This window comes from Bufo bufo, chromosome 1 (assembly GCF_905171765.1).
Source record: "Bufo bufo chromosome 1, aBufBuf1.1, whole genome shotgun sequence".
In the NCBI taxonomy this organism is placed as follows: domain Eukaryota; kingdom Metazoa; phylum Chordata; class Amphibia; order Anura; family Bufonidae; genus Bufo; species Bufo bufo.
The window spans coordinates 177,382,302-177,526,480 of record NC_053389.1 but is presented as its reverse complement, the minus strand read 5'-3'; the positions used below and the strand labels follow the sequence as shown (position 1 = coordinate 177,526,480).

The 144,179-nt window shown below is 45.1% G+C and overlaps 1 protein-coding gene across 5 annotated transcripts; it reads right to left on the bottom strand.

The window, feature by feature from the left end:
• Window positions 1-30,512: 30,512 nt before the first annotated feature.
• On the bottom strand, window positions 30,513-125,392 carry PPP1R12C (protein phosphatase 1 regulatory subunit 12C). 5 transcript variants are annotated; one of them, XM_040432518.1, is made up of 22 exons: window positions 124,833-125,391; window positions 87,844-87,974; window positions 80,991-81,109; window positions 75,890-76,049; window positions 75,659-75,803; window positions 75,242-75,316; window positions 74,576-74,664; window positions 73,466-73,605; window positions 71,263-71,351; window positions 53,503-53,685; window positions 49,926-50,020; window positions 49,560-49,703; window positions 48,111-48,201; window positions 46,393-46,506; window positions 45,750-45,831; window positions 43,555-43,661; window positions 38,833-38,888; window positions 37,943-38,036; window positions 37,308-37,412; window positions 34,683-34,733; window positions 34,349-34,399; window positions 30,513-32,049 (listed from the first exon to the last, which is right to left on the bottom strand). In XM_040432518.1, exons 1-22 carry the CDS (start codon window positions 125,163-125,165, stop codon window positions 31,963-31,965), a joined length of 2,541 nt encoding a protein of 846 aa, XP_040288452.1. In that variant the 5' UTR covers window positions 125,166-125,391; the 3' UTR covers window positions 30,513-31,962. The 5 variants fall into 5 exon arrangements, with proteins under 5 accessions (XP_040288452.1, XP_040288459.1, XP_040288466.1 ...); XM_040432525.1 differs by having other exon boundaries at window positions 37,943-38,000; window positions 124,833-125,165; XM_040432532.1 differs by lacking the exon at window positions 49,560-49,703 and having other exon boundaries at window positions 124,833-125,392.
• Between the last annotated feature and the right edge of the window lie 18,787 nt (window positions 125,393-144,179).

The following is a 144,179-nucleotide window of genomic DNA, read 5'->3' as shown; positions in this document are numbered from 1 at the left end:
GAAAATCTGTGGTCAGACTTAAAGATTGCTGTTCACAAGCACAAACCATCCAACTTGAAGACGCTGGAGCAGTTTTGCAAGGAGGAATGGGCAAAAATCCCAGTGGTAAGATGTGGAAAGCTCATAGAGACTTATCCAAAGCGACTTGGAGCTGTGATTGCCGCAAAAGGTGGCGTTACAAAGTATTGACTTTAGGGGGGTGAATAGTTATGCACATTGACTTTTCTGTTATTTTGTCCTATTTGTTGTTTGCTTCACAATATATATATATATATATATATATATATATATATATATATATAGGTCCAGAAAAACGGGCGGCACTCCAAGAGGTAAAAGAAAGAAAGTGAACCTTTATTCACCCAGGTGGTGCAACGTTTCGGCTCTACACTTGTAGAGCCGAAACGTTGCACCACCTGGGTGAATAAAGGTTCACTTTCTTTCTTTTACCTCTTGGAGTGCCGCCCGTTTTTCTGGACCTATACATTGGGGTAAGAAGCCTATTCCCCTTGGGACGTGCACCCTAACCTCAACTGATTTTGTACCAGTGCCGCCTTTTTTCCTTGGTGTATATATATATATATATATATATATATAAAACATCTTCAAAGTTGTGGGCATATTCTGTAAATTAAAGGATGCAAATCCTCAAACAATCCATGTTAATTCCAGGTTGTGAGGCACCAAAAATACGAAAAAAGTCAAGGGAGGTCAATACTTTTGCAAGGCACTGTATATCCTATACCAGTTTGTGATTACATCTCTTTTATTGACAGATATTCCAGTATGAGAACAGCTTTGTCATGAATTAATCACTGGTTTCAGTGCGTGCTGGCAGTGATGGCGTATTTCTTTCAAAGTCCAGCCTTCATCCTGCATGATGTAACACAAAGAACAAGTCATTAGCACATTCCAGTCTGTACTACCGTATATTTCCATGGCTTATTATTATCACCCCAGTGCCTACTTAAAGTGGATCTGTCATCAGACTATGCTGTCCTATACATGAACAGGATAATATTGGGGGCAGGTCTCTCCTATTAGCCAAAAGTTACTAATAGGAGTAATTGGAGGAAACACCAGACAACAACAGTTTATGAGTGCGGTGTATTTATCAGGAGATTGTTCACTTCGCCTCCTCACTAAGGGTTAGCGAATGGTTAGTCAGAAGTTGTGCGAAACTTCGGTGAATAATTTCGGGCTTCGATTCTACAACTTTAAAAACATTTTAAGACAGGAATCCGAAGTCGGCTTCGGTACGTGCTGGTACCTCGGTACCAAAGCCGTCTTCTGATTCCTCTTAAAATGTTTTTAAAGTAATAGAATTGAAGCCTAAAGTTATTCATCAAAGTCTCGTGCGACTTCAGACTTCTGATCGGCGGTTTCCCTCAGGCCCAGTGATGTCACGACTAGTATCAATGGCCTGGGCGGGGCTAAGATCTGTTCACTTGAATGGAGCTTAGCCGCACCCAGGCCAGTGATACTAGTTGTGACATCACTGGTCCTGCGGTAAACAGCGAGAAGGCCGCGGCGCTACTGCCAGCGCCGCTCCCTTCTCAAACAGCTGATCGGCGTGGGTCCCGGGTGTCGGATCACCGCCGATCAGATGTTGATGATCTATCCAGAGGATAGATCATCAGTTTAAAAGAACTGCAGAACCCCTTTAACTAATTTTAACTCACCGAAGCACATACATTTTAATGAAGTTTTTAAATGAAATGACTCTGGATCTTGGATCTGAAGCTCGATTCGCTCACCCCTACTCCTCGCAGTGAGTGATGGGCTGATGTGTATGCAGGTAACACAACAGCCCCCACCATCAATCACTGCTGAAGGGGACGGAGGAGGTGGAGGATGTGCTCTGCTCATGAATATACTAGACTCATAAGCTCTGTGTCCAGTATATTCTCTGATCACTTGTGGTATATTCACCTGATTACTTCTCTGATATTCTTCTGATCACTAGCCAAATGGTACAATACCTAATATGAGAGCGGACCTGTCCCCATACTATCCTGTTCTTACATAGGACAGCATAGTCTGATGACAGATCCTCTGGAGCAACCAGCTCCCCTAGCAGGGACATTTAGCTACAGAGCTGCCCTAACAGAGACAGCCAGATCCAGTGTGCCCCATCTGTGAAATCCAGCCAACAACTCCCCATCAGTGACATCCAACCATAGTCATCCCCAAATAGTGAAAGCCAGACACAGTAATCCCCTAGCAGTACCAAACTGCCACAATATTCCCCAAACAGTGACAACCAGTCAAGTGCCTTCTTTGAAGCAATTTTCTGCATGTAGTACAATTTGGTTTCCATTGGCCTGTAAGGCACCTGAGCAGCAGAAAATGCTCCCCTCAAGACGTTCCTCCACCAATTCTCTGTAGACCTCATGATGTACAGCTTGGTGGGCTCATGTTCTGTTTCTGAATACCCTACTGCAAAAATTAACATTGATTGATCAAAGCTCTTATAGTTACTAAAGAATGACGTAGTTACTGAACTTTTTACAGAACACCCATGAGATGATGTGTCACCTGTCACAAACCTGTTTTAGAAGGAAGCAGCACTGGTAACGTGGCTTTTACATACTTCATGAATTATACACAATAAGATCATGGTTACGATCACTTACACAATCCTCTACTGTGTAATATATACCTATATGCAAGGAAATCATGAAAATAATATCTACATTGCTTCCTGAACATGGATTGATCTCCATGAATTTGAACAGATTGAACTGAGGTTGGTCAGTGGATGTATTGTATCGATAGAGAATACAGTTTCTGGCGTTTGGTCTCCTAGACTCTTATCTAGTGGCCATTTATTTATTTTTTGTCTAAGTGTTTAGTCTGTGAAAAGTTATTGATATGTATTTTATTATCATCCTTTGAATATTATTTATATTATTTAATTATTACATTTTGTATAGTTCATTTTTTTTTATTAATATATAATTTGGCCACATTTTAGGAAGACCCAGGCTCCCCACTGTTCCACTTGGGGTTCTTTAGTGATCTAAGTGCAATTCAGTAAAATCCCAGAAATGTATACCCTAAATGAAAAATAAGAAGTTAAAATAAGAAAGAAGCCATTGTAACCCTTGGGACAACGGAAAATGAAACCCATTTCTGAGGACAGCACGCAAATTAAGGAAAGAGAATCAAAATAAATGTACAGTTAGGTACTGTAATAACATCTGAAAAGTAAAAGTTAACTGTACTGTGTCAGCTCGTAAAAATCCGTCTGGTAGCATTTTTTTACACCTTGGAACAGGTTAATATTGGCAGGTGAGAAAAAAAAAAAGTCAAACGAAAAGTTACTGGATACATCAGCTAAAAACACACAGCAGCCATAACTTTATTGTCGTTTTCATTGACAGGGTTGTCTGCATCCCTGATTTATGTGGGAGAATTTTTGTAATTTTTTGGGGCTTTGTTGGAAGAGTGCATGTAAATTGAAATGTAATGTATATAATTTAATTTAATTTTTGCCGCACAAATATAGGACAGAAGGCGACTTTGTCGGTTTGTTTAAGCTGTTCATTTAACTGATAAATGTATTCTTCAGGTTATTATGGCCACATGAGCATATATTAATGTGTGCACAATAAAATGCATTTATAATAAATAATGCCATTTTTAACTTTAGTTTTTTTGTGCTTTTTTTATTACATTATTTATAGACTTTTTTAAATGCCATTATGGAATTACTATTTTAGATCATTTTTTCATGCTTATAATTTACTAGCGTTGCCCAGGTGTAGATTCGCAACAAATCAAATTTCTTAAAATAGATACAATGAACGGCTCACCTGATTAACTTTAATCAGGTGAGCCGTTCATTGTATCTATTTTAACAATCTATAAACAATATATAAAATAAATAATGTCAAGCACTTGCACCTATCTGGTGCCTGCAGATAAAAAAAGATTATAATATATAATAATGGTGCGGTACTCTAGACATATGTTTCAAAAGTATGCAATTTAGCTGGTCAGATAAAACCTATAAGGCTAGGGTTACACAACGACATGTGTCGCACGACACATAGGGCACAACTACACTGCAACATGTCGCACCAATGTCATGCGACAATTTTTATAATGATAGTCTATGGTGTCGCACTGCAACATGCGACTGCGACAGTCGCAGAAAAATCCATTTTGGATGGGTTTTTTGTGACTGTCGTGTCGCAGTCGCAGCATATCGCATGTCGCAGTGCGACACCATAGGCTATCATTATAAAAATTGTCGTGCGACATTAGTGCGTAGCACTAGCCTAAAAGCTATGCAAAGTCAGAAAAATAACTTTAAAGTAATAATAATAATAATAATAATAATAAAAAATTATAACTACTTGTGGTAATGTGAACAGTGCTGGTAGGTGTGTTGTCCCACTTCAGGTACCTCAGATGGGTGAGACAGGTAAAATCCAGAGAGTGGCAGTAGTCTCAGCAAAGCATAGTTTGCTGAGACATTTTTGTATAAATTTTCTGGGCTGGATTTTACTTGGACTGGTGGCAAGGCTTGGTAGAGGGAGTTGCCAGTCCACACCCTTCCAGTATGGGTTTTCCTTTTTACCTGAGGTGATCGCAGGTGAGGCCTGCTGTAATCAGGCTTGCATAAAGCGCCTCAGAGTAGGTCAGTCTGAGGAGGGAGAGCGAGACTGTTTTGTGAAGCAGAGGCTCTGTGTGTGGTCTCAGTCAGGAGGACTGAGGGACCACAAGGCTTTGAATAGCCTGAGGTTTGGAGGACCTAGCGACACCTAGAGAACGAGGGTTGCACGCCCAGCGTCTGGAGGACTACTGGGCCACACTCCCCCAAAAGGTACTGGAGTTGCCACAGCCTGGAGGCTGCAGTATTGATGTTGGCTGAAGAAAGCCGCATATGTTGTCCATGTGTGAACTGAGCTCTATGAGTGAGGTAGGGACGTATTTTGTTTAGGTAGCGCCTAGATGGGCAGGAGTTTATTTGTGTTTTAAGTGTTGGCGGTGCGGGAACCTCACCCCACCCAGTGATGTATAACTGGACTATCCTTTATAAGAAGACTGTCAAAATAAATGCACAGTTTGGACATGAAAATCCGTTGTCTGGTGAGATATCTGTGAGTGTGACCCCCTGAAAAGAGACGATCCCTTACATACTACAGGACTGCACCCACATTCTGGCAACTAACCACGTCTGGAGGGGTGAGTGGCAGTCTCGTAGCCGCCTAAAACCCACATCCCACGGCATACAATTGCAGGTTTAAAAACATTAAACATTACTAATTGCCCTAAAACCGATCTATATGAACTGTGGAATCTATGGCAATGCAATAGTTGGAACTAATCTCTGAACAACACTCAGGGCATATCTATATTGGAGCGCACGGCATAGATTCGATCTATCTTTCTTTTAGATAGCACTTATTACCTTTTTCATATTTATCTATGCCACTTCTGTTTCAACATATATTATGGATACACATTAATAACAGCTGCAGGGTCCACAGCAAATACCGTATATGGACTGGAATTGGTGCACTACAATCGATATTTTACTGTTATTGTTTTTTTTATTTATTATTCTTACTTTAAAGTTATTTTTGTGACTTTGCATTGCTTTTATAGTTTTTATCTGACAAATCTAATTTCATGGCTACCTTCGGTGAACTTTCCGAATTTAATTTTTCCTAACTTCGCTCATCTCTAAGTATGACCATCCAGTGCAACCGCTGTGTGAAGCATGGCTAGAAGCCAGATGGGCTGCGAGTGATTCAATAAGGTCCTGGTAGATTGTCACAGGTATCTGGTTCAATGAAGCAGAAAAAGTGACTCCTTGAAGAAGGCAATCCTTTGGCAGTCAGCAGAGGCCCATTTCCAATACTGCCGTGAAAATTGAAGTCTTTTCTACAGATGCAACTTCGTAAGCAATGGTGCAGTGACCTTCCGTCTGCTCCAGAGCCCCATGCGCAGTAGGGTTTGCTGAACTGTTGTTTTAGACACCTAATACCACAGGTGCCCATTCACTGAGGAAACGTCTTTGCACCTGTTTTGGGCATGCCCCTTTGCATAGAGCCTGTTGGATCTAACAGCTCCCTTGCATTTCAGTCTGCCTCTCATCTCCCTGCATTTGCTGTCTAAAAGATAAACTTTGATGCCCATAGCAACCTATCACAGCACATCTTATCAAACAAACACAGCACAGCTTTTATTTTACTACAGTATACATTTTACAATTCTGTAGATCTATGTTTACCAACCTGTGGTTCTCCAGCTGTTGTAGAACTACAGCTCTCATCATACCCAGCTGCAGATCCACCGTTTCTTGGGCTCCTCTTCTGTCATCCACAATAAACACAATGATTCTCAGACTACCTGATGCATGCTGTCCACTTGGTAGTCCAAGAGACTACCTGCTTGGCCAGCCCTGCTCTTGGATTGGCCAGAACTGCTTATGTGAGCAGAGCTGGCCAATCCAAGAGCGACACATAGTTTTTTTCGGACTACCAGATACACGGCATGCATTAGGCCATACAGATATCTTGCGTGTGCAGTACCCCAGAGCAGGGGGTGCTTCCAAGTTGTTTGCTGTCAAATGCCTGTCATGTTATTTAATGCCATTTTCTGCTCTATGTACCAATCATGGTTATGGATGGAAGCAACAGAGTTAATCAGCTCTGGTACTGCCCCTAAAGGAAGCTCAGGTGTGGATCCTGAGTCTGCCCCCAGCTGAGTCTAGAAAGTTTCAGCAAGTAGAGGAACAGTGAGGAAGTAGCTCTATGTAATCCATTCTTCACAAGACTGGACTAAAGCTACAGAGACTCACCGATCTCTGGATGATCTACAGAAAGGAAGAAGGTTTAGAAATCTGCATGGCTGAGCATTGTTGTCAGCAAGGTATTCTGCTACCTAAGCTATTTAGACTTTACTGCAGCGAGGGGAATACTGTTAAGGCACTCTTCACATTTGGACATGACTTAGCAAGTCATATATTAAAACCTTTATGCCTCAGTTGCAATTAAAAGGCACAAATACAAAACTGAGATTGCCAGCCATAGATTCTGCAGGATGAAACTTGAGAAAGATAGAGAGGAAAAAGTACAATAATTTCCATCCTTGCTTAAATCCATACAAAAAGATCTGGGGAGATTTGCATTCTACATTGTGGGAAGTGTGTTTTTGTCTCATTGGATGTACTACAACTTATATTTTGCACTAAAGTAAAGAGAGACATTTATTCTGTTAAATCTGGCCTGGTTACAGACTCCTACACCATTGCACACTACGCGCCTGTCTTTAGCCCATACAAACACTCAATATCACAGGCACCCAACTACCATCAGGCAAGAACCCCAACATCAGGGCGTACTCATAGGGAAGAAAAGGTGCATTCTCCTTTCACTGCACATCCTTAGGGAGCAATGGTGTGAAGGAAGCCACTGTGATTGACTGTTACAACCAGAGCCACTACCACTCCCATCCTCCACTCCACCTCCTCCCGGGCCACTGCAGATGGCAGAATTGAAGCCAGGAAATTGGTGGATCTACAGCTGAGAAGATGAAAAGGAGTGCACTAGCTAGGCATTCTGTTCATTTTTTGTTCAACTGGAGGATTGCTTTAAAGGATGGGACGCCTGATGCAACCAAGACTCTGAACTAGACATTACAACGTGCAAAACTTACAATGGTTATCAACACCATCTTTGATGGCTGGTTTTAAGGGAACACTATCTTATGTATTGTACAGCTGCATGCAATTTATTGTCATCTGTATGTACCCTTGTTGCCTATAGGGAGGCTGACTACAATGTTCCTCAGAAGGATTTTGAACATCATTCCTGCCCCCTATCATCATTGTTTTTTCCATCATGTCTAGTTCTGAGGAGGTCCTGAAACATTTATATACACCAATGAATATTAGTATATCATATATGCCTCCCATGTGTCTCCCAATGGCATGAACAAGGATCAGACATATTGGATTTCTTTGTCTTGCCAGGAGATAAGCCAGTGTCAGAAGTGTCAAGTAGTGGATTATTTCCCTCAAGGTGAGCATCCATCTTTATGAGAATGTATGGGTAAATAGCTGTCAGCCAAAAACCGATATAAGTAATTTCTATAAAAAAATGTTTTTTACATCATTTTTCTGATACATTTCAGCTTTATCCCCTGCACAGACATAGATTTAAAAGCTAACATTAATGACTACCAGCATCTTCTGCCTCTAGAGCTTCAACATAGAATGCAGTGGTCCCTCTAGTGGTGCTGCAGGTAGTCAGAATATTGTCTTTAAATCTTTATAGCAACTGATTAAAATAGTGCCCACAGGATTGCAGAGTAACAGTTGATAAGGTTAAAGAAAAAAGACACAGGTCCACGCCAGTTGCCCTGTATTAGTGGAAAGAATTTCTTCCCAATTCCAAATACGATTGTCTAAATAAACCCCTTGTCCATACATCTAGTACCCATGACTTGTGACACTATTACCTTCAAGAAAGGCATCCAGGCCCCTCTTGAACTTGAACAATGAATCAACCATCACAACCTCCTCATGGTGAACCCTTTTTTCCCTCTAGATTTAGAAGATGCCCTCTTGTCATTGTTATCGGGCTAGGTACAGAAAAGATCTCTGGACTGTCCACTCATATTTTTGTGCATTGTAATTATATCTTGCCTAAGCTGTCTTTTTTCCAAACTGAATAACCCCAAGTTTCATAACCTGTTTTGGTACTGTATTTTATCTATTCCCTTAAAGGGGTTGTCTCACTTCAGTAAGTGGCATTTATAATGTAGAGAAAGTTACTACAAGCCACTTGCTAATGTATTGTTATTGTCCATATTGCTTCCTTTGCTGGCTGGATTCATTTTTCCATCACATTGTACACTGCTTGTTTCCATGGTTACAGACCACCCTGCAATCCATCAATGGTGGTCGTGCTTGCACAATATAGGAAAAAAACACTAGCCTAAATGCGCTCCCATGGTCCCGGCAAACAGAGAGGCTGACTATTTTTCCTATAGTGTGCAGGAACGACCACCACTGATGGATTGCAGGGTGGTCTGTAACCATGGAAACAAGCAGTGTATAACGTGATGGAAAAATGAATCCAGCCAGCAAAGGAAGCAACATGGACAATAACAATACATTAGTAAGTGCCTTGTATTAACTTCCTCTACATGATAAATGCCACTTGCTGAAGTAAGAGAATCCCTATAACAAACCCCCACAAGATCTGGACCCGTGGTGCTGCTGAATAGGGGACCAGGTAAGTATGGTCCAGGGTGTGTGTTTGGGTTGTTAAGTCTTGGATAACCCCTTTAATTGTTCTGGCTGCCCTCCTCTGCACTCACACTAGTTCAGCTATATCATTCTTATACCCAGGTAGTTGTAATTGTACACAGAATTCCATGTGTGGTCTGAATAGTGATTTGAATAGAGGCAAAACCATGTTCTTGTCATGAGCATCTAATGCTTCATTTAATGTTTCCCTTATTTGCCTTGGCAGCAGATGCCTGATACTAGTTGCTGTCCACCAATATCCCCAAGTCTTTTTCACTGGCAGTTTTAGCCAGTGTTTTACTGTTTTATACACAATTGTACACTTTGTTACCGTGGCCCAAGTGCATGACCTTACATTTCTCCGCCCAAGCCTCCATCCCAGATCTCTCTGTGTTGATTACTTTGCAGAGCTTAGTATCATCTGCAAGTATTGAAAGTCTTCTGCAACAAAGAGGGCCCACTACTGACCCCCGTGGCACCCCACTGGTGACTGACCCAATCTAAGGCAGTTGTTAAAGGGTCACTTAGTTTTCATAAAACTTTTGAAATGTTGTAAATATATATCAAAAGTTTTGATAGGTGGGGGTTTGGGTGCTGAGAGCCCCACCAATCGCTAGAACTGGGAGAGAGACGCGCTCACATATCCCACTCTCTCCTTGCTACAGTGAAACCGGCCCATCAACTTTCCATTGAGTCTTTTTCACTTCCTCTCCTGCAGCAAGGAGAGAGAGCGCGATATGTGGGCACTTCTCCCTCCTCGTTCTAGCGATCGGCACGGGTCTTAGTACTCAGACCTCCACTAATCAAAACTTTTGCTATGTCTCTATGACATAATCAAAAGTTCTACAATACCTCAGTGACCCTTTAACCTAAGTACAGCTACATTATTCCCCCTAGTCCAGCATTCTCATTAAACACATACACAGATTGCTCTGCTTCCTGTGATGTGCCGTTCTCACCCTGAAACAGTCTCGTCTCTGCCAATAAGCTTACAGGGAGGAGGGCTGGGCGACACTTGCACTTGCTGGGAGGGCCGCGCAATGGTAGGTGAGAATTGTAGTAAGAAGCAATGGAAAGTGATGCGCCAGAACATGGGAATAGACTTGGGAGATTTGGGGGAGTGGCAGTGACGTAGTGGAATGTAAAGTATCTGGCGGGCATTGTGGGTGGGTTTTTTAGCGGGGAGACCCTGTTTAGAAATTGAACTGATGATCGGAAAACCACCTTAAAGGGAATCTGTCACCAGTGACCTCCCTATCCAACTGTTTGCATGGACACATAGCTGTGGTTCACCGGATGAAACAGCTGTTCTTCTTTTGGGGATCTGAGGCCCTGCTCTTAAAGGGGTTGTCCCACAAAAAACATTCTATCGTTTTCAAACCAGCACCTGGGTCTGAATACTTTTGTAATTGCATGTAGTTAAAATGTAACATAGCCACTGAGTTATTCAATAAAATGTATCTGTATAGCACCACCTGCTGTTTGTTTCTTTTCCTATTTCTTTGTCCTGCTCACTGAGAAGGCCGCACATGCTCAGTTTCATCCTTCTACTACCTCCTTAGTTGTGATAGGCAGAGCTGAGACACGCCCCCTTTTCTGTAGCAGAAACGACACGCCCCCTGAGCTGTCAGATTGATATAACTCTAGTAGAGCAATGAATGTGGAGATCTCTGGATCCATGTGAGGTGCAGGGCTGGTTCTAGCTTTGTTAGAGATTGTCATGTACTATATGATGTCTGATTTTGATTTTTTACATTAGTTATGGGATAACCCCTTTAATATGCAATAAGGAAGTCACCATTGCCCTCATAGAATCCAAGCTCCACCCCTTTCTGGGGCTAGCCCCTCCCTTGCCGCTTTCATTGACAGGACCAGACAATGGCAAGAAAGGAGCCGGACACTGAAAGGAGCAGGCTTGGCTCCAATGAGAGCAATGGTGACGCTCTCGTTGCACTGAATGCCTAATTAGCATATCACCAAAAAGTATCGTAACTCAGAACGAAGCCACAGTCATTGTCAGGTGAACTACAGCTATGTATCTATACAAATACTGCAGTTGAATAGGGAGGGGGTCACTGGTGATAGACTCCCTTTAAGATTAAAAAGCATTTTTCTTAATTTATTTGTGGTTTATTTGTCTCTTTAGAATTTTTGTAGATTTTTAAAATCTATGGAGGTAAATTTATCTTTTTTAGGCATTTTGGCATTAAAAAGTTGCACCATTGAGACTACATTTAGTTGCATCTGGTGTTTTTACACCACCCTCACCAGTCTCTTCCAAAGGAGGGCGGTATGTGGGCAGAGCCGTAGGCCCCCGACACATTTATCATCATTTACACCAGAAACTGAAGAAAATGATGACTGAAATCTACGCTAATTATGAGCTAGAGCGGATTTCCGTCTGGCACACGGACTCCTGTAGGAGACATTAAATTTATGACTTGCAACTAAGGCTTGCACCTCGTCATAAATTGTCTCCTCCGGAGGCGCAGGGCCTACAGGCGAAGCACATGACAGTCTTGATAAATCAGGGTCTATGCCTATGTAGAGGATTAGGACATCTGTATCAGGAAAAACAGTGCTATAAAGAATTTAGCTTAAAATTTTGGATTTAAAACACATGATTATAAAATGCAGAGATTTACAGAAAAGCATTAGCAGAATAATTCATTCAATCACTCAGCGATAAATGAATAATTAAGGTCATCACAGATATGGATTGCTTGTATTTCACGATCTCAGCCACTCTTAAAATCCAGGATACACATACTGGAGCCTGATAACTGGCCCTGCTGTAATTCCTGCAAGAAAAGTCAAAGCGCTGCCAAGTCTTGGCACAATAATACTTTTATTACATAATTAGAGAGCAATTGGAAGTAGGAGGATTCATTAGTCAAGGTTTCACATGTCCTTGCAGGCTTTTAATACTGTAACCATTGTTTGATTACATGTGTAGTAAATGATCTAAATAAGAATAAACCCTATTTAAAGGGTTTGTCCCACAAAAAATATTTTCAAACCAGCACCTGGATCTGAATACTTTTGTAATTGCATAAACGCTCAAGCTCAGTTCTATCCTTCAACTGCCTCCTGAGTTGTGATAGGGACAGAGCTGCAGCAGAAAGGACACGCCCCGGAGCTGCCAGACTGATATAAATCTAGCAGAGAGATTGAAGCAATGAATGTGGAGATCTCTGGATCCATGTGGTTCCAGTTTTGTTAGAAAGGTATTGTCATGTATTATATAGCTGTGTTCAAAATAATAGCAGTGTGTTTAAAAAGTGAATAAAGCTCAAAATCCTTCTAATAGCTTTAATTTCCATACACACAAATGCATTGGGAACACTACACATTCTAGTACAAATCAAAACATGAAGAAAAATATATCAAATTTGTGTTGTTCCTCTAAAGAAATTTAAGAAAAGTGAATATTAGACTGTTCAAAAAAATAGCAGTGTTTGTATTCTTCTTTACAAACTCAAACAATCACTATATAAACTGAAAAATGTTTAAATATTTTGCTTTCCTTTGAATCACTGAACTAATATTTAGTTGTATAACCACTGTTTCTGAGAACTGCTGTACATCTGTGTTGCATGGAGTCAACCAACTTCTGGCCCCTGTGAACAGGTATTCCAGCCCAGGATGATTGGACTACATTCCACAGTTCTTCTCTATTTCTCGGTTTTGCCTCAGAAACTGCATTTTTTTATGTCACCCCACAAGTTTTCTATTGGATTAAGATCCGGGGATTGGGCTGACCACTCCATAACGTCAATCTTGTTGGTCTGGAACCAGGATGTTGCACGTTTACTGGTGTGTTTGGGGTCGTTGTCTTGTTGGAACACCCATTTAAAGGGCATTTCCTCTTCAGCATAAGGCAGCATGACCTCTTCAAGTATTCTGATGTATTCAAACTGATCCATGATCCCTGGTATTCGATAAATAGGCCCAACACCATAGCATGAGAAACATCCCCATATCATGATGCTTGCGCCACCATGCTTCACTGTCTTCACAGTGTACTGAGGCTTGAATTCAGTGTTTGGGGGTCACCTGACAAACTGTCTCCGGCCACTAGACCCAAAAAGAACAACCTTACTTTCATCAGTCCACAAAATGTCTCTTTAGGCCAGTCAATGTGCTCTTTGGCATATTGTAACCTCTTCAGCACATGTCTTTTTTTCAACAGTGGGACTTTGCGGGGGCTTCTTGCAGATAGTTTGGCCTCTTCTAGTTGTAACAGTACTTTAGACCTTCTTTGATCTTCCTGGAGCTGATTGTTGGCTGAGTCTTTGCCATTTTGGCTATTCTTCTATCCATTTGAATGGTAGTTTTTTGCTTTCTTCCACATCTTTCAGGTTTTTAAAGCATTTGCAATCATTTTAGCTGAGCAGCCTGTTATTTTCTGCACTTCTTTATATGCTTTCCCCTCTCCAATCAGCTTTTTAATCAAGGTACGCTGTTCTTCTGAACAATGTCTGGAACGACCCATTTTCCTCAGAATTTCAGAGAGAAATGCTCTGTAACCAGCATGTACAACATTTGCTGCCTTCCTTCCTTAAATAAGTGCAATAATTGCCACCTGTTTTTCAAAGAATGAATGACCTCATTCATTGAACTCCACACTGCTATTATTTTGAATATGCCCCTTTCAATTAGTGATTCAATTACACAGAATCAGCAGGATGCATGGCATGACTGTTGGGTCTGATGGGTTTCTATTACTCTACTACACTTGCTAGTAAAATATTTGTCATGTAGAAATATCATTTCTACCAACAACAGTCCACTAAAACTCTACACAGCCCCCTCCCCCGCCTCTCTTGTCTAATTGGCAGCCCCTGATATTTCAGAGCTGAGTGAAGATGCAGGGAAAACCAATCGCACCAAAATGGAGCTGTCCATTAGGGTAAACTATAGGTGGCAATACGCAACAGTTTTTGGCAAAATACTTCTTTGTCTTAGGCAGCAGCTTATTTCTCTTGAAGGCAAAAGATAGTGCATGTTGAAATTAAGCAAGCCCAATCTTTTTTTCACAGACACCCACTGAACCATTATTGTATTTAAAAAAAATACACATCAAATGGTTGGACAGTCCCACCGAAATTGGCAGGTTTGGCCAAGCTTAGTCTAATGTGTACATGGGTGTTTGCAAAGGTGTGGTTACATTGTTAACCCAGGTTTGTGGCATTAAAGGGAATCTGTCACCCTGATTTTGGACTATCTCCAGTAATACATGAGTACTGCTGCAGATACGGAGTCCAGATCCCTATTTCCTACTGACCCCCATTCCCCAGATGTCAGCACTCACAGCTACGTTGAAATCCATTGTCAGCACTGCTGCGTATGCGCAAGCAGTGCAGACTGTGTAAGGGGGGTCAGTAGGAGGACAATAAAAATAGCGATTTGGAGTCTTCATCTGAAGTACTATGCATCTATTACTGTAGATAATAGTCCAAAATCAGGTGACAGATTCCCTTTAACCTTCCCCTTGCCTTCCAGTACGGGTCTTTACAATAACCTCTTTACTGCCTAAGACCACCAGAGATACTGGAATTAAACCCTTAGTGTCCTACGCCACCAGGTATACTGACATTAACCACTTTAGTTCCCTAGACCACCAGAGATACTACCATTAACCCATTCATTGTCCAAGACCACCAAGAATACTGGAATTACCCTCCTAATTGTCCTAAAACGCTAGGTATACTGATATTAATCCCTTCACAGTCCTGGATTACAAGTTTTACTGATATTAAAGGGACTCTTTGAGCACCAAACCCACTTTTAAACTGTGTACAATGCCTAGTAGGTGGCCTGCCTATATTATAGCTATACCTCTAGCTACTAGAACCCATTCTGCAATCTTAAGAAAACTGTTTTTTTTAATCCATATGGAAATTAGCTCTCAAGTGGCAGGCGCAATGATGTGGAGGAAGACTGGCCCTGTCAATCAAGCAAGAGAAGGTGGCACCTGCGGGAAGGTACCAAAGCTATGGTTCTGATGAGCCAACTTTGTTATGTCATAATATATTTTATGCAACATCCCCCCCAAACACATGAGAAAATTCTGCGTCCATACATGAATGTATATGGTCACCTTTAGTAGCAGCATCTGATGTCAAGAAGTAGCTGCAAAAGCAAACAAGAATTTATATTGTCTAAAAAAAGAATAAAAAAATTGAGATTCAAATATATTTAAAATATAAAAAACTCTTGTTGCCTTGATTCATTCTCGTCTTGACTACTGCAACTCATTACTAATCGGTCTCACTCTCACTAAACTCTCCCCCCTTCAGTCTGTCCTAAATGCTGCAGCCAGGCTCATCTATCCATCCAACCGCTACACTGAGGCCACTAGTCTGTGCCAGTCACTTCACCGGTTGCCCATCCAGTGACCTAAGACTAAAATCCACCATTATTCGTACCTCTCACTTCCATTTTCAAGACTTTTCTCAAGCTGCGCCTACTCTCTGGAATGCTTTGCCCCGGAATATCAGGTCAATTCCCAACTTCCCTACCTTCAAACGTGCCTTAAAAACACAATCGGCCTACACTTCTGCTTTCAATACAATAACGGCTTGACGACTACAGATCACAATCAATTACCTCAAATGTGTATTATTAGATTGCCCCTCTACTAATCTCTCGAATATACAGGTGAAACTCGAAAAATTAAAATATCGTGCAAAAGTCCATTTATTTCAGTAATGCAAATTAAAAGGAATTGCATTAATGCAGCTTAAAATTAGAATTTTGTGAAAGGTTCAATATTCTAGGCTCAAAGTGTCACACTCTAGTCAGCTAATTAATCCATACCCCCTGAGCAAAGGGTACCTGAGATTGTGACTTTGGGGTTTCATAAGCTGTAAGCCATAATCATCCAAATTATAACAAATAAAGGCTTGAAATATCTCGCTTTGCATGTAATGAGTCTAACTCATATGTTAGTTTCACCTTTCAATTTGCATTACTGAAATAAATGAACTTTGCACCATATTCTAATTTTTTGAGTTTCACCTGTAAGGTTGGTGTTTGGGTTTCACACTAAAAGAATAGGACTAGATAGGATTAAAAGGCAAGTGACTTGATTAATAAATGGTGTTTTTTTAATATATATTTAAATCCATGCAAGGTCAATACACATAACTTTGTTTTATGTTCCTTTGGATCAAACAGTGAGGCCTGAGAATGGTTACATTTGATGGGGGGGAGGTGCTTGATCGCACATTGGTTGTACAGCCGTCACTACTGAAGAGTGGTGTGATGTGCCCCATATTTATGACGGACCGTTTTTACTGTTCGCCTGCAACATTTATGACAGATGTGAAAAGACGCATCAAACTTATAACGGTTGCACCATATATATTGTCATACCTCCCACTTATGGTTCATTATGTGAAAGATCCATTTTTCCTGCATATCCATACACTTCAATGTTTTTTTTTTTACCATAGCGCACAAATTATCTGAATATAGAAATTTCTAAAAACCCAAATTGCATCAGATAATGAAATATTATACAAGGAATTAAACACGTTCTGGAGCAATATTGTAGATGTATTAATGCAAATCTATACATCAGACCAAAGAGGGACATTTGTAGAGCAAAGAGGGGCAGAGGGACTTGGGTGAAAGATAAGAAATGTCCCTCCAAAAGAGGGACACTTGGGGGGTCTGTATATTGTTAACTTACACAGTCGTTTTGTACAAAATACTGGTGAACATGTATGAAAGCCACGTGATGGTGCAAGTGTGTAGGATGCCTTGAGTTGCACCAAATTCACTGTATTATGGGCTGTGCACCAGTTTGTTTGATACGTGTGGCACAATTTCCACAGCTCAAAGTTTTTTCCTTTATGAAATGTTCATTTATTAAAAATTTGATTCTGAAAGAGTCATGTTTTTACTTAGTTCCTCTGAGCCAGCCTGCCTTCAGCTGAAGGTCCGCATTGAACGGTATCAAGTCCGGGGCATCCTCCAAGTCTCCCCCTGCACTTTGATTGAGGTATGTATCCACTGGACTCTGGGGTCGAGTGGAGGGTGGACCATAGGCGCAAAACGCAACCAGAGTTTGTTTCAAACCAATAGTTTTTTTTTATTTTTGTTATCGTGACCACTCTTCCTGTATTTGGAGGCTTGTTCTGAACCTACTCACCCTATGAGCGCCTTTTTCCTCCTTTGGCCACTTTTTTCCTGCACTTTGATTGACAGGGCCAGACAGTGAAAACATGATTACACCTCTCAATCAAATTACAGAGGGTGCAGCAGTTGCAGAGAGAGCAGAGCCTCTAGGTGTAACGGTTACACCCCCATTGCTCCTAGAGGCTCATTAGCATATATAAAACGTCATTATTCTCAGTAATGCGGGCACATATGAACATGGGACCAACACAGATGCCATCAGCTGCCCAGTGCACATGTAACAGGTCAGCCAGTGTCCTAGGTACAGAACTGCTGACAGATGCCCTTTAACTCTTTCTAGGATATGATAAAACACCAATTTGATTTATTGTGCTGTTCACCCTGTGGCATCAATAACATGTTACCTATATTTCCCAGGTCAGTATGATTATGCTGATACCAATTTTATTTAATTTTTTATATTTGCCTGCTTTTGAACAATAAAAACAATTTTTTTTGTTGTGTTGCGTCCCATATTCTTGGAGCCACAACTAACTTTTCAACAAATTTTTCCATTATTCACCCCGTGGGATAAACAGTGCGTTAGTTTTATAGTACAGGGTGCCACGGACATATAAATACCAAATATGTATGTTTTTACTTTTTGACTTTTAGATGGGAATATGGCAATCTTTTGCAAATTAAAATGTATTTAATTTTTTTTTACTCAGTTTGAGACTTGAACATGCGATCTTTGAATCGCTGATATGATAGACTGCAATGCTTCTGACAGCCAATAGGCTTTGAGTCTGGCAGGATCTAATAGGTGTACAAACTGATCAGGCGCCCAGTTGCCACAATGACTCATCAGCACCCCACGACTAATTTATGTGAGGTTAATGGGGGTATCCAACTGTGACAGACCCCTTCAATTCTGTGATAGCTACTGACCATGGTACTTAACGGGTTGAAGTTATCTTGTCAGATGTATGTAATGGCTGACGTCCACTGCTGATGGCACCAGCTCATTTCCTTAGCCAACGGCATCACAGTGCCCAACATATATGAGAGGTGGCACAACCTACCCACCATGCCATTAATGTGCGGCACAGTGAGTGAAGGCAAAACATTTGTGTCCAGCAAGACCAATAGTCATAAGGTTCGCCTGTATAATTGATCGTGAATCCTTGAACTTGATTTTATTTTTTTCCCCAGGTCCAGAGACAGACCAATATTTTACATGTGGTTCAACCAGTTTGACAAGGATTGGGAGGAGAACACTCAGTAACACAGATAGCATTGCTATGAATGCAGTTAACCTCTTACTGACTTTACAAGGTACATAGATAACATTTTTCGTGTATGCCCTGCCCTATGAGACATGCACTGTGATAAGGAATCTTTCTCTCTGGTCCCAAAAGCAGCGCTAGATAACACAGGGCCCAGAATGGCTTTAAATGAACTGGTTCGGTGAGATTTCTCCGGTGATTGATGCTGAGGAAAATAAATATAGAATGCCACCAGACCAGACGGTGAGTGAGTGCCTAACTGAAGAATGTGACATACGTCACCTCCTCTGTATTGCAATATCATATCAAGAATCCAAGTGTATTTTATGGGAATATTTTACAAGTGATAAGTAAAAAATAAAGATGATCAGGAAGACATTTGCCCATTGTTGGACCTCCATAATGAATGTCCTATATGTCCAATACCGTGCCACCATATTTAGTGCTCTGACCAGAGACTGCTCCAACCACTCGCATACCCAGAGCTCCAGTACGATTCTGGCCTTGTCATCTATTTCCCAACAAGAAATCAGTAGTCCAGCCAAACAGTGCCCCTTTAAGGCGGGTAACCTTCATTCTCCCTTATAGTCTTCATGTTTTTGCCTCCGTTAATATGTCCTACACTGTTGCCCATGTGTTACTGCCTTGTGTAGTTATAGATAGTGGGCTGCTATGCGTACTGGTGGCTCCAGCCCCTTCCTGGCTGCATGCTTGTAGAAGGAGGAGTTTGGTGTCAAACCACGGTGGCTCAGTGGTTAGCACTGGTGCCTTGCAGCGCTGGGGTCCTAGGACAACGTCTGACTGGAGTTTGTATGTTCTGCGTGGGTTTCCTCCAGGAACTTAGATTGTGAGCCCCATTGGGGACAGCCTGATGCAAATGTCTATAAGGCGCTGTGGAATATAGTAGCGCTATATAAGTGCATAAACTAAATTAATAAGATAAACCAGACCCATGTAGGCAGGGGTGGACTGGGAACCCCCTACAATATTGTAGGTGGGTCCAAATTGACAGAAAGTGGGGGCAAACAGGTACGGATATAGCAGGGTTAACCCACAAGCTCTTAACTCAAATTTCTTAACTCCTTGCATTAACTTGAAACAAAAGCCATTGAAAAGCAATTGGAGGTGTTCGCTTAACGCATTTAGTTCAGATAACCCGTCTCATAAAGCATGTGTGTTAACTCTACTACATCTAGATGGGGCCTATACAAGTTGGCAGGGTCAGTTATATTATAGGTAGGGTGGCTACATGCTTCACCCCCAAGCCGAATATTCTACACCAGGCCCCCAAAAACCAATGATGGAACTGCTTTTTTTTTTTACACCCCCTTAAAAAAAAAAAAAAAAAAAAAACAACTACTAAAATGTATTCAATTATATGCATCCCAAAATACTACCAAAAAAACCTGCAAGCTGCATTGGTGGAAAAATAAATACGTTTATGGCTCTGAATTGAAATGACTTGTTTCCCCATAAATAGATTTTTTATTATGCAAGAGTATTGAAATGTAAAAAAACCTGTATGAACTGACCTGTGGCATCATTGAAAAAACAATCTTTTGCACCCCCCCCCACCCCGGGAAAAGTAGTTAAAGCTAATCGATCAGGTATATGTAACTTAAAATAGTACCCATAGAAATTATTACTCATTTTACAAAAAATAAGCCCTCGCATAGCTATTAACAGAAAAATTAAAAAAAAGTTATGGTTCTTGAAATTTGACAATGAAAACACAAAAAAGTTACTTGGTCTTCAACATCCAAAGCATGTGTGGTATTAAGGGGTTAAATACAAAACTAGGCCAACATCTTTACAGGGATAATAAATTGATCTCCAATAAGCTCCCCCTAGTGGTAGCTAAAGGCGGCAACGTTTGGGCAGTCTCAGAAAAATAGACCTCTGAACACTATAAAGATAAGATGTACAGATGAAGAAGCCGATTTTGATCTGCTTCACCTGTACTTGCAAAGAAACCGCGGCAATTCAGTAAGCTGGTGCGATTCGGACGCACATCCAGACTACTGCCTACAGTTAGTCACAGAATTACAGGTACTCTAGTGAATACCCAATAATCTGCATTTGCTGGGGGGTTAATGGGGGGGCATAAAAAAAAATCCTGCACACTCACTTTATGCCAGGGTAAAAAAAAAAAGAATGGTTATGACAAACTTTTTGTTGACCGTTTCCCACGACAACTAACTCAGGATCTATGCAGGTTAAGTAATGCAATGTATTAAACACATTGCTTAACAGCTTAGGTAGAATGTCTATGAAAGTGCACAATGCTTCAATCAGGTTACCTCCACAACCTTATACGCCTTATTTGCTGAATACATTAACAAATATAGTGCTAGAAAGTAAAAGTTATTTACAAAAACAATAGGGGTGTCTAATCTCTAAATGGCTAAAAGTATATGAACATTGCTCCTGATTATTGGGTCCAGGGGTTTCAGTCACACATACTGCAGATAGCTGCCTAAAATCAAGCACACCGCCACGTACATTGTAGTTGTATGGTTCTGACGGAGCTCAGTTCCTTTAAACATGGCGCTGACATAGGGTGCCACACATCAGTCTGTGACATTTCTGATCTGCTGTGGTCAGCTACAAGTGCTGTTATTGTGAAGTGGAAGCGTCTAATGTCTGCAATAGCATTTATTAGGGATGAGCGAATTTCAGATTTTGAAATTAGAGTTCGGGTTGTGTTGTGGTATAATGTAAATTGCGTTATGGATTCCGTTACCACGTACCATAACGCAATTCCATGATGGAATGCCTTTAGAGGCATTCCGTCATAATAGAAGTCTATGGGCTGCATAACGGATCCATCCGGTTTACGTTATGCAAGAGAGGACTCCCCTGCATAACGGAAACTGGACAAATCCATTATGCAGCCCATAGACTTCCATTATGACTGAATGAAAACCGGAATGCCTCTAAAGACATTCCATTATGGAATTGAGTTATGGTCCGTGGTAACGGAATCCATAACGCTATTCAGATTATACCACAACCTGAACTTCAAAATATGAAATTCGCTCATCCCTAGCATCTATGTTTGTGAATCGTCAATGATGGTCACCAGCAATTATTGGCTGCAGCAGCATATGTGACACCCGAGTTATGGCAGTGGACCGAAGGATCAGGAAAGGAACGTAGAGACTAGTATGCTTCTCTCCGCAGGTCCGGCGAGGTGGGAAGGAGGCCACCCCTTTAACGGCCAGTTATGTAGAAACCCCAGGACTAGTTGCTGCTGCTGGAAGTCATATCATTACATAAATAAAAACAGGTCTTATGAAAAGGTGATTGATAATCCAAATAAATCCATCTTAGCACCTCCACCCTTATTTTGTTAAGGAGATGTACACACTATTAATGAATGAACCACAGTAAAGGTATTGCGAGAACAGAAACCAGGTTCACCTGAGTCATCTGATGACCAATACATTTGACATCATTAATAGTAGCCTGCAATTATGATCATCCGTTTGACAAGAAACATAATATGATGACTTCTAGAGATGAGCGAATTTTCATGTTATGAAATTCGTTCACGCTTCGTTTGGTGGTAAAAGCAGAATTGCGTTATGAATTCTATGAAGGAATGCCTTTAGAGGCATTCAGTTATTCATTCCGTCATAATAGAAGTCTATGGGCTGCAAAACGGATCCGTCCCGTTTCCGTTATGCCGGGGAGTCCTCCCCTGCATAACGGAAACAGTACGGATCTGTTTTGCAGCCCATAGACTTCTATTATGACGGAATGAATAACTGAATGCCTCTAAAGGCATTCCTTCATAGAATTCATAACGCAATTCTGCTTTTACCACCAAATTTCAAAAAATGAAATTCGCTCATCTCTAATGACTTCCCTTGTATAGATAATTATTATAATACTGCCCCACATACAAAACTATAACTGCTAAAATACTACCCCGTGTACAAGAATGTAGTTACTACAATACTACCCCTGTGTAGAAGAATGTAGCTACTAAAATACTACCCCGTGTACAAGAATGTAGCTACTAAAATACTACCCCTGTGTACAAGAATGTAGCTACTAAAATACTACCCCTGTGTACAAGAATGTAGCTACTAAAATACTACCCCTGTGTACAAGAATAAAAGGTACTAAAATACTACCCCGTGTACAAGAATGTAGCTACTACGATACTACCGTGTACAAGAAAATAACTGCTATAGTGCAGCCTTTGTGTACAAGAATATAACTACTAAAATACTTCACCCTTTCAGAACCCAGTGATGTTTTGGGTTACATTTTTTCTTGTCTGGAGCACTGTATCAGCTCAGGCTATGTAGTCTGTTCAGACCCTGCCACCTGTGCATTTAATCCTGACCCAGGTGTCAAGGATTGAACAGACTACATGGCCTGCACGGCTACAGCTCTCTGGATCTCTGCATGCCCCCTACTGTAATGGAGACAACTCCAATCCCGGCTTTGTAACTTCTTAGATGCTGCAGTCAATAGTGACTGTGGAATCTAAGCATATAAGTGGCTCCCTGTCACCATTGGTCCCCCACAAACACGATCGGAAGGTGCCGATGTGCTCCATGGATTACTATTCTCACCCACTCTTAAAGGGAGTGCTGCTCTCCAGTGTGCAGTATTGTGTACTGGAGATACATTCAGATCTGTTATAGAGTAGTCACTATGGATGAGCAAATCGACTTCTGATATTTCATCCGAAGTTGATTCGCTCATCCCTAGTAGTCCCCTCTGCTTATGGAGCAGAATGTCTGCTTTTTCCAGTTGCAGCCATTCTGCTGGCTGAGCAGCCTGCCAACAAAAGTCACATCACCCAGCAGGAGCCAGTATATGGGAGTGTACAGCACGGCTTCTCCACTGCTAGGTGTGAAAACCTGGGACCCTGAGGTCCATCTGATGGTTTCAGATCACAGTGGAGCTAGCTACCTTGATGATTTTAGGAATTGTTAGTCTAGGAACCACTTGGCCAGTCCATTGAATGGAGACAGGCTACCATAAACAGTAGCTGATAGCACCTGCAGAACAGTGGTTATGAACGTGTGTTCCCTGAATAACTCCGGTAACACCAGACAATTGCTAAGCGTGCAATTCCATTATGCATTGTTTAAATGCCTCCAGCATGTGTATTTTTGGGCAGTCCTATGAATATCCTCTGCATGCGACTGCCCAAAAATGTGATCACCTCCTGGTGGTTCCACCGAATGGGCAGACACTAACAGTACCATAATATCTGCACACAGAGCTGCGGTACCTGAAAAGAAGCATTCATACTGTCTGCACACGCAGCTGCAGTACCTGAAATGTCATATGTTCAAGTGCTCATGAAAAAAAAAATCGATAATTGTCCTTAAAGTGAAAATAATCCAATAATTTTTTGCCAAAATCACCCAGTCTCAACATCATCCATGTGCCCTTAAGGCCCTAACAGATGCTCATTTGTTGGGTGATTTACATCCTTCATCAGGATGAAAGATGCCCAATTATCGGCAGCACATCCTCCTATGAAATCAGGGATGTGCTGCCAAATCAAAAGAATTGAATGAGGAATGACGGCAGTAGCAATCACTCCCCCCCTATTCACTCTGCATATCAGCCTGTGTAATAAGCTGGTGCAAACGAGTGCCGAAGGATGTGTTGATCATCCATCGGCGCTCGTCCTGCCTGATTAAGAAGACTGTAAGCCACAGCCACTTGTGCAGAGGTAGAACAGTGGGCTCATGTACATTTATGACAAACCTGCTCCTGTTCTGTACAAAACAAAGCTAATAAGCCACGTGCAGGAGTCCTAAGACGCAAGTCATCGGATTACTGTAACCTACCACTAAAATGTTCATCTATGGGGGGGGGGGAATCTGACTTGCTTGTTGCGGTTTTGGAGCTAAAACAACACAATAAAAGACCAAACCAAGACACTTTAATATATATAGTTTTTAATTCATGTGCTTCAGTCCCTTTCAGTGCGACAAGTGCATGCAATGCATTGGGTCAATGTACCGCACACCCGTGTAGAACCAGAGGGATGGCATACTGCAGCTGTATCTGCTGTAACAAATACATTAGATATATTTATATTTCTCTGGGGAAAAAAACAAAAACTCATGCATATTGCACATTTCAACACTATGTATAGAAAATAATCTCCATATATACAAATACAAGTCATTGAGTTGATTTTATTTTTATTTTTGCAGTTTGCCGGTTTTGTTTCGTCATTGAACTGGCATGATGGCACAGTTTCAAACCAGAAGATATATAGAAGCAGTGAACACCTCTGTGGGTCATATACCTTGGCATAGAGAAGGCAGAGTTGGCAGTAATACTCGGGAGGGTTGTGAAAAACAGCAGCGGATGGCAACATGCAGTGTGGCCACTTCCAAGGAACATTTGGTTAACCTGAGCCTCTATGGGGCGATCCACATAGAATACTTCAGCAGATCTAGATTCAGCATGCAGTAAAGCCACATATCACATTCATTACTAGGACTTTACCTGTGGCCTAATTGACCTTAATAGCTTGCATCCATGCCCGCTTAGTTCTTGCTATAATCGCTCTCCTTTCAGATACATTGGCTATATATATATATATATATATATATATATATATATAGATAGAAATGGACAGCACATCCAGTAGAAAAAATATTTCAAAGTTTATTCAGCCACAGTGGCACAAGAGGCTCTTGTGCCACTGTGGCTGAATAAACTTTGAAATATTTTTTCTACTGGATGTGCTGTCCATTTCTATCTATATACCTTGGGTAAGCAGTGACAACCCTGGACATAGCACCCGTTATATATTGTTATGTTTTGGTGCTGCCACATTTTTCTAATATATATATACACACATACATACTTCACGTCGGTATGGTGAAATAAATGTGTCCTTTATTCACCCATGCAACGTTTCAGTCCTCTTACTGGTGTGTGTGAGATATATCTCCCCTACGCACAGGAGAGAGGGGATAACTATTAGATTAGTGGGTGTTCTACCCCTGGTACCCCAAAAATCATGAGAACAGGGGCTCCCTACACCTTAGGACCCACCAAATGAACAGTGGGGCAGGTCAGGCATGCGCACCACCACTCCAGTCATCTCTATAGGAGTTCTTTGCTTTTTCTAGAACTCCCATAGAGATAAATGAAGCTGCGGTGCGCATGCCTGAACTGCCCAGCTGTTCATTTTGGAGGGGGGGGGGTTCTGGTTTTGTGATAAGTGGGAGCCCCAGGTTCTGTGGATACGGGTAACTTCTCACATCCGGAACACCCCCTTTAATGCTAGTCATTTGCCGCTTACTGTTAGTAAAGAGGTGAAAATGGCTCACGACAAGCATGTCATCTACAGACACAACTGAGCGAACCAATCCTAAAAATGATCCAGCACGGTGCCAGCTGGGTAGTCACTTATGGACAATTCTGGACGCAGTGCGTCACTTCAGAGTCTTAAAGAAAAAGAACAGCAGAAAAAAAGGGGTTAACATTTTTTTATACATAGATCACTCCTTGACTCACAAGGTGCCAGCTCGTGCCAATGTCTCACTTTTTAACTTGACATGCATCATAATGTATAGATGGCCATTTATTTCTTCCAGGAGTCGAACACTCTGTGGCCTGCAAACCTTGGCTCTCCAGCGGTGACAAAACTACAACTCCTAGCATGTCCACATAGCCACATCATGGCCCCCTTATTTACATGCATGTTATATCTCCAAAGGGCCTGAGCAACGACAGGACACTTATTTCTGTGGAAGATAACAGAATAAGCGTCTGTTCACAATGGGATGATAGATTCTGTTTAGGCAGGGTTCAGGAAGGATAACATAGATCCTCAACTAATAATGGACTAGTCAGGTTTCGGTCTTTTACCTGGGCAGAATAATGACGCATGCTACGCTAGTCTGACCCCCAGAAAGCAACAGAAACATAAAAAGGGTCACTGCTGGGTAAAAGGTCACAGCCAATCATTTGTGGGAAGGATGGACAGCTGATGGGGTGGCCCATACACCCTCAATTTGCTGCTCTGCCATGTACAACAATGTGCATGGGTTTAAATAAAGCCAAATCACTAAAGCGGTTGTCCCACAAATAATATTCTACAGTTCTCAAACCAGAACCTGGATCTGAATACTTTTATAATTGAATGTAATAAAAAATGTATTATAACTACGGAGTTATTCAATGAAATCTATCTGTATAGCGCCACCTGCTGTTTTCTCTACTTCTAATCTCTGTCCTGCCACTGAGATAGAAGCACATGCTCAGTAGCTCCTTCCTTCAGAGGCAGTAGAAAGGGCACACCGCCTCAAAGTTCACACCCCTAAGGCTACTTTCACACTTGCGACAGAGTGATCCGGCAAAATGTATGCCAACTGATGGCATATGTAAGACTGATCAGGATCCTGATCAGTCTGAAAAATGCCTGATCAGTCTTATAAATGCTTTGAAATGCCAGATCCGTCTTTCCGGTGTCATCCGGAAAAACGGATACGGCATTTATTTTTTTTTTTTCAGTCTGCGCAAATGATGGATCTGACATTCCAGTATTTTGAATGCCGAATCCGGCACCAATACATTCCAATGGAAAAAAAATGCCTGTGTTCAGTTTTTTTGGCCGGAGATAAAACCGTAGCATGCTGCGGTTTTATCTCTGTCCTGATCAGTCAAAAAGACTGAACTTAAGACATCCTGAACAGATTGCTCGCCATTCAGAATGCATTAGGATAAAACTGATCAGTTCTTTTCCGGTATAGAGCCCCTAGGACGGAACTCTATGCCGGAAAAGAAAACCGCTAGTGTGAAAGTAGCTTAAGCTGCCATAAATCTAGCAGAACAATTGGTGCAACGAACGGGGAGATCTCTGGATCCAGGGGAGGTTCAGGGCTGGTTCTAGCTTTGTTAGAAGAGGTTCTCATGTACTAGATTACGTATGATTTTCATGGGATAATAACCCCTTTAATATTAGGAATTGAAAACTTAACATCCTTCTCATATATTTTGCATTTAAATTCAGCAGTTACAAGAACCCTGCTTCCTGTCAGCAAGTGTAACCTCCTTCACATAAACAGCCTGAGGTTTGCTGCAATTGTATGCAGCCTAGGCAATCCTAGCCTGCACCTTGATCCTGATTTGCTACAATGTATCAGTGTTGGTAAAAATGCATGGGTCCAAGCTGTTTAGCTCACAGAGCTTTGGCTACAATGGAACCAGATGCATGCACCAGTCAACTGTGAGTAGTATGTGGGGACAAATATTTGGCGTTCCATTCACTGACAGCAAGCAGAGACCTTGGAAATCAGAAGTGAAGGTAAAGTAAATTAGAAATTGCAGAATGATATGATACAGAATTATGCTTTACCTAAAACCAAAACATACCTGGATGCATGAAATGACATTGCATATGCTGTCCCCAAAAATACAAAAAAAAAAACTTAGCTGGCTACCTGTCATGAGGACACTATGGCTGGGTTCACACGGGCGAGATTTCCGCGCAGGTGCAATGCGTGAGGTGAACGCATTGCACCCACACTGAATCCGGAACAATTCATTTCTATGGGGCTGTGCACAGGAGCGGTGATTTTCACGCATCACTTGTGCGTTGCGTGAAAATCGCAGCAAGCTCTATATTGTGACTTTTTCACGCAACGCAGGCCCCATAGAAGTGAATGGGGCTGCGTGAAAATCGCAAGCATCCGCAAGCAGGATGCGGTGCGATTTTCACGCATGGTTGCTAAGATGAAAGTCTATTCACTGTATTATTTTCCCTTATAACATGGTTATAAGGGAAAATAATAGCATTCTTTAGTACAGAATGCTTAGTAGAAGTTCAATTGAGGGTTAACTCACCTCCTCCAATTGATTGCGTAGCTGTCGATCTCCTGTTCTTTCTTCAGGACCTGTCAAAGGACATATGGTGACATCACTGTGCTCATCACATGATCCATCACCATGGTGATGGATCATGTGATGAGCTCAGTGACATCACCACATGTCTTGACAGGTCCTGAAGAAAGAACAGGAGATCGACAGCTACGCAATCAATTGGAGGAGGTGAGTCAATTTTTATTTTTAAACCCTTAATTGAACTTCTACTAAGCATTCTCTATTAAAGGATGCTATTATTTTCCCTTATAACCATGTTATAAAGGAAAAGGATTACATCTACACAACCTTGAACCCAAACCTGAACTTCAGTGAAGTCCGGGTTCGTGTCTGGTTACCACATTCAGTTTTTTATCAATCGCGTGCAAAACACATTGCACCCACGCGATAAAAACTTAACGGAATCGCAGTCAAAATTGACTGCAAATGCGTACCTACTCGCGCGGGTTTGCCACAATGCACACAGGATGCATCCTGAGCCAAAACGTGACGCCCATGTGAACCCAGCCTATAAGCCAATGGCAGGCCAGTGCCCAAAAAATCAATGTGAACTGGCCCTTTGCCTTCTAAGCAGGTCCATTTCCCAATGTAGTCTAATAAAGAAAACTGCTGGGAAGCTTGGACCCAACGCGTTTATTCAGCGAGCTCCGATAGTGTAGAATGGGTCGCCATAGTGACATGTCTCCTTTCACAAGGGGTGCAGGGTACAGAGGGATGCATAGTGAGTTTTCAGATGTATTGTTCGGTATAAAGTGATATAAAACAGCAACTCCCATAAAACCACAGGATCTGCCCAGCAGACCCAACCTAGATCATGTCAATGTAATACTGAACCTGCTAATAAGGGCTCATGCACACAAACGTAGTTTCTTTCGGTGTCCGTTCATTATTTATTTATTTTCATTCCGCATTATGGACAAGGATAGTACTGTTCTATGAAGGGCCAGCTGTTCAGTTCCGCAAAATACGGAATGCACACAGATGTCATCCCTATTTTTTTGCTGATCCGTTTTTTTGCAGACTGCAAAATACATACAGTCATGTGCATGAGGCCTAACTCAGCGGTGGGGGGTGAGGAAACAGGTCAGGTCACTATGTGCTAAAACACGCTGCTCATCTAAAGAATAGACAAATCTGCTTGTGTTATACAAGAATATCCGCCTATTCCAGGAGGCCATTGATCAGGTAATTGAGATACAGCAAGTGCTGAGAAATCCTGCTCAGGATGCAGGTTGAGCACCTACGATGGATCTTGGGCAAAGCAAGAAATATATAAGCTAGCGGCCAGCTGACAGTGTCCCGCCATTACCCTTCTGTGGGTTATGTTCACCTAAATCCCTACTAATAAAAAGCCGTACACTTAGGGCTGTTTCACACAAGCGAGTCCATTGCGGGATCCTCCGCTCTGGACTTGCAGGAGCGCAGGGCATTATCATGATTTATAATGCTATGTGTCCCTGCATGGCCTTTTTTCCACAGAATCATAGTGACATACAGCTGTCAGTATGAATCTGTAGAAATAAGGTCAAACAGAGGCACAAAGCATTATACATCATGATAATGCCATGCGCTCCTGCAAGTCCAGAGCGGAGGATCAGGCTCACACACGGAGCGCGATTCCCCCAATGGACTCGCTCGTGTGAAACAGCCCTTACTCACTCCTCATAGATACTGACTCACCATGCAAAATGACCCGTGCATTGAAACCTTCATACCGCACCTCTAGCATTCTGCAGATTTAGTCTAATTCTCAGGTGCAGTAGGGCCCCTACGTACTGGTAAAATCACAGTAGGGGTCCGTTTTTTTTAATGCGGTTTTTGAACTTTTTTTTTTTTAAACAATGGGTGTTTACTTCAATACAAAACTGCATTTTCAGTTTAAGGCTTTTGGGGCAGATCTGTGCCAAAAATGTGTGGACATGTATGGAGTATTTTTTTGATGCTTACTGTTAATTTCCAATGGGAGATTTAATGCAGATTCCATCCCAAGATGGGGCGTGCTGCTTCTTTTTTCCATGTGTAAAACAAAGCAAGTGCCACTTTCCATTGAAATGAACGGGAGGCTGTTTCGAGGCATTTTTTTGGGATGATTTTGAGGAGGAAATGCACCAAAAATCAGTGCCCAAAAAGTCTATGTGAACCGGCCCTTAGCCTTCTAAGCAGGTCATGATCTCTGTCTTGGAGTAGTAAAGAGGATCCATCACCTCTCCGGACAAGTCTGGTTCAGTAAATACTTTTTAAAATCCATAATAGGACACATCTGCAGCATGTTTTCTTAGACCTCTGCATTGTACTGCTCCTCTGTTATTTCTCCTGGAAATGTATGCAGAGCTTGTCAACTGGGTGTTACCATTCCTCTTGTCAATGCAGCAATATAAACAGTCACTGGACAGTACTGAATTAAGTAGGGACACAACCTCTTAACATGGACATGGTAACATCCATTTGTGTATTTCCTGGAGGAATAACAGAAGTACAGCCAAATTCTATGAAAAGATGCTCCAGCACTGCTATAACAGGGGAATACAAGTGTTTACTAGAACAGATAAAGCAGTGGAGCGCTTTACATCCTTAGCTGCAGAGCACACACGCATAAAACACTGGAAAGGACTCACATACGGTTTGGAGAACGCAGCATAAACAGTGTAACTAAAGCTCTAAAACGTGTCCTGCATACAAGTACATTCAGGAATACGACGACATGTGCCAGTGTTCACAGTTGTGGGGTGATGCATTACCTAAAGCTTACGACCGCCATTTTTAGATAAAGATGGGGTTACCTAGTGTACGGCTGCAGACCGTGAGGTAACTGTGCATAATAGAACAGGTGGATAGCATCGGATGGCCCTTGGTTATTGCTGAGTGGAGTGATCGCTCATCCTCTATAGACAGGTTAGGATTGCTGGAGTGGATGTAGGAGGGTTTATCACAGTCGTAGTTAGACAGGCAGGGAGGAGGTCCAGTGGTTGCCCCATGGGTTAAACATACGATTGGTTATGACAAAGAATGAAGCCAAGAGAAGAAACTTGTCCGTGGGCATCACCTGATGCCAGTGCCATCACTTGGGGACATGTGGCTATACATACTAATATATATTTATAGATTATACATTTAAAAAAAAAAAAAAAAAAATTAAGAAATTTTAGAAAGTAGGATCTTAGATTTCCTTGATGTTCGCAGACCGGGAAGCAGGCTCTGAATGTCTGGCTCCAGTGTGTGCAGCACAATGTCAAACAAGAGGGTTTTTTCTGTTCCCAGCGCAGCGTTCTCTGCAACCAAATCCAGGAAGACGGCAGTTTTTGCCCAGCAGACTTGTAGGACTGTCTTTGGCCCAGACAGGCTGAAGATTTTGTGTCAGGTCGTGCAGCGTCTGAAGGATGTTACCCTGCGCTTTCACTTGGACAGTTTGCTGATCACTCGTATCAGAGCTGCGTTCTCATCCTTCAGTCTTTGATTGTCCGCCTTCAAATCAGAGAGGACCTTAAAGAAGATTCGGCATAAAGTCAAGACTTTAACGCAGATCCTTTATAGATTTATATACAATATGTATACATGTATATCTCTCTCTATACATATACAGTTGCAAGAAAAAGTATGTGAACCCTTTGGAATGATATGGATTTCTGCACAAATTGGTCATAAAATGTGATCTGATCTTCATCTAAGTCACAACAATAGACAATCACAGTCTGCTTAAACTAATAACACACAAAGAATTAAATGTTACCATGTTTTTATTGAACACACCATGTAAATATTCACAGTGCAGGTGGAAAAAGTATGTGAACCCCTAGACCAGGGATGCTCAACCTGCGGCCCTCCAGCTGTTGTAAAACTACAACTCCCATCATGCTCGGCTGTAGGCTTTCTGGGCATGCTGGGAGTTGTAGTTTTGCAACAGCTGGAGGGCCACAGGTTGAGTATCCCTGCCCTAGACTAATGACATCTCCAAGGGCTAATTGGAGTGAGGTGTCAGCCAACTGGAGTCCAATCAATGAGATGAGATTGGAGGTGTTGGTTACAGCTGCCCTGCCCTATAAAAAAAAAAAATACACACCAGTTCTGGGTTTTCTTTTCACAAGAAGCATTGCATGATGTGAATGATGCCTCGCACAAATGAGCTCTCAGAAGACCTACGATTAAGAATTGTTGACTTACATAAAGCTGGAAAAGGTTATAAAAGTATCTCCAAAAGCCTTGCTGTTCTTCAGTCCATGGTAAGACAAATTGTCTATAAATGGAGAAAGTTCAGCACTGCTGCTACTCTCCCTAGGAGTGGCCGTCCTGTAAAGATGACTGCAAGAGCACAGCGCAGACTGCTCAATGAGGTGAAGAAGAATTCTAGAGTGGCAGCTAAAGACTTACAAAAGTCTCTGGAATATGCTAACATCCCTGTTAGCGAATCTACGATACGTAAAACACTAAACAAGAATGGATTTCATGGGAGGATAACACAGAGGAAGCCACTGCTGTCCAAAAAAACATTGCTGCACATTTACAGTTTGCACAAGAGCACCTGGATGTTCCACAGCAGTACTGGCAAAATATTCTGTGGACAGATGAAACCAAAGTTGAGTTGTTTGGAAGAAACACACAACACTATGTGTGGAGAAAGAGGCACAGCACACCATCAAAACCTCATCCCAACTGTGAAGAATGGTGGTGGGGGCATCATGGTTTGGGGCTGCTTTGCTGCGTCAGGGTCTGGACAGATTGCTATTATCGAAGGAAAAATGAATTCCCAAGTTTATCAAGACATTTTGCAGGAGAACTTAAGGCCATCTGTCCACCAGCTGAAGCTCAACAGAAGATGGGTGTTGCAACAGGACAATGACCCAAAGCATAGAAGTAAATCAACAACAGAATGGCTTAAACAGAAGAAAATACGCCTTCTGGAGTGGCCCAGTCAGAGTCCTGACATCAACCTGATTGAGATTCTGTGGCATGACCTCAAGAAAGCGATTCACACCAGACATCCCAAGAATATTGCTGAACTGAAACAGTTCTGTAAAGAGGAATGGTCAAGAATTACTCCTGACCGTTGTGCACGTCTGATCTGCAACTACAGGAAACGTTTGGTTGAAGTTATTGCTGCCAAAGGAGGTTCAACCAGTTATTAAATCCAAGGGTTCACATACTTTTTCCACCTGCACTGTAAATGTTTACATGGTGTGTTCAATAAAAACATGGTAACATTTAATTCTTTGTGTGTTATTAGTTTAAGCAGACTGTGATTGTCTATTGTTGTGACTTAGAAATCCATATCATTCCAAAGGGTTCACATACTTTTTCCACCTGCACTGTGAATGTTTACATGGTGTGTTCAATAAAAACATGGTAACATTTAATTCTTTGTGTGTTATTAGTTTAAGCAGACTGCGATTGTCTATTGTTGTGACTTAGATGAAGATCAGATCACATTTTATGACCAATTTGTGCAGAAATCCATATCATTCCAAAGGGTTCACATACTTTTTCTTGCAACTAATTATATATATATATATATATATATATATATATACACATACATACACACACACCCCTTTACAATTAGGCTTTAAAGGGGTCTTGTAGATTATGTAATACCCTCTGTATAATGGAATGTGTGCAGAGATCTTGAGAAATGTGAAGAATCATTTTATTAGTCTATTTTGTGGTCTCCGGGTAGCTGTGGCTTTTCAATAGAAGGTGAAAAATGCAGACAAGTGACAAAGGAACACAACCCTCTGCAAATTAAAAGACACAGGATATTAATATCCAAGAAGAAAGGAGACATTACCTTTAACTCTTCTTCAAGCTCAGCTGCCTTTCGTTCTAATGCTCTTCTTTCCTATGGAAAGAGATGGCCCAGTAACAGTTATGGTGTAATTCTGCTTATATACAGATGTAACAGTCTTTAACTTGACAAAGGCCTCATGCACATAGGAGATTTCTACAGAAGGAAGAAAGAAAACTGTGGCATGCACATGGCTGGTATCAGTATTTGCAGATCTGCGGACTGCAAAACACATAGGGTTGTGTACATGAGGCCTTATAATGGGTTAACTACAGAGAGGATGTAGAATGTCATAAGCAGCTTTTCTAATATTTAACAGAAAAAAAAAAATACATACAAATCTCTCGAGCTCCAGCAAGGCAGGTCTCTCTGCGTGTCTCTCCTGTCGCTGGAAAACAGAGACAAACAGTTAAAGGGACACTTCCATAATTTTAATTTTAAATCACACATTAAAGAGGGGCCTGTCACATCCTCAAAGAAATAACTGGCTACATACGTGATATCAGTAAAGAGTAAGTGACCGGCAACCTGATAATTCCCTGCTACAGCACCAGCAGTGAACGATCAGAGGAGATATAGAAACATAGAATGTGTCGGCAGATAAGAACCATTTGGCCCATCTAGTCTGCCCAATATACTGAATACTATGAATAGCCCCCGGCCCTATCTTATATGAAGGATGGCCTTATGCCTATCTCATGCATGCTTAAACCCCTTCACTGTATTTGCAGCTACCACTTCTGCAGGAAGGCTATTCCATGCATCCACTACTCTCTCAGTAAAGTAATACTTCCTGATATTACTTTTAACCCTTTGCCCCACTAATTTAAAACTATGTCCTCTTGTAGCAGTTTTTCTTCTATTAAATATTTTCTCCTCTTCTACCTTGTTGATGACTGCAAAGCGATGCAGCTAGCTGTATTCCTGTAGGACAGGTCTTCTTCATCACCCTACATGTACTATTTCTGTATAAAAATGGGTGGATGGTTTTCTCGATATCATTTCTTGAAGCTGCTCCATGTATACCACACCTCTCTCTCTCTCTCTGTGCTTTTAGCCCAGCACAAACGCTCACTTAACACCATTTGTCAGACCAGGGAGGAGTGAGGGGCGGTGAATCAATTAGAGCATCACCCTCCCCTATGCTATCCTGGTAGTTTGACAATGCACTGCTCCGCTGTCTGCATATATTTCTAGGCCTATGAAGAAATCCGTAGAGCTGTCACTCAGTCACTTCAGTCTTACTAGTCAGGTTATCTTGCAAGTAAACTGAAGATTACTTTACTCCCCCATTCAGAGCTTTTATCGCAGATAACTGGTATCCAGGAAAATTTTCTGCATTTCATTTCTAATGGCACTGATGAAATAAAATGAGTACAGATGGGGAAAAAAAAAATAAAACATGCAAAAATTCTAAAAAGAATATGGGGGTCATTTATTAAGCTGAAATACGCCTATATTATGCGTATGTCAGGCGCAGATTGCGGCACAACCTGTGACTTTTCCGCATGCTCACGCCAGGTTTAAAATTGTGGGCATGGAGTGTTTCAGGCATAGAAAAAGTTCTGAATGTAAGACAGCAAGAAAGCAGTCTTACATTTAGAAGCGGTGGTGGATACGCCAGTTATGAAGAGGCCAGAGCCTCTTCATAACTTTGGCGGAACCACCGATAGCTTAGGGCTTTATTAACCCTTTCATGACTGGGCCTAAAAAAAAAGGCCTAAATGTCCAGGCAATTTTTATTGATTTTGTGCATGTGGTGATTTAGTGAGCCTAATTTGTTTAACTACCAAAATCATTTTTGCGGTGTTTTTGACACTTAGGACTTATTAGCATGTTTTTTTCATAGATTTCCACCCCCCCCCCCCTTTTTAGGTTTAATTTGGGGAAGCCCACTAATTCTTATTAAAAAGTATATCTTTTTTTAATTATAGCTTTTTATTTCTTCAATATTAAAACTGACACAATAATTAATTATTGCAATGGGTTCCCTATTTTGTGACGATAGTTTTTGATATATAACATGTATGGGTTTGAGTGAACACTATGACTATTGTGATGCTTTTTTTATTTGTATTTTTATTTTATACTATATTTTATTTTAGGTACATATGTCCCCCAGGAGATCATTAAAAGACCTCTGGAGGACTCAGACTTTTTTTTTTTTACTTGCACTGTTTCCACTGTAACTGGGGCATCCACAGGAGCCCCAGTTACAGAGGAAAACAGCCCCCTGTGGGGGCATTACACACAGGCAGAGCTGACCAGACCCTGCAGCTCTGATCCTGCCCAGAGACAGCCGGAGGTCATGTGACCGCGTGGACTAATAGAGGAAGCAGTGAGCTGCTGCCGGCAACAAAGAAGGCAAGAGCAGTAATAATGCGCTCCCGTCTTCTCCTCAGGGTCCCCGCTGTATCTTACAGCCAGGACCCGACCTGCTTCTGCTAGATTGCAGGAGCTTTAATGTACAGCGCTGGGGTTAAAGGGCTGCCTGTCTACACGGTCTATGTGCAGATAGGACATATAGTCAGTGGGCAGTCGTCAAGGGGTTAAGACCGGTGTCAAACACTGATCTTAATAAATGTGCCCCTATGTTTTCTATGAACACTGAGCTTTAAGAAAATGTTCTTTTTCTGATAGAAATGGTCCCTTTAATGTATGATTCTTCACTGTGAAATATTCTATTCACCTATACCAAGATTACTGGGAGGATGGGGGACAACACTTTTTATTTTATTCTTTTAACGCAATCACTTAGTTTTGCCAGACTGCAGATCATGAAGCCGTCCAGTGCATGAGACAGACACCAGAAATGGCGTCTCACACTATTAATGAGAATGATTTACATGGAGTATTCCAAACATGCCCGGAATGGTGTGTAATTATCGGTATGTCATCAATCATGTGATGTTATTCTGAATACACCAGCATAACGCGAATAGGTAGGTGCCCAAGGAAATACCTGTGTGACCCGTTCCAGCTCCAGCTTTAACTGGGTGAGTTTCAGTTCTGCCTCTTGAAGCTGTTCTCTCATCGACTCATTTTCAGACATTAAATCTTCATATAACTGTGGAATGAACAGGCAGATTTCTACCATCACATCGCATGGCAACACCATGCTTTAAAAAACTAAAACAACATTATTCCTAAGACATCACTTATCTAATTTGGCCCCCATATGTTAATTTTCTATGAGGTCTTAGGGTAGCTGCCCTCCATGTTGTCTATGGTACCTGTAGTTAGGAAATTATAACACTGTTCCACTACACCAGGGATGCGCAACCTGCGGCCCTCCAGCTGTTGTAAAACTACAACTCCCATATGCCTTGCTGTAGGCTGTCCAGGCATGCTGGGAGTTGTAGTTTTCCAACAGCTGGAGGGCTGCAGGTTGGGCATCCCTGCACTACACGGATGAATCAAGATCATATTTCCATTACTTATGGAGGTAAGAAATGTGACAATCCCTGAACTTTCTGGCTGACAATCCTGCGGGATATCTAGCTGTGTCCACAGGGATGCAATGATAATATGCATAATAACTCAAGCTTCCACTAGGATCTCTGTGAATCGGGAGTTGCAAAGAAGAGCTGAACATACCTTTTTGTAATCTTTGTCAGACTCATCCTTGTGCCTTGGAAAAGAGTATGTCCCCGATCTGAATGGCAAAATACTGTTTAAGCTTTCCGTTACCCTGCAATCAGTAAACCCATTGTAATGTGATGAATATACGGCACACACAATGCACATTTCTGGTGGGGAACTCATCAAGCCTTCTCTGCCTGAAAAGTGGGGCCAAAAGGCAAAGATTTTTGCGCAAGCCCCATTTTGAATACAAGTTTCCCAGTATGTGAAGCACAATCCACTTTTCTAAACACATGAGCAGGGCATGAACAGAGGAGGTGGGGGAAGGGGGCGCTACATGGGACAATAGTAAAGAATATTTATGCCAGGTACGCCTGAATTTAATTTTTTTGTTTGAGATGCACAAATCCCCAGAGATGCACCCAAATTATTAAGAGGCTTAATAGTCTTGGTACATCTCAAGCCAGGGCAAACTAGATCAAGACTGGTGTAAGAAATGCCAGCCTTGATAAACTCCCCCAAAATGTTAGTCAGTAAGGTGGTTATACAGACTAGATGAACAATGACTGAACCAGATGACTGAGGTGGAAACAAAACGGTCGACTAATGTCTATGGGGGGTGTTCCAGGTCAGCTAGCCCATTCCTGTGTGCTAATGGTAGATAAGCATCCACCTGAAGTGTTTTGTGACACCTTATTGCTTTCTCCCTACTGAAAATACATGCATGCTCAGCCAAGCATCCATGTGAATGAAAAATAGCTGATGGCTGTATGAGTGTTTGGCCAACAGCTATGTAAGGTACATGGCTGCCTTCACAATAGTCTACTGAAGTTGGTGAGACCTGACGAGGCAAGGCCTTTAAGGTTTATTTAATAGAAAGAATAACTAGGAAGTGTCATACTTGCCTGTGCCCAGATGTGTCATTGTGGTTTACCACCTCTGTGTCCTCATTCTCTGTAACCTGTAAAACCAAACTAATATAATTATGTGCAGTCAGCAAAACGCATATGTAAAGAATAATAAAACCACCATGTCTTCCTTTTGGCAATATCAGTAGGCGACTCAGAGCTCTGCACCTTTAAGGAGTCAATGTAAATAATATAGAAAATACAAGTCTTTGCTTCATGCACGTTGATAATATGTTAAAGATTATTAAAAAAAAAAAAAAAAAAAAGTGCTGCTTTAAAGGGGTTGTCCTGTTTCCCATATTGAGGATTTTCCCTCAGGATAATTAGCTGCGATCTCTTCAACCAGCTGATCGGTGGGGGTGTTGGCATATTGATGACCTATCCTGAGGACAACCCCTTTAAAGGCACTTTGTCACCAGAAAATTCACTGTCAAATAAGGCACAATGCCTAGCAGGGCTGGTTAGTTAAATGTAATGATACCTTTCACTTAGGGCACGACCACACGGTCATCTGGTAATAACCAGAGAGGAAGAGCCCACGGCCTGTGTGAGTGCAGTGTCGCGAAGGAATGGTCATCTGGTAATAACCAGAGAGGAAGAGCCCACAGCCTGTGTGAGTGCAGCAGAGATGGCAGCTTCAACAGTGCGATGTACGGGTAATTATTAATGCAAACCATTTTCTTCCACTGGGCAGAACAAAGAATGGGTTTTGTCAAAAGCCCAGGGAACCCCTTTAACTGCACGTAGTCCAAGCTCAGCTGAACCATGACTGGCAACCCACGAGGACCTGTCCGCTAAAGCCTTCTCATCAATAGTTTCAGGGTGAGGATATTAGCACAGAATGTGCACTACACAGTAACTCCTCTTGCTGACTGGGAAACACCCACTGTTCTGGAATGCAAACAAACTCAATGGTGAGGATATTTCATCTAGAGTCGCTATGTACAAGGAACTATACAGAAAATTACCAGTACAAAAGAAGCAAGCACAAATCTCATCAGATAAGAGCCCAGGCACTACAGCAAGGACAACAACTGCTGACCCAAGTAATGACAAGTGAAAGTAACATATGCCTAATGCTGATCCTGAAAGAGCAGCGGTCACCTCGGCTGACATGTAACTACTTACACTTGCCAAGTCTGCCTTTGATTATCCAGGACTACAATGTGTCCGGCAACCTTTTATCTCCTAACCAAGAACCGGGAACCAGGCCCTGAACACTGCGAGGGAAAATATTAACAGAATAAAGTTGGAGCATGTCTAGTAGACCACTTAAGCACCATTATACATTTGTCTTTAAAGGGGTTGCTTTACATTTTTCAAACCAGAACCTGGATCCAAATACTTTTGTAATTGTATGTAATCAAAAATGTATTACAGCCAGAGTTATTCAATAAAACATTTGTATAGCGCCACCTGTTTGCTCTCACGGAGATGGAAGCACATGCTCAGTTCCACCTATGCCACCAGCTGCAGCAGAAAGAAAATGCCCCTTCAGAAAGGACACGCCTCCTAAACTGCCAGCTTAAAGAAATCTAGTAGAACAATTGGGAGCAATTAATGTGGAGACCTCTGGATCCATGTGAGGTACAGGGCTGGTTCTATGTTTGTTAGAAAGAGACTCATGTACTATATGATAGCGATTTTTTTATTTTATTTATTTTTTAAACATTACCCATAACTCTTTTAAAGGGGTTGTCCTGGTTCAGAGCTGAACCCGGACATACCCATAATTTCACCCAGGCTGCCCCCTGACTTGAGGATCAGAGCAGTTCTCCCTTGCTCTTATTTACTATAACACACTGCCGGGCGGAGGCCTCCGCCCAGCAGTGTGTTCGGTGACATCACCGGCTCTGATAGGCATGCTTTAGCGCTGCCCTGGCTGTTTTTCAGGCTAGGGCAGCGCTATAGCCCACCCATCAGTCTCGGTGACGTCACCGGGCTCACTGCTGGGCAGAAGCCTCCACCTGGCAGCCCTATGGAGAGCCCGGTACATCACCGGAAACTCCACAAAATGCCTTTGCCCTGCACGATTTAGCGCAGGGCAAAGGAGAGCATCGGAGCATGAAATGCTCTTGTCAGGCGGGCTGCCTGGGAGAAATTCTGGGTATGTCCGGGTTCAGCTCTGAACCTGGACAACCCCTTTAATGAGGCTCTACTGCAATCTGATCTTTATTTCTGCTGTTAGATCAGGCAACTTAAATGTGGCCATTAGGGCTGCAACATTACTCGATGTAATAGACACAAAAAAAATCCTCGACGCTGTTTTCCTGCATAGAGGATTCGTTTTGATCATGCGACCATGGAGCATGAGTGACGTAAAGCCCACCACTCACCGCTCGGTGGTCTCCTGTCGGCACTGCACTGTCCTGGCAGGCACACATCGTCAGCATGCGCTGCCTGATGCTGTGTGACGTCAGGTCCCAGTGCATGTTGGGAAGAAGAAGACAGTGCGGTCCTTCTCCTGCGGAGTCCATATCGGCCAGCCGCGCAAACTGCCAGGAAAGGCAAGTATTACAGTTGTCATTTATCAAGCAGCGGTCCGAATCTGCTGGGGGGGGGGTGAGGTTGCTCATGGCGCTTGGGAAGTGAGGGACATAGCAAGGAGGGACTGATGGCGCTGGGGGAGTGGGGGACATGATGGCATGGAAGGGCTGATGGCAGTGGGGGACATTATAGCATGGAGGGGCTGATGGCAGAGGACTGATGACAAATTTTTTATTTGTTTTTTTCTTATTAGAGAACTCGATTAATCGTTGGATTAAATCGAGAAAATACTTGATTACTAAAACAAAAATCGATAGCTGCAGTCCTAGTGGCCATGGGAGGAAAAAATAAAAATAAAAAAAATTGGCACAATGTTGTAGTTTTAGTCCAAACTGACCGAAGGTGGGGCAACACAAGTGGGGAGGGAGAACAGAAGCAGGCAAGGCCAGCAATACCATGATGCCAAACTGCCCCAGCAGAACCAGATACCACAGTGAAGCACAAAATACTGCCGCTTGTCCCGCAGTATAGTACTGCATCATCCTCCTGAGGATGACAATACAGTTGAATTCAGGAGGTCACCTGTGGCCGCTGGCCAGGTACATAAGTGCCTGATGCTGCTACATTATTTAGTGCTGAGTGCATCAAATCTTTATGTACCTGGCTGGCGGCCATGAGGAGGCTTTGGGTGGCCTTCTAAGCATTAGCCCAACGGGAAACCTACCCTGTAGGGTCTATGGCCAGTTCGCCCATGGAAAAGCATAACAAGCTTTCAACTGTAATAAATAAAAAAAAAAAGTCCTCTGTGTGTAGATGTTATGGTTACATACATGTAATGGTGCCCCCCCTGGTGCTCTTCTTGATTCCCTATCAAAATACCCACCTAATGAGTCCAGTTCTGCTGGAAAGAAGCCACAAGAGTATTGGGGCAATGGGACCAAGCTACTGAACATGCATGACTACGGTCACTAAATACATAAGAATTTAACAAATATCTATACACATGAGCATATTTTATACATCGAAAAATTATTCTGTTCTGCCTGATCTAACAGGAAATTCATATCTACAACTGAGTGTACATGGGAGCCAACTGAGCGCCTGATAAAACAACTGCTTCCACACAGCTTCTGAATTCACAGGAACCTCCTGCTTTTCTGCAAGTGTGATTTATCTCTTATTAGCTTTTTGAGTTCCCTAGAAGAATATAAATACTGTGAAGTAAGGGACAGAAGGGGGCCACCCCCTGCTTCTGAGAGAAATTCATCTACCTATGCAGCTAAAACAGAGAATAATATGGCTGAAAAAGACTTTAGGGAAACCAAACAACTGTTCCTTCAGTTATGATTGTACATACAACCATTATGCAAACTTTTTTTTTTTTTTTAAACGCTCAGGTACGCTTTACATTTATGCCTCTCAACATTGGTATAACAGGCATGTTCTTTTATTAATGGGATTGAGTGTTTCTAAGAAAATAGAAGACCCATTACTTAACCGCTCTGCTCCTCTCTGCTGATCTGTATTTGGCTGCAGCAGTGATGTGCATTTATATCCACATAACTGCTACAGCCATTTACTGGAAATATACAGTCACTGCATATAAGAAGACAGATACCTGCATGTAGAACCACAATGACAGTGACATGGCAAGGAGCGTGGTGGAATAAACAGGTAAGGCTACTTTCACACTAGAGTTTTTCAATTCCACTATTGAGATCAGTCATAGGATCTCAATAGCGGATGAAAACGCTTTAGTTTAATCCCCATTCATTGTCAATGGGGACAAAACTGAACTGAATGAAACGGAATGCACTAAAATGCATCCCATGCAGTTTGGTTGCGCTCCCATCGCGGACAGAATAATGCTGTAAGCAGAGTTTTACACAATGTAAGTCAATGGAGACAGATCAGTTTTCTCTGACACAATAGAAAATGGATTGACTTTCAATGGTGTTCATGACGGACCCGTCATGGCTATAAAAGACATAATACAACCGGATCCGTTCATGACTGATGCATGCAGTTGTATTATTGTAACAGAAGCCTTTTTGAAGAGCCATGGTGGACCTGCAAAAAAACGCTAGTGTGAAAGTAGCCTAAGTAATGGGTTGAGCAAAGGTTGAAAGGACCCCATATACATTAGAGCAGCGGCCAACTGTCAAAATCAGGTTCGTACAGCATTTATTTACTGTGTGAGGCCAGTTTTACAACAGATTAGCAAGAATTTACCCCTATATTTGCTGATTGCAGCTCTTTCCTCCATCTCCTTCGGTCCCTTGTTGCCAAATGGTTTGAGTTTTCTGTTTCTCGATCTTCTTTGCCAACACTTTCAAATGCTACAGTAGGAAATTGGGGAGTTAATAAACTATACAATTTTCTATTAGGAGTTGTGTTCAGGACCCTCATCATTTGGCCATTTTTACCGAATTGACATCCATCTGAGATGCACCATCTATATACATTGCCTCAATGCAGCAATAAAAAGATAACAATTAGACAGTAAATGTTATTTTTATGTCAATAGTGCTACGTGTAAATCAACCAGTCCTAAGTAACAGAAACTGGCTTTACTGGTCAAAACTAGTATATTTATTCTAGCTTCCAACTAGAATAAAAATTCTAGTTGCAAGCCCTGCCATGAGAGGCAACACGTGGCCAGCAGTTGGGGCAGTGTGTCGCTCCACAGCAAAGGCAGGATTGAAGTGCTCACCACCAGGCCTCCATACTCAAACCAGACCATCACTGCTTTCCAAACAGAACCTGGATTGGTGGCTAAAGATAAAGTTCCAGTCCTTTGCAGTTCAGGTTTCTCCTTCATGACACCCCTGCAAATGAAGGCGACGGTGGCTAGCTGTCAATGGCAGGACACGTAATGGGAACTGTGGCACCAAATTTGCTTCCGCAAAGTGTCTAGAAATAGACCGGGCAGAGAAAGGGTGTATAATGAAGGTGCCGCCTGTGTCTGGATGGTGGACAATAAAACTGTGGGAGCTGCTCGTGCTTGTCTGATCAAACAATCCTCTCTACTGTTGGCCTGTCTTGGCTGCTTAGAGTATGTTCACCGTGTGAGCATGCCCTCAACATCTAACTGCTAGGCCAGAACAGCCTAGATGGCAGGCCATTCAGCGAAACTACCATCCTGCTTCCCTCATTCTAATGATGTGCCCCCTCTCAAAGTCTGTCAACTGGGCAAAATGTCTTTGAGAGCGTCGTAGTGGCATGCCTCGCAGTCAATGATCTCTCACCTAAAGAAACACTACCTATTTTTTGTAGGGCAGCGGGGAGAAGCACTTTTACGCCCTCTTGTTGCACCTGTGATCATTTAAAATCTGCATAACTGTCTGACGAGTTCTGCACCAATCCGACATTTTGATCCGGGTGCGTTAATTTTTTGTTAATGAGTTTAAGAAATCAACCTTCAAATCTCAGACCTTCAAAAGGGGAAGATAAGAAACGTAATATCTTATTAAAGAATTATGCTTCTATATGTTTTATCAGGCTGCATTGCTCTTAGCAGCTTTTACCATTGATATCTACAGAGAGAAGTAAGGGGGGAGGCCGCTGGATGACACAAACTGCAGTTTCTTAACTCTGCTACACTTTTGACTCTACTACATGTGAAACTCGAAAAATTTGAATATGGTGCAAAGGTCCATTTCAGTAATGCAAATTAAAAGGAATTTCAATAATGCAGCTTAAAATTTGAATTTTGTGAAAAGGTTCAATATTCTAGGCTTAAAGTGTCACACTCTAGTCAGCTAATTAATCCATACCCCCTGAGCAAAGGGTACTTCATAAGCTGTATGCCATAGACATCCAAATTATACCAAATAAAGGCTTGAAATATCTCGCTTGGCATGTAATGAATCTATCTCATATGTTAGTTTCACCTTTTAAGTTGCATTACTGAAATAAATGAACTTTGCACAATATTCTAATTTTTCGAGTTTCATCAGTATATGTAGTAGGATAAGGATCTACCAATATTCAGAGTGAGGTAATAAATCACTCACTAGCTGGCAGCAGCCCCCTCATCTCTTCATAGACTTGTGTGCAAACCTGGATTTACTCAAGCTGAATGAGCGGCCGATTGTTGGGAAGGAAATGTTCCTTCCCGAGAGTTGGCTGCTCGTTCAGTGAAGGAGACCGCTGTATTTACATGCAGCGATCTCCTTCACTGTATGAGGACAAGGGATCACTATTGCTATCCCTCATGCTCATACAGAATAATGGTTTCTGAGCAGCATGAGAAGCCATGATTGGTGGTACCAGCATGAACAAGAGGATCACCCAATGAACGAACGTTTCGCTCTTTCATCAGCGGCACATTTACATGGCAGGAACAGTCCCACCCTTGTTCTAGTAAAGTATATAAAAAAATATTACATTGTGTAATGAAGAACTAAATGGTGATATTATATAACCTTTCTTTGTTGGAGAATTCACAGTATTTACAGGTGCGACAGTGTCCGTGTTCAGTGCTAGCCGAGATCTTCGGACCAGATCCTGTTCCAAATGCACAAAGGGAAGAATAAATCAATATAGAGCTTTATTCAGAAACTTCCTATACATATTCAAGTGCTATGAGCTCTTCACCTTAAGTGTATAGTCAGATTAATAAAATATAAGTATATACGCAGTCTGTCAATTGACAATGAAAGTGTACACATCCAGTGCCTGTGAATGCACTGTATGGACACATAGTAGCACCATTTGGTACAGTTGCCAAGACCTGTCTCTGGGAAGTGGATGCAGAATTGTGAGCACATTCAGAGCCTACAACAATTTACAGAGAGCCATAGAACCCCTATTGAAAAGTCCATTTTTCCACTGAGCCCGAAAGCGATCACTGTGTGTCAGGTGTCAGCAACTTCCAGCACTCCGACTGTTGGGAAACTACAACTGGAGTGTCAAAGGTTTCTGAGATGTAAGGTGAATGCTAATACTGATCAGCATGCTTAAAGAATATGGACAATCTTTGAGTTTTTAATTAATGAGCAGAGCAACCAAAACATAAAACCTGATGAAAAAGATGATAGAACAAAGATCTGAGATTTCAGTACTGACCATATTTTCTTCAGTCTGCTCCTTGTCTTTATCATCTCTCAGTTCAATGGACTGGATATCCACAGACTTCCCTAGCGTCTTCTCAGCTTCCTTCAGGTCAGTGAGAGTGACACCCTAATGAGGCAGAATATTTTATATTATCTATAAAGTATACATATTAATAATACATATAAGTTCTATACACACACTATGTACATTATGGAGAATGCAATAAACAAAAAATAAGGGACTTCTAGACTTACCACCTAACTCGGAGATTACAGTCTAGAACAGGGTTTCTCAACTCCGGTCCTCGGGACCCACCTACCAGTCATGTCTTCAGGATTTCCTTAGTATTGAGCAGGTGATATAATTAGTGTCCGTGCATCAGGACTTATCACAGGTATTCATTCTGTGGGATATTCTCAAATCCTGACCAGTAGGTGGATCCCGAGGACCAGAGTTGAGAAACCCTGGTCTAGAAGGTCGGTTTAAAATTATAGACAAATTCACAGAACATATCCTGTAAGCAAGTTCCGTGCTTAAGAAAAATCCGGTTCTACAGAAAACACCCATGTCCACACACTGTGGCCCCTGCAACAGTATGCAGAATAAGGGCTGTGGCTCTCTGATGAGTACCATGGGAACCAAAGGGACATAGAGGCACACAGTGCTTTGCAGAAAGCCATAACTCCTTTGTTCTAGATATTACTGGGGGTAGTCCCCTCTGATGAGAGATCAGGAATAGCGCTATACCGACAATTCTATAAGAAGGCTCCTGGTCCGATCACCCCCAGATTGTAGATTGGCTCTAGACAAGCTGTTTTGGTGGCATGGCCAGAACTAGACAGTTCACTTCACTGCACTTTATAGTGAGCCCCCGGCAATTGCAAACGTTCATTAGGGCAACCATATATGTCCTGTTTTTTTTTTGTTTTGTTTTTTGGGGGGGTGGGGCGGCTAAAACAAGCACATTTTACTACAAGTTGTGATTTTGCAGTTCGGTTTTTGACTGTGCATCTTGAACAGGTGAGGCACACAGTTTCACCAGTACCTGCCCGTGTCAATTTACTGTAAAACAGCGTAGAAGAAACTGCTACATGTACGGGGGGCAGCTTCAGGCCTCTTTCAGATGGATGATCGTAAGGGATGGAATGCATGTGGAGTGGGCAGTTTTTCCAGCAGACCCATTCACTGAACGAACGAACTGAGTCTTTCAGGAAAAACAGAAACAGACAAGAATAGACCATGAAGCGATTTTCTCTACATAGACGGATGGTCCATGCAGAAAATCAATAGTGAAGATTCCCATATAATTAAATGGGTCAGTGTGGGTGCTGGCTGGTGTAAACGCTGACAGTACCCGAATGATAAAACTACCCATATAAAATCAGTAGCCGCCCAGCGAAGTAAATAGCTGGGCGGCGCTTCAAACGGCAGTTGGGGGGGAGCTGGCTGGGCGCAAGTGGAGATGAAACGCCGCCCCTTGGGCAGAAAGAAGACGATTCTACCAGGTTATAAAACATCAGTTTACTGTATTTATAAGGTGGACAGGGGGTATACTTATATGATTTTAATACACTTTAGAAGACCTGTACAGTCATATATAAACCTAAATATGCTTATTGGGACTGTCAGTGTCCCTTTAAGGGAAGGAGGGAGTATTTTGCCTTATTGCAGATTTTATGTAAAAGCAATATAAAAAATATGGAGTGGAAGAAATAAGTCTGGACTTTTACCTGAGTAGATCGCCTTGACTGCCTCATGAGCCGAGAGCGGGCTTTTCTTTGAGACTCGGATTCTTCATCACGTACAGGTGTTTGATACGACCTGATAAAAATACCAAGAATAATTACAATTAATAATTTATTCTAGTCCACAGTGAATGATCCCATCCCCGTGTCTACATTTAGAGAATTAAAGGGGTGATCTCATCAGAGACTACTTCTTGCAGATTGAAGCCACCACAGTGATCTGCTGATTGCAGAGGGTTCTGCTGGAGGAGCCAAGGCTAGTATTTTTCCCCATAGAGGTCATTACATGGTGACTATTCAGATGAATGTCTGTACAGTGGTCCCTCAAGATACAATGGTCTCAGGACACAATATTTTCAACACATAATGGTCTTTCCTGGGCCACCATAAGTTGAAGCTAGACATACATTGCCTCAGACTCAGATCCAACCATCACCTTTAACCACCTGTACTGGTTGTCTAGTAGCTTGTCATTACAGAATGGTACTACATGTCTCATGTCCTGTACTGCCCTCTGTCTGTACCATGATCAGCTGTCCCTTTGGATGTCCAATGAGGGCGGCTCCATTTAATTTTTCTGGTACACTAAAATGTAAATGTTCCTGTCCTCATCATAGAAAGTGGTCTACAGCTCCCAGCATCTATTTCTAACTACCATATGTAAGGTCTTGCTTTACCAGTCTTAGTTATCTGCTTATTTTTCTCAAATTTACATCTTCTCTTATTAGGAGATGATATTTTGGGGCTTTGGAAACAATTACTAGTTTTCCATAAAGTTATGGACTCAAGTTACAATGGTTTCAACATACAATGGTCACCCAGGAACCAATTAATACTGTAACTTGAGGGACCATTGTATAAGTAATACAAAAACAGCTCAAGTACATCAGAATGGGGGTCCCAAGCAGTGGGATGCTAGGGGTATACTTGTACTTATTGAGAGCAGCCAAGGTAAGTTTTTCCAAATTTTTGTAAAAGCTGGGCACCTATACTTGCACGGAAGGATCTCTCTACAATATGGAGCACCATATGGCGACACATGGAATTCCCTCAGCTCTGTACTACAGAATGATGGCTACTCTCCATCATACAGTCTTGTGCACAAAGCCTAGCTCCAATCAGCCATAAATGTTCAACTGTCACTCAAAAGGTCTGTCAATTATAAAGAATGACCATTCCCTGACTTGGTTCTTCTAAATGTGCATATCAGAGGTGTTGGGGTTGTGGCCACCACACAGCTCTGTAATTGAAAGTGTCAGAAACCTACACAATGGGCAAGACCAATCCAAGCAGTCAAATCCATTTTACCCTTTAAACATAAGACATTGAGGGTATAGATAAGGCCACAGACATTAATTTTCAGCAAAGGGTAATTGTGTGATGTTTATCCCCAAGTGGTGGAGAAGCAGAACATGCAGGAGAGAAGTGTCTTACCTTCGCTTGTCTTTGGGATCAGTACTTGAACTTGTACTGGAGGACGAGGTGGAGGAAGTGGCAGTCATGCTGGACAAAGTGTTTGTGTGCAATTGTGTGGTGGGAACCATGTCAAGTTTCATCTGTAGTCCACCTTCTAAGTCTCTATTAAGATGATCGAAGCAAAGATTTTTTTTCTAACCGGTATATAAAGCCTTACATCCAAAGACTAGAAGTTAGTACAGCTTGACACAATGATATGGTTTGTGGGTGATTAGTGGAGAAACAGGACAGAGACACAGAAACAGTGGGTTAAGTGCTTTGTGGATATAGGTTGGAGACCCTGCGGTGACACCACAGAGTGGACTTGTGACCAGCACTACTTACTCTTTCTTGGCATCTGGCAGAGGGTTTGTCTCCGGCTGATTGAACATCCTCCTTGTTGGAGTTGGAGGAATACGAGCCATACGTGGCTCTTTATTCTAGGAGACAGAGAAGAAAGCATGGAAATCCTTTACTCTTACTCATCCATAGATGTCCAGGAGAACAACACAGGGTATACACCAATAGTGTACAACATGCCACACGCTATACGATATAAAACAAGCCACACACACTTCCACACACGTGAAGGTTTCAGGACTTCTCTAGGGCAGGATGCGGTGCGTTTCTCATATCTACATTACATTTTTGTGAATGTATGCAAATGGTTTTTCAGAAACCCGGGTGAATATTGGCATCACTACAGGTGTGATTATTGCATGTGGGTAGTAAGCAATAGCGTATATATGGGCACAACCATAATGGAGCTCATCACAGAAGGTCTAACCATAGAGGCCACAAAAATGTATTTAACACAACTTCTTTCTTGGTTAACATTGTTAGTCACATAAACCAGGATGGGGAACAGAGAAGAAAGATCTGACTGATGCGGTATACAGTACAATGACTACACGGGTCACATCTATTACAAGCTACGACTGCATTCACATTGCTAAAAGCAAGCTTTGTGTTCTTGATGCTGCAGCTACTACTTCTATACTAAGTCCAGCTAAGGGTGCACCCCTACCCCTGAGTGGTTTACTGTACGTAGTGATGCTGCTACTCACTGCCACCGCTTCGAGATTTCTTTTCCACTTCTGGAGGATCTCCCAAATGACTGGTTTCTGAGACAGCAGAACAAAGAAGGGCTGTGTAACCAGCACTGAACGGCAACTCTGACCATTGACCTCCACTTACCAACCAGCCCAAATTTATTCTAAGCGCTAAAAACACAGGTTCAACTTTCCTGGAAGCTGAGATGTGAGAATTGTTTGGGGTGGGGGGGTCCACAGATTTTCTCCCCGATGCTGGACACCACCATTCAGGCAATGTCATAGCCTTTCACTACAGGTATTCGTTCTGTCCACCTTACTGGTTGGAAATTACTGACCCAGAGAGACTCTACTGGGCCTATCATTGACATCAATGGCCTCCGCCATAGTCTGTGCATGCAACATCTGTCCAATAGGAGCACACAAGTTTATTTTCATTTTTGCTCGTGTCAGATATTTTATCTATTAAAAACATCGGATCCATTTATGTCAGCTTCCACAGTTTTTGTATCAAACATCAGAGGAAGCAGATCGTATGAGCAGGAACAAGCATACTTTGAAAGACCCTGTCAAACAACTCCACATATCTAAGCTTCCTGGACCAATATGAGGCCTCATGCCCACGACTGTTGTCAGCCGGTGCCTTTATTGCAGGTCCACAATATATAGGCACTGGCAGTGTGCACCAGATCACGGATGCGGACCCGTTCACTTGAATGGGTCTGCAATCCAGAAGAAGCGGTTTGGAACAGAGGCACAGAACCCCACAGAAGCTCTACGGAGTGCTTCCGCGATTTTCTGTCCGTGCCTCCACACCGCAAAAAAATAGAACATGTTCTATTTTTTGCGGTGTGGACGGATCACAGACCCATTCAAGTCGAATGGTACTGCATCCATCTGCGGCAACCGCACAGACTGATCCCAATGCGGCCGGCACACGTTTGCCTGCATGAGGCCTTAGGGTAAGTTCACATGTGCTGGACTTATTTACCAGCCTGATTCTACTGCGGATGTGCAGCTTGAACCGCAACGGATCGGCATGAGGAATAGCCCAGCTTTTATTCAATGGGAATAATCCTCCGTGTACAACCCCCTGAAATAAGTAGCAGGGTACTTATTCACACTTATTTCTGTGGCATAGCTAAAATGCACACAGATTGTCTGTAGCTTGGATGAGAGTACGGAATCAACCTTACTATGAAAGGATGAGAGGTCACATCATGGGATTATCTACCATTGCACTAGGCTTTAGTCGTTTTCATTGGTTTTCCAGATATTTCATGTCAATAGCACATCGGAATAAACTGGTCAGTGTTTGACTGAGGCATTGCTCATTTCTCCATAATGGTTAGAAAATTCATGACTTTGTGAGTTACATCTTAGTGAATCCTAAAGGTCAAAAAACTCTTCCCAGGTTTTAAACTGGCCACACAAATTTTCCATGTAGTGGTCGTTATCTTTAAATGAAAGGCCCTTTTACACGGGGGAACGATTGGGACAATAAACAAGAACCAGGATTCTCTATAGCAGTGTTTCCCAACCAGTGTGCCTCCAGCTGTTGCAAAACTACAACTCCCAGCATGCCCGCACAGCCAAAGGCTGTCCGGGCATGCTGGGAGGTGTAGTTTAGCAACAGCTGGAGGCACGCTGGTTGGGAAACACTGCTCTATAGGAACAAGCAATAGAAATGGCTCATCCCCATGCAGAGGGGATGATAACAGCACGTAAACGCAGCTCTCTCCTCTGCTTAAAGGAAAAGTGTCACCAACATTTTTTTCTGCCAGTTAAAACCAAACATCTCTTTAATCCCTTTCCTGAACATGATTATGGGGGGCGGCCACTGTTCTCAACCTCATTTAGAAAGCATCTAAATTGACTTCTATGGCAGAGTTTTCTAGGCATGCTCTGTGACTCATTGTACAAGGAAAGAATAGAAAAGCTTTGCCAATTACCTACTGTGCATGGTGGATTCTGTCTTATTTCTCATTCTAATCCTACCTGTAATTATATCACCTCTGTGTACAGATAAGCAGGTTTCTATACAGACCAAGAAGTGGCGCCTGTTATTAGGGTAAGTGGTCAGTGTGAAAACTGCAGGATTTGTGCATTGTACTGCAAGCTTAGCTCCCATTGGCTTGAATAGGGGCTGTGCCGCAGTACCCCAGCATGGCTACGACACAGTGTACGGGGCCGCCTGCTTCCAGTTCCCCAACACAGCTGATCATTAGGGGTGCCGGCCCCCCACTGATCAATATCAATGACCTGCAGCCTGGACAACCCCTCTTTTCTATTTGTGGGTCGTGGATTCATATTTATCCTATTAATTGATTGTTTTTGTTTTATTTGCTTCCGATTCCAATATTTGTCTAACCCTAGTTGTATGGTCGGTGTCTAAGCGTTTTCGGGCACAGGGACCCTAACACTTGTAGGCGGACTAATGACTAGAGTTTTGCAAAGAGTTGGTCGAGTTAAGTAGAAACTGCCCCATCCGCAGCCGTCGACTGAGAGCTAGTAGTTTACCACTACAAGGGGATGGAAATGGTATGATGGATTAAGAAGAAGGTTTCTTTCTACCATTATCACTTTTAAGGTAATATAATGCGAACTTGCACGAGGAATGCTTATTACCCGTAATTAAAGCACCTACTTGGATCATATCCACAAAAAGTAGAATCTGAACAGATAAACTACTGGACTGATGCCTACAAAAGTAAGTCGAGATTTATTTCTACCCTCTGCTCAATGAAATGGGTCATGTCATGATACACCAATGATTGTAAGACACTCGCACGTGTATACAGACAACACCTGCAAATCTGTATCTGCGCTCACTTCACTGGTTGACAGAATCAAATGAATGAGCTGCTCACCCTCTCCTGGGTGCCCAGTCGGGGGCTGGAAGCAGAGCGCTTGATTCCTGGCTCTTTGAAGCTACTGTCCTCTACTTTGGCATCTTGCAGAGCCCCGAAGCTGCCAGTTTTCCGTAAGCCTGCCCTCAAGTTGGAAAAGGTAAGCTGGCATTTCTCTGTGATGCTGCTTGGTGCCCCAGAGAACTACAGATATGGAAGAAGGGTATGTATGGGGAAATCACTACTGGCAAATACAGACACAAGAACTGAAGCACCAGCTGTCCTACATAGGATGCAATATAAGAAAACCTAATGGAAAGCAGGTATTGCCGTAGGTAATGAAAGAGAAGAGAAATTTAAAGGCAGTACAAGCACTATGGATGGAGATGACAATGTACAGTCAGACATACTCTAACCATTTTTGCACAAAGTTTAAAAAAAAACGTTAACAAAATTGCCCAGGAGTAGATTTCCCAAAATCCCTTTGACCACAGGCTGTCTTGGTATTGCGCTAATAAAACACATTTTTACTGCTAATTTGACAGAATTTGTAAGCAAAACTAATAGAAACGATTTATGAGCAGCTAGAAGAGGTATAAAACCCCCAAAATGTCACTTCCTCTAAGATAAAATTAAATGAGAGCAACACCAGTCACATATGCCAATCCTCCCCCTGTTCAGGCGAGTACTACAGCCGGTACCGTTAGGGAAAGACAAAGAAGTGGGCTCCATCATGAGAGGCTATTGTGGATAGCTATGAATGCTCTCACTAGTAGGCTGCCATCACTTTCACTGACTTCAATTGACACTGTCATTCATTATAACGTGACCCTTGAGGGTGACATGACACAGAAGTCCATACAGAGGAGGAGCCCCTGCGACATGCACGTTCAGCCATAGCAGTAAACCCCCCTGCTTAATACTGTAATGGCGCCCCTCGTGCAGTCCCTGAGCAGCCCCACAAGACCTGCCGGTTTGGAGATGCTCAGACGCAGTGAAAGTCTCACTGATCCTTATGCTTGCCCATTTTTCCTGCTTCCAACACATCAACTTTGAGAACTGATCACTTGCCTAATATCTCCTACCCCTTGACAGCAGCCATTGTGTTACCTGTCAGTGGTTTTACTGACATGGCTGAACAGTGCATATCAACATTCAAGGAAGGATAAGGACCGAGACCCTGCAGAACGTCTCGCAACAAACACCTGAGGGTGTATGGCAGTCTTCAAGGATATTAGATCGCTGCCAGGTTCCGTAGAGAGTGGAAGGGTTTTTGTGTCCATACAGCTTCTTCCCTGCATTCTAAAAAAAAAAAGTTATGGAACTGTCTGTGGGGCAAATGAATTGTGGCCTTTGTGCCAGGTTTCTGGTGTCAATAGCTAAAATCAATCTGACTTTTTGGGGTTTTTATACCTCTCAGAGCATTTTTTTTTTTTTTCAAAGAAAGCGGGCAGGGCTTAGCAGAACAGGGAATGGCCTATGAAGGCCAACAGAATTTAGCTTTTTTTTTATTGCACAGACTTCAAGAAGATTAGCCAAATTTATAAAACAGGCCTGAAGTCAGAAGAGGTTCTCAATATCAGACCGGCAGGGGACTCCAGGCCCCCCCCACCGATCAGCTACTTGCCATGGTTCTCGGACGAGCGCTGTGGCCTCTTCGCTGTTTAACAGCACGCCAACTAGCTTGTCACAGCAGAGCAGTGTAATTACAGCTGCTTGTCCCATTCAGGTGTAATTACCAGTTACACGGCATGCACTGAAACAGGGAAGAAGCCGCAAGGTTTGCCCCCTTCACACAGCTGATCTGATACGGATGACTTATCCTAAGGACAGGTTATCAATATACTAGCACTGCACCACCCCTTTATTACATTTGGAGCATTTTCCAGAGAATTTGCATATTGTTAGACTAGCATATGAAAAGGACAGCATTAATAACTCCCCCCTTCCTTTGTGTTTGAGTTTCTAACATTTTCTTCCAAAGGGAATTCAGAAAATAGATTTTTTTTTTTTTTGCATGTCCTAAACTTCTCATGACCCCTGTTCACCATCCCCTCTGGTCTGCGATGACTGAGAAAGGAGGGAGGAGAAGTATCCACGTTACACTCCGCTGAAATATCTGGGTCTGGAGTTGCTCTTTAAAAGAGACTAAGCATGAATGGGGTAAATGGGTAGAAGCTGTACTCTGGATAAACCCATTCAAAAAGCTGGAAATGTTGGGGCACATTTACTAGCACTAATACGGTGTAATAAGAGTGTAAACTAAAGCTGCCCATATGCCGACAGCTCTCTCTGCCAACTTCCTCATACACTGAGCCAAGCCGAACATGTATGTGTATTCTATGGGGACATCATCAGTCCGGGGAGAATCAGGAGCTTCACACACATTACATTAGGGCAGGGGTGCACAACCTGCGGCCCCCAACCATCTGGTAACAGACATGTATGCCTATGTCTTGTGGCTGCTCACGTGTATTTTTCATGTTTTCTCTCATTAGATGGGAGTCCTGGAATTGTAACTCGACATTAATGGTATATACTGTATGTTCAATTTGCCATACAGTATTTCAGTTGTTAATACCCCTTTAAATTTTATTTTCTTCCCTTGACGTTGGTTCAGTCTGACAATGTGGCCCCCACCCAGAAAACTTTGTGAACCCCTGCATTAGTGCATCGGCTGAATCCGGTCAAATGTGTATGGCCAGCTCAGTTTACTCCCAAAAACCACCACTTACGCCACGACTCCTATCCGCTAAGCCATGCCCTCTTGTCAGACGAGAGGGAAAAGCATTAATGCGTTAATAAAATTTGATTCAAGCCATGCACGCCATTTTTTTTTAGCACATATTGCTCCAAAATACTGTCCCACTGTAAACAAGTGAAGCATTGAGCCCCACACGGCATTCATAGGGATGTATGGAGGAGTTTACCGCTAGACAGGATTTTTCTAGATGAAAGTTAGTGCTTAGGAAATTAAAAAGAAAATGTATGGTACAAAAAGTAGCAGTTATATAAGGCTGGGGGACTTTAGTTTTATGGCATGCAATGATAGAAAATGCAGAGGACGCAAAACAAAGCAGGAAGGCGATCTTGGATCAGAGATTCATTGAATTCCAACTGTCAGCACAGACACACTTGTATTCCCCATGAAATAACTCTGGAGCAGCTTTTCTTAGAACTTTGCACTGTACCGTTCTTCTGTTATTCCTCCTGGACAGGTATAACCATCCCCTTCTCAATAGGACGTGTCTCTACAGAGTCTGACATAGTCAACACTGAATGGCCAGTGCCAGACTTCGTAGTGACACACTCCACTAACAAAGGGTCATAGGTATTCAAATACTTCCGGAAGGAATAACAGAGGGACAACAGAAATAAGAGTTCTAAGAGATGATGCTCCATAAGAGTCATTTTACAGGGAATACATACGGCTACTGACGTGTCAGGAGAGGTGACAGGTCCTTCATGGATAAACCACTGCACACATGCAATGAATGATAAGCACTGATCAGTACACTGATACAATAGGTTCCACAGGTCACTAAATGTTAGTTTCCAGCCAGTATTTTGGTCCCGTTTTACTACTCATTCAGATATACAAATATGGATGAACAAAAAAAATGCATATAAATGGGTTTGGACTGCCCTTTCACTAGTTTTAAAGTGGCTTTCCAGAGGAATAATGTAATAAAAAAAAAGAAAAAAAAAAAAAAAAAAAAAGGGCAGAGCAGAAATTGGTTACAAATAAAAATGACTCCCCTGCCATTTCAACACTGCTCTGGTTCCTGTTGCTGTCCACTTCCTGTCTCAGCCAGCCAATCACTGAGCAGGCAGTCCATTTCCTGTGTGTCATGCCCAGGAGCAGATAGTGGAGAGCAGCAGAAACAAGAGGTGAGTAATGAACCTCCCATTTAAATCCCTTCCCCACTTTAAAAAAAATAAATAAATTATCCCCTGAAAAGCCCTTTAAAGGTGCGCATACACCTTAGCTGTCAGTCGGGGTCAGCCCAGCTTCCATCAGACATTTACAGTATATCTTATGGATATGCCATAATGGTTTCAGATAGAAAAAACCTATTTAAGGGTGAAGTCTCCAAATAAAATGTTGAACTGTACTAGTACTTTGGCAAAAGTTTTGATAACTCAATCAAATATTAAAAGGGTGGGTACTAGTGCCGAACCCCAATGGTTTAAGGACGCGACAGGACTTCAGTAGAGATGAGACCGAGGCTCTTTTTGTCTCCTCATTCTAACAATCAGTGGGGGGTCTCAGCTCTTGAACCCCCACCAATTCAAACCTTTCACATAGGACATGTTTTTGGCGTATTGGTACACGTTAACACAAAGTCTGATGCCATACTTCTGTGTCCTGTACATACATATCCCACATCTGCCAAAGCACAAGGATATGTATGAATGGACCTTACAACTCGCCCATACACTTCCAGGGGGAGTTCTAAAGGAACAAAACAGTTCTATTTTATGGTCCACAGACAAAAAATAATATTTGACAGGAAAACTTTTATAATGAATCTGTATAATACGTGGGTATTTCTTTACATTTTATAACCGGGTAACAAAGGAAAGAAATGAGGGTGAAAAAAACAAAAAATAAAAAAACAATACACCACCACAAAAACCAAAATGAACACGCACAGGCATACAGGACAAACAAGACAAATGTTGCTCACCGCAGCCTTTTGGCCTCTCTGGGGCACCAGAATGATGCCGGTTTTGCGCAAGCTCTGACGCCACATGGAGGGACCTATTGGTCCAGCAAGGGGCAAAATGGGAGTGACAAAGGTGAGAAGGGGCTGGCGGGATGGAAGGAGACACACAAGCAGGCACACAGAATCACGCAGTAGGAGGGAGTACGCAGGGAAGCCAGGGAAATGGAGAGGAAAATTAATAGAGAGAAAAAAAAAAAATCAGCACAAGTGTAAGAAAAAAAAAAAGACCAAGCAGTCACCTCAGATGAAGGGGACAAGGTGGCGGGAGGAGGTAAATGAAAAGTGGTTAGAGACAGAGAGGAAAAAGACAAAGACAGAAGAGAGATCGATCCAGAACCAGCAAATTTATCATACAACATAAGCACAATGTGACAGAGCGCCAAACTGAAGCGTTCACCCAGCGTCAGGAAGCGCTCTCCAAGTCTTCCATACAAAGCCCAAAAAAGAAATTTTAAAGTGTAGCTCCAATTTATCACAAACTGTCAAAACCATAAAAGTGTAGAGTATGACATTATGTGTCTTCTCCTGCAGTCTCTGGCTGACCATCTAATGTGTAAGGGGGTGTTCCGACTCTCCCCGTACCCCATACAGAAGAGGTCAGAGGAATGATGGACTTCAAGATGCCCAATACTTTGCTCCCTCAGAACAAACTGCTGCCAGTAGAGCCCAACATGTTCCCTGTTTGAAGCGGCCACATTGTGCGAGAACTGTGTCCTCTTTAAAAGCTATGGACACCTTTGGGGGCAATTTTTTTATTTATTTTTTTATTTCATTAGGCTACTTTCACATCAGCATTTTCTAGTCCGGTTTTGAGATCTGGCAGAGGACCTCAAAATCTGAATAAAACAGATCAGTTTAATTATGCATCTGTTCATATGTGGTTGCATTAAATTTGAACGGAACATACTATTCTGTAACTAAAAAAATAAATAAAAAATAAATAAAAAGATCAGCACCGGTGACTTACATTGAATTTCATGCAGGATCCGGTTGGTTCGCAGTTTTGCAGACCAGACACAAAATGCTACAAAAAGGAACTGATACTGATCAGTTTTGTCCACATTGGCAATGAATGGGGACAAAACTGAACAGTTTTGGCCCAGGTTTTGAGATCCTCTTCCGGATTTCAAAACCGGAAAGCCAAAACGCCAATGTGAAAGTAGCCTTGCACTCATTTTGAGCTTAAAGGGGGGAAAAAAAGTTTTTTTCAATTGGTCTTTATTAATAATTGAGTCGCTTTCTCGGCACAGCCTTGAGATTCTCTAGTTGAAGGCTCTGTGTTTTTATTGTGTCCCATCAGGCAGCTCAGCTGCGTCTCGTTATAGCTCAAGTCACAGGGTACTTTCACACTTGCGGCAGAGGATTCCGGCAGGCAGTTCGTCGCCAGAACTGTCTTCTGGATCCGGCAATCCAGACGCAAATGGATGGCATTTGTCAGACGGATCCGGATCAGTCTAACAAATGCACTGAAGTACCGGATCTGTCTTTCCAGTGTCATCCGGAAAAATGGATCTTTAAAGGTCTGCGCATGTGCGGACCGGAAGAACGGATAAGTCAATGTGGCAATTTTAATGCCGGATCCAACACTAATACATTTCAATAGAAATTAATGCCAGATCCAGCATTCCGGCAAGTGTTCAGGATTTTTGTCCGGAGAGAAAACTGCAGCATGCTGTGGTATTTTCTCTGGCCAAAAAAAGTAAGAGGGACTAAACTGAAGACATCCTGATCCATACTGAACGGAATGCTCTCCATTCAGAATGCATTAGGATAAGACCTCATGCACACGACCGTTGTTTTGGTCCGCATCCGAGCCGCCATTTTTGCGGCTAGGATGCGGACCCATTCACTTCAATGGGGCCGCAAAAGATGCGGAGAGCACTCCGTGTGCTGTCCACATCCGTTGCACCGTTCCGTGGCCCTGCAAAAACAATATAGCATGTCCTATTCTTGTCCGTTTTGTGGACAAGAATAGGCATGTCTACAATGGGCCGCCCGTTCCGTAAATTGCGGAAAGCACACTGGCGACTTCTGTTTTTTGCGGATTCACGGTTTGCGGACTGCAAAAAACAGCACGGTCGTGTGCATGTAGCCTAAAACTGATTTTTTTTTTCCGGTATTGAGCCCCTGTGACGGAACTTAATACCAGAAAAGAATAACGCTAGTGTGAAAGTACCCTGATCTTACTGATAAAAATATGGCTTAAATAAATGTGCACTTACACCTGCAGAGGAGAAGATTGTCAGGAAGGAAGCGTTCCTTCACCGACAGTCAGCTGCTCGTAAAGTGGAGGTGAAGAGCTACATTTACATGCGGCGATCACCTCCACAGTAGGAGAATGAGGGATGGCTACAGCGATCCTTCGTCCTCATACAGCTGCATAGTTTGAGTAGCTCTCTGTTTAGAAAGCACGAGCTCCTGCCCGGAAACGATAATTTAGTTGCCTGCATGAACAATAGTTTCACCCAATGAATGGGTGTTTCACTCTTTCATCTGGTGATCAGCTGCACCCAATGACTGGAACGAGAGTTTGCAAGAATGTTAGTTTCCAATTATCTGCCCGATTATTGCCCCGTCTAAATCCACCTCAAGTGTTTATGATCTTTTAGTGATTTAGAGATCAGGTTTATTAATGGACGACACAAAGTGAAAGTGAAAACGAGATTTTTGTATAACTTACCAGTAAAATCTTTCTCGCTCTTCCTTGGGGGACACAGGAAACCTTGGGTATAGCTCAGCTCCCTAGGAGGCGTGACACTAAGTGAAAGACTGTTAAGCCCCTCCTCCAGCAGCTATACCCTCAGCCTGGAGAGAGAGACTACCAGTTGCGTGCCCAAGTAGTTAAAGCAAAAGGCAAGGATCAACCAAACAAGTCAATAAATCCCGTCAGGGCAACCAAACCGTAATGGTAACAGAAAAACAATAGGTGGGTGCTGTGTCCCCCCAAGGAAGAGCGAGAAAGAGATTTTACTGGTAAGTTATACAAAAATCTCGTTTTCTCGCCCAATTCCTTGGGGGACACAGGAAACCTTGGGACGTTCAAAAGCAGTCCAAAAAAAGGGGGGGGGGGGGGGGGGGGACGACGACTACAACACAAGATGAATTAAACCACCGCAGGTATCAAGAAACCGCTGCCTGCAAGACCAAGCGGCCCAAAGCAGCATCCGCCGATGCATAAGTGTTCACCCTGTAGAACTTGGTGAAAGTGTGCAAAGACGACCAGGTGGCCGCTTTACACAATTGTTCAGCCGAAGCTCGATTCCGATGAGCCCAGGAAGCCCCGACCGCTCTGGTAGAATGAGCGGTAACACCAAAGGGCGGCTCCCTGCCCCTAGCATGGTAAGCCTCAGCGATAGCCATCTTGATGAAGCGGGCAATAACCACCTTGGATGCCGCCAGGCCCCTGCGCGGACCCTCCGGGACCACAAATAGAGAGTCCGTGCGCCGAAAGGGTCTAGTCACATCCAAGTAGATCCTAAGGGCCCTGACAACATCCAGACGGTGAAGCTCTCGTTCCCGAGGATGAGACGGGGACGGGCACAGAGAAGGAAGGACAATGTCTTCATTAAGGTGAAAAGCGGACACCACCTTCGGAAGAAAATCCGGAACCGGACGGAGAACCGCCTTATCCTGGTGGAAGACCAAGAAGGGTTCCGCGCAAGAAAGTGCCGCCAATTCAGAAACACGCCGAAGAGACGTGATGGCAACGAGGAAAAAAACCTTGTAAGACAACAAGCGAATGGAAACCTTTCGCAGAGGCTCGAAGGGGGAAGACTGGAGAGCCGTCAGCACAACATTAAGATCCCAAGATGGAGCGGGAGCGCGATACGGAGGAACATGGTGAGCAACCCCCTGAAGAAAGGTCTTAACCGGACCGAGCGGAGCCAGAGGGCGCTGGAAGAGAATCGAAAGTGCTGAGATCTGACCCTTTAGGGTACTGAGACCCAACCCCAAGTCCAGCCCAGACTGCAAGAAGGACAAGACCGTGGGGAGAGAAAACTGAAGGGGATGAACATCCATGGTCTCGCAGAAAATCAAGTAGGCCCGCCAGGTTCGGTAATAAATCCTGGACGATGCCAGTTTTCGCGCACGAATCATGGTACGGACCACCTCAGCAGAAAACCCCCGCCGCATTAGAACTGCGGTTTCAATAGCCACGCCGCTAAACGTAGCGACCCTAAATGCTGGTGGAAGATCAGATTGAGAGAGGAGATCTTCTCTTAGAGGCAGAGGCAAGGGTGCGTCTGCCAGGAGCAGCATAAGGTCGGCGTACCAAGGACGACGAGGCCAATCCGGGGCCATCAGGATCGCAGGAGTGCCCTCCGCCGCGATCTTTCGAAGGACTCGTGGAAGAAGAGGAAGGGGCGGAAAAACGTAGAGCAGAGAGAACTCCGTCCAGGGAAGAACAAGCACGTCCGCGCCATAAGCTTCCGGATCCTTGGCCCTGGCCATGAAGGTGGGAAGCTTGTGGTTGAATCTGGAGGCCATGAGATCCACGTCCGGACGACCCCAACGGAGGCAAAGAGACTCGAACACGTCGGGGTGCAGAGACCACTCGCCCGGGTCGATCGTCGCCCGGCTGAGGAAGTCTGCCGCCCAATTGTCCACCCCCGGAATGTAAATGGCCGAAAGGGCTGGAACATGAACTTCCGCCCAGCGAAGGATCAGAGACACACCTCCCTCATTGCCGCCGCGCTGCGAGTACCCCCCTGATGATTTATGTATGCCACAGCCGTGGCATTGTCCGATTGGACACGAACAGGATGACCCTGAAGCAGAGAAGTCCAATGCCGGAGTGAGAGGAGAACCGCCCTCAGTTCTAGAATGTTGATCGGCAGTTTGGACTCCGATGGAGACCAAGTGCCTTGGACGGACCGAGGAGGAAACACCCCCCCCCCCCCCCAACCCAGAAGACTGGCATCGGTGGTAATCACCAACCAATTTATCGGCAGAAAAGACTTCCCTTGGAGAGGGGTCTGCAACCACCAAAGGAGGGAGGAGCGAACTTGGGGGGGGGGGGGGGAGGGGAAAATGCCGATCCAGACTCTCCTGGGACTTGTCCCAGGCGGACAGAATAGCAGTCTGAAAGGTGCGGGAGTGAAACTGCGCGTAGGGGACTGCTTCGAAACACGACACCATCTGTCCCAGAACCCGCATGCTGAACCGGAAGGAAGGATGGCGGTGGATAAGAAGGCTCCGAACCGACCGATGAAGGAGCCGGCGCTTTTCCGACGGAAGTCGAACCTCCGCTGCTTCTGTATCCAGAAGCATCCCCAGAAAGATCAGCTGCCTGGATGGAACAAGTGAGGATTTGAGAAGATTGATAATCCAGCCGAAACGGCGTAAGGTTTGCAGCGAGAGGTCCACACTGGCGGATGTCAGTGAAAGAGAGGGCGCCTTGATAAGCAGATCGTCCAAATATGGAAGAAGAAAAACTCCCCTTGAACGAAGTAAGGCTAGGACAGGGGCAAGGACCTTTGTGAATACGCGAGGGGCCGTCGCCAGTCTGAAGGGGAGAGTGACGAACTGGTAGTGGTCGGACCCTACTGCAAAGCGCAGGAAGCACTGATGACACCGAGCGATCGGAATATGAAGGTAGGCGTCCTGGATGTCGATAGAGGCCAGGAATTCCCCTTTTTCCAGAGAGGCCACCACCGACCTGAGAGACTCCATCCGGAATCGCTGAAGACGGAGGAAACGGTTTAATCGTTTTAGATCCAAAATGGGACGCACCGAGCCTTCCTTTTTGGGGACCACAAAAAGGTTCTAATAGAACCCCTTGAATCTGTCTTCCAAAGGAACCGGAGCGATGACCCCTTTGTCCAGAAGGGTGCGAATGGCAGTAAAGAAATCGGCCGCCCCTTGGGGATCCCGGGAGCGAAAGAACCGAACTGAAGGGAGGGAAGCAAACTCGAGCTTGTACCCGGAAGAAACAACCTCGAGAGCCCAGGCGTCGGAGACGTGCGCCTGCCAGAAGTCCTTGAACAGGAGGAGTCGTCCCCCCACCCGGGCGGGTGGGGGCGCACCTTCAGGCGGGGTTCTGCTTGGCCGCGGGAGGGCGAGCAGGCTGTGACTTGCGCCAGGAGGGCTGGGTCCGAAAAAAAGGCTTCTTACGTCTGTCTTGGACAGGGTTAGGAGATGGACCTGAAGTGGTGCGAGGTGCGGGAGCCCTACGGGAAGACCTAAATCGCGAGAAGCTGGAACGGCCCCGAGTGGTGCTCCTAGTCCTAGATTGGGGAAGATGAGTACTCTTCCCCCCAGTGGCTTCGGAGATGATTTCATCCAAGCGGGTCCCGAACAATCGAGAACCAGCGAAGGGAAGGCCGGTAAGAGACCGTTTTGACGTGGAGTCCGCCGTCCAAACCTTCAACCAAAGCTCTCTCCTAGCCAAAACGGCTAGGGCAGACAAACGGGCTATGAGAGCCCCGGCATCCAGGGATGCCTCGCAGACGAATTTGCCGGCTTGAACGATAAGTTGGGCTAGAGCACGGAGGTCCTGAATGGGGACGTCGGACTCAAGCTCCTGATCCAGCTGAGACGCCCACTCTGAAACCGCTTTGCCAGCCCAGGCGGAAGCAAAGACCGGCCTAAGAGCGGAACCGGAGGCTGCAAAGATACCCTTGGTAATGGACTCCATACGGCGATCTTCAGTGGATTGTAAGGAGGAGCCATCCGCCACGGGAATGGCCGTGCTTTTGGACAAACGGGCCACGGGGGGTCGACTTTTGGTGGTGACGCCCAGTTCGCAATGCAATCCGCTGGAAACGGATAACAGATATCCAACTTCTTAGGCGGGGTAAAACGGGCATCAGGACGAGCCCAGGCCTTAGAAACCACCGACGAGAAGTCGGCGTGGAGGGGAAAAACCTCAGACGCCTGCTTTTGGCGGAAAAAGGAAACACTGGATTTGTCAGAACTAGGAGGATCATCGTGAATCTTAAAGGTATCACGAATATTGGTAATAAGATGGCCCACGGCAGAAGCCAGTTTAGAAGGCAAGGCAGAGTCCATATCCCAGTCCGAATCAACCAGTTCCCCATCTGAGGGCATATCCTGTAAAGAAGAGGGGCCCGACTGAGAACGCACCCTTGGGTGTGACACAGAAGCATCTGAAGATGATAGGCGTTCCGCCCTGGACCGCTTCTGGGAATGACGGGCTCTGGAAGCGTCGCCTGGAGAGGGGGACTCAGACGGGTCGGCTAGGATAGCGGACCCGGAGGGCCCAGCAGGGGAATCATCTGGCTGCGAAAATGGCAATGCATCCGCAAGGCGGCCCACAACACCAGTGAGACTGACCACAGCCTGGGACAGGGATCTAGCCCAGTCAGGGGGATCCAAGAGGCCAGGGGGTGACACAACAGACGGCGGACCCTGTAATGGGGCCTGGCAAGCCGGGCAATGTGGGTCAGGCTGCCCATGAGGAAAGGGCGCCTTACATGCGGTACAGGTATGATACCATGGTCCAGCAGGCACTGAGGGGTCAGACATGTTGGCTGGCAGTAATATAAAAAGTCCAGGCCAGGGGGCTGCTATACTAGAAGGGGTCAACAGTCCTACCAGGTCACAGCAAGGAGCAGACGGCAACAGCAGACAGCAACACCTGAGGTAAATGATCCGTCCCAGATGAGAACAAGGCAGGCCGAAGAGACGACTGAGGAGGCGGGACCAGCGAGGAGCGGGAAGAAAAAGACCACCGCCCCCCGACACGGAGTTTATCATACACAGGAGAGCGGAACGAAGGCTCCGCCCCCCGCTGAATCTTGCGCGCGATTCAAGCCGCCGAAAGCCCGCCGAAGATATGCGCCCACCAGTCCGCCTCATTCCTGATGGAGGCGAGCGCAGACACCGCCGCCACAGAAGGTGGCGGCCGGAGCCAGGACTAGAAAGGAACGGCAGCCGGTAACCGAACAAAGGCGGCAGCTACTGCCTGTCCGATGAAGTGAACACAGGCGGCGCAATGACTGCCGCCGCAACTGTGGTAATCGCCATCAACCCTCCCCCTGTAAACCGTCCTGCCGGCACTACTCTGCTCTTCCCCCCAACAATGGGGGAAGCCGACCAGGCGCTAGAAGCCCCTGCAATAGGAAGGAAAACAATGCCAACAGACACAGAGAGCAAGGGGGGAGGGGGGGGAACAGGCTGGAACAGCCACTCTCACCATCCTGAAGAATTCACCCTCTGTCCATCCAGCAGGGACGCCCCTTCAGCCACTGGCACCGAAGTGGCAGGAAGCTGGAGAGGGGCTTGTAGATGGGCGACCCTTGTGCTGGCGGGATGCAGGGGAGCTGGGCTGCCCTGGTCCTCCTTTTCTTCGGTGGGGGAGGCAGCAGTGCGGATAGCCGGCACTGGCGCAGCTCAACCCCGGGAGAACAGAGAGGTCCAGGCGTCTCTGTTGAAAAAAATAAAACAGAAAATAAAATAAAAAATAAAATAAAATTTTTAGCAAAGACAGCTCTGCAGTGCAGAGAGTGTCTTGCCTCCTTGACACTAAGCAAAAAACTGGTAGTCTCTCTCTCTCCAGGCTGAGGGTATAGCTGCTGGAGGAGGGGCTTAACAGTCTTTCACTTAGTGTCACGCCTCCTAGGGAGCTGAGCTATACCCAAGGTTTCCTGTGTCCCCCAAGGAATTGGGCGAGAAAATTGGATTCACACAACAAGACAGTTAGGCCCCTTGCAGACGAGCATGAGCGGATTAGGTCCGGATGCATTCATTGAAACTCGCACCATTTTGCATGCAAGTTCAGTCCGTTTTGTCTGCGATTGCGTTCAGTTTTTTCAGCGCGAGTGCAATGCGTTTTTATGCGTTTTCAGGCGCGTGATAAAAAACGGAATGTTTACATTGCACTTGCTTGCGGATGCAATGTGTTTTTCACGCAGCCCCATTCACTTCTATGGGGCCAGGGCCGCGTGAAAAAACACAGAATATAGAACATGCTGCGATTTTCATGCAACACAGAAGTGATGCGTGAAAAACAACGCTAATGTACACAGACCCATTGAAATGAATGGGTCCGGATTCAGTGCAGGTGCTATGCGTTTAAGTCACGCATTGCACCCGCGCGGAAAACTTGCTCGTGTGAAAGGGGCCTTAACCTTTTCTGACAGAACGGCTGAATAGTTTTTATAAAGGCCAATTGAAAAAATGATTTTTAGCCCAAAATTTGTAAAATGCAATCATAAAAAAAAAAATAATGGCTCCGAAGGTATATATAGCCTTTAATGTTTAGCTGTGCGCACCAACACTACAAAGTGGACTGAGTGGTGAACATTGAAGGGGATGCTAAACTTGCATGAGAGCCATGGCACCTTCATACAGCTCATCGACAGGGGTGCTGAGATCAGACCTCCACTCATCTGATACCGATTACCTATTCTGCAGATAGGTCTTCAATTTCATGAGGTCAGAACACCCCTTTAAACGGCCTCTTTGAGACAAAGAAAGCCACTACCACAAGGCAGTCCGAGCGTATGATGTCTGGACCATGGATGGTTTCCCATCGTCTGTCAGTATAAGCCCTTACCAGACAAGTTCACAAGAACCTGTAATACAGTTTTGTAGCCATTACAAGAAGAACCAAGTTTCATGTTCAAACCTCTAAGAAATGACATGTTACTGGCACTAGGAGCTACACTTTAAAGATGAAAATGCGAGCACTCCATAAGGTGTTGACATGTGCTGCACAGAAACATGCACGTGGCCAATGAAATGGAGGCAAGAAGCAAGGTCCTAAAAGGACAAGGTTTTTGTACTAAACGTCAATGTGCCATATACCCGATGATGGCGGTGGAGAGATATTTGTCATACCAATAAATGAAGATCATCAATCAGTATCATAGGTACCAATATGTTGCTGGACGCCATTGTCAAATATACCCCATATGTAAGGCATGTGTACCATACAATCCTAGCTATAGCTAAAACACCTCCTATTAACTAGTAAAGCGCCAGGTGTCATGAGATCATCTGACTATTTCCACACACTGATTAAAGGGGTTGTCTGGATTTCTCCTGAAACAAGACAATACAGGGAACTCCAACTGCCATAAAGAAGTGATCTTTGGTTCTCCTGGCCGGGAGCGGTTTACTTGGCTGCAGCAGTGAGATTGCGTCAACAAAATGTGACCGCTGCTGCCAATCACTGGGCTCAGCAGTCACATGACGTCAAGACTTTAGCTGAAGTGCGGTAAACAGATCCCGACCAGGAGACCCAAAGCAACAAGGCGGGGTCTGCCAGGTAAGTAATGATCACTTCTTTATTACAGGTGGACTTTGTCTTGTCTGGTTTCCTCCTGAAACCGGACCACCGCTTAAATCTTCTGGGATGACAGACCCTTTATGTGACAGCAGCTGTAAGAAACTCAATCTAGAATACATGGTCAAATTCTGTGCATGCCCTGTGTACAGGTGCCAAAAACGTGTTCATGTAATAATGCCTGTCCGACTAAGAATACACAGAACTACCATGCAGTGCTTGTGAGAGATCAGAGCCCCAAATAAAACCGTAACATCCATTAGGCCAAGTTCACACTTCAGTTATTTGGTCAGTTAGAGTACATTCACACGGCCGTAAGTGTTTTGAGGACCGCAAATCCGCAAAACCCGTGCACCAGCCGTGTGTGTTCCGCATTTTGCAGAACGCACACGGCCAGCCCCATGATAGAAATGTCTATTCTTTGGACAAGAATAGGACATGATCTATCTTCTTTCGCAGTGGAACGGAACTACGGGTGCGGACCCATTGAAATGAATGGGTCTGCACCCGTTCAATGGACCCAGAAATACGGTCGTGTGAACAGGTGCAGATCTTTCCATTATACCTAATCTCTGAGTAGGCTTTACCACTGGTTTTGGCTCACAATAATTGGTGGAAATAACTGACCAAATAACTGAAGTGTGAACTTGGCCTTACATGAATTTGTGTGAGCATCATATAGCTGCTTTAACTTAAATGGGCTGTCATTACAGCAGATTCCATTTAACTGCAAGAATTACTACTGACAAGGGATGAGCGAACTTGTGTTTCCATAACTTATGGTCCGTGGTAGCGGAATCCATAACGGAATTCTTAGGGTACTTTCACACTTGCGGCAGAGGATTCCGGCAAGCAGTTCCAGCGACGGAGCCATCAAAACGCATGCAAACAGGATCCGGATGACAAATGCATTGAAATGCCGAATCAGTCTGTCCGGTGTTATCCGGAAAAACGGAACCGGCATTTTATTTTTTTTCCACATGCTCAGACCGCAATGCCGGATCCGTTTTGCCGGAACACTCTGGGCTGGATCCGGCATTAAGGCATGTCAATGGGAAAAAATGCCGGATCCGGCATGTGTTCCGGAAAAGTAAAAAAGACTGAACTGAAGACATCCTGATGCATCCTGAACGGATTGCTCTCCATTCAGAATGCATTAGGATGAAACTGATCCATCCTAGGTGCTCTATACCGGAAAAGAACTGAACTCGATGCCGGAAAAGAATAATGCTAGCGTGAAAGTACCCTTAGATAACCCGAACCTTGCAAGCCGAACTTTAAAACACAAGTTCGCTCATTCCTACTATTGACCATGCCGCTGTCGGACCTGCCAGAAGAATTGGCTATTACACATACACTATGTGTGCTCTATTACACAGCAGTGGCACAAGCAGATCACAATGCATCTCTCACCAGATCATCAGTAATATTAATCAATGCCGTCAGCTCTACTAGACAATACTGGTTTACTAAAAGGAACCCGTCACCTTGACCTTGCGGTCTGATCTGCAGGCAGCATGTTACAGAGCAGAAGGAGCTGAGCAAAGTTAGAGCGGAGATGTAAATGAACAGATTACAAGTCACACACAATCTTTTTGCACAAGACTATATATCAATCTGTCCAGCAAATCCTGGTCTATAATATGCTGCCAACAGACAGGACTGCATGGACTACCTGACAGGTCACCTTTAAAGGGGCTGTCTTAGGCTACTTTCACACTAGCGTTCTGCTGTCCGCTCGTGAGCTCCGTTTGAAGGGGCTCACGAGCGGAGCAGAACGCTTCCGTCCAGCCCTGAATGGATGCGGATCCGCTCAGACTGCATCAGTCTGGCGGCGTTCAGCCTCCGCTCCGCTCGCCTCCGCACGGCCAGGCGGACAGCTGAACGCTGCTTGCAGCGTTCGGGTGTCCGCCTGGCCGTGCGGAGGCGTGCGGATCCGTCCAGACTTACAATGTAAGTCAATAGGAACGGATCCGCTTGAAGATGACACCATATGGCTCAATCTTCAAGCGGATCCGTCCCCCATTGACTTTACATTGAAAGTCTGAACGGATCCGCTCAGGCTAATTTCGCACTTAGAAATTTTTCTAAGTTATTAATGCAGACGGATCCGTACTGAACGGAGCCTCCGTCTGCATTAATATGATCGGATCCGTTCAGAACGGATCCGATCAAGCGCAAGTGTGAAAGTAGCCTTAGTAGATAGATGCCCTTTGAAAAAGCAATAGGCTAATTTGCCGGGGTCTCGCATAACTTTACTGTGGAAAGCCATGGTGGGTGAGGCAGTTCCTCCTGCAGCAGATAGTATTACACCCTCTTCTATGATGTCTTTATACCGTAAAAGGGCATATGGACAGGGCTGGAATTTGTGAGAGAATCCAGCTTTCAGAGAGCGCAATCCTCAATTGGTTAAGAATATCTAAAACTGAGCATTCATCCCATCACTACTGCAAATTTACAAGCGACAGATTTGCTGCAGAAATTTCTGTGACTGGAAATGACTGAAATTTCCATACAAGTGAATGAGGCTGTTCTGGTGGGAAGCACATGGATTTCTGCACGCACCATTTAGAAGAATGGGACAAATGCAGTCACTTCCACAAATCAGTGGCATGAACACCCTTACAGGGATGCACATTCCCTATGTGGTGGCTGTTCTTTGCACATAGGGCACACAATGTATATGGCACTAAAGCAAAGAAAAACCGTATGCGCTGATAAAGATCTGGTGTTAGGGGTTAGTAGGATAAGACCACTAATAACTCCTAAATATGCCATAAAAAACAGACTTGGTCTTACCTTCTGGTCAGGTGAAGACGGGCTCAAAGTGCTCCTCTGTGGCTCTGGCAATAATCCATTTTCATTGACCTGCACATTCGTTTTAGGATCTGTGGACAGATATTTTTTTCCAAGCAAAATGTCACATTCAGAAAATGTTTGAAACCCAACTGTTTAGCAATACCAATGATAGTTTATAGAAAATGATCAGGAGGAGACCTTTACATCAGCCTGAAGTAATAAGAGGAAAGAAAGGCCTCTCCTAACTTAAAAGACAGAATATGACCAGTCACTGATCTGTTGGCTTGGAAATAATTCTTTTCACTTAAGGACTTTAAAAAAAAAAAATAATAATAATTGTAGTTTATGCAGTTTCATAATTAGGGTTGCACGGGTATCGAATTATCAATATCCAATCGATACTTTTGTACCGGTGTCGATTCAAGACCGGAATTTGCCCTTTACCGATACTAGGCTGCGCTACTGCAGCTACTACTACTATCAGAACACGGAGCGCGCTGCTCTCAGTATGCACCATGTTCCCTCAGCAGCACAGGGGAGAAGGAGTGTCTCCCCCCCTGTGCCGCCGCTGCCTCCAATGACAAGTAAGAGGGAAGGAGGAGGGGCTGTGGCCACCAATAAAGATAACTAATACAAATACAGGAGGCTGGTGCTGGCGGCAGAATCACATAGCCATCACCCAACCTCTGTGACAGGGAGCTGCGATCAGATCCTAAGAGCTCTATTAGGGTGAATAGGACAAGGGATTAAAAGATCCCAGGTTCTAGCCAGTAAGGGGAGAAATGGTTATTAAATAAAAATATTTTATTTTTTTTAAAAGTTAAAAAAAAAAAAAAATTTATAAAAAAAAAAGTATAAAATCACCCCCTTTCCCAATTTTACATATAAAATATAAACAATAAACATATAGCCATGTCCAAAAAAATAAAATGTAAAAAAAACGAAAAAAAAAAACTCTCCTATGCGGTGAACGCCGTAACAAGAAAAAATTAAATAAAAAAACTGCACAATTCGACTTTAGTCACTTTGTCGTCGTCCCCCCCCCCAAAAAATAGGATAGGACTTTTAAATTATGGGCCGGACGTTCCATATAATGCGGAGTACACGCAGCTTTTTTTGCGTGGTATCGAATGGTGACGAGTATCGTAATACTTTATGGTATCGAAATCAAATCAAAATTTTGTTATCGTGACAACCCTATTCGTAATGAATAGGTTCACTATAAATAAACGCAGGGTTTTAAAGATTTCAGCCAGTAGATGGCAGCATTCAACAGTCTAGAAACCAATACTACACGCTATATCATGCTTACATATTGTTTGGAAATGCTTCTCCATTTCCAGCCATTAAAAAGTGTATAGGTAATTAAAAAATAGGTCGATTTACATATGTGTCAGAACCCTCAAAGCCATAATAGGCACAATAACTAACTTTTCTAAGCAAAAAGTACTTTGTGCCATTCCAGGGATATGAGTAGTACTCCACTGCGATGCTCAGCCATGGACAATTTCCAGTTGTCTGCTATATCTGACTGGGAGATCTAGAATACAAAAGGTGGTGATGCCGAGCAGTGCGGCACCATCTCCTGTTGCTATTTGAAGCCCCTTCAGTTTGCAACCATATTTGCCACCAGTGGAATACAAAAATGGCTCAGGTCCACCAGAGCAGAAACCACTCTTAGTTGCTTTTGGAATCCAGTAAAATGATCCGGCTGAGGAGGTGGTTACCGGAGCTCACCATATCAGACCATGTACCACCGGATCCTCAGACTATAACGGGAGCCGGCAGAGATGCAGCAGCTCCCTGGCAAATGTGTCGGGATTCGTCCAGACAAAAAGCGCTGCACGCAATTGTTTTTGTCCGGCCGATTCCAAGGATACCGTATATGCCGGAATGTGTCCAGTCTCCACCTCTCAATGGGGGTCTGGCAGTACACGGTTGTAGCCAGCAAAACTGGATACAGTGAGCTCTGGTAGCCTAAGATTTCAAACGCAACTGTGAACAGGTCCTTACAGGGCAGATCTCCATTCTGAACTCCGAGAGAAGCCGCCAACTCCCTGAGGTCCTTAAAAATAAAATAATTTAAAATAACTACACAGAAGCACATGGGTAAAACGCAACATAAAATGTAAAAGTTTATGAAATAGAAAAATAAATTCAATTGAAATCCCCTGGTAGTAATTCAGGATTTTCATTCACCTACCATTGGTGGAGCCAATGTCCTCTTCTGAGCTGGAAGAGCTTTCCTCATCGCCGACAGTTATCATTCCCAGAGTCTTCCTCTCCTTTGACTGGTCCTGCACAGATATCTTCTCTTTGCTGCTCATTCGGCACACAGAGCTTCTAAAATTAGCATCAGCAGAAACAAAGCGGCTTCAGCATCAAGAGCATTGACGCTGCAATCTTTTACCATTCATTTTATGCTGAAGTTCATGCAAGGAGATCCCAGAATTTACAGCACAGCACCCCTGCTAGGATTGCACCGATTGCAGGGGCTGCGGCACAGGTCTTGGACTAGTCGTTCATTACTTTCACAGCAAATACAGCAAAGTGCTGATAGGAAGATGAAAATAACAGTGTGAAGATCACAGCTGTGTCATATGTGCAACACAGAGGAGGAAGAGCTGTATCTAACCATGAGGACATAGGTAAAACTATTCCAAGATCCAAGCAATAGTAGAACAACCAGAAGTGATGGAGGACAGCTGGACATCATCTGACAGTAAAAAATATGTGCAGATTTACAAAAACCAGCTATAAAAAAAAAAAAAGGGAACAAGTGTTATGACATATGGGAGCAAATCTCTTACATTTTTACTGCTCCAATGAGCCATATTTCAGGACGGTGCTCTAAGAGGTGTTCTTCTCTGAATGAGTCAACGGTGACCAATTGCAAACACAATTATGTGAGGTCGCATGATAGGCCAATCCACTTTCACCATGTAGTATACTAACATGGGCTGCATCACTAATGAATACTGAGACTCTGAATGACAACAGCTGTTCATGTGCAGATATACTATATCGTTGGAAAATGATTCAAACACCAGACAAGACACCAGACCAGTGGCAATCACTCTGCGAAGGGGTTATCAAGATGGGAGAAGCCCTTCATTTATTTATGAAAGATTATGTATGTGGATTCTGCAGCAGATTTCAACCTTTGCATAAGGACTCATGCACACGACCGTTGTTTTGGTCCGCATCCGAGCCGCAGTTTTTGCAGCTTGGATGCGGACTTGGAAAATCTGCAATGTGTGTGCACAGTCCTAAAACCTCCATCCAAGCTTACCTGGCCCACAACATAGCTCACCTCCTGTATTTACTTGTATTTACAGTCTGTTGGTCCATGCCTGTGTCGATAACCGCTCTTTTAAGATTTGCCTCTTTTTCGCTCCGCAACTATAAAAAGGCAACAGAAATGTATTAGTGGGATCAAAGTCTGCTCACAGTAATTTTTGCTCCATGCTCCATTGAGAAAAAAAAATAAAAAATAAAAATAATCCATGCTGACACCAATCTTCTAACTATATATATAAGTGGGTTCTGACCTGTAATAGAGTACACAGGCCCACCTGAGAGAGACTTAACAGGAGGTCTGGTTGCTGGGAGTCTTTACAATTTGCTCTTACTGGTGGTGTGCAGAGAATTGGGCTGGCTCACATTGATATCCTGGACCAGCAGAGCTATCAGTGAGTCTAGATGCCATTGATGAATGGCTCTTCAGCTCTGCATGCCCCAAATAGGGCATATAATAGGAGGGAGGGTCAATTATATGCTGCTATACTAAACAAGCTTGTTTTAATAAAACGGTCATCCAGGTAGCAAGTGAGACTGAGTGTGACTTTCTATTAGGATGGTAGAGACTGATTAATTTCCAGGACAAGTCCTCGTCAATCAGCTCTGCTGCCCCCAGCCCCTCTCTCAAGATAGATGCATGTTATAAGGTTGCCGCCCATGAGATTAGACCACTACTTACATCTTCCTGTTTCTTCTGCAGCTCTTCTAAAAGATTAACAACCTCCTCTTCTGCAACATCGCAAGGCCTCTGACCCTGAAAGCAGAATGTCCTGTGAGAAGGATGCACGGCACACAACACACAAGACGACAATACAAGACAAGCAAGGTCAAAAGCAGCCATCCGTGCGGAGATATGTGGACAATCTTTACCATCAATTGACGTGCTGATGTAGCAGTAAATAGCCTACAGATTTATAAAAAAAATAAAAATGAAAAAAGTCCCATCTTCCCCCGAAAATTGTAATTATCATACCACAGGATATCGGTTTGTGGATTTCTGGATTTTGCTACGGAGTTTTATAGAATAAGCATCACATGACCATCTCAGGAGGAGGGGAACCCCCAAATACTAGGCACAGGAATAATCATGTCTTACCACATTATTGAGAAAGGTCATGTCACAGAAGTTCTCCACCAGAAGTCGACATGCCTCTTCCACTCCCCAGTGGGCAGCGGCATGCAGGGGTGTCCAGCCATCTTTATCTTTAACATTTGGATCAAAATTGGCCTGAAGCAGAAGCCTAGTTGGAGAGTGTGGACAGAGGGACTTTAATAGCCAGCTCCAGACACGCTGCGTAAAGAATGACCTCCTATTTAACTGGATTACCTCATGACCTCTATGTAGCCTTTGGCTGCTGCCACGTGCAGGGCGCTGGCCCCGGTCTTTGGATGCCTGGTGTCTTCTATTCTCCCTGCATTCAGCCACTGTCGGGCATCCTGCAGCATCACCTCCTCCTCTTCCCTCTTGGCCGCCTCAATGTCGATGCCTGCAATGATCACAATGCATAAGATGGTTGAGTAGAAGTCTAGAAAGGTCCTGTAACCTATTGATAATATACAGTTAGTAATGCTCGGGGTTCTCTTTCACCATCTCTGGAGCCTGCTGTAATGTCAGACTGATACACACATTACAAGCTTATTCGCACCTCCTATTTATCTCCAAACCTGGAATATGCAGCACTTCTCAGATGTTATAGCCTGTACTGATGTACACGCCGTTTTAGTAAATTCCTTTAATCATTCTAGCTATAAATAATTAGACCGTGAACCCGGCAGCATATGTCCCCGGAGACTATAGATTCCAGCACGCATTAACTGGAACAATACTGATTACTTGCCCTTAATATAGCTCATCGTTAAAGGGGTTGTCTCATCATGGACTATGGGGGCATATCGCTAGGATATGTCCCCATTGTCTTATAGGCGCGGATCCCACCACTGGGACACGCACCTATATCGAGAACGGAGCCCCGCAAGGTGGCGGCTGGAGGACTCAGATCTGGCCACCACCAAGCGGGCTCCCCACAGAAGTGAATAGGAGCGTACCGCGCATGCGCTGCCCCTGCTCTCATTCATTTCTATGGGGCTGACTGCTATTTTCACCGGCCCCATAGAAAATGAATTGAGGGCAGCTGTGCATGCGCAGTTTGCCCTCCTTCACTTGCGGGGCTCCGTTCTCGATATAGGTGCGGGTCCCAGCGGTGGGACCCGCACCTATAAGACAATGGGGGCATATCCTAGCGATATGCCCCCACTGTCCATGATGAGACAACCCTTTAATGCATATAGGACAGCTAGAGAGATCATTCCAGACATGATACTAAGTGTATCTGTAGGTCACTCAGGGCTGCAATCGGGGCATTTCTGGCGGTAGTGCAGTAAGGGACCTGGCTGGCTCATTAGTATTGACTTCAGTGCAGTGAATATTAATGAAGCTGGATATAGGTTGGGGGAGGGCCCTCTCCCTGCACATAGACTTATTTTTTACATGTCTTTACTGGGATTTGAATTCCAGACCTTTTGTATGGCAGGCAGAAGAATTACCATTACACTACAGACTTGCACTGTTGGAAGGGCTGAATTTTCTGTGCCTAAAAAGCTAATATTAAGTGGTATATTACTGAAATGAAGGGAAACAATCACTGTAATTAATCAGTGTACTGTACATATGATTACAGGGATACAATATTTTGTGATTTGATACTATGTTACAAAAACAGTAATGGTTTTGGCTTACTTATTTTTTTAGTTTTTACCATAAAAGATAAAAGTTGAAAGTAAAAATGTTAACTTTTGTTTGCCATAACTTTACTATAAAGATTTTACAATTCTTTGTGGGAGCTGAATCCCAGACCTTCAGTACAGTAAGCAGCCACCTTACACACATAGAAAATCTCTGTTGCAAAGCACAAACTTTAATAAATTGTTAAACTGTAGCTTAAGCACAGAAAATATTATCTAGTCATACAAACAGTATAGTGATAAGTCTATTACCTCCTATACAGAATGTCTGGGGTTCAAATCACACCAAGATCTAAGGATATTTATTTTATTTTTTTATAAAAGTTATGGCAGAAAAAGGCATCACTTATCAGTTTACTTTCCACCTTTTTTTCTTATAGTAAAATTACTAAAATAAAAATAACTATTACAATAAATGAGTTTTTTGGAACACTAATAAAGGGATTCTGTCACCAGGATTTCACTTACTGAGCTGTTAACATCACCACATCAGTCTCCATGATTTATATTACAATATACTAGTATTACTGCCCTGTGTCTTGTAATTTGTCTATAAAATCGCTTTTATTAATATGCAAATTACCTGAATAAGGAGCCTAAGGGGCTGTCCATCTGTCCGCTGGAGCCCAGCCGCACCCCTTCTCGCTGAGCCCAGCACCGCCCCACTACTAATTTATTCACTCCTTATCGCCGACCTCCTATGCCCGGTGTGCCGTAATCTCGTGCATGCCCCGTGGAAAGACCATGCGTAATGTGTTCTCTGAGGCCGATGCCAGGACACTGCGCGGGTGCTGACAGGTCTATCCACAGCACATGCGCGAGATTACATGTTGTACACTACGCTTTCCCATCCTGCAGAATCCTGCAAAAAAAATTAAAAATAAGTATACGTTTATATATGTTAACGTATACATTTTTATTAATTTTTTTTACAACGGACCTCTATGGTGATAGATGCCACAGTATGGCATCTGTTAACATAGTCATTTTTTGTTTACGTTAAACGTATTAAAATAACCCAGCCTTTATGTGCCCGATCCAGCACTTCCGTTATTTTCATTGTTCTGCTCATCTAACGGAGCAGAACAACAGAAATCAATAACCACAGTGTGAATATGGCCCAAGGGCTGGGTATGCAAGGGAACCATTGCTAGTCTAAATAACAGCAGGTAATTATAGCCAAGTTATAAAGTACAGTCCAATATAGCGGATCATCCCTGTACTTTATCACTTGGCTATAACAGCCTACTGGGCATTCAATACACACTGAACTACAGATATCACACACTGCACTACATATAGCTCAGTGCACGATGTAGTTTTCCACCACCGAGGAGTCCTCTTCAGCTCGACTGCCTCCATGTTTGCCGGGGACCTTGGGCACAGCGCAATGCTCCCCTTACTACAGCAACTCTCGGGAATTAGCCCCTCCTCCTTACAGATCCTGCCAGTGGCTGGACACGATATTGCTCCAGCAGCCGGCCCAAACCAACCAATAACAAAGCTCCTTGCTGTATGGAGCTTTGTTATAGGTTATTTCAGGCACAGACAGCATCGCTCCGCTGCCTGTGCCATTCACAGCGATTGCTGCACTGATGGATGGCAGGGAAAAGGCTAAGGCGTGTTGGTATGCCTTAGAATTTTTCAGGGAGTAAAATGCCCTGAACAGGCGTCTGATGATTATACAGGCATTATTGCAACTTCTGTTCGGCATATAGGACACACTGAGCTATAGCCATTGATAAGATCTTGGGAATACCCCTTTAAACCACCAGTGAAGGACAAATATACATAGCTTGATGGGCACTGAGGCACACCTTAATCTTACAAGATGAGGTCCACTGCATAGCCATAGTCTATTTGTTAGCGACGTGAGCGCCATCTCTGTGCTTATATTCCAGTATACCACATTTTTCAGACCATTAGACACACTTTTTCTCCTCAATCTTGTGCGGTCATCTTCTGGTGCGTCTAAGGGCTGTTTCACACGAGCGAGTCCATTGTGGGAATCACGCTCCGAGTGCGAGTGTGATCATCCGCTCTGGACTTGCAGGAGCGCACGGCATTATCATGATTTATAATGCTATGAGTCTCTGCTTGACCTTATTTCTACAGAATCATACTGACAGCTTTATGTCAGTATGATTCTGTGGAAAAAAGGCCATGCAGAGACACATAGCATTATAAATCGTGATAATGCCGTGCGCTCCTGCAATTCCAGAGCGGATGATCACATTCACACACGGAGCGTGATTCCCGCAATGGACTCGCTCGTGTGAAACAGCCCTAACAGTCCAGATGCCGGCATTAGAAGCAGGAGATTCTGACCTCAGTTATTAGTTGACAGGTCCAGTGTGACTGTTCAGTGTGCAAATACACAGCAGAGTAAATGTGTGCAGTGTCTGCCCTGGCAGGACCCTTGTAGCCAAGTGCCCCCCGACAAACTGTGCATAGAACAGATCCATATCAGCAACTCCAGACTGCTACTGCTACTTCTGACTGGGTAAGTATAGGAGGCAAGGCTGCCCCTAATAATGATAGTGCACCATAGCTGGCATAGTCAGGAAAACCTATAGCTAGTGTAGTGAGGAGGCACTGTGATAAAACACTGTGGACTGCAATGTGATAAGGCACTGTGGCTGGCAATGTGATGGGGCATTGCCTTTTATACCATATCAACTGTACATCACCTATAGGATATATACAGTAAAAATAGTACGGTATTTTCTGTTTTCATGCTATTAATTATGTGCGAGTCTTATGGTCCGATGAATATGGTAAAGTGGTTATATCCTTTCTATAGGGTGACTTGTAAATGCTTTTGACTACATCATTTCTGCACAGATGGTTCTGCCCCCTGTCTAACCCCACAAAGGACGCTGGCACAGGCAGCATCGCTGAGCTGCCTGTACCGTTCACAGCGCTGATGGTACAACCTGTACCATCTCCTGGACTCGCCATGTGTGGAGTCCTGCTGCAGAATTTCCTGACAGAGGCCAGTGAGGAAAAAAAACATGACTTCTGGGCACAAAATTATAGATCTGATAAGGCATTGCATAACATGACAACTGCTTCCTGATTTACTAGGATAAAGGACTTGGAGAACAAAGACTAACTAGAATCTTCAGTACAAGGACAAATAAATTACAAGGCAGCTTCAATATTAGTGTTCAGTGAACCAGAGCAGCATCAAAGGTGTAGCACATGTGGACCATCGGTGAAAACAGACTCCAATAAATTCATCACTTAGGGGTTCCTGACAAACTACACATTTTTGTTCAAAGTGCTCTATGGCTGTAATAAAACAATTTGATGCATTGCAGGGTATTAGTTTCTCCATTACTTTCCTACTGAAGTTTAAAGGGGTTTTAAACTTCATCAATATCAGATCGGCTGGTGCCCAACTCCCAGCCCCCCAACAATCAGTTGATTTGACAAACTCAGGGCCCAATACAGAACAGAAGGCTTCACTACATGCTAGCATTGTACATTATTTTTAGCTTTTAAGCCTTCCTTAACCTTTCTGGAATAAATGATTCAAAAGCTGTTTGCAATGTGGAAATGTTTTGCTATGTAGTCAAGGGTCGTGCCGGCAATAAGCCTCATTTTCCAGCATGAAGTCGTTTTCCTGTTGTGGATTAATTGCTGCTGTTTGGAGGAAGATTAGCGAGTGCCAGGACTCTCACCTCTCTTTGTGATTTCAGCCCGGAGCAGGGTCTCCATACAGTCATCTTCAGCAATGTCCAGTGGAACATCCCCATCACTGTTCACAGCAGCAATGTTTGCCGAATGCTTCAGGAGATACCTAGGAAGAGGTGAAGAAAAGTTTATCACGAGTTTAAAAGAAATCCGCAGGTTTAGTGCAGAATGACTTAACACGCTGTTCTGATCTGCTTATTGCTGGCAGTACAAATTAGACAGCGGTCAGCAGGACCCGTTCATCCGACAGCTTTTGCTCTTGACCCCTCCACACACATGTCCTGAATGGGAAAAGGGGAGAATGCTGCTGCTAGCAGCTTACCCATCTTGCGGGGAAAAAAAATGGATCAGGCAGCTGAAATCCAACTGATCGATCCTCACCTTCTCCAACATCTGCTGTCAGGGGACAGTGGCAGGGCCCAGATCTGTCATCAGGCATGGAGAGAGGCTACTGCACGCTGGGTGGTACTGTGGGTGTCTGAAGCATCCATACTACACTTGGAGAGTATTGTGCATGATACTCCCTGGTTGTCATATGGCTGTATGAGACTGTACTGCCCAGCGTATGTACTACTTCATCACTGCTTCACACAAGCATATGGCAGCTAGCAGTATGCCAGTCTGCAGAGCAGACATAGTTACAGACTCTCTTTCCTCAATGATTGAGGGGTTCCTGCACCAGGCAGCATCCAGATCTGGCTGTAAACCAACAGCTACTGGTCTACATGTTGTCATTGGGACCAGATCCCATTAATGGCATCCCGACCAGAGTCTGTTAATTATTGCTGGAAGTGAACACCCTTATGCTGTGGGAATGGTGCAATACGCCAGGTCCCTGCAGCAGAAGAGAGATCAATGACTGTAACCAACAGCCTCCGACCGGGTGCTGAACCAGATGTTAATTATGGTCACAACTGAACACCCGTGGGGTGCAGGAACGCAGCGATCACCAGGTTCCAGCGGCACAGCAGTGTTCAGATCTGACAGCAACTAACATTCTGTGCTCCGGCTGCTGTTATGTCTGACGAGGGCACCTTGACTAGAAACTATTAGGCTGTCTGCACACGAGTGTGGGCGAACACATACAAGATCCGTATAAATTTCTAGTGCTAATGCTACTTTATGGTGTCGCACTGCATGTGGCATGCCAGAGTGCGACACCTAAACGAACAGAAAATGTCAATACTGTGACATGAATGACACGACAACAGTGTAGTCGTACCCTATATGTTACGAAACTTATTGTCACCCTAGCCTTATGTGTGCTTCTGCAACATATCCACACCAAAATCCACAATTTCCAGCAGTTTTTGGTGCAGATTTGATGCAGTTTTGCCACAGATCGCACAACACATATTCCGCAGCGCATGCAGGTGGCCTTAGGGTGCTGGGATTTGGATAGGGCACAAAAACGCATGCAGTTTTTGCGACATCAAGGAAGAAGAAAAAAAGAAAAAAAACTGAATTGAATTACATTAACGGCTATGGACAACTACGGGGGAAAATATATATGGGAAAATAAATATATATATATTTTTTATATTGCATTTTATTCATTTTTGACTAAAAATCATCTTTCAACAGTTTTATTTTTTTTTTTAAATCTTCAGCTATTTCTGAGATACAAGGGTTAACAATCAGTCTGTTTGCAAGCTGTCAGTCTGTTTTCTTTGAATACAGTCATCTGATGGCTCATGTCCAAGTCTGATCTCCTGACCTCAAACACTCATAGCTCTATTCTTATTCTTATCAAACTAAGGCTACTTTCACACTAGCGTTGTTTTAATCCGGCGTTCAATTCAGACACCGGAACTGCCCGCCGGATACGGAAAAACGTGTGAAAAAAGGATTACATTTGAATCCTGATCAGGATTTTGATCACAATGAAAAAATGCATTGGAAAAAACAGATCCGCCATTTATGGACTAACTTTTTTTTCACATTTTTCGGGTTTAACATGCAAAAGCCGGATCCGGTTTGACTGAACACACAGCGCCGGATCCGGCGTTAATGCAAGTCAATGGGAAAAAGACCGGATCCGGCGTTCAGTCAAAGTGTTCAGGATTTTTGGCCGGAGGTAAAAATACAGCATGCTACGTTTTTCTGAAAAGCCTGATCAGTCAAAAAGACTGAACTGAAGACATCCTGAAGGACGGACTCTCCATTCAGAATGCATGGGGATAAAACTGATCAGTTCTTTTCCGGATTTGAGCCCCTAGGACGGAACTCAATGCCAGAAAAGAAAAACGCTAGTGTGAAAGTACCCTAATAAGAATATGGCTTCAATAAGCATTTATAAGGTCAGTGAAGGAGAGTGCTACACCTGAGCCGTCAGATGACTGGATTAAAAAAAATAACAGACTGACAGCTTGCAAACAGACTGATTTTTAACCCTTGTATCTCAAAAATGACTGAACATTTTTTAATAAAGACCAACTGAAAAAATTATTTGTAGTTCAAAATGAGTAAAATATAATCATTAAAAAAAAAAAGATGTTTATGTAACTATTTTGTAATTCATGTAATTCAGTTTTGTTGTGCGATTAGATTTTTTTCCTTTGCTGGAAGGAAATGCAGCATTAACATGAAATCTTGCAAAACCATATGCATTTTTCTGATGCGTAGCGGTTACAGACAGTTATAGCAGAGCCTCTAGGTGTAACGGCAACGCCCCTGTTGCTCCTAGAGGCTCATTTGCATATATTAAAACTTCATTTTTTTCAGCAATGCGCATGTAACAGGTCAGCCAGTTTCAGATGCCATTTAATATAGTAAAATGTGAAAAAAAAATCACAAAGGAATAGGGAAAAAAAAATGAAAAACTAAACACATTACAGAACATGAAAAAAATTTCTTAAAAATATAATTAAGAAAGCCATATTTTATTTTTATTCCTGATGAGATATTTTATTTCAGACATAAGTATTTTTGAATCATTTATTATTGCTTTCACCATTTGTATTTTCCGAAAAATTGTAAAGTAGTACTTCTAGGGTCCTTTATTGTACAGGTTGAGTGTGGAGGATCTGTGTACAAGAGTGCTTATACTTTTTATGAACTAAGGTGCTTTTAAAGTAGGGACTACATTGCCGCAACAAGTGTTTCACATGCAAAGACTGCAATGTAGCAGTGCACTCTCACAAGTGAATCAGATCACACCGTGAATCACCAATTGCCAAGAGTGCAACCCCAAAAATCACACAAAAAAAAAAAGCAGTGTAGATCAGTCTTAAAGCGGTTGTCCGGCCTTATTGTAGTTTATAACTAGGCCCAGGAGCCCATTTTAACTGGTTTAAAAAGGGGGGGGGGGGGAATTCACACTAACCTGCTCTTTGGCCTGTGATCATCTGGATGGGGTGACGTGAGCTGCTGCTGCAGCCAACGACTGGTCTCAGCGGTGATGGGTTCCCGAGTGGCCAGTCATTGGCTGCAGCAGCGCATGGGACCTCATCCAGAAATTACAGACCAGAGACTGGAAGACTGCAGAAGGGAGCCGGAAGTGAATCGTGGAGATCAGAGTATGATTTTTTTCACTAAATGCAAAATGCTATCCCTCAGCAGGATACAGACTGTTTTGACTATACTTTACTGAAAGTTTTATATTTAAAGTGACTTTTCATGCGGCCTATGGGGGCATAATGATGTCAGGTGTAGCAATAAAGCCTGTACAAGGCCATTTTACTCCCTGGAAAAAGTCTAATGCATATCAATACGCCTTAGACTTTTCCCTATGATTCATCAGTGAAGACTGCGCTGTGACTGGCAGGGCAGCGCAGGGATGCTGCCTGTGCCTGAAGTAACCAATAACAAAGCACCTTACAGCAAGGAGCTTTGTTATTGGTTGGTTTGAGCATGCTGCCGACCATTCGTCACGCCGCTCTGAAGCTGCAGCGCGCGATCTAACTATATGTGCACACACCATCTGCAAAGGGCAGCTCTCTGTGGGTGCTGCCCACACTCTACAGCACCCGGAGCACCATGAGCAGGAACTAGAGCAGGGAATGTTCTGAGGTTTACCTGATGCCGTGAACTTGTATAGTACCAGACTATGCCGAGCTGTCTGCAAAGCATCCCGCATTGTTAGCCCCGTCAGTCGATCTAATCCCGTCCTACTGTAAGCTCTTACATCCCGTTTCCTTTCCCTTCCGTTCGCATTTCATATTGTGTGGGCATTGTGGGTACAGCTTGGGTAGCTTTAGCTTGTTGATCTGCACACATGCACCAAGCTCTATTAACTCTGGCTGTTCCGTCAGAAGAAAGAAGGACCCACACGAATGAAACTTTGCATTTCCCCTTTTCATTCTGCAATTTGGTGACAAAGGTATTGCTCTGTCTCAGTCAAAAAAGTTAGCTCCTCTTCTCCTGTGGTGCAAGGCGCTGTGGGGAGGAGGGCACCATGTACTATCTCTACAGTATGTGTATTTATCCATGGTGTATGGGCACAGAGCAGCTGTGGCACTGCAGCCACCAGTGTGTGTATGCTCTGAGAAGAGGAGGGGGCATGCCCCTGGCACTGGTGTTCTGAAGTTGCCCTGTGCATATGTGGAGGGCAGTGGGGTTTGTGAGAGGCAGGAAGGCCGGTGCCCTGCTGTGGCTCTCATGCCTTTCTGCAGTACTGAGGCTGGAAATGAATCGCTGCTTCACTCCCAAGTAACATGTCATAGGATCCACTGGTGTGGACAAGGACGGGTCCCAGTGCTAATGGGACCCTGCCTGTAGCTCCCATAGACCTATGTGCAGCTGTATGCCACCTAAAACCAGAGGGCTGTTGCAGCCTACTGATTCTGCCAGGGGAGCGGTCACTGTTATGACTGACCTGTCTGACTTGTGATAAAGTACAGGGGAGAGCCACTATACTGGACTATACTTTATCACTTTGCTATAACAGCCTGCTGTTATTAAGACAAGTAACGGTTCCCTGCATACCCACCTCTTAGGCCCCGTTCACACCACCACTATTTATTTCTGTTGTTTTGCCCCGTCAGATGAGCAAAACAATGAAAATAATGGAAATGTTGGATCAGGTACATAACTGAGATGAACAGACTCCATTTACTGTCACGGAGTCTATTCAGTTTCTGTTCAGGCTTCTGTCTTTACCAGATAAAGTCCTGCATGTAAGTTTTTTTTGTCTGGTCTTTGACAGAATCTGCGACAGAGCTTCGTACAGAGCCTCCAACGCAGATGTGAACAAGCCCTTAACATTATGTAGGCCTACTATTGGTTATTTCTATTATTTCAAGTTTCATACTCCTTCCTAAGGTTGCACCAGGCATCAAATTATCGATACCCAATCGATACATATGTACTGGTATCCATTCGATACTAGGATATGACATTTACGGATACTAGGCTGCGCTCTCGGCGCGCTTCATGTTCTCCTCAGCAGCACAGGGGAGGAGTCTCTCCCTCCCTCCCCCTGTGCCGCTGCTGCCAATAAGAAGAGAAGGGATGAGGAGGGGACGAGCTGTGGCCACTGCGCCACCAATGATAAGTAAACTTTTAATACAAATATAGAAGGCGGGTGCCGGCTGCAGAATCACATAGCTGGCACCCGGGGTGGGTTAACTGCCACGGATCGCAGTCCCCTGTCATAGAGGCTGGGTGACTGCTATATGATTCTGCAGCCGGCACCCGCATTCTGTATTTGTATTAAAAGGTTACTTATTATTGGTGGTGTGGTGCAGTGAACCCCCCCCCCCTCCCCCCAACATTATAATTGGTGGCAGTGGCCACAGGGTCCCCTCCTCTTCATTCATTGCTGGTGCAGTGGCAGCTTCTGATTGGAGCCCCAGCAGAGTAATCGCAGGACTCCGAACAGTTACCATGGCAGCCAGGACAATACTGAAGCCCTGGCTGCCATGGTAAGCTCCCTGCTGCTGTGTGTACTATGCACAGGGCAGCAGGGAGAGTGTGAGCTCCTATTCACCCTAATAGAGCTCTATCAGGGTGAATAGGACAAGGGATGAAAAGATCCCAGATTCTAGCCCCTAAGGGGGAAATAGTTATTAAATAAAAAGTAAACAACAAGCACCAAAATATTAAGTATAAATCACCCCCTTTCCCAATTTTACATATAAAATAAACAATAAATAAACATATTACATATCGCCACGCCCCAAAAAGTGCAAGCTGTTAAAATAAAAAAATATATATATCCTATGCGGCGAACGGAGTAACAGAAAAAATAAAAAATAAATGCGCGATTCGCCTTTTTTTGGCACCTTGCTCCCCCAAAAAATAGGATAGGACTGTTAGATTATGGGCCGGACGTCCCATAAAATGTGAAATGCACATGGCTTTTTTGTCGTTTTAGTTTTTTCGCATGGTATTGAGTATTGCAATTTTGTATCGTGACAACCCTAACTCCTCCTCGCCTAAAATACTCCTCAAAAATGGTAAGGGGAGTATTTTAAGCCTTCCGGAAAAAACGTAGTGCGACCTCTGACGTCCACTGCTTGGAAGTGACCTATATGAGCCAGAGCAGGACACTAAGGGGACATTTATCAAAACTGGTGCTTCCATACGCCAGTCTTGATCTCCGTGCCCTGAAGTAAGATGCACCTAATTTATGGATGCCTCTTAATAAATTAGGTGCGTCTCTGGAGGTCCAGTGCGTCAGAAACTCAAATCTGCACCAGTTTCTGGTGCAAGCTACATATCCAGTGGGCCATTGCACTAGTGGCTTTATTTAGAGAAGACATTGCCAACAGGATGGCTTAATAGTTGTAATGATGTGCTACAGACAAATCTCACTGACGGGGCAAAATCGGGCCCTGCTACTAGAACCTTCTTCTAGGAGGACATTATTTTGACATGATATTATTAAGCTATACTCACTCTGCAATTTCCATGTAGCCACAAGAGGCCGCGACATGTAAAGGCGTCCATCCTTCGTTGTCCGCTTGATTCACATTGGCCCCGTGGTTTACTAGGAATTCTACCACTTCTAGGTTTTCATCTATGCACGCCTATGGAAGAACAAAATGACACTGTCAAGAAATAACTCAGGGAGAAGGGATTGAAAGGATTCAGTAAGGGTGCTGCCACACGTTCAGGCTTTTTGATGCAGTTTTGGAAGCCAAAATCAGGTGTGGATCACCACAAGATACAACTTCACCTTTTTTTTTCAATCCACTCCTCGTTTTGAATCAAATCTTTTTTTTTATTAACAAAGTATACATAATAGTGTACAATAATCCTATTTTTTTATTTCTTAATACAGAAAAATAAATCTACTTGGTACAATCTTGCGTAATAATATATATATATATATATATATATATATATATATATATATATATATATATATATATATACACACACACATACAATGATTTTTTTTTTGTTTATTTAAATCTGATTTTTTTGTTTATATAAAAATGCTTTTTGGAGGAAAATATATTACCATCCAAAAGGTTATTCCATCATGAACTAAAGATTCGTTTTTTTTAATTATGGCTGTATATGTTTTTTGGTAAATAAATTCCATTAATCCATTCACAATGTCATGCTCTTCCAGAGGTTTTTGTAAGATTATTGGTAAGTTTCTCTGCCTACAAGATATTATCACAGATGCTTGGTTTACTTTTGCAGTTCTCAAAACTGAATTAGACTCAGCAGAGATCACATGCCTCTTCTTCACAGCAAAAATTTTATAACATGAACAGAGGTGAGAAAAATACCTTAATCCTAACTTCTACAAACCTATGAATGCAGAATCAACCTAATATGAAAAGTTATTCTAAAAATCTTCTTCATCTACTTGCATATTCTAAGTTATACCAGCAAGAATTAGTCTTTATGTAGAAAACTATGATTTAAATCAAGCCTTACTGACTAGTGATTTAAATCAGTTTGATTTAAAATCAAATCCACCCTGCTCTTGGACAACCATTTATTCCATAGTTTATCAAACTTTTGCGGACACCCTCTTTTCAGGAATATAGCTTTTTCACAGATCAGCATATTGTTGACTTTGACCATAAATTCCTCCAATGTTGGGGGGGGGCTAGACTGTATCCAACATAGTGCAATCAGTTTTCTGGCCACATACAACAATCTACCCACTGCCATCTTGCTATAATCATCCGTTCCTACTTCAGATACATATCCCAAAATACATATTTTAGGGTCTCTCTACCCTAACTGCCAGATTTTGGTATATGATCTCTAATATACCTGTCCAGTACCTATCGAAGCTTTTACAATTCCATAACATATGAACCATATCCGCTGGTACCAGATTACATCTCGGGCAACAGGCGTCCGTTCTGACCCCAACGTGTTTTAAGAATACTGGTGTTTTATATACTCTGTGGATGATGAAAAGTTGGGATAGTTTCCCCTGCTCAATGAAGTCAACGGAATTGCCTCTAAAATATCTTCCCATTGTGATATCTCCCCCAGGTCTTTCTCCCACTTTTTCATTGGAGTCAACGGATGAGAAATTAGGAATTTATCCAGCAACATTGGATAAAGCATAGATCTCAAGCCTCTCTACACTTCCTGTAAGGATTAGTTTTTGGGCGATATCTATTTTAATGATGGTACTACGTTTTTTCCTCATAGTATATTACGCATGGCGTAGCTGTAGATATTGGTAAAAACTCGTTCGAGGAATCTGGAATTTTTCCTGTATATCGGTAAATGATTTAAACTTATCACCTTCTACTAAATCCCCAATCCTATGAATCTGTTTATTTTCCCATCCCTGAAAGCCTGACCGTGAAATGAACTCTGGAAGAAGGGAGTTGTTCCAGATCGGAGCTAGTTCACTTACTCCCGTAACGCCTCTCAGCTGCCTGACTTTCGCCCATACTCTCCTCATGAGGCCTATCAAAGGGATATTATCCTCCAGAGTACCTCTCCTCGCCCCTTCCAGTATCCACATTAAGTCCTTCTTTCCCAATCTTTGCTGTAGGATCTGAATAGTCCTATCCGCCAGTGAAAAGTCTTTCCAACCCTTTAGATGCTGACATTGTGCTGCTAGGTAATAGATCCAAGGATTTGGTACTGCTAAACCCCCAGCCGTTTTGGAGTATTGTAATGTTTCCAGTTTAATCCTTGGGCTGCCTCCTCTCCATATAAGTTCTCTAAATAGAGTTAATTTTATGAAACCTGTCCAAAGGTAACCATATCGGGGCGTCATCACCATTTTAAGATGGTTCATTCTACCCACAATGGAGAGAAACTATTTACTCCATGCTTTAGTCTTCTTTCTAAATTTCACAAGCAAGGGGGATAGGTTTAACTCTTCAAAATCGTTAGTCCTGGGTGAATTCTGTATTCCTAGATATTTACTATTGTTTACACAGGGGATATTATGAGCGCTAGCTACCTCAGATACCGCTTGGCCATCAATAGGCATTAGTGCTGATTTTTGCCAGTTAATATTAGGGCCCGACAGACTGCCAAACTTGTCTAACAGAGACATAGCTGCCGATAGGGAAGATGTCGTATCTCCCAAAAACAGAAGAGCGTCATAAGCGTATAGAGCAATTTTATTATTTATCAGCCCATATTGGAACCCCTTTATGTCTGGGGACCTACACACCACCGCAGCTAGAGGCTCAATGGAAAATCGCAAAGAGGACGGGGGAGATAGTGGGCAGCCCTGTCTGGTACCCCTAGCCAGTTGGATGTAGGTAGACACACTTCCGTTAGCCCTAATACGTGCTCTCGGGTCAGATTATAAGACTTGCACCCATTTAATGAACCGTTGTCTAAAGCCCATACAACTCAACGTACCAGAGGTATTCCCATTCCAAACTGTCAAAGGCCTTAGCCACGTCAAGAGACAAAACAGCCCCATCTCCACAGTTATCGGTCTGGATTTGTAAGCTAGTATATACTCTGCGAATGTTGATAGCTGTAGATTTTTGGTGCATAAAGCCCGTTTGGTCAGGATGTATTATGCCAAGTATAACCTTCGATAGTCTTTTTGCCAGAACCTTTGCTAACAACTTAACATCCGACATTAGGAGGGATATTGGCCTGTATGAGTCGGGAAGTCTTGGATGCTTCCCTGGTTTTGGTATCACTACTACAAGGGCCTCCCGCATAGAAGCTGGAAGACAGCCCACCTCCAATGAATAGTTAAAGACCTTCAGTAGTTCTGGTAATAAAATGCCCTGAAATCTCATATGTCTCCACAGGGATAGAGGCTCCTCTAGTTGTTCCCTCTCCTCTGCTTGAAAGTGTGGGTAAATTTGCTTCCCTAAGGCTACTTTAACACTTGCGGCAGTGTGATCCGGCGGGCAGTTCCATAGTCGGAACTGCCCGCCGGATATGCCGATTTTGATGCGACTGAAAGCATTTGTGAGACGGATCCGGATGCATTGCAAGAACGGATCAGTCTCTCCGCTTGTCATGCGGACAGAAGGATCCGTCTTGTATTTTTTTTTTTTACATTTTTACCGGTCTGCGCATGCGCAGGCCGGAAGGACGGATCCAGCATTCCGGTATTTTGAATGCCGGATCCAGCATTAATACATTCCTATGGGGAAAAATGCCGAATCCGGCATTCAGGCAAGTCTTCAGTTTATTTCGCCGGAGATAAAACCGTGGCATGCTACGGTTTTATCTTTTGCCTGATCAGTCAAAACGACTGAACTGAAGACATCCTGAACGGATTACTCTCCATTCAGAATGCATTAGGATAAAACTGATCAGTTCTTTTCCGGTATAGAGCCCCTGTGACGGAACTCTATGCCGGAAAAGAAAAACGCTAGTGTGAAAGTACCTTAAGGAATTGTAATATCTCCTCCTCAGAATTGGCAGTCTTGGGAGGCATATAAAGAGAAGTAAAACCCCTGCAACACTCCCAGAATGTCTCCTGTAGTTGTACACGACCTCCCCTGAGAATCCAACAATTCCACAATGCATGAAGAACCCTGCTGAGCCCTGGAAATAACCGATAGTGTGTGCCCTACACTTTCACCTTCTGCAAATGTGCGTAGTTTATAAAAGTTATGTTTTCTGTCTGCGACCTTCAGAAGATGCGCCTCTTTTAATGCCCTACTGGTATCTTGGGTAGGCGTTACCCCAAACGCCCTTTCCGCCTCCCTGTGCACCCTAACATCCTCTGCTTTAGATCTAGATTTATGTGCACTAATGGACTTAATAGCCCCCTCAGATATGCTTTCATAGCATCTCATACCGCATGAGGAGACGACGTGCCTGTATTAAAAGTAAAATATTCTTTAAGGGATAAAGTCATTTGTCAGGTCCCCAGAATTTGCAACCAAACTGCATTGCATTTCCATATTTTCGGCCCTATTCTAGCCTTCCCAATGTCCAGCTCCACTTTCAGTATAAAATGGTCTGAAATCGACCGGGGAAGATAATTAATCGGAAACATCCCAACGTTCACCAGTGCAAAGTGCAGTATGTGGACGAGCTACAAGAGTATTCATGTACTGTCGGGTGCCTCAGTCTCCATACATCCAGTAAACCCACCTCTGTCATGATATTGCACAGTGATGAATCTCGCGGGGATCTTCCAGATCCCTCCACCCTACACCTGTCCAATCCTACGGCTCCTGAGAGCAACAGCCTTAATAGTGTCACTGGGCATGCGCCGAGCCCAGTGACGTAATCAGAGCGCTGTTGCCCTCAGGAGCCGGAGTATCGTACAGGCGCAGGCAGTCAGCGATACTGCGCCAGCGCGGGATTTCGGAGGCCAAGAAAGGAGGACACAAGGATGATGGTGTGGCAAACCTAGCCACTTACAGAATGTCTTTCTTGTCTGTACCTCTTCCCCTCCCCCTTTTCCTTGTACCATAGTAATCTATGTAGTGTATGTAAATGAGGCTGTTGGCAGTTTGAAACCAGGTGCGCATGCCTAGTAAAGTCAGTTGACTCCCAAACTGTGTGTCGTCCAGTCCCTGGGGAAATTGTCTCTTGGTTATTGACCTGCTTCTTCAGCTACAAGGGGATTTAAGTGAAGATATTAAGGGTATACCGTGAAGCTCCGCAACAATTGGTGGCAAGCGGCGGGATACAAGCCTTGCAGCACAGCAAAGCAGCAGTTCGTTGAAACAGCCATTCGGATATACTGGAGTTCGAGAATATGTGCAGTCATTCGAACGAACGGTGAATGGAGACGAATTATGCAACATTGAAACGAACTACGTTAAAGGAATTATTGGAAGCAAGGGGAAGAATAGCCAGCAACAAAACTAAAGCTACTCTTGTGGCCAAACTCATGGAGGGGGACAGAGCGACCACTGCGGCAGCTCCACAGGAGACAGAGCCAACAGAATTTACAAGAGAGCTCAATAGCAGGTTAGCTTTTTACCCAAACACCCCCTCCGTGGAGACACTAGAAAGACTGATAGCAGAAGTACATGAGTACATTGTAGCGAAGCAAAGCGCTATTCAGCGAGTCGGGGAAGGAGCCCCAGCGCCCACCAGCACTACCCAGGGAAAAACTAAGATTCCCTACCAAGCTTTTATAAATTACACAGAAGGAGAAAGTGATATTGACGAATACCTACAGGATTTCGAAAGGTTGTGCCAGCTACACGACATCAGCCCAGCCGACCAAGTACCCCTGCTGGCAGGTAGATTGTCAGGCCGCGCCGCAGAGGCATACCGGACCGTCCCAGACGAAGACATCAGGAATTATCACAAAGTCAAACAAGCCCTCCTAGCACGGTATGCCATTACCGCTGAGGCATACCGACTCAAATTCCGGGACATCAAGAAACAAACAAAAGACTCACACACTGAATGGGCACACCGACTACAGCGAGCCGCCAAGGGGTGGATGGAAGCGGCACGGGTCACCACTATGGAAGAGATGTTCCAGTTAATAGTAATGGAGCAGTTTTTTAATGGACTAACCACAGAACTTCAAAATTGGGTACGAGATCGCAAACCCCGTACCCTACCAGAGGCAGCCAAGCTAGCTGACGAGTTCCAAGACACCAGGCGAGATCAACGCACACCACACTGGACCACGTATGGATCTACCACCCCTCTGCCAGCAGTGACTACCTTAGCTCACCCACGACCAGCCGCGAGTCACAACCCGTACCCTCCTAGGTACAATACCCGACCACCGATCCGCTGCCGCACCTGCAACCAACAGGGGCACATCCAGAGAGACTGCCCAGGTAACCGACCTCGCCAGAACTGGAACCACCAGGGTCCTCCTCCCCCCAATCGGGCTGCAGTACACTGCTGCCAAAGAGAATCTGTGCTCCCAACATCCACAGTCACCTCAATAGAAGAGCCTCTGGGGATCCTACACGAGGTAAACCCCATACAAGCCGCCTCAGACAACCGCCAAGGGCACCGCCAGGTGGTACACATGGAGGGGAAGAATATACAAGGATTACGTGACTCTGGGGCCACGTTAACCCTGGTCCGAAATCATTTGGTGCCTAAGCACACCCTCACCGGAGACTGTGTAGCTGTACGGGTGGCAGGGGGAGCAATTTACAAAGTTCCCACTGCCAAGGTGCATTTGAATTGGGGGGCAGGGCATGGAAACGTGGAGGTGGGAATTATGCAGGATTTGCCCGCTGATGTTATTTTGGGCAACGACTTGGGGGAGCTCACCTCTGCTTTTGTCCCTCAACCAACTATCCAAGAGGCCTACCTGGTTGTTACCCGGCAGCAAGCATGCACCACGGCTCTTTCCGATCACTCTGAGGCTCAGGTAAACAATATGCCACACACCCCTCCTATTCTACCCTGGGATGCCCCCCTGGAATTTGGCAGTGAGGTGGCCTTAGATCCCTCCCTGCAGGTATATAAAAAGATAGGATAAATAAGGACCAAGGAGGGTTGGAGGGAGAGAGATATGCTTGGGACAAAGGTCTCAGATACCGCTATGCCGAGAAGGTAGTAGCAGGGTCCATACCCGTGCCCACTAAGCAGTTAGTGGTACCCCGAAAGTATAGACAAGAGTTGCTACGCATCACGCACGATATACCATTATCAGGGCATTTAGGAATCAGCCGAACGAAACATCGGCTAACGCAGAACTTCTTCTGGCCAGGTATCTCGAAGGATATTAGACAATACTGTCAAACATGCGATACCTGCCAGAGGGTAGAAAAGAGAGGGGATCGCTATAAAGCCAAACTCAGATCCCTGCCCATAATTGAAGAACCCTTCAGTCGAGTAGCTGTAGACATAATAGGACCCCTAGCGAAACCCAGTCCCTCCGGCAAGAAATACATCTTGACCGTAGTGGACTACGCCACTAGATACCCAGAGGCAGTGGCGTTGACCAACGTACATGCAGAGACTATAGCCGATGCCCTTATGCGAATATTCTCCCGTATGGGATTTCCCCAGGAGATTATATCGGATAGGGGCACCCAGTTCACTGCAGAGGTCACCCACCAACTGCCGCAGAGGACTTTGACAATTTACCTCTCCCAGACCTCCTAGAGAAAGAGGGCCAGAAAGAGGACCTGGAAGAGGTTCAGTTAGGCGAACAGCTGAGTCCCCAGGAAAGGGCGCAGGCTCATAGTCTAATAAGGGAAAAAGGAACCACTTTTTCTAATCTCCCCGGGTACACCCCGTTAGCCACCCACAGAGTAGAAACACCAGGGCAGACCCCTCTCCGCCAACCTCCTTACCGCATACCTGAATCCGTAAAGGATAATATGCGCAAGGAAATAGAAGAAATGCTACAACTAGGAGTCATAGAGCACTCTGAAAGCCCTTGGGCTTCCCCAGTAGTTCTGGTGCCGAAGCGGGATGGGACTACCCGCTTCTGCGTAGACTACCGGAGGCTTAATGATAAGACCGTATCCGATGCCTACGCTATGCCCCGGATAGACGAGCTCCTGGACAAAATGGCCAGGGGCCAATACCTCACCACAATAGATCTTTGTAAGGGGTATTGGCAGATTCCCCTAGCCGAAGACGCCATCCCTAAGTCGGCGTTTGTCACCCCGTTTGGCCTGTACCAGTTTAAGGTCATGCCATTCGGGATGAAAAACGCTCCGGCTACTTTTCAGAGGATGGTGGATCGGCTATTGGATGGGTTCCAGGAGTACGCTTGCGCCTATCTAGATGATATAGCGATCTTCAGCCACTCCTGGACTGAACACCTGACCCACATAGGAGCCGTACTAGACCGTATTAGGGAGGCAGGATTAACTCTGAAACCCAGTAAGTGCCATATAGGGATGGCAGAAGTCCAATACCTAGGACACCGGGTAGGGAGCGGCCAACAAAAACCCGAACTGGCTAAGGTAGAGGCTGTAGCCAAATGGCCAACCCCCTCATACCAAAACTCAAGTACTGGCATTCCTAGGTACCGCAGGATACTACCGTAAATTTGTACCCAACTACAGTACCCTGGCCAAACCCCTCACCGATTTGACCCGCAAGAATCTCCCTAAGATAGTAGTCTGGACCCCAGAGTGTGAGCAGGCATTCCAGCAACTAAAAACGGCTCTTGTGAATTCACCTGTACTTGCCGCCCCTGATCCAACTAAACGCTTTCTCGTCCACACAGCCGCTTCTATGTTTGGATTGGGGGCAGTACTGAGCCAAGTCGGAGCAGATGGCGGCGAGCATCCAGTGGCTTACTTAAGCAGAAAACTTTTACCCCGGGAAGTAAGCTACGCCGCCATAGAAAAAGAATGTCTGGCCGTGGTGTGGGCCCTTAAAAAGCTGCAGCCCTATTTGTACGGACAACCCTTTTCCTTACTCACAGATCACAACCCATTGGTGTGGCTGAACAGGGTGTCAGGAGACAATGCCCGGCTGCTGCGCTGGAGTTTGGCGCTGCAGCCTTTTGACTTTACCATCCACTACCGCCCTGGGAAGCAAAATGGCAACGCCGACGGGTTATCCAGACAAACTGAACTTGAAAAGTGATCTGTGAGCGCTCCTCCGGACATCCCCAAGCCGATCCGTTGGGATCAGACTGTGTATGCCGGCTTGGTTCTGGGGGAGCATTGTGGCAAACCTAGCCACTTACAGAATGTCTTTCTTGTCTGTACCTCTTCCCCTCCCCCCTTTTCCTTGTACCATAGTAATCTATGTATTGTATGTAAATGAGGCTGTTGGGGGTTTGAAACCAGGTGCGCATGCCTAGTAAAGTCAGTTGACTCCCAAACTGTGTGTCGTCCAGTCACTGGGGAAATTGTCTCTTGGATATTGACCTGCTTCTTCAGCTACAAGGGGATTTAAGTGAAGATATTAAGGGTATACCGTGAAGCTCCGCAACAGATGGGGTGAATATATTACATGACGTAGTGGAGGGGGCGGTGCCGTTCAGCAAGGATGGGGAAGTAAATTTATTTCTTAGGAGGTGTGCTGGGCTTGGAAGAAAGGTGGGCTGGGCACTGCAGGGGGGTGTTACTGGGCACTAGAGGAGAGTAATAACGCCCCTCTGGGCACCTTGAGGCTTAATTAGCATATCAGAAAAATCGCTTTTTCATCTGAATAAAAGTTGAATAAAAGAAAGAGGACACATGCAGGAATGAAGGTACTTTATTGCACATTGCTATGTTAACAGTTTTATATGGTCAAAATAGGTGACAGATTCCCTTTAATACATTCAAATCTAATGTCCTTATGTACTAATATACTTACTCCCCTGGAAAGTGAGGATAACACCGCATGAGCTCCATAACTTATCCAAGGCTTTTTTAACCAATGTAAAGTATCCTTGGTTAGGTGCATTTCTTGTATACAGCAGATAGCTGGGTGAAAAAGCAGTAGATAATTGAAAATACTATGACGCTTGTGCGTGTCAGCCATACCTCACATTCCAGCTGAGTATCCTAGTCATGCGTGTCAGTCTTGATATAAACCATATAATGTGATGAAGACCCTATACCTATGTTGGAGTGAGTACTCCCCCCTCCCTTTCCCCCCAAAACCCCTCCCCTGTATAACAGATTTATTCCAACAGGAATAATTTTTAAACAGCTCTTCCCTAGGGCTTTCCTTAACTCAAATTCCCACCTTCTGAAACAGCTTATACAACTTTGCAATATTTAACTGCTCTTAAAGAGGACCTTTCACTACTCTACAAACTAAAAACGAACTATATCAGTGGGCAGAGCGGCGCCCAGGGGACCCCTGCACTTACTAGTATGTCTGGGCGCCGCTCCGTTCGCCCGGTGTCTGCGCTCGCTCTGTTGTACTGGAGTGATTTCTTGTATGAGGCGGGTCCCTTGCTGCAGCGCTGGCCAATCGCAGCGCACAGCTCATAGCCTGGCTATGAGCTGTGCGCTGCGATTGGCCAGCGCTGCAGCAAGGGACACGCCTCATACAAGAAATCACTCCAGTACAACAGAGGGAGCGCAGACACCGGGCGAACGGAGCGGCGCCCAGACATACTAGTAAGTGCAGGGGGACCCCTGGGCGCCGCTCTGCCCACTGATATAGTTCGTTTTTAGTTTGTAGAGTAGTGAAAGGTCCTCTTTAAGAGCAAGATATGAATTAGAAACTTCTTGAGTTGCACTTGTAGTGCACTACCCACGCTCCTGTTACAGAGGAACCGACATATTATCTATATTCATAAAGTCCCATCAGTGGAAGCAGCAACAGATGAAAGGTCCCTCTTCACTTTGCATAAAAAAAACAAAAAAAAAAAAAAAACATTGAGACATAGGGCCAGATTTATCATTACTCTGACAGCTCACTCCACTTTCACATATGGCTAAAGTCCGTTTTAGCCAAGTCAGATTTATGATCGGCCCTTTAAGACTGTAATAAATGTGGTTTGACGGTAGCAGTTTGTCAGTAAGCAGCTTTACAAAAGTCGCACGTCTTTACGAAAAAGTCGCATGTTCTGTTAAAAAGTCTCATAAGATAAGTATCGTCCTCACTGGAGTGAAAATGCACATTTTTTGCGACTTTTTAAATAGTCGCAATAGTAAATCTGTCTAGAGATTCATTTACATAAGAAAACACGCCCACTTTCAGAAAACTGGCGAGCATAGTGCAGAGCAGAATAAAGTCGAAAAAGTTTGCGCAGTTTTAGCGATTGCGCAAAAAACTTTTTCACTCCATTATTCTGACTTGAGCTAATGATAAATCTGGCCCTAAGTTCCCAGAGATGATCTTCTCAGGCATCCGTATCCAGCACTTTCAATTGATTTTCATGGCAGGCCAACCAATGTGTCGCCTCTTCTGGGTCCTCAAAGAACCTGGTAGATCCCAGTGCCACTACTTTCAGTTTGGCCGGGAATAACCGGAGTATGGAATTTGTAGGTTCCCAAGTCTCTTCTTGACATCCAGGAACCTTGCACGCTTCTTCTGGACCTCTGTGTAATAGTCCGGGAAGATGGAAATTTTTGCTCTATTAATGACCAGGTCCACGTTGTCCCATGACTGCCGCAGAATGGTATCCCTGTCTTTAAAGTGTAGTATTTTGGCCAGGATAGGTCTCGGTGGCCTCCCAGGAGGTAGTGGTCTTGTGGGTACCCGATGTGCCCTTTCTACAGAATATAATGAGGACAGACCTTTATCCTGAAATAGCTGATGCAGCCATTTTTCAATGTACTCCGTGGCATTTGTCCCCTGTTTTTTCCGGGACACCCACTATTCTGAAGTTGTTGCGGCGTGATCCATTTTACAGATAGTCTGTCTTGGCAAATAGGGCTGCCACATCTCTTGCCGTCACCTTAGCCGCCACTTTGAGAGGTTTAGTATCATCTGCTATCTCCGACACCCTTTTTCAAGCTCTGAGGTTGTTTCATTGATTTTGTGTAGGTCATGCCTAATCAGGGATATATCTTCTCTTAGGCTGCCCACCTGGAGGTTGAGGGCTCTTAGGGTATTATTGCAGCTAGCTACTGCTTCCATAATATCTATAGGCTCCTTTTCAGTGTATTTATGAGGGGTTTCTTTTCCTCGAGCTTTTGTTTGGGGCAGAGGAACCTGGCGGCCATAATTTTTCTCCCCCTCTTCGTCTGTGGAGTGATCCTCCTGATCTGAGGAGGAGTTGTCTCCGTTCCCAGCTGCTTGTGACCAGTCCTTAGCCCATTCTACCACCCTGGCATATTTACTGAGGCGCGCTGACACGTTTCGACTCACCGCCTCATGCTGTCCGTCCCCCTCCTCCATTTCAGCGCCATCTTGACTGCCCTCCATTCTGTCTGGGCGCGCAATGCTCTTCCCCCGCTTCGGCATGACTGCCACTACCACTCTTTGTTCCAGATGAATCCACAGACTCCTGGGACTTCTCTGGTATGGTTCGCTGCCACCAACTCAGGATGCAACAGGATTCAGGCAGGAGCGGTCTGCAGCGCGTCCGACTCCATGTTGCGGTAGGCTACACCCTTCTCCCACGCCTGGTTTTGGCTTCAAAAGCTGCATAAAAAAAAACTGAACGTGCAGCAGCACCCCGAGTCAACCAATACTTAATGCAAATTTCCCAAATTAGGTGAAACTCCTACTCAATCAGGTATCCATTTTATCTGTGGAACAGATGGGTGACCACCAATCTGTCTAGTTATGCAGCCATGCAGGAGATTAGGGGGTGATCCTATTAGACACTACAAAAATGAACGCGATCCATTACAATCTATGGGGAGAATTTACAACGAGGGGGAATATCTGAAGTCAGTTTTGCTCGAGTCTGCATTGGAGTACTTTGCTACAAATTTATCAGTCGCACACTGGTTTACAAATTTGGCGCGTCTTAAACCTAACACTTTTGTCTAGAAATGCTACTCCACTTTCTTTATGCCACCCCACTATTGGAGTGAGTTTGCAAGTTTTTAAAGAGGTCATGATGACTCTAGAGTAGGACGCAGTAACACAGCTAACCGCATCCAAAACTGGAGTCAGCGGTGTAATAGTGAAAATGTTGCACAATTTTTGTACAAGTCAGCTCAAAAAGCCCTATTCTGCAACTTTTTGAAGGCAGAACTATAGAGTGCACAGTGATAGACCCCCACCCCCTCCGTCAGGGGGGAGAACGGACATGCTGTGGCCTGTAATTGTGTGAACAGGAGATGTCAGTCATTTCCAGTGAGCAGCAGGGACTGAAGTAGCATCAAAATGGCACCAGCAGGGATTTATAACAAACTGTGGGCACTTTTAAAAAAAAAGCGTGCCCCTGAAGATCTCGTTTAAAGGGCTTCCTGGTAATAATGACATTTGGCCAAGTGCCAGTAGCCGGCCCCACTACGCTAAGGATTCATACTTCCCCACCGCTATGGTCCTCCATGCTACCTCCCGTGTCTCCATGTTATGGTCCCCGCAGTGTTTACACAGCATGGGCACGGTCCGCTCCAGCCAATGACTGGCTTCAGCACAGCATGTGACCATGAAGAACCGGATGTCACTTGGTAAAATGTCATTATTACCAGAGAACCCCTTTAAAGGTCCTTCTACAATAGGCAGATAATTTGTTCATACAGAAGCGATGATCAACAAGTCGACCTGCATTCAAATGGATGTGCCGCCAACAAACCAGCATTAAAAGGGGTTGTCTCATCATGGACAGTGGGGGCATATTGCTAGGATATTTCCCACATTGTCTTATAGGTGCGGGTCCCACAGCTGGGACCCGCACCTATATCAAGAACGGAGCCCCACAAGTGCAGCCGCCCTCCATTCATTTTCTATGGGGCCGGCGAAAATAGCCGAGCGCTCAGCTATTTCCATCGGCCCCATAAAAAAGAATGGGAGCGGGGGCCGCGCATGTGCTGTACGCTCCCATTCACTTCTATGGGGAGCCGGTTTGGTGGTGTCCAGACCGGAGTCCTCCAGCCACCACCTTGCGGGGCTCCGTTCTTGATATAGGTGGGTCCCAGAAGTGGGACCCGCACCTATAAGACAATGGGGGCATATCCTAGCGATATGCCCCCATTGTCAATGATGAGACAAGCCCTTTAAAAAAGTGATCAATGACAGATGACCCGTTCCTTTAACAAACCATTACGTTTAGTTGTCATTAGGTTACATTACATGGATTTGAAGAGGATATAGGATCAGACTACATAGGGATACTTTGTAGTCTGTTACCATGGAAATAAAAATGTCCACCTTAGAACCGTATTTACAAGAACCCTAGGAGAGTTTTCATTTAGATTATTTGCAAAGTTATTTCATTTTTTAAAGACACACCGCGGCGCTAATATAATATATATATATATTTATTTTTTTTTATTTTTTTTAAGGTGGACTGTCTTTTACTATTAGGCCATATTCAGACAGCAATTTTAATTTCCATAAGCAAAATACAGATGCATATGGCCTCCATTTCTTCATGGATGAAGGAGTGTCAGGCTGAGGACAGTAATGATGGACATTGCAAGTCTCTGGACAACCCAACAGTCCATGCTGAAAAAATGAAGTGTGAATTGCACCATTTACTGTACCGGATCTTTGTGCTGTGAAATTACAGTCATGTGAATTAGGCCTGAACCTAAAAAGGTCAGGTTCCAGGCTCAGCATCAGGAAACTAGACCTACAATGAATGAGAATAACGTCCAAAACACAGCAATTCTATCTAGAGAAAAGCTAAATTCTGCACATAGACAAGCAGCAGCTGGTAGCTCTACAGTGACCAGAGAACCATCGCCCGTCCAGTACCCAACAGATGGTGCACTGAATCGTGCCAAGTTAGATACGGGTCAACATTTTAACTCTCTCAAAGCTGCATTATATCTTAACCACCCTACCATAGTCAAAAGGTCACACACATGCCCCGGTGAGCCTTTACCAGAACTCATCTGTTTTTATACCATGCTGATTCCAGGGTTCTGTAAGCATTTTTGTAGCTTCACTGGATAAAGTGGTCAACCACCTGGTAAAACTATGCAAGATGAGAATGCATGTCCCCCAGGTCTGTGATGGCACAAGTAATGCAGTGCTTAAAGGGAAGGTAGCATCTAGAATTGTTTTTGTTTTTTTTACCTATTAAAGCCAGATACTGATAGGACAGTAGCCAGGAAATCATCACATTTTATGGGAGAGTTTTCTAGACAGCTCCGTGACGTGATCATCATCTATTGGGAATAGTGGCTTCCGTGTTATCAGTTACTGTAATCCTGCATGTGATGAGATGACTGCTGAAAGATCTGTACTGAACAGGAAGAAACCGCTAACTATAAGGCTAAGTGGCATGTGCAAGAAATCCAGGATTTCGGTGGGAGGGTGGGGGTTTAACATTTAAAGGGGTTCTGTCATTACACGTTTTTCAAATCAGCACCTGGATCTGAATACTTTTGTAATTGGCATTCAATAAAATTTATCTGTATAGTGCCACCTGCTGTTTGAACTTTTCTAAAAAAAAATTGCCCGTCTCACTAAGGTGGTCGCACGTGCTCGCTTTAAATCTGCCACCAGGCATATGCTCTGTTAGAAGCTGTGGAAGATACAAAGAGAGCTGCAGCAGAAAGGACATGCCCCTGAGCTGCCAGGCTGAAGAGAAGCTAGCAGAGCAATAGGACCAGTGAATGTGGAGATCTCTGGATCGGTGTGCATGGTTCTAGCTTTGTTAGAAAGGTATTGTCATGTACTATATGGTGTCCGATCAATCATAGCATAACCCCTTTCAGAAAATACACATGAACACTAAGATTTCTTAACTGGCATCTGTCAGTAGAAAATTCACTGTTAAACCAGGGACAATGCCTTGTGGGTTTGGCTCAGCTGAATGTTGGTTCACTCTAGAGAAAAAGTAAATTTACTCCCTATGGAAATGAGCTGCTTCCTGTGTCATATGACTATGAAGGAACCTGGCCTTATCAAGAAAAGCAAGGGGCTTGTAGAGGACACAAGAGAAGTGGCTTAGGCCCACCCTCAGTGCACCCAACTGCTTATTTGCATATGAATTAAAACCATTTCTTCACTAGAATAAAGAAGTGGATCGCAAAGTGGACGGTATCATTGCCATTCAGCTGAGCTAGCCCTACAAGACATTGTGGCTGGTTTAACTGTGAATTTCCCTTCCTGGACTTGCAGGAGCGCAGGGCATTATACCGATTTATAATGCTGTGTGCCTCTGCTTGACCTTACTTCTACAGGATCATACGCACAGCTTTAGGTCACTATGATCCTGTAAAAGTAAGGTCAAGCAGAGGCACACAGCATTATAAATAGGTATAATGCCCTGCGCTCCTGCAAGTCCAGAACAGAGGATCACGCTCACATACGGAGCGCGATTCCCGCAATGGACTCACTCGTGTGAAACAGCCCTTCGTGGCAGTTCACTCTGCAAGAAGACACTACTTAAAGGGATTTCTCACAATGGCATTTTAGGACAGCCATGGCAGACATTTAAAGAGGACCTTTCACTAGAATAAAACATCTAAACTAACTATACAGACATGGAGAGCGGCGCCCAGGGATCCCCCCTGCACTTACTGTTATACCCGGGCGCCGCTCCGTTCGCCAGGTATAGCCTCCGGTATCTCCATAGTTAGGCTCCACCCAGTTGAACCTGCCGGCGTCTCCTTCTCCCAGGCTGTACTGCTGGCCAATCGCAGCGCTCAGCTCATAGCCAGAGAGTTTTTTTTTTCGCTCAGGCTATGAGCTGAGCGCTGCGATTGGCCAGCAGTACAGCCTGGGAGAAGGAGACGCCGGCAGGTTCCCCTGGGTGGAGCCTAACATGTGAAGATACCGGAGGCTATACCTGGCGAACGGAGCGGCGCCCGGGGATAACAGTAAGTGCAGGGAGATCCCTGGGCGCCGCTCTACATGTCTGTATAGTCAGTTTACATTTTTTTAATCTAGGGAAAGGTCCTCTTTAAAAACACAGTGCAGAGAATTCTAGTGAAATATACTGTATCTGTACAAGTATTGGCTGAACAAGTGGAAGTCGGTCATACTGGTCAAACATTTTGGCTCCATTAGCATGTCCCCAATTGTGGTCTGCATCCGTTCTGCAATTGTGCGGAACGGGTGCAGACCCATTCATTCTCTATGGGGACAAAATGTGCTGTCCGCATCTGCATTTCTGGAGCGTGCCCCCGATCTTCCGGTCCGCGGCTCTGGAAAAAAAAATAGAACATGTCCTATTCTGGTCTGCAATTGCGGACAAAAATAGGAATTTCTATGGGGGTGCCAGCCGGGTGTATTGCGGATCCGCAATATACTACGGACGTGTGAATGGACCCTTTCTAATCTGCACAGCAATTATCGTGCACTATAACAGCAGTCATAACGTATCAGAGGTCAATAACCTCCGCACAGGCTCTTCCACGCACTGTGAAAAGTTGTAAGCGTATTAATACGCAGGAGACTTTCCCTACACAGGCAGCACCGCAGTACTGCTGGTGCCCGGAACATCCAATAACAAAGCTCCATACTCGCAGGTCACAACAAGGAGCTGTGTTATTAGTAAGGAGGCTGCTGATTGGCCAATTGCGGCATGCTACAGGTCTTCAACATACAGAGAAGTCACTGTCAGATACACAATATTTTGGACTGGGACACGGTCCTATATAGTGTACAAGACTGTATTTTATCACTTGGCTATAACTGCCTGCTGTGCATTCACAATAGAACCTACCCCTAAGGCTCATTAACCCTAACCAGGGCCACCTAGGGGCATATTAACCCTAACCAGGGCCATGCACACGCTTATTAACCCTAATCAGGGCTACCCAGGGGCGTACTAAGCCTAACCAGGGCCACCCAGGGTCTTCATTAATTATTACGTGAATCACTGCTTGTTACAAAAGATGCCAGCTGTCTGAACACATCTCTTATGGACAGATATCAGTAGGTGCAGTGAAGTTGAGGTTTTTGTTACTGCAATGAAAATGCAGCAACTAAAAAATAAATAAAAAATTTGTAGTCATAACCCCAAAGTAAAATAAAAATGGCAACTTAGCCGCACCGTCTGAATATGGTTGCACTGGTTAGTGAGGCGACTGGGGGTATAGCATTAGGTACTCCGAGTTCCTCATCCCATCACAGATGTCACTTTGCCACACTGCCAGCAGTCCTCCAACCTGGTTTTGCCTTTCAGAGTGCCACCCACTACCACCACTGCCAGACCTCCCTGTTCCACAGTGTTGAGTTTCAGTTTTCTAAGACTTCTATACTTATGATCTATCCTCTGGATAGGTCATCAGTATCTGACTGGGACCCCTGCTATTCAGCTGTTTGAGAAGGCAGCAACCCTTGCAATAGCGCTGCGGCCTTCTTGAAGGTAATGTAGGCCTATGTAGGATTTATTTGAATTACTACAACTTTCCTACTCTACTAAAAATACTCCTCAAAAAGGTTAAGAGAAGCATTTTTACTCTGCTAGAAAAATGTAGTGCAAACTCTGCATATCGTTATACTATACAAGTCTAGAATATGCACACTGGGATTCATTTTGGAGGTGACGCCAGTATTTTCAGGTCTCTCCTCTTTCAGTAACTGGGAAGCCATAGTGTCGACACCACAAAGTCACAAAACTCATGTAGCCACCATTCACACAACCAGAAAAAGTTTTATCCCTTGCAGCGCAATGAAGTCCAGGAGGACGAGCGAAGGAAAATAAATGGAAAATGAACAGGTCCAGAGGGTTCACGTAACATACTAGCATTGGGCACATGCCATGTCTGACACATAATGAAACACATCGGTCCCTCTGTTCAGTGTGTCTGGCATGAATCCTACTTGAATTAATCCCCCACTAGGGAACGACGTGGACGGCGCTCGGAGCCAATGTTTACCTCATCCAAATAGTCTTTTCCTTGCTAGGAACACAAGTGGAGCTCTGCTGAGGTCATTACCCAGCTGCAGAGAGCCCTGTTCTGCTAATGGCAGGCGAGCAGCAGACAGAGGAGCATTTACTCCCTGATCTCTTTCCCAGGGCTGCTTGCGCTGCCAGCAGTCTTTCCGCGGCCTGTCACGACCACTTCCAGCTTTCTTAAAGCATCCACCAACAACCTTAGAAGCCTGGAGCAGTCAACAATAGGACTTTATGAATCTTCCATGCATTACCAGCAAACCTGGGGCTCTCCAGCTGTGGTGAAGCTACAATGGCATGCTGGGAATTGTAGTTCTGAAACAGCTGGAGACACTTTGGAGATCACTGCATTACACTCTACTAGAGCCTAGGTTCTTAATCTGTGGTACATGTAACCCCAGGAGGTAACACACTGTCCTAACACTGTTCTTTTATGTGCGACCCATTACATGGTCATAGCCCTGGGGGCACGCTGATGTCATTTCAGTCAGTGGGTAACTTTAGTCAACAACTAAATTGGAATTACCACCACTAGAGGGAGACTTTAGATGTACACAGCTCAAAACACCTGCATTGAGTAAGCTCCTTCTAGTGGTTCGCAGCATACAAACAGAATTTCATCATTTAACCCAATGCTGTGCTCAGGGAAGCAGAGCATGTGGGGGCACAGACATGGAGGTCAACGGCTCCGAGATGTACCCCTTGGCAGGGATGAGCACTGGATGCTCCTTGATAATCTGAAAACTGAAGTGGAAGGATTGGCATCTGGTAACATCCGAAATGTGTGGTCCAGGTATGGTAGCCTTCAAAGACTCTGCCCAGACATGAGCAACATTCTTCAGCCTGGTCTTGTCAGGTTTACAGCAAGTGCAGAACTACTAGAATTTTGTGAAGAGCAGCCCATGAGCTTTCCTTGGAGTGTCTCCTCAGGTAAGCAGTGCATCCTTTTCTGGGAAAACAGCCAGAGAAATAGTGATTGCACTGGTGAGGAGAGCAGCAAGGTATGGTTACAGCATAGCCTGCAATTTCACTGTCTCTGCACAACTCAAGTCTCTCCTTGGTACCAGGCAGTGCACCGAGAAGTTCTGCTCTGATACGGACGTCCTGCCATGTGTCAGCGCCTAGAAGCTGTTGAATCCAAGACTGCTGCCACAATCTGACCCATCAGTGCTTGCTAGAAAGAGGGAATTCATAATTTCAAGCAAGAGTTTTACGACTCTTAGGCCTCATGCATACGACCGTTGTGTGCATCCGCGTCCGTTCCGTCATTTTTCACAGTTTAGCGGAGGTCCTATTCATTTCTATGGAGCTGTGAAAAAAAAAATGATAGTCCTGTTTTTTTCTCTGCGTCAGTGATCCGCGATTCCAGTCCGTCAAAAAGATATAACCTGTCCGTTTTCCCCTGACAAGAATAGGAGGACGGACCCATTCAAGTCAATGGGTCCGTCAAAAAAAAACGGATGCACAACTGGTATGTCATCCGTGTCCGCATCTGTTTTTTTTCTACAAGACCTTGGTGCAATAAAATTACTTTTCATTAACCTTCCTTTTTTTTCCCCTGTCAGACAAAAAAAAAAAAGGAAGACACAAGGAAACACCACTGAAGCCAAATCACTGACAGTGAAAAAACACTGTCGTGTGCATGAGGCCTTATTCCAATCATCCTACACACTGAAAATCCACACCAGTCACTGTACACGTCCAACATCCTGAAAGTTGCAACCAGTATGGCCAGCAATGGGTCCACTCCAGCAAAAAACATGTCTATAAAGAGTGTATATCGGTGCCCGCGAATGAGTCCATACCTCCCACCAAAGACTCGTCTCCTGTAAGTGAAATGGGCATCAGCTGCAGGCAGCGTTTTGGTGTCCGCCTCCAGAGCGGAATGGAGACGGATCGGAGGCAACCTGACGGATCCTTTTCCATTCAAAATGCATTAGGGCAAAACTGATCCGTTTTGGACCGCTTGTGAGATCCCTGAACGGATCTCACAAACGGAAAGCCAAAACGCCAGTTTGAAAGTAGCCTAATTAAAAGGGTTTTGATCAAAAAAAATGTCAGCAGAACATAACTGTATGACTTATATCTCCCTGCCTCCCGCACTAAATAATGACTTTTATAATATGCAAATATAGGTGCTAGTGAGGCGTTGTTGCAGAACCTAGAGGCTCTGTCCTCCCACCGTTTGGCACGCCCTTGTAAAGGTGATTAACATCCTCAGTCTCCCCGCAAAACCCACGCAGTCCATCTTAGCATTAGGCGCAGTGAGTAAAGGATGGCAAAAGGCGAGCGTCCTTCACTAACTGAGTCTGCGCCGAATACTAAACGGGACGGCGCAGGATTTTACGGGCACAGAGGAGAAAGAGGATGTCAAAGGGCGTGCCAAACAGTGAGAGGACGGAGCCTCTAGGTGCTGCAGCAACGCCCCACTACCACCTAGAGGCTTATTTGCAGATTATAACAGTCATTATTTAGCGCGAACGGCGGCAGGCAGGGAGATACAAGTCATACTTACATATAAGACATCGCTAATGTCAGCGAGCTACATAAACCCTTTAAGGAGCGGTCCCCTTTAACAGTACATGAGTTATTTCGGTAACTGCCGGTGTCCTATTGTTAACAGTCAGATCAGGCTTCCTGTCTTCAGCCGGAGGAGGATCAGCGCTGGTGTCAGGAATAAGTGTGCAGCAGAAGAGCAACTCTACAACGGTGGTGACTGATTCTGCTGAAAGGAGGTCTGCAGCCCACACTTACCATATACATGTATAAAAGCAAAATGTCTAATAAGTTTTAACTGCCGAGAACACTCCCTTCTCAGGGGCCTTAGATAACGCTCAGGAGGGCTGCAGGAAGGTTTCATTTCCTTCCACTCCCATGAAAGTTCAGTCAGCGGCTGCCCGTAGCCTGTATCTTACCTATGGCACAGCAAACATGGGCGTACAGGTCATAAACAGCCTAAGGCTCCATTCACACGTCCGTGGTGTGTTGCGGACCCGCAAATTGCGGATCCACAACACACCCGCCCGGCACCCCTATAGAAATGCCTATTCTTGTCTGCAGCTGCGGACAAGAATAGGACATGTTCTATCTTTTGCGGTGCTGCAGACCTGAAGATCGGGGCCGCGCTCCGCAAATGCGGATGCTGACAGCACACTGTGTGCTGTCCGCATCCATTCCGTCCCCATAGAAAATGAATTGGTCCGCAGCCGTTCCGCAAAATTGCGGATTCATTTGCGGACGTGTGAATGGAGCCTAAAGCAGCAAAGTCACCCTGTAACCAGCACATGGATTCCCCCAAAGTTTCTATCTGGAACCCACAGGCACATCATGTGCGGTCATATGGTGTCACCGTAAAACGGATCGTTCTACAAATGGTCCGTATAAGGAGTCTTTCACATGTCAGTGAATCAGACATCACACATCCATTGACTTTAATGTGTGCATTCATACATTAGTGGTTGTCTCCAGACACCACAGAAGCCTGCCTTATTCTGTCTGTGATTACTGATCCTTCGTGTAAATTAAAAGGGTTATCTGATCCCTGAAATGCCTCCCATATGCCCAGCTGATGCTAGGGAGGCTCGTCCCCCTCACCACCTGCCCTTGGCTGCCCCCCCCCCCCCCCCCCCCAACGCCGGATGTTTTCATCCGCGCACGGGGAGAAGCAGAGGCAGTTGTGTGGGGACCAGGAGCGATGCGGGTGACAGGGAGCCCGGTAAGTACATTTAATGCACATGGAGTCATTTCAGTTTTCTGCCGCACCCAATGAAGTGAATGGTTCTGAATATTGACCACAAAAATAAAATTAAAAAAACAGAACGGACACGGAAGAAAAATATGTTCGTGTGCATGAGCCCCAACACTAATAGGGTGCCTTTGCACGCTGCGGAAAATTCTGCCAGCAAATCGGCAGGATTATGGAGGAGTTTTTGGTGCTGTCACCGCAAGATCTCTAAGAAGCTCTGACAGACGTTCTTCTGTACCTCCTGCATGATGTTCTTTTGCTTTCACTTTGTCATCTCTTTTCCTTCTCCCAGCTGTCATCTATTCACACTGATTGCCTCCCTTTATATCCCCTCCCATACTGCCTCACTTTGTGGTTTAGACTACTTCCTGGATTGTGCTCTCTGCTAGAAGCTGCAACTGCTGGTTCCACAGATAAGTCTCTTCCTTTATTTGTGTTTTTCTGCTGGCTTGATTCTAGGTGACCCTGACTCCCTCCATATTTAGTGCAGGGAGCCGGTGGTCGTGTCCCCTCACTATTGTAGGGTTTTCAGGTGTCATAGTCTAGGCACGTGGCCATGCAATTATCTATCAGAGATCTTTGCATGGGCTGAGCAGTAAGGGAGAGCTCTAGGGCTGTTATAGGGCTTTCCCATATGTTCCTTAGTTTGGGATCAAGTCAGTCTGATGTTTATTTGTGACTTCCAGTTTTCTGCAACACCATCCGTGACAGGTGCGATATGGTGCAGCTTTCCTGTATGAGAACCTCTCCATCCAAACTGAGTCTGCAGTAGAAAATGTTGAGGAAAAAGGTGTCACAAAATCAGTGCGGACTTTGTTGCAGATGTTTCCGCAGCGTTTTCCATTGCAGAATTAGGTTCCCATAGGATAACATGGTAGAAGTCATGATTTTCTGGCAGAATTCTCCACAACGTGTGAAGGTACCCTTACAAATACAAGAGTAAAAAATTAGATTCCAGGGGCCATAAGGGTACTTTCACACTTGCAGCAGAGAATTCCGGCAGGCAGTTCCGGCAAAAGCTATGCAAACTGATGGCATTTGTCAGACGGATGCAGATGTGGATCAGTTTAACAAATGTCGGATCCGTCTCTGTGTCATCTAGAAAAACAGATCCGGTATAAAAAAATTTTGCATTTTTTTCGGTCTGCTCATGCAGGATCAGTTTTGCCAGAACACTTAATGCCGGATCCGGCACTAAAACACTTCAATGTAAATTTATGGCGGATCCGGCATGTGTTCAGTATTTTTGGACGGAGATAAAACCGTAGCATGCTGCGGTTTTATCTCAGTCCTGAACAGTCAAAAAGACTGAGCTGAAGACATCCCGATGCATCCTGAACGGATTCCTCTCCATTCAGAATGCATTAGGATAAAATTGATCAGTTCTTTTCCGGTATTGAGACCCTAGGACGGAACTCAATGCCGGAAAAGAATAACGCTAGTGTGAAAGCACCCTTCGAGAAACTATCCAGAAACACAGATACCAAGTTCAAAGCCAAAAAATATCATTATCTTACGCCACTTGTGGAGCGTTCAAGGTCTGGCTGATCGCTTCCTCCCAAGTCATAGTTCACACCATAAACCGACTTCACAATCACAGAACACCAGCAGTGAAGGAGTTAAGGTCCTTTCACACGAGATGAGCACCTTCCTGCTATAAACGGGTTCAATATTCAACAGCGCGTAGTTAGACATCTAACAAATCAGAATCCAGTACACAACCTGCAGGATAATGAGCGCCACAAAAATGGCGCTAGTACAGCCAATGTACCAAGAGACTGGCTGTCTGTACACGGTTTATTGCACACATGGTTTTATGGCCAAATGCTGCAGTTCTTGGACAGGGCGTAGGTTCAATTCACTGCACCTTTCCAATCCGCAGAAAACTGCACTGGAAAAACATGGCAACCTGCTGTAAAACTCTGCTTTCAGTTTAGGAGGGGGGAGAGGCTGACTTTTGTAGGGTTACGGACAGGAGACATTTAGAGTAGTCCTCATTCCCAATGTCCACGGCAGCAGGCAAGGTATTTCCAAAATCTATGCCCCCCGCAGAATTATCCTTCTCAGTTCAATGGCAGCGACAGGCAGCTCTGAACAGCTGTGCCGAAGAGGCGACCGTCCTTGTGGAAGGCGATTCCTCAGCTTCTCCGTTATACGCACGGGCACGAGTTCTACAGCATACATGTCATCATTTTTTCTTATATTTAGGATTACTAGTTTTTCATATTATGGGCGCAGTGTAATTTAGAGAATCTAAGACAGTTTCAGTGATGCCTTGTTGTGCTGATGAGCCCTTGCCCCAAAGGAAAGTAAATTCATATGGAACAGCTGTCCTGCCCTGGCACAGTGCTCTGCCCGACCAACTACAAGACCTTCCACCTGTGTGAAGAAGTCATACATGCTTACAGGCCGGGCTGGTCGAGCCCCCACTGCCAGGTTCAATGACCACCGACTTGTCAACAGAGGCGATAAAGGACTGCAGACAAAATGACAAGAATGGTCATAGGCATCAATATACAGCAACCCAGATCGTTTTGTGCCAGCAATATGCCCATCATGCTCCACCATATGAGGACATAAAGCACTCACAGACCTATGCAGCATGAGGCCGTATGGTTACAGATGAGAGTATATCCCTCATTGGTCACTGTGGACATTTTAGAGCGTCCATGGCAGAAATTCTAATTTAGTTTCCGTCATGGACCGGTCAGGGAATCTTCCCACTTATTGCCCCCACTGTCATTCAATGGAGCTAATCTGTGGCTCGTCAGTAGATCCCGCTCCTTAAAGGGGTAGGCCTATCTGGGACATCGATGACAGATCACTAGGAGGATATGCTATCAATGTTAGATAGGAGTGGGTCTCATATCTAGAAAACGCCCCCCCCCCCCAAGCGAAGGAGAGTGTACTGCATACGTGCGGCATGTTCTCCAGTCACCACTATGGGAGTTCTGACCATAGCTGAGCCCCCACAGGTGGCCAGGCATGAACAGCTGCTCTCTGCTCACTTTGGGGGTCCTGTTCTGGACATAGGGGTGGGTCCCAGACGTGGGACCTGCACCCATCTAACACTAATGGCGTATACCAGAAGGGATTACCCATTTAATCCTGACAGAAGCTAGACAGTGTGAACACGGCCTAAACATGTGCATGCGCCTGCTCTGAATTTTTCGGGTCTTTCCTATTATGCTAGAATGTTTGTAATGAAACAACTCGTTAATATAACCTCAAAAATACCAAACAGAAAGCCATCAGCGAGGAGACCACGATTCCTGACACACAAATAATGGGAGATCGGAGGAAGCTGCATGAAGTCATGGAAACACGAGAGACCCTGCAAGTAGCACATCCTGGAGTGATGACTATCCCAGATCCAGCAGCGCTGGCACATCGAATGACATGCTACCTCAACCAGTAGAGGGAAACCATCAGCCGGTTGCGGAGGGCAGCACACAGTGGTGACAGAGACCCTCATTCCACTGAGGGGTCACTTTTCTTGCAGTACTTTTTATAGAATCACTCCCATGATGCTGATTGACAGCTTTCTCCCAATACTGTGCACAGGGATGAACGCAGTCAATTCCGTGATGGGGGGGCTGGCAGAGGAGAGCAGAATTAGATGTCACCCAGCTTTCCCAAAATCAAGAACATCCACTACTCTGAAATCTCACATACGTCGTATTACACTGCCGGCGCTCACATGTATGAGCCTGAGAATTTGTGAAGTTGTATTTAAAACCAGTTCTGTTCCTCACTTTAGGACGCCTGGGGCAAGTAATAAAACATTACCCATCACTGGGCAGAGAGGAACATTTGTAACATAAGGACAAATCCTGAGAGCCGCAGCACACGTGACACCCCCTCCGGCAAACCCGTTCAGAAAAACTTCCAGGACAATTTCCCCATCTTGTCTCACACTGAGATATACATGAAGAGGTCCCCGCACGTGACCCAGGTCACACATTTATTGCCACATTTTCCCAAAACCCAGATCATAATTTGTCTCAGGCTGCAGAATCCAGATACCGGCTGTGTGCACGTCACAATGTTCTCACTCCCTTCACTAGAAATGCCTATTCTGGTCCACAAAACGGACAAGAAAACATGTTCTATAATTTGGGGAACGGCCACATGGATGACATCCGTATGCTGTCCTTTTTTTGGGGACCCATAGAAACGAATAGGTGCATGTGCGATCCGGACCAAAACTACGGTCGTGTGCATGAGGCCTTAAAGAGGACCCGTCTTCACTCCAGACATGTCTGTTTTAGTAAATAATTGTATTCCAGATGAAATGGTCATTCATTCTTATGACTATGTTTTGGCAGTACTCTATTATTACTGTTAGAAGTTTATGAATAAAGGACAACTTGGTGTTGGATAGTGCAGGGACACATCTGACAGGTAACAAGATAGACCTTTATTCATAACCTTATAGCAGAAGTAAGAGGATTGGTACAAGATGCAACTGTAAGAAATTACATGGGGAACACGAGCAGAAACCAGGCACCATGTCTTATCGGGCCAGCTCAGCTGACACCTTTCTCTTAGGCTGGGTTCACACGGGCGTGGCGAGAAAATGTGCGGGTGCGTTGCGGGAACACCCGTGATTTTTCCACGCGAGTGCAAAACATTGTAATGCGTTTGGCACTCGCGTGAGAAAAATCGCATGTTTGGTACCCGAACTTCTTCACAGAAGTTCGGGCTTGGGATCGCTGTTCTGTAGATTGTATTATTTTCCCTTGTAACATGGTTATAAGGGAAAATAATAGCATTCTGAATACAGAATGCATAGTAAAACAGCGCTGGAGGAGTTAAAAAAATAAATAAATAATAATTTAACTCACCTTTGTCCACTTGATCGCGGCCCGGCATCTCCTTCTGTCTCCTTTGTTGAACAGGACCTGTGGTGAGCATTCATTAAAGGCAAAGGAACTGTGGTGACGTCACTGCGGTCATCACATGATCCATCACCATGGTAAAAGATCATGTGACGTACCATGTGATGACCGGAGTGATGTCACCAAAGGTCCTGTTCCTGTACTTAATGCTCACCACAGGTCCTATTCAACAAAGGAGACAGAAGGAGATGCCGGGCCGAGATCAAGTGGACTAAGGTGAATTAAATTATTTTTTATATTTTTTTTAACCCCTCCAGCGCTGTTTTACTATGCATTCTGTATTCAGAATGCTATTATTTTCCCTTATAACCATGTTATGTCATCCCGATAGTCTCCTAGCAACCGTGCGTGAAAATCGCACCGCATCCGCACTTGCTTGCGGATGCTTGCGATTTTCACGCAACCCCATTCACTTCTATATTCTGCGTTTTTCACGCAACGCAGGCCCCATAGAGCATGCTGCGATTTTCACGCAACGCACAAGTGATGCGTGAAAATCACCGCTCATGTGAACAGCCCCATAGAAATGAATGGGTCGGTATTCAGTGCGTTCACCTCACGCATCGCATCCGCGCGGAATACTCGCCCGTGTGAAAGGGGCCTTAGAGATCCATTGCTTCATTCTGGAGAAACAGTACTTTTAATCCATATGTAAATGAGCAGTTAAGTGCACAGAGGGTGGGCAGAGTCACTCCGTGCACCCTTGCCCCCCCTGATTCTTCTGCCAGCCTCTCCCACTCATTAATTGACAGGGCCAGGTTCCTGCAAAGTCACCTAGCCTGGTCCAATCATCACAAGCACAGGTGCCTGAGCATCATGTGTATTTGGGGGGGGGGGGGCAGGAGAATTAGTTGTCCTATTCACTGGCCATAGATGTATGAGGGCTGAAACTGGCAATCTCAGCCAATCATCTAGTGCAGGGGTCAACTTCGGCACTCCAGCTGTTCTAAAACTACAACTCCCAACATGCTCCATTCATTTCTGTGAGAGTTCTGGAAAGAGCAGAGCAAGCATGCATCCTGGGAGTTTTAGTTACACAACAGCTGGTGTGCTGGGAATTGCCTACCCCAATCTAGTGTGTATAGGGCCCCCCCCCCCCCCCCCCCCCCCCCCCCGACTCTGCCAACAGCAGATGTCTTCAGGAGAGAGGAAGGTCAGGAATGCCGAATATGAACATGGCCTGATCCTTCTGTTCTTGAGGTGGTGTCTGCCAACAACTTTTTACCCTCTCCATTCCCCAACACATGAATGCTCAGCCGAGCATGCATATATGTCTATATGTGGGCTGGGGGGGGGGGGTCAGATCAGGACAGACAGTAATCAGCCAGATAGATTGACCATACACTTGGGAATGCCTCTCTTGCAGGAAGGAGCCCAGGCACCCCCCCTGCCACAATGTGTCCACCCACCCTTCCTACATCACATACAAGCCATAACTCTGCCCCCCTTTTCCCTGCTCCCAGCATGAGGCCGTGTCTGGGCTCCTTCCTGCAAGAGTGACGCCCCTCTGGGCACCTTTCTGGCTCATTTGCATACCAAATAAACTGGATTTTCAGAGGATAAAAACATCTGTTGCTGAACCAAAGGCACATCTAGAAATAAGGTACTAAGTGCTATTAGGCCATGGCTTTACTTCAATAGTGAGTATCCTGGTGACAGATTTCCTTTAACCCTTTCCCGACCAGCGCCGTAATAGTTTGGCGCTGGCGGGGTTTTTAAAGATGGTGCCCGCTCCTGAGCAGAGAGGGTGCCATATCAGCGGGTGGCCTGCTTTTTATTATAGCATACACCCGCGGCTAATGTCCACAGCCGGCAGTAATGCCAATCGCGGACATTTAACCCCTCAGATGCCGTGGTCATTCCTGACCACAGCCTATGAGTGTGTGTGCAGCAGACACTGTCTTTGTGAATGACAGGAGGCTGCTGCATAGTATTTCCCATGGAACCCTTGCCTGCAATAGGGCTCTATAGGAAACAAGCAATTTTCTCATAGACTCCAATGCTAGTGCATAGGGGGCTATGAGAATAGCAATCTAATCTAGTTCCCTATAGGAATGACACCAAGCAAAGCCGCTATGCTTGGTAAACAGAGAAGGCCGTGGCACTCACAGGAGCGCTGGTGCCCACCAATCATATACTGATGACCTATCCTGAAGATAAGTCATTAGTATCAAACATCTCGGAAAACCCCTTTAAAGGGGTATTCGATATTGAGGACCTATCCTCAGGAGTCCTCACTATCAGATCAGTCCGGCTGAACAGCAAAACTAGATCAATACCAGATGGGCTGTGGATGTTTTCAACCATGGCACCTGACAACAACTAAAAAAACAACACAGCAGATCAACTTTTACAAAGATATCGGCCATTCGTTGGTGACAGACAAGCTTGAGTCACAAAAAAAGTCACCAAAGGTCTGGAGAAAACATTCTAAATTGTCCTTTTTCGGCCATCCAAACTTTGTTCCATTTGTCCGTAGTCTCAAGTGGGAAAATATAAATGTATCCCTTCTAGGTCCTACACAAGGAACTGTCCGGCCTACACTATGGTGCACAATATCCTCCGACACCATAACATAGGCGCTGATTTCCCCTGCATTAGGACTAATTGTCACTGTCAACCTCACTGCAGGAAAAGCATGTGTCTAGTCTACACTGCCACTTAAGCCATGGATGCTTGATTGGTGGGGGTCACACTGGCAGAGCCCTACGCATGTGAATGTGGCTGTGCCAAGCAGCTCAGTGCCATTCAGGTCAATTAAAGGCACATTCACACAGAGCTCTGCCCACGGAAAAAATCTAAGGAGAAGTCATCAAGCAGACCAAGACTAAAGCCAATGACACCATTGTGCCATTTCTCCCGATTCTACCATAAAGCGCGATCGGCACCAACTGGCGAGCGAGCCTCAAGACATCTTGGCAGGAAAATTCAAGTCACCCATATACGGCTATGCCAGTTACTGCCAACGTCGCTGAAACATGGCAGCAGTCCCGTGGAGGTGGATGGAGCAGAGCATTCAGAGGCCAGCTAAGCAGGCATCGTACAATACCGGCCACCAAGGCCGTGGGCTCCATGCACGTTGTCATATCACGGATACTGCTTTACGGCTAATCTGATCTGGACACTGCAGGGTTAAACACTAAGGTGATTATGAAGGATCAGTGAGTGACGGACACAGGCCTGACCTCTTTAATGGAAGTTTTCTCCAGATTTGCCTGTTTGTACTGAGCTCTTCTACACAACCAATATTCTAGCCCATGAGCTAACACGCCGCCTAGAAAAAAAAGAGGCCTTGGGGCCCGTGGCAACTAACCCGAGCTCCGGCCTCTGACCGGCTTCAACCTACCACAAGGTCACACGAGGGATAACGCTCAGGGCTCACATAGGGTACATTTCCGTCTGCACACGTATTAGTCAGTTCTATTCTGCACTGAGCTCTATGTAGCACCTACCAAGAAATGTTGGGAGTTGTAGTTTTGCAACAGCTAGACGGTTCAGCGCCAGAACATCTGATGGACTGATATGCAGGCTCCCAAATGTAATTATATGCCGACAGGATTCAGACTGAACAGTATGGAGAACACTAAAGGATGGTTAGATTGTATTACTAGCCGCACATGTACTGGGAACATACATACAGCTGTCAGCACTGCTGTCCGATAGTTTAATAAGAATAATTCATCTTTACGCGCTGGTCCGCTGACCTGTATGCTGGCGCTGAAGGATCCCGTCCATCGGCGGCCTCCATTCACTTGCACTGAGGATGGACTGTGCATTTGCTACATCCCCTATAAGAAAGTGGAGGCCGCTGATGGACGAGATCCTCCACCAGTGCTGACAGTTTAGCGGCGGTGCAGGGAGCGGGGTAAGTATATTCGCTGTGAGGGGCCCGGCATATGGGGGACATTTTTATAGTATTGGATAACCCCTTTAAAAGGACATGTACCCTGCCTGCACTGATTTGACATTGTCAGCATGTGAAAGGATAGCCCCCCAACTAGTAACACCCAGTTAATTTCTAGAAGTTATAACAGAAGAACAGAAAACTCTAACTGTTAGTGCATGAAGAAGAGCATTACTAAGGCCGGTGATGATCCATCGTGTATGTGCTGTAAACACAGCAATATCTGCATGGGCTTACACAGCAGAATGAGCACGCTGTCCATTCGAAAGGCTGCAACAAGCTCCCATTTCCATCCAGAATGTTTCTGGTACATGTTATGAGGTTCAGAAAACCCCTGCAGTTTACACTGCGCCTGGACTTGGCCTATAACAGGACCTGCTCCGCTCCTCCATGCTGCCTGCAGACTGCACGGCATTTACATGGTGACAGGCGCCCTTTATATGGAGCAGTGTTGCAGTTCCCTGTACAACAGGTGGAAGTGCGGCTGTGCAGCAAAAAAGCTGAGGGGACGGCCATCCCTCGTTCCCAGACGCTGAACCTATCACAATGTTAACGGGGTTGTCCTGCCTTTCTGAACTGATGGCCTGTCCTCGGGGTACGGCACTCCGCACACTCGCCGATCAGTCGTTCTGGAGTTAGAGCGCCGTGAACACTGCAGCGCTGCTCTGATAGACTGCAATGCTGACAGAGCTACACAGAACAGCTGATCGGCGGCGTGCACGGGGCCAGAAGCCCGCTGATAAAGCTATGGACGGCCTATCATGGGGATTTAAATAGGCTTATCCTAGTGAGATGCCATAGGACTATATGACGGTAATACTCCTTTAATACAATCAATTTAATACCACATATGAAAGCCTTTTGCCTGTCACAGGAGCGGTACGGATTCTCTCAGGGTCTGTTCAGGAAAAACAATTGATGGTTTTGCACGCAAGTTCAGTCAGTTTTGTCTGCGATTGCTTTTTGTGTGTGCGTTTTTTCCATCCAGATTGTATCAGTATCGCATGCATTTTTCACATGTGTGAAGAAAACGACAGAACAACAACTCCGCTCCTAGTGACCATCAGCGAAAAAACCGCATTGGCAGAATTTATCAGGAGAGGGATATATTGCTGGAGTCTGCGCTTTATGCCACATTCATCACATGTCTCATTCTTAAACCTACCACTTGTCTAGTCTTCTCCGCCCGGCTACTGGAGTCAGATTGCAACTTTTTTTTTGCGTCTCAGTGATAAATCTGAAGTGAAGCTCATTAACATATCTGACCACGCCCCACTTGTCTACTCATTTCAAAACTGGAGTGAGTGACGCAAAAAGTCCTAAAAGCCCCAATTTGTAATTCTGGAGGGAAGGTATGATAAATCTGCCCCATTGTATCCAGATGCCCCATTCACTTCTGCCGAGCCAGGACTGCGTGAAAAACACACAATATAAAACATGCTGTGATTTTTTTCCTGAACGCAGAGATGATCGCTGATAAACTACGCTCCTGGGCACAGACCACTGAAAGGAATGGATCCGGATTCAGTCTGGACTGCTGTGTGATGCCCGCTCATGTGAAGGAGTCCATGGAGCAGCATTGGGGAGGCAAAGAACGTCATGGTTTTCAAATTGATTGTTAAAGGCGTTTATCCGCTTTATTTATATAGATGACTTCTCCTCAGGATAGGTCATCAATATCAGATCGGCGGAGGTCCGATTCCCAGAAACCCCCCGCTGATCAACTGTTTTTAGAGAAGGCTGCGCTGGTATGAGCGCGACCTTCCCTTCATTGTTTACCTGCTCGCCGCAGCAATTGTTGTGCGCCTACAACTAAGGTTAATGGGACGGCTTTTTCCTGTTCAAGTGAATACTAAAGAGCCGTCCAACTGAAGTGAACAGGACGGAGGAGGTGTAATTACACTGCTCACCGAGACGGTAAACCACGAAGAGAAGGCAGCGCTCGTATGAGTGCAGCCTTCTCTTCAAACAACTGATCGGAGGGGGTGCAGGGTGTCAGCCGGCCACTAAGCCGATATTGATGACCGATCCTGAGGATAGGTCAGGAATATATTTAAAGTGGAGTACCCCTTTAGGCTCCATTCACACGTCCGCAATTTTGCAGAACGGGTGTGAACCCATTCATTCTCTATGGGGACGGAATGGATGCGGAGACCACACTATGTGCTCTCCGCATCTGCATTTCCGGAGCGTGCCCCCGATCTTCCGGTCCGCGGCTCAGGAAAAAAAATAGAACATGTTCTATTCTTGTCCGCAATTGCAGACAATAGGCAGTTCTATGGGGGTGCCGGCCGGGTGTATAGCAGATCCACAATGCACTACGGACGTGTGAATGGACCCTTACCTGTGGTTTTGCAGGTTGCATTCTCAGCCTCTGGTCACCCTACTGCCTGCCAATGTCAGGGTGGTGCAGGGTGACCCTCTCTAAGCATGGCTGTCAGGCTGTGACATCCACAACACGGCGGCCTGACTGATGACCATGCCTATTTTCCTGCAAGGTATAAGAGTTATTCTATAACTGCAATGGAGATAAAATCCTGAACCATAGAGCAAGATGAGGGAGAAGGACCTCGCACAGACTGGAGACCGAAACCTTGTGACATTCAGCTATGTAGATCCGTACTGGCCTCACTACTAGCATCTGTCAGCCAGTGAAGGCCGGAGATCTCAGGACTCCGGTGACAGCTCCTTCCTGGTGTCACCGAGCACTCTCCAACCAACTGCAGAGATAAGACAGTAAGTCAGCTGCCGGGATGTGCCACATCTGTGCAGACAGAGGCTCTACCGGGGCCCATTCATTCTCTATGGGGACGGAATGGATGCGGAGACCACACTATGTGCTCTCCGCATCTGAGGCATCTTCACAACTCACGCGTCATGACCACTCATCATATCAGGGTATGGCCCAACGGAGCATCTCACCCACTGGTTGCATGCAGCCAGAAACACGGTCGGGTCGGACCCTTAACCCCTTCCAGACTCTGCCATTTTTCACCTTCCTGACAAGATATACATTTTACAAATCTGAAGTGTCACTTTATGTGGTAACATCTTCGAAATGTTCTTTACTTATCCAGACGATTTCTCGTGACGCATTGTACTTCACACTAGTGGTAGATTTGAGTCGACATGTTTTAAACTTTCTTCATAGAAAATTGAAAACTCCCTATTTTGTGAATGTATATTCCTCTGCTATTAGAATAGTTATTACAGAGAAGGTCACCTCTACTACTCTTTCTAGGAAAATTCTATGGGTCTGCTCTGCTCCTAAGCTACGCGACCGATGGACGTGGCATCACTCGGCCTTCTCAAACACCTGATCGGCGCGGGTCCTGGGTGCCAGACCCCCAGCGATCCAGAGGATAGGTCATCAGTTAGAAAGTCTCAGAAACCCCCTTTAGGGACCAATTCAGATTTGAAGTGACTTTGCGAGGCGTATATAACAAAAACCACCCATAAAAGACCCCATTTTAGAAACTACACCCTCAAGGAATCAATGGCTTGATGATGGGGAAAAAGGGCAATTTTTTTTTTTTTTTTACTTTTAGAAAACACTACTGCTTGTTATTTTTGTCCCACTAGGGGACGTTAACTTCTGGGGGTCTGTATTGTGCTGCATTGGAACGGTCAGTATTAGGGCCTCTATGGGTCGGACAGCACAGGAAGGTCACCCATGCGCCCAGGCCACAAATTACAGAACCCGTCCTATTCTCTGTTCTGCAGACAAAAATAGTTGGACCAGTGCAAATTGTGGGATGCACTTGGCGGCATCCATATTCTGCGGATCGCAAACTGGACGTGGTTGTGTGCCGGTGGCCTTACCCGTGGGCTGGGACTTGTAGACCTCTGTAGCTGGCAGGCACCGAGGCTTTACAACTTCCTCAGCATTGACCATGGCATCTAAGGGGTAATGTGCCGGCATCGGGGTCTTTAGTGTCAGGAACAGGCAGGCCTCTGCCGCCAATCGAGAGACCGCAGGTCAGGAAGTCACTTCCCGATGTGCGTACATGTACAGCGAGGGGCAGAAAGGGGTTAAAATCATTTCTAGTTTAGAAAGCCTATTTTCACCAATTTTGTACATATGAGTTATTTCAGTCAGAAGATTGGAAAGGGGATAACTGAAGCCGGTGGATGATAAGACTGCACGTGTCCCCTCTGAACGGAGCGACGGTGACGCATGCTGGAGAGGTAGGTACCTCTGGTCACACAGCCTGTCAGCGGTAGGTAGCTCTGGGCAGCAGTAGTTAAGTACACACACAGTCAGCGGTAGGCAGGTACACACACAGTCAGCGGTAGGCAGGTACACACACAGTCAGCGGTAGGCAGGTACACACACAGTCAGCGGTAGGCAGGTACACACACAGTCAGCGGTAGGTAGGTACACACACAGTCAGCGGTAGGCAGGTACACACACAGTCAGCGGTAGGCAGGTACACACACAGTCAGCGGTAGGCAGGTACACACACAGTCAGCGGTAGGCAGGTACACACACAGTCAGCGGTAGGCAGGTACACACACAGTCAGCGGTAGGTAGGTACACACACAGTCAGCGGTAGGCAGGTACACACACACAGTCAGCGGTAGGCAGGTACACACACAGTCAGCGGTAGGCAGGTACACACACAGTCAGCGGTAGGCAGGTACACACACACAGTCAGCGGTAGGCAGGTACACACACACAGTCAGCGGTAGGTAGGTACACACACAGTCAGCGGTAGGTAGGTACACACACAGTCAGCGGTAGGCAGGTACACACACACAGTCAGCGGTAGGCAGGTACACACACACAGTCAGCGGTAGGTAGGTACACACACAGTCAGCGGTAGGTAGGTACACACACAGTCAGCGGTAGGCAGGTACACACACACAGTCAGCGGTAGGCAGGTACACACACACAGTCAGCGGTAGGCAGGTACACACACAGTCAGCGGTAGGCAAGTACACACACAGTCAGCGGTAGGCAGGTACACACACAGTCAGCGGTAGGCAGGTACACACACAGTCAGCGGTAGGTAGGTACACACACAGTCAGCGGTAGGTAGGTACACACACAGTCAGCGGTAGGTAGGTACACACACAGTCAGCGGTAGGTAGGTACCTCCGGTCAGCAGTAGGTAAGTACCTCCGGTCAGCAGTAGGTAGGTACCTCCGGTCAGCAGTAGGTAGGTACCTCCGGTCAGCAGTAGGTAAGTACCTCCGGTCAGCAGTAGGTAAGTACCTCCGGTCAGCAGTAGGTAAGTACCTCCGGTCAGCAGTAGGTAAGTACCTCCGGTCAGCAGTAGGTAAGTACCTCCGGTCAGCAGTAGGTAAGTACCTCCGGTCAGCAGTAGGTAAGTACCTCCGGTCAGCAGTAGGTAAGTACCTCCGGTCAGCAGTAGGTAAGTACCTCCGGTCAGCAGTAGGTAAGTACCTCCGGTCAGCAGTAGGTAAGTACCTCCGGTCAGCAGTAGGTAAGTACACACACAGTCAGCGGTAGGTAAGTACCTCCGGTCAGCAGTAGGTAAGTACCTCCGGTCAGCAGTAGGTAAGTACACACACAGTCAGCGGTAGGTAAGTACCTCCGGTCAGCAGTAGGTAAGTACCTCCGGTCAGCAGTAGGTAAGTACACACACAGTCAGCGGTAGGTACCTCCGGTCAGCCTCTCACCTGGTGCAGGGCGCTGATGCCGTCCGTGTTGGTGCTGTCAATGATCTCCTTCCCGGCCTCCCCCCTCAGCATCTCCCCCGCCTCCAGTAAGTCTCCTCCGGCACAGGCTGCCAGGAACTCGGCCGCCCGCTCGAAGCGCACAGTGCGGCCATCCCCTTCTCCCCGGGAGCCCGGCTCCCCGTCATCCTCGTCTTTCCCGTCGCCAGTCCTCCTCCTGCGCCGCTGCCAGCGGGGCTCGGCCGCCTCCTGGTTGGTACAGGAGCGGGCCCACTGCCGGAGCTGCTCCTTCCGCCTCTCTTTAGCCTGCGCAGCGGCGGCAGCTCCTTCCGCCATGTTTTGTTTATGTCGCTCCCTAATGCCGCCGCCGCCTGAACCCCCCCTTCTTCTCCTCCGCCCTTAACGCCTCAGATTCCTGCCGCCAGACTGCTGCTCTGCGTGATGACGTCACCAGGCTGCGCCCGCACGGCGCGGTGGGAGTTGTAGTTCCGTTTAAGACACTTGTGATCCTGTCTAATTTGCGTTTGAAATACAGAATTGTTATGAATAACCCAGAAACAGGTTTCTAGTGCAGTAAGGAGTGTTATCCTGGGGACGGGCAAGCTGTATTATTGCGGCTGCGCATTAAACCAGGGCGCTGGTGCTCCAAATACAGTACGAGCACAGCGACGCCTGTGGGACGCGGCGGGTACTGCATTACATATAACTGGGTTAGGTCTCACACACGCTTTTGTGGCGTTTTTAAATCCGTATAGGGAAGCCTGTGTGAAAAATGCCTAAAAAGAAAACGCCGTAGCATGCTGTGTTCTGAAAAACACCACAAACCAATGCCCTGTAATTATAGCATCATTCACTAACATTTATGCCAGTTTCCTGGTGTAAATGACGATTGAAATCCACTCCAATCAGGGCATCCTCCGGCAGCGCAGGGAGAAGAGAAATGACCCCCAATGTGTACACCCAGCGCAGTTCCATTTCACGGCGTGTATAATGCACGGATACTCTGGTGGATATTTCTGTGGAGAAATCACAGTGTAATACTTCCCCGGCTAAGTAAATAAGATTTCCAAATGTCATCTGAGCGGTGAGTAAATTTGCCACTCTTGACATGCAGCCGCAGCATGTCCCTTGAATCTGGGGCAAATCCACGTCAGAATCCACCATTTTGATGAAAATCTGCATAAACGACACTGCCATGTGCATGTGGCCTAAAGTAGCACTGAGAATAAAAACACTACAAAATGCTATGCGTGAATCTAGCCTAAAGGGATAGTGTTCAGAGAGAGCTTAGATTTTAAGAAAACCTTGCCCTCAATTTTTGGCTACTTTCCCGTCATGACAGTCATAATGCTCCCATAAGCAGGACCCATGTAAACTGTGCAGAGTTCCCCCTTTACACAGCCCGATGTGGCAAGCAATTGTCGACAAGGAAACGTTCCTTCCTGAGCAGTAGAGGAGACCACTGCGATTACATGCAGCAATCTCCTCCACAGTATGTGGAGGAGGAAAGAGGAATGAGGGCCCTGCTCGCGAGAGTTTTCTATAAGGACATAGGGGGGACACAGAAGTTCTTGATTTTTACAATGGTCCGGCCAGGGGCGTAGCTAAAGGCTCATGGGCCCTGGTGCAAGAGTTCAGCTTGGGCCCCCCTTCCCTCAAACCTTCGTGCTGCATGAGGCAAAAATTGAAACTGCACCCCCCCCCCCCCTCCTCCATACCAAATTCTTAACCTAACCCCTTCTGTCCAGCCAGAGGTGTAACTTGCATACACTTTCTATAATACCAGTGTCTTCTTATGTGGCACAAGGGTCTTTTGGCCTCCTTAGGTTCCTGGGCCCGGTAGCGACTGCTACCTCTGCACCCCCTACAGCTACGCCGCTGGGTCCGGCCATCATAACACAATAGAGGAGAAGATATAAGGTGACATGAGCCTGTCACCAGTCGGTATCTGTAGTGCTTCTGAGTGCTTGGGGTGTGAATATTTGACAGCCGATCAGGTTCAGAGGAACGATTCTGAAGGGGGGGGAGTGAATGCAGAAGAGTTAGATCATGAGATGTGATAGGCTAACCTGCAAAGATGTGTTTTTAGGAAGCCCCTAATACTGTGGATGTTTTGAATAAAACGAGATTTTTGTATAACTTACCAGTAAAATCTCTTTCTCACTCTTTCCTTGGGGGACACAGAAGACCTTGGGTATAGCTCATCTCCATAGGAGGCGTGACACTAAGTAAAAACTGTTAAGCCCCTCCTCCACAGCTATACCCTCAGCCTGGAGAGAGAGACTGCCAGTTGCGTGTCCAAGTAGTGAGAAAAGGCAAAGTCCAACAAGGAACCAACAAGCCAACTACCCAACGGGTAACAAAAACTCGGAAACCGTACAGAGAAAAAACAATGAATGGGTGGGTGCTGTGTCCCCCAAGGAAAGAGCGAGAAAGAGATTTTACTGGTAAGTTATACAAAAATCTTGTTTTCTCGCCCAGTTTCCTTGGGGGACACAGAAGACCTTGGGACGTTCAAAAGCAGTCCAAAAGGGGGAGGGACCACAGCACCAAGGTGAAGCACCCGAAAGGCATCAATGAACCGCCGCCTGCAGACCCAGGCGGGCCAAGGCAGCATCTGCCAAAGTCAGTGTATGCACCCTGTAGAACTCGGTAAGGAGTGCAAGGAAGACCTGTGGCCGCCTTGCCCAAATGCATGGCCGAAGCCCAATGCCTCCGGCCCAGGAGGCACCGACCGCTCTGGTGAAATGAACGGTGACACCAAAGACAGAATCCTGTCCTTGGTGTGGTAACCTCAGCAATAGCCAATCTGATCAAGCGGAGGAAAAACCACCCTGGAGTCCGTCAACCCTATGCACAGACCTCCTGGAAACCCAAGAGGCCGAACGTCGACAAGAGTCGGAGATCTCCAAGTAAAAATGGCAAGGCCCAAACAACGTCCAAATAGGCGAAGTGTTGAAGCGAAAGGCAAACACCACCTTAAGAAGGAAGGAAGGAAGAAACGGGATGTAGAACAGCCCTGTCCTGGAAAAGACAGAAGGCTCGTAACAAAAAAGGGGCCATTCAGGCACCCGTCAGAGACACGACTGATACGGAAACACAACCGTACAGGACAGAAGGGGTAGAGAGAACTTCTGTAACGGCTCCAAGGACAAGATTGGAGCGCCGAGAGCTCAGTATATAGTCCCCAGGGCGGTACCGAAGGACAGTACAGAGGAACCAAAGAGCCACTCCGAGGAAGAAGGTCTTGACAGGCCCAGAGGGCCGGGGAACGCTGGAAGAGGAAGAACAGCGCCGACACTTGACACCTCAAGTAAAGAAGTCCCAGGTCCAGGCCGGACTGGAAAAAAAGACAGAACCATGGGGAGAGAAATTCAGAGTGGGGAATGCACAGCTTCCCACAGAACCCCAGACAAAAAACCCTAAGTCTTACGACAGATCCTGGACGAAACACAGCCAGGAGCGGACAGTAGCGAACCCGCTGGAGTCGCCTGGCAAACGGGCGAAAACCCAATGTGATCAGGCGCAGACCAGTAACACGGGCAGAAGGGTCGACAAAACTAGTCCCGTCGGCCCTCGAGCAACGTTGTCCCGTATCCACCCGAGTGGGGGAGCAGAAGGACAGACGGAAAGAAACCAAAGGATCCGCCAGATGCCAGGACAAGACAGGCTAAAGTCCATGCTGAAGTAACCACGTTGTACAGTCCCGGTGTGGGAGATCAAAGGACAATCTGGACCGAAAGGTAGTCCCCCCAAGTTACCGAGAAGGTAAGTCTACAGCAGGACCATTGTCTTAGAATGGACCACGCAATCTGCACTCAGCGGGAGGACAGAACGCGGTAGACTTGGTAAATAGGCACACAGCTAATACAGCCAGTGTGAACAAGGGAGACAGTACGAGGCCAAAAGGAACACCGGAACCATCCACATGAACAACCATGCTCTCCCCAGAGAGGAGGACAGTGAAAGAACAGCCTCTGAAGTCTGGCGGGAAGCCACATCGGAGTGATCTGTACCGAGCGGGAGCCAAACAAAGCCGGCGAGATAAGGTAGTCGAGACAGAGGCCGGAATAACACCCTCAAACCGAAAGGAGGAGGAGTGGGCAACAGGGAAGCCATAGGACAGCTCAAAAGCGGAACCCGCTACACTGTGAGACGCCCGGTTCACTGCCTCGCAGAAGGCGAATACCCTGAAGAACCCAAGGCCGAGGTCCTCCGGACCTGGGTAATCGAGCACCCAAGAGAAGTTGGGTGACCTTCCCGAGAAGAGCGGCCCGAACCTGGTAGCAGATCAGACAGAAGCGTAGAGGCGCCAAGAGGAAGGACTCATACCACAATGCATCCGAAGAGGAGGAAATTGCAGCAGGCAAGGGAACCGCAGTCCTGCCAGAGCCAACGAAGAATTCGAGAGGCGCTGCAGACAACAGCACTCTCGACCATGTGACCACTAGCGCAGGGAAGCAATGCCGCGGAAGGACGAATGGGCATGCATCTAGGACCCACGAACACTCCCTGGAATGAAAGGCCAACTAAATGAATGAGTACCACACAGCTCGGTGCAGCAGAGAGCAATAGAGCCTGTCCGGTCAGGTGGACAGAATGAACTCCTTAGAGACGAGTGCAAGGCTTGCGGCAAGCATCGTATCCCAAGAAAACAAAAGTATGCCGCAGGAAGCAGGTGAGGCATACGTACGAGCAGCCCCGTAAGCAGCGAGAAGGCCAACCCACCTAGAAAAAGGGGGGCTCGCCCCAGAGTGCCACAGCATGTATGGAATTGCAAAGTGCAACCTGAAAGGGAGTTATGCACAAACCTAGTATAGCATGCGATGGAACGCAATCAGTCCGCCCCGAAAGGGGGGAAATTGTACCTGGCCAACTGCAGTCGGCAAGAGTGCAAAGGCCCGTCCCAAAAGGGAGTGATGCCTAAGGCCGTACCTACTTCAGAGAAGCAGGACATACCCTATAATCCAGCACGAACGCAGGAGGTCCACCTAGTGAAAGGGGAACATGCACAGGGGTATCCTAGCATTAAGTGAGTGTGCAATAATACACCCAACACTGAACTCAGCGAGAGAGCCACTACTCTGCCAATGAAGGGGGACATGTACAAGTCCAGCACAGCCATACAAGGACAGCCGTGAATCTCATGAGCGTGCCAAATTCTGCCGTTGAAATGAGGGGTGGTCACGCACAAGGCCAGCACCGTATCCAATGGAAGTGCAAGCGTTCCACCCATGTTAGAGGGCCATTCTCATGGCCAGTAATGTATCCGGTGAGAGTGTAGCATGCCGCCCAGAAAAAGGGGGGTAAAGCACATGGCCAGCATCTCATCCAGGGAGAGTGCGAACACACCGCCATGTATGGGAGTCATACACATGGCCAGCAACGTACTGGCGAGAGACAAACACAGTCAGTAAGAATGTGAGTATGTCGCCTGAGGAAGGAAGGCATGCCCCTGGCTGGCAGCGAATCCAGCAAGAGTGCGTACACCGCCCACGGAAGAGGGGTCATGCATATGGCCGACAGCGGATCCAGCGAGAGTGCAAGCACCCTGCCATGTATGGGTACATGCACATGGCCAGCAACGTACCTGCGAGGAAACAACCACAGACAGAGGGATGTATGTATGCTGCCTGAGGGAAGGAGGCATACCAAAGGCCGGCAGGGAATCCAATGAGAGTGCAGCATACCACCTATGAAATGGGCGGCAGCGAAACCAGTGAGAGTGCAGCATAGTAACATAGTACACAAGTACATCATAGCACATCAGTGAGAGTGCAGCATTCCGCCTATGGAAGGGGGTCGTGCACATAGCCAGTACCGTATCCGGTGAGAGTGCAGTATTCCGCCTAAAAAAGGGGGTCATGCACATGATCGGCAACAGATCCAGTGAGAGTGCTGCGTTCCGCCCAGGAAGGGGGTCACGCACATGGCCGGCATCGAATCCAGTGAGAGTGCAGCGTTCCGCCTAGAGAAGGGGGCCCGCAGATGGCCGGCAGCGAATCTAGTGAGTGCTGCGTTCCGCCCATGGAAGGGGGTCACGCACATGGCCGGCAGCAAATCCAGAGAGAGTGCAGCGTTCCGCTTATGGAAGGGGGTCGTGCACATGGCCAGCACCATATCCGGTGAAGGTGCAGTATTTCGCCTAAGAAGGGGGTCATGCACATGGCCAGCCGGCAGCCAGGGAGAGTGCAGTATCCCGCCTAGGAGGGGGGGGATGCACATGGCAGGCACCATAACTGGAGAGATGATGAATGCTGCCTACGGAAGGGCCGCATGCACTTGGCCAGCGCCGTATCCTGGAAGAGGCAAGAAAACCGCCTAAAAGGGGAAATGCCCTAGCAGCGACGCAGGCTGGGAGCGCAACAACATGCCGCCTGTGGAAAGAGGTCATGCAGACATGCAGCACTACTGATGAGGCTGCAGCGTCCTGCGCAGTCCAATAGAAATCAGTGATCTGTTATTATTTATTTTATTATTATTATTATTATTTTTTTTTATTTTTTTTAAAACACAGCCTCTCTGAGGCTAAAGGGGAGCCACCATATAGGGGCACCTGAGAGACAGGATAAAAAGGGGGGCCAACTATACAGGCCCATACGGGAGCCGGCCTGTACCCAAAGGGTTAACAGGGATCCGGCCTGGTGGGCGGCGTGCGATCCCCTGGGGGCGGAGGAACCTCCAGGCGGTAAGAATTCGCGCCTGGAAAAGTTCCCCAATGCCGGCCGCGGGAGCCCACCCCGCCGGCCGGAAGAGACAGGGACCCGGAATGGCGGCTTGCCGGCCGCGGGAGCCCACCCCGCCGGAAGAGACAGGGGCCCGGAATGGCGGCTTTCTGGCCGCGGGAGCCCACCCCGCCGGCCGGAAAAGTAAGGGGCCCGGAATGGCGGCTTGCCGGCCGCGGGAGCCCACCTCGAGCCCACCCCAAGCCGCGGAGCCTAAAATTTTTGCGGCGCCCGGCCGCACCGGAATATTAGTGCTGGCCGGAGGCGAGGCCTTACTCCACTGCAGCGTCCTGCACACTCCGGTAAGGCCCAATGTGATCAGGCGAGATGGGGGGGGAAGACCAGAGAAGGGGTGCCCGTGAGGAGAAGGCAGGCGACGGCAAAAACTATGTCGCAGCTAGCTGTGGGGAGACAGCCACTAGCTGCATGTACTATGAGGGCCAGGAAAAAGGGAGGCAGGGAGCAGATTGCCGCTCTGCGGCACCCCAGGGGCCAGCCTAGGTCCAGCAGGGGAAGGGTCCAGAGGTCCAGTATGGGGGTCAGGCACGCAGGAGACCAGGGTGGGGGGGGGGGGACGTAGGGCTGGAGAAGCCACTCTCTCACCATAGCCGTCTTCACCCTCGGTCCATTCCAGCAGGGTCGCCCCTTCAGCTACTGGCACCGTAGTGGCAGGACGCTGGAAGAGGGACTTGGCGTGCGGACGACCCTTGCGCTGGCGGGATGTAGGGGAGCTAGGCTGCCCTGATCCACCTTGCCTTCTGTGGGGGAGGCAGCAGTGCGGGTGACCGGCACTGGTGCAGCTCAAACCCCGGGAGAACAGAGAGGTCTAGTGCGTCTCTGTTGTCCCTGATGATCTGGAACAAAAAGAAAGAAAAAAGTAAAAATCAAAAATTTAAACAAGGAGAAAACAGCCCTGCAGAGCAGGGAGTGTCTTGCCTCCTTGGACACTAAGCAAAAACTGGCAGTCTCTCTCTCCAGGCTGAGGGTATAGCTGTGGAGGAGGGGCTTAACAGTTTTCACTTAGTGTCACGCCTCCTATGGAGATGAGCTATACCCAAGGTCTTCTGTGTCCCCCAAGGAAACTGGGCGAGAAACCTAATTTTTGGGGGTAGAGCATTCCAGAGAACTGGTGCAGCTCGGGAGAAGTCTTGGAGATGGGAGGGAGAGGTTCGGCTTATGGTGGATGTTAGTTGTAAATCACTGGCTGAATGGAGAGCTCGGGTAGGGTGGTAGACAGAGATGCAGGGGGGTGCAGCACTGTGGAGAGCTTTGTGGGTGAGAAGGAGCAGTTTAAATTGAATCCTGTACTGTATGGGCAATGACTGGCACAGGGTGGAGACATCGGAGTAACGGTTAGGGTCCATTTACACGTCTGCAGGAATGGGTCTGCATCCGTTCCGCAAAATTGAGGAACGGTTGCGCACCCATTCATTTCAATGGGGCCGCAAAAGATTCGGACAGCACACCTTGTGCTGTTCGCATCTGTAGTTCCGTTCCACGCACCCACAAAATAGATAGAACATGCCCTATTCTTGTCCGGAGCCACGGAGAAGAATAGGCATTTCTATCACAGGGTCGGCCATGTGCGGTCCGTAAAATGCGGAACACACATTGCCGGTGTCCGTGGTTTGCAGATCCGCAATTTGCGGACCTGTGAATGGACGCTTTAGACACATAGATGAGCCTAACTGCTGCACTAAAGGGTATCTGTTCCCTTCACTGGGGCTGAGCCGCGCCCAGGCCAGTGATAATAGTCGTGACGTCACTGGCCTGCGGGAAATAGCGAGAAGGCCGCAGCGCTAATGCAAGCGCCATTGCCTTCTCAGACAGTTGATCTGCGGAGATACCGGGTGTCTGAACCCTGCAAAGCAGATGCTGATGATAGACAGAACCCGTTAAGGATAGATTGGAGAGGGGGAGGCCGATTAGTAATCAGTCAGTGTATTGTTCCCAGCATCCAAACTGCACCCTGTTAATCCACAGGAGTCTGGGAAAGCTGGGTGACAACCCATATTACAGCGCAAGGACATCTAATGTAGCTGTCCTGTCCTGTGGTGCCCCAGACAAGCCCTAAGTGTACAAATAACCCCTGCCTTGGGCATACAGCGACTCTGCAGAGCCTGAATCACCGGTGACAATAGGAAGGATTAGGGAAATTAGTCATTGTAACCACCTCAGCTCACACGTGGTGTTGTATCACAGCCGCACCACCTGCAACAACTGGGAATGTACCATGCCAGATCTCTATACACGTATAATGACTATTATAAAATACTACGTAATATGATAGATAATTGATCCAAAAATAACCTTGGTGAGGGTGTGAGCCGGTGTGACGGTGATGTGGGAGACAGAGAGCGCATGAAGTCACGAATTACCCAATAAATCAATCAAATTATGAGCAACAGTTTTTTTTAAATCGTATTGAAATTGTTTATCATTCTATTCAGCCATTTCTCTGTTTAAAGGGGCCCTATGGCCCCATATGGATTATCTATCCTCAATATCAGATAGGCGGGGGTCCGACACCTGGCACCACCACCGATCAGTCGTACGCGGAGACGGCGCGCTCAGTGTGCATGTTCGCTTCTGCTTTGCCACAGATAGCAGCGGTGAGCAGGAAGAGACCCCGCCGATCCTAAAGATAGCTCATCAATATTTGAATCCCGGACAACCCCGTTAATCTGGAGCTGGGAAACATGAGAGACAGCCTACATGGCCACCATTACTGTACTTATACAGGGATATATACCATGCTCCTCTACATAGCCAGGCAGATTTGCAGTTCGTCTTGGAGTAGCTACAATGGTAGCCATATTGGGTGTCACGCAGCTTTACTGACTGCTGATAAAAATAAGAATATTCACTGAACTTGAAGACTTCATATAAGGTGCCGTTATCGCAGTGCACAATCAGTGAGGAGATGTAGCCCATCCTACCGATGCCATAAATGTTTGTGGTGGGAAAACTCTCTAACGAGGACCTGTTTCAGTAAATAATTGTATTCCCCATGAAATAATTCTGGAGCATCTTTTTTCAGAATTTTGCATTGTGCTGTTCCTCTGTTATTCCTTCTAGTAATATATGAATAACGTGAGAGCTAGTTGTTTGAGGATGTGTCACTGCACAGTCTAAGGCCAGTTTCAGATGAGTGTGTCCAGTGTGGAAAACACGTTCAGCGATTTAGCGTGATTTCCCGTCCTGGACTCTGCTCTTGTAATGGGACCTCACGGCATTACAATGATTTATAATGCTGTGTGTCCCTGCCCGACCTCGGATCTACTGAATTGTACTGATGACATAATGTCAGTACCCTTCACTACAGAAGATGTCAGGCAGGGACACACAGCATTATATATCATTACTAGAGCAGAGTCCAGGACAGAAAATCACGCTCCCCGCAGACAGTTCGCTTGTCTGAAACTGGCCGAGCAGTGACCAATCAGTGCTAATTCTGTAGGGACACCCCCCTTAGGGGAAATGGTAACACCCAGTGGTCCATCTATTGATGCATTTGCAGGATGAATTACACCGTAGGGTTCTAAGAAAAGGTGATCCAGAATTCTGCTTTTATAAAGAATTCAAGGATTTACTAAAACCTACATATGTCTCATAGACGAAAGCTAAACTTGTCATCAGCCCTTGAGGGATACAGCAAATTTTGGCCTTCAGGATGCAACGTATTTTCCCGTTTTTGCCTTTGCAAAACCATAACTTTGCCAACGTTGCAGTGTGAGGTCACTTTTTTCACTTTGTGTATCCGTTTTAGAGTCATTTTTCTGTACATATAAAAATTATTATTTATAGGGGTTGTTCATTGTAATGATACTCCTGGCACCCCATCCAACCAGCCGTTTGTGTCTTCTTCAGTCTAGATTATAGCAGCGGGGCAGTGTAATTACAACTGCTCGTCCCATTCAAGTAGGAGCTAGTGTGCAGGTAACCATTGAAGAAGTCGTAGTGCTCACAGGAGTGCTGATCAGGGGGCGTCGGACCCCCAGAGGATAGGTCATCCGTATCTGACGCTGCACAATCCCGTTAATTTGAAAAAAAATTGCTGAATGTCTGAAAAATGCAATTCTGCCATTTTATATTTGTTTCTTATTTCTTTTCAAGCACACTAAAAATTATATTTTACCATCTACGATGATACCCTGGTATGTGTATGTTTATTCATTCTTTTCTTTATGTACAGAATTTTTACATTACTTTATGACACTATGGGGGTCATTTACAAACAGATATCTGCAACTTATTCCCCTTTTCCGCTGCTCACGCCAGGTCTAAAAAAGGGGGAGTGGCGTGGCGGCTGAAAAGGGCAGACCGGCAGGCCTGTCTTATTTATCATTTTCTACGCCTGTTTTAGGCGTAGAAAATGGTCTAAATCTACGCAAGCAAGAGAGCTGGTGTAGATTTAGACAAGTGTAAAGTCCACCTAAGTTATGTAGAGGCTAGCGCCTCTACATAACTTAGGCGGATGAACCGCCAGCACAGGAGGGCCGAAGACCGCCATCTAATATTTATCTATAGTCCCCCGAAGAAACTTGGAAAATTCATAGGCAGTCATATGAAAACTAAGAAAAGAGAGAAACCAAAGTTAGTCAGCACATGGTAATGCGCAGGTTCGCGTCGCCACGGCTAAAAATACAAAACCAAACACAATGCAACAGCAATCTGCAAACACAGAATATATGAACTAATGCTATACTCAATATATGAATAAACGTGAGGTACTTAGCAAATATATTTTTATGAAAATCATCTCTCCCCATTCATTATGGGTAGTTGACCTCTTTTGGACATGAGTACAGCATTACTTCATATATTCTGTTTGTAGAGTGTTGTTGCTTTGTGTTTGATTTTGTCACATGGAAAACCTAAGATAACACATCTTACTATCAAAGTGGGCTGTGGCAGAAGACAGATGGATGACACATATACTAGCCTTGCCATTTGTAAAGCTTATGCAGCGTCCCACTAGTATACATGGGCACTGCAAATCTTGTTATATTGTATGTTGTACCATGTTGTATTGCACTTTTGTATAAAGATCCCTGTTCACAGGCTGTTAGGTGCACTTCACACATTCCACCACTAGATGGGGATAGCACCACAGTATATATAGCAGAGTTCAGGCCTAGTTAGTGAGTTGTAGTTAGAGTGTGGAAGTTGGAGAAGATGGAGTGAGGCGCAAGGAGGAAGGAGAGGACCCCCTCCTCTCAGCTCTCTCTGGGGCTCCACAGCCCAGAGGAGCCAATTCATTGTCTGAGTGTCAAGCTAGGGAAACAGGCAGAGGTGAAACCTTTATTCTACCGTCTACTCTTCCGGAGTGTCAAGTGGATTTTATTAATTTTTATGTGGAAAGACAAAGGAAGGGCAATAGCCATTATTCTAGGCTCGAGGCACCTTTGTATCAAGGTGAAGGATTTATTAGCTTCCGGCAGCCTCACCGTTACTTCAAGGACAGACATGCCATCTGTTGCATCACTTGTGTGTAGAAGATAAGGACTTGACCCACCTATACTGAGATTGGAACAAGGCAAAGAACTGGCTACCAGTGAGTACACAATCTCCTACTATAGCCTGAGATATAGCCACATATATAGCCTGTTACTTGTATTTGCCACATCCAACCTATACATTCATAAGAGACTGTTTATATCTGGATGTAAATTTCTGTCAAGACCCTGTTTACAGTAAAGTTTTTAGTTGGACTCAAACCCTGCCTCATTCTTCCATCTCCATACTACAACCACTCTCATCATTTTTCACCACCAACGTGCTGGTGTCACGACATTACCTTAATTCAGGGTCCAGCCGCACAAGCACCCAGAAAAGCCAATCACCATCAAGGGCACCTCGATCACCACCTGACCGGTGTCCCCTGTAATAGAGCGTGCCCTGGAGAATCTGGTGCTGTTCTCCCCTACACTGCACTGCTGGCCCAGGGAGGCATCTGCTAACCGTGAGTACCCGATGAACTGTTGCACCCGTCGGCCCACTGTGAACCTCACACGTTTTCCCCTAGGGACCGCCACAGTGCACTTAGGCTTGATTTTGTTGAGGATCTATTCCTGTCTTGATTTAAAAAGTGCTTGCAGAGATGCCTACACTGTCTTAAGGTCCATTTACATGAGAAAGTATTCGTATTCTCTATTTTGGCAGATTGTGAGAAATCCCATTAGAAGAGCTCTTTTGGATTAAATAGACTACTCTTGGTTTTACATATTTTTCCATTTAAGGTGGCCATACACATTAGATGAACATCAGCAGAACCCACTTATGTAGGCAGGATCAGCCAGCCATCTTACATGTAATGGGGACTTTCCTCCTGAGGAAAATGTATTACATAGTTAATACAGTTGAAAAGACATAAGTCCATCAAGTTCAACCAAGGGATAGGTAGGGACACGAATCCCAGAAGGAAGTGAGACTCAGAGTTTTACGCATTTTCATAAGAATTAATGTCATTTACTTTTAAGAATTCATCTAAACCCTTTTTAAAACTGACCACTGTTCCTGCTGTGACCACGTCCTGAGGAAGTCTATTCCACAGATTCACAGTTCTTACAGTAAAGAAGTTTTGACGCTTCTGGAGACTGAACTTTTTCTTTTCCAGTCGGAGGCAGTGCCCACTTGTCTTTTAAAGGCATTTTACATGGAACAGTTTTTCACCGTATTTATCAGTTTAGTCCCTCTCCTCTGTACTTTTTCCAGCTGTAGTGCGTCCTTTCTATGGACTGGTGCCCAGAACTGAACTGCATATTCCAGATGAGGCCGCACTAACTCTTTGTAAAATGGTAATATTACATCCCTGCCCCGCAAATCCATGCCTCGTTTAATGCATGACAATATCCTGGTGGCCTTAAAAGCAGCTGATTGACATTGTATGCTGTTATTTAATCTACCATCTACAAGGACATCCAAATCCTTCTCTATAAGTGACTCTCCCAGTGTTACATCACCTAGGACATATGAAGCACAGAGATTATTACTACCAAGATGCATTTACATTTGTCCACATTGAAGCTCATTTGACAAGTTGATGTCCAATCACTCAGAGTGTTCAAGTCAGCTTGTAGTTTATGGACATCTTCCATAGACTGTACAGTTCTACACAGCTTAGTGTTATCTGCAAAAAAAGAAATGGTGCTATTAATCCCCTCCTCAATATTATTAATAAATAAATTAAATAATAAAGGGCCCAGCACTGAACCTTGGGGTACGCCACTTATAACCCAGGACCATTCTGAATAGGAATCATTGTAATACCAATCTATCAAAAAGTCTTATGTACCCCAAAATGGTACCATTTAAACCGTCATTTCATTCCGCAAAAAATAAGACCCTACCTAAGACAATCGGCCAAAAAATAAAAAAACTATGGTTCTCAGAAAATGGCAACACAAAAACAAGATTTTATTCTGTTCAAAAAGGTTTTCTCTGAGTAAAACTTAACAAAAATGAAAATTATAGACATATTAGGTATCACCGCGTCCGTAACAACCTGCTCTATAAAAATATCACATTATATGCCCCCTCAGGTTAATGCTGTAAAAAACTTTTTTTTTTAACTATGCCAAAACAGCCATTTTTTCACCTTGCCTCACAATAAGTGTAATACCAAGCGATCAAAATGTCTTATGTACCCCAAAATGTTACCAATGGAAACATCACCTCATCCCGCAAAAGATGAGCCCCCACATAAGACAATCACTTAAAAAATAAAAACTAATGGCACCCGTAAACCAATCCTTTAAAATCTGCGCTGCAAAAGCTATATGGCGCTCCTTCCCTTCTGCGTTCTGCAATGTGCCCCCACAGCAGTTTAACACCACATATGGAGTGTTGCCATATTCAGGAGAAAATGGGTAACAAATTATGGAGTTCTTTTTCTCCTGTTACCCCTTGTGAAAATGAAAAATTTGGGGTGTAGCAAAGCGCAGGGGTCCGTCATTGACGGAAGGTATGTGTCACCGAGGTTCCTGGCCTCGGTGAGATAGGAACCGGTAGTTTTGTGTGTCAGCAGCAGCTAGGCTGGCTGACACAGTGTTTTTACTTAATGTGGCTGTCAAAACCAGATCCGGGCCGGTTCTTATTGGGAGCAGCCAAAGAGCAGGGTGGGTGGCTGTTCCCCATGTTCCAGGCCAGGTTTTGGGCTGGGAATAAAAACCCAGCCAGCAGTCACAGCTGGGTGGGGATAACCCTGCATTTTCATAGTGGAGCTGTGAAGCACTGTGGTTTTGGGTTCCTACCAGTTGGTAGCGTGCTGGAGAGCCGCACGCTGAAAATCAGGCGCCCTAAAGCCTGCTGTGGACGGCTGTGGATTGCCATGGACAAAACAGTCCGCCAGGTGACACGTTTGTGCTGTGGATTTTATGTGGTGTGAATTAATACCAGGACTTTGCTTTATTGATTTGTGTGTGAATAAACACTGAACTTTTGCTTTACCACCGTGTTCTTGCCTCTGTACTGCGTCCGCTTACCCTGCCTACCAGAGCAAATCCCTACAGGGGCTAAAGCAACATTTTCTTGGAAGAAATGAAACTTTTCATTTTTACAGCCAAGTGTTTCCAAATTCCATAAAACACTTAGGGGTCAAAGTGCTCAGTACCCCCCTTAATATATTCTTTAAGGGGTATAGTTTCCAAAATGGGGTCACTTTTAGAGGGTTTCCACTGTAGGTGTGCGTCAGGGTCTCTTCAAATACAAAATGGTGCCTAAAAACCATTCTAGCAAAATCTGCTACAAAATCCATATGGCGCTCCTTTCCTTCAGACCACTGCCACATATGGGGTATTTCTGTAAACTGCAGAATCAGAGTAATGTATATTGAGGTTTATTTTGCTGTTAACCCTTGCTGTGTTGCAAGAAAAAATTGATTAACAAAAAATCTACCAAAAAAGTGAAATTTTTAAATTTCACCTCCATTTTCCTTTAACCCCTTAAGGACACAGCCTTTTTACACCTTAGGACCAGGCCATTTTTTGCAAATCTGACCAGAGTCCCTTTAAGTGCTGATAACTTTAAAACACTTTGACTTATCCAGGCCGTTCTGAGATTGTTTTTTCGTCACATATTGTACTTCATGACACTGGTAAAATGAAGTCAAAAAATTATTTTTTTTTGCCCCAAAAAATACCTAATTTAACAAAAATTTGGAAAAATTTAGCAAATTTCAAAGTTTCAGTTTCTCTACTTCTGTAATACATAGTAATACCCCCAAAAATTCTGATGACTTTACATTCCCCATATGTCTACTTCATGTTAGAATTGTTTTGGGAATGATATTTTATTTTTTGGGGATGTTATAAGGCTTAGAAGTTTAGAAGCAAATCTTGAAATTTTTCAGAAATTTACAAAAACTAAATTTTTAGGGACCAGTTCAGGTCTGAAGTCACTTTGCGAGGCTTACATAATAGAAACCACCCAAAAATGACCCCATCTAAGAAACTACACCCCTCAAGGTATTCAAAACTGATTTTACATACGTCGTTAACCCTTTAGGTGTTGCACAAGAGTTATTGGCAAATGGGGATGAAATTTGAGAATTTCATTTTTTTGTCTAATTTTCCATTTTAACCCATTTTTTCCACTAACAAAGCAAGGGTTAACAGCCAAACAAGACTGTATCTTTATTGCCCTGACTCTGCCGTTTACAGAAACACCCAATATGTGGCCGTAAACTACTGTACGGCCACACAGCGGGGCGTAGAGGGAAAGGTGTGCCGTATGGTTTTTGGAGGGCTGATTTTTATGGACTGGTTTATTTACACCATGTCCCATTTGAAGCCCCCTGATGCACCCCTAGAGTAGAAACTCCCTAAAAGTGACCCCATCTAAGAAACTACACCCCTCAAGGTATTCAAAACTGATTTTACATACGTCGTTAACCCTTTAGGTGTTGCACAAGAGTTATTGGCAAATGGGGATGAAATTTGAGAATTTCATTTTTTTGTCTAATTTTCCATTTTAACCCATTTTTTCCACTAACAAAGCAAGGGTTAACAGCCAAACAAGACTGTATCTTTATTGCCCTGACTCTGCCGTTTACATAAACACCAAATATGTGGCCGTAAACTACTGTACGGCCACACAGCGGGGCGTAGAGTGAAAGGTGCGCCGTTTGGTTTTTGGAGGGCTGATTTTTATGGACTGGTTTATTTACACCATGTCCCATTTGAAGCCCCCTGATGCACCCCTAGAGTAGAAACTCCCTAAAAGTGACCCCATCTAAGAAACTACACCCCTCAAGGTATTCAAAACTGATTTTACATACGTCGTTAACCCTTTAGGTGTTGCACAAGAGTTATTGGCAAATGGGGATGAAATTTGAAAATTTCATTTTTTTGCCTTATTTTCCATTTTAACCCATTTTTTCCACTAACAAAGCAAGGGTTAACAGCCAAACAAGACTGTATCTTTATTGCCCTGACTCTGCCGTTTACAGAAACACCCAATATGTGGCCGTAAACTAATGTACGGCCACACAGCGGGGCGTAGAGTGAAAGGTGCGCCGTTTGGTTTTTGGAGGGCTGATTTTTATGGACCGGTTTATTTACACCGTGTCCTGTTTCAACCCCTCTGATGCACCCCTGGAGTAGAAACTCCCTAAAAGTGACCCCATTTTGGAAACTACGGGATAAGGTGGCATTTTTTTGGGGACTATTTTTAGGGTAAATATGATTTTTGGTTGCTCTATATTACATTTTTGTGAGGCAAGGTTACCAAAAATTTTAATTCTGAAATTTCATCTCCATTTGCCATTAACTGTTGAGGAACACCTAAAGGGTTAATAAAGTTTGTATAATCAGTTTTGAATACCTTGAGGGGTGTAGTTTCTTAGATGGGGTCAGTTTTGGGGAGTTTTTACTCTAGAGTGCATCAGGGGGGCTTCAAAAGGGACATGGTGTCAATAAAAAAGGCCATCAAAATCGGCCTTCCAGAAACCATGTCAGTCCTTTCCTTTTGCGGCCTCCCTTTTACTGATACAGCAGTTTACGACCACAAATGTGGTGTTTCTGTAAACTGCAGTATCAGGGTAATAAATATTAAGTTTTGTTTGGTTGTTAACCCTTGTTTTGTTACCGGAAAAAACGGATTGAAATGGAAAAGTGCCAAAAATAGCGGTTTTGGCACCGTTTTTTTTTTTTTTTTAACCGTGTTAATCTGGGGGGTTAGGTCATGGGATATTTTTATAGAGGAGATTCTTACGGACGCGGCAATACCTAATAAGTCTACTTTTTTTTACAATTATTTAGGTTTTTGACTATATTATCTTTTTTGATACAAATCATTTTTTTGGGTATCTCTAAAGTCTAAGGGTCATTTTTTAAAAAATTTTTTTATCCAATTATCTCATGTGGGGGCTCATTTTTTGCGGGAGGAGCGGACGGTTTTATTGGCACTATTTTGGGGGCTATATGACTTTTTGATCGCTTGCTATTAAACTTTTTATTATGTAAGGTGACAAAAAAAAACATTTTTTGCACCTTTTTTTTTTTTTTTTTCTTGACCGTGTTAATCTGGGGGGGTTGGTCATGGGGTAGTTTTATAGAGGAGATTATTACCGACGCAGCGATACCTAATATGTCTACTTTTAATAAATTATTTTAGTTTTTTTGGGTGTCTCAGGTCTGAGAACCATTTTTTTTTTTATCCGATGTCAGTGCTAAATTGGGATATAAATTTAGTACTCCATGGAAGTGTGATACTCCCTGAAGCAACCGTCAATGCAGAGGCCCGGATGATCGGGGCACGTGTCGCACTGAGTAGTCGTGTCCTTCCGTATCCCCCTCCTGCGACACACTCTGCACTTTTTTTGGGTTCGTCCCTTCTTTCCAGTATGGGGGACCACACCTGGAAAGTGTTGGCCAGGGACGATCCGGGCACCTACAGTTCCCGAGGTACTCCGGCCTGCTCTTTCCCGGTCCGAAAAGATCAGGGCCTTGAGGACTGCCTCATAGAACTGGAGGAATGTCCCTGTGCTGCCAGCGCTTCGGGATAGTACAAAAGAGTTGTACATGGCAACCTGCACCAAGTAGACCGCAACTTTTTTTGTACCATGCCCGGGTTTTGCGCATGGCATTATATGGCTTGAGGACTTGATCCGAGAGATCAACTCCTCCCATATACCGATTGTAGGCGACGATACAATCGGGCTTGAGGACCGTTGCCGCGGTACCTCGCACAGGGACAGGGGTGATGCCGTTACCATGAATTGTGGACAGCATAAGGACATCCCTCTTGTCCTTATACCTGACCAGCAACAGGTTTCCAGTGGTAAGGGCACGGGTCTCACCCCTGGGGATAGGTACCTGGAGGGGGTGGGCAGGGAGGCCGCGTTGATTTTTCCGCACGGTCCCACAAGCGGACGTGGATCTGGCGGCAAGGGACTGGAACAAGGGGATACTGGTATAAAAGTTATCCACGTAAAGGTGGTAACCCTTATCCAGCAGTGGGTACATAAGGTCCCACACAAGTTTCCCGGTAACACCCAGAGTGGGGGGACATTCTGGGGGTTGAATCCGGGAATCTCGCCCCTCGTACACACGAAATTTGTAAGTGTACCCTGAGGTACTCTCACAAATTTTGTATAGCTTCACGCCATACCTCGCCCGCTTGG

Excerpts from the sequence above, each read along its gene's own strand:
- PPP1R12C (XM_040432518.1), bottom strand. The coding sequence starts at position 125,165 with ATGGCGGAAGGAGCTGCCGCCGCTGCGCAGGCTAAAGAGAGGCGGAAG. Across the intron at positions 87,975-124,832 it reads GCATCAGCGCCCTGCACCAG|GCGTGCATAGATGAAAACCT; the intron begins GTGAGAGGCTGA and ends GTTCTTCCATAG. Across the intron at positions 34,734-37,307 it reads AGCTGGAACGGGTCACACAG|CGACAGGAGAGACACGCAGA; the intron begins GTATTTCCTTGG and ends TCTGTTTTCCAG.